Here is a 144179-nt window from a genome sequence, read left to right on the forward strand (position 1 = left end):
TTATGATTATTATATTCAAATGAGTGTGTCTCAGTGATCAAGAGTTAGCAGTATTCTTTTCTTCACAAGAACCCCAAACTATAAAATGGGGCTGGGGGAGGAGCAGGGTTGAAGCCACAAATGTTTGGTGCCAATCAACTGCAATGAATTGTGAGATGCCAGGATGAAGGCAGCGATTTGGTACATTCAAATCTACCCTGAAAAGTGTTAAAATGGAGAGCGTGGCTGGAAACAAATGGGAAAGGAAGATTCAAAGGTTGCAAGTGGTGGTGGTGGAAAATTCTAATTAGACATTTACGTCAGCTTGCAAAGCTCCTTATTTTCCCCAAATGTTGGAGTGTTTCATGTTCTGTCAGCCTGCCATTGAAAGTACTAAAAGGGAAGGTTTCAGAAAGTGTCCTCGAACTATCAGGATGGTGTTAAAAAGGTGGTGACAAAGGCATTTGCTCAAGCTTCCCCATCCCACACCACAGAATAAAATGAAACAAAAAAGCCGTAAAAAAGAAAAAGAATTTATGTGTGCCTATGCATCCTCCCCCCTCCTTCAGGGGCCTGTGAGGTTGATCAGAAATGCCTCCCTACTTTCGCTCGAGGTGCCCATTTCTGGCTACTCTGTGGCCATTTGCACTGGCTTTGATTCCCTGGGGTAAGTGTTCATGATCGCAAATTTGGCCAAAAGATTTTTTCATTACCCTCCAACATTTCCTTTCACCTCCAACCTCCAGACAGGGCCCTGGCTTTCCCTTTGGAGCCGGGAATATAAAGACGTGGGGCCATCGGGCTGACCCCGAGGGCCTTCTGTCAATCATGGCCTCGCCATCTCTGCTCCCTTTCACACCAGGCAGCTGGACCCATCGCTGTCAACCAGGTAACAACCCCCAGACAATAGCGGCCTGAAAGCCTGGTCTAGACACTCTTTTAGCCACTTATTTGCTGCTCTTGGCAGCTGTTGAAGCATAAATAAGCAGTTTGTAATCAGAAAGCTGACATCATCGCAGCTCGGCTGAGAGGGGAGATTGTTCCTGAGCACTGAGCGGGTTTTTTTTGTGTGTGTGACAACAGATTCTGGGGTGGGGATGCAGATTTGTGCCATGCTAAGCTGGTCTTTCTTTGATTTACAGAAGACAATTGGATCAGGTCCCCGGCTCCAAGGCGCACCAGAATTATTTTGTTCATGTTCGATTCCTGATGGGCAGTAAAATCGAATAATAAATTGGGTGGGAATGTGTTGTGGTCTGTGCCTGGGTGAGAGGACAGTAGTCTGGGTGGGAAGTTTGGAGTGGAGCATTTTCCAGGCCATGGGATGCACATCTCATCAGCCCCTTGAAAGTGGTTCTGTCCGTCGTGTGGTTTGGGTGGAAGACACCGAGGAGAGGTTTGGTATTGGATGTATAGGTCTGCATGCTTTGAAAAATGAATAGTTTCACAAAAGGCAGCAGAGAAGCGGGTATGTTTATTCCTGCTTTCCAATTGTGTGCGTATGCATGTGTGTCAAGATCAAGTTTGCCATTCAAAGTGATTGGCAGTTATCATCATGAAAGGCAGTAGACATGAGCCATTTGCCAGAAACATTGACTCCATCACCTCTACAGCTAACTAGAACCTCTCATAGGTGTTTTCTCCCCCAAGACTGACTTTGTTATTGGAAGGAGCAGAGATGGCATTGTTTATTTATCATAATTGATTTCTTATGATTGTTTTGGGGATATTCCCCAAGGAGAGAGACCTTCTCTGGTTCCCTTTAACAGTGTGGTGGTTCTGATTGCCCTGATGTCTGCCCACGACATCTGACTCAACATCTACTGGTACCTAGCAATTGTATGCACGCCAGGATGCCACAGAGCTTGCTACCTGAAAAGCCCATTCAGGTGGTTTTGCCCATCTCCAATTTCACTTCCAAAAAAAAAAAAAAGTCCAGTTCCACAAAAATATTGACTTCCTATCTCCCTGAGGGTTTCTGGTATTAGTTTGCTCTAAGTAGCTCATGATTTAGAGTACAAAGGCATTTCCAGAGTGCATGTTTAACAAAATGACATAGCAGATAATTGAAATTTATTTGCAATTTTCAAACTACAATAAACACAATTCTCCTTTTCTTTCATTAATAATCGCACGGCTAATGCATAGCAATCCCTCTGCAGCTTTTACAAGCAAACTTGAGCTGCTGTGTTGTAATAGCTGGAAAAGTTAATGTAGCTTGAACAAGGTTTCTAATTGTCCCTGTCTCTGTCATATTTGTCTACTTGAATGGTCCTAAATACCACAGCGATTAATTACTACAGAGCAGGTATTACAAGATGTTATCATCCTTCCCCAACTGTCTGGGTGAATGGAGAGAAGCGGGAGATTGTTACAGTGTTTCATCTTTGCTCTTCCTGTAAGGCACTTTAACCAGAAGATTTAACGTGTCAAAGTTAACTGCGTTCTCTAGCAGATATTCACATTCTAATTAAAGATTAAGAACGTAGTACATTACACTGTGATTTGTCATACATGGCTTGTTAAATAGGAAACCTACCGGGATTCCCTAACATTTTATAAACATTATTCAGGGCTTTTAATGTGGGCAAAGTGAAAGATTATTCAACTGCATTGCTGTATGGAAAGCAGGTTGCCCTCTACTCCCCATCCCCCACTGCCAACCCCCAATAAATAATAAAATAAGACAACTTGGGCAGTTTAGAAACTGTTTCACTGTGGAGATTTTGTTCAAGCCACGGATCATTTCTGGTTTGTGTTTGGTGGTGGAGGCAAGATCTTAATTATTAACCCTAGGCATTTCTCTTTTTTCTTTTTCTTTTTTTTTTTTTTTTTTTTACTTTTGCTTTTGGCTGTCAGCTAAGTAGAGGAAGGTAAGAGTCTTTGTTTGAATTAGAGTGCCAAAGGACGGAATAAAGATGAAACAGTATTTCAATATGCAGCCTGAGTTTTCAGCTGATTCTCGTAGCCCTGCTGCTCCTACCACATCCAGTACTAGTGGCACAGGACCGGTTCACATTCTATGATTGCCTGAGGAATAAATTAATGAGGTTACTGAGACACTGAGCATTTGCATATTCACGGATGCTTATTAGGTAGAAAGTGAATGCCAGGTGCACTAAATTTAGGGGATAGAGAATTTGTTAAGAAGTCACATCTTTCCGTCCTCCAGAAAAGGGGTGTCCTGTCACTAAAAATAATATGTAGGCAAAACTCCTGCTTAATGAATATCTGAACAATTATGCTATAATGGAAAGACAAGGCAAAAGAGGGTCTTGCTTGAAAGCAACAGAGAAACCAAGGCACTGCCCTTGTTATGAGGAGACCTGGATGTGGTGGTTCTGGAGCATAAAGGAAGCACAGGCTATTTGCTCTCTTTGGATTTTATGCTTTAATTATGCTGGTGGTGTACACAGCTGAACATGATGCCGTTATGCCTAACGCAAAATTATCAATTTAAGAAGACCTTTACATTTGTAAATATTATTATTGACAGGTCACCCATCCAAATTGAAACAGGGAAAAGCTTTTCTAAGAAAACTATGTCAAAACCTGAATCACAGAATTAGGCTTGACTGTCTCTAAGGGGTGTCGGTACACGGTTCTGCTGTTGGTGATTTCTGCTGGGGCTGGTGTATGGAAGCACATTGTTTGAGCTATTTGTATCTCATCATCGTGAGAAGTTTTTCCGCTGCTCTGGGTCATAGCTTGGCGACTGCCTCCTCAGAGCTTAAATGGGCAGATTTCATACTCTTCCCATCCTTGGGAATACTTCATAAAACAGAACGACGACAGTCCATGTTTTTTTTCAGAGCACCGTGCAGTGGGAGAGCCTGTCTTGCCTTTTTTTTTTTTTTTTTTTTTTTTGCTACCGTTTTATACAGGTACGTTTTTCTTTCTTTCTATTTCTTTTGTCTTTTACGTTGTATTTCCTCTTTAAAGAAAATGATTGGCAGCCCTCAATCTCAAGGAACTGATCTATCAAAACCAAGCTGGGATAAGTATTTCTTTGAGAAATAATATATATTTACCAACAGGCTCTATTGTGCCCCCTTGTCTCACAACATCTGGAATATCACTTCCTTTTCCTGCCCAAAACAGGAGGTAACCCCGTATTAAGACCATAGTAGGTATGTCTGTGTGTGTGTGTACAATTCACATATACAGCACACATATCTATTTAGAGATTCATGATATGCATTCTAAATACCTTTTAAAGTCCCTTTTCTTAATTTTAAAAATACGATTTCCAACATCTGAAGAGTGTTTTCAAAGACTTTCGCCCTATTTTTTTTAAAATAGCTTCTAAACATGAATAAGGGTCTTCCCAGAGAAAAGTCAAAGAGGTTCCTAGTGTTAATTTCCATATTGCTTAACACTTAAGCTTTTAATTTATATTTATCAAGGTTCAGGGAATATAGCAATTGTTGGAACAACCCCCTCCAAAAAAAGAAAATAGCCTGCACTTGTTTTTAAATTCGATTTGTTTTCTCACACAGATTTTTAATACACTCTTAAAATATACTAGAAATCACAATTATTTTAACGTGGCAGAGTTGTAACCAGGAAATTGCATATATTTTCATAAACTGGACTGTTACAGATTTATTAATATTTGTTAATAACATTATTTTAAGAAAAATTTTTTAACGTCTTTCAACCCTGAAAGGGCCTGCTTGAAACATACACGGCAGCAAAATCACTGGAGTCCAGGGTTTTTGTCACACACACAGAGCAGATTTTTTTGATTATGTAGATTTCTTTTCCTACTGCAGTTTCATATGCAAAGCATGCATCAGCCACATCCATGCTATCTCCTAAAGCAGTCATTCTGAAACCCAATCTGGGGACAGTGCAGACTAAATAAAATTTCATTTTGATTTGGCCTCCCGCTGCGAATGGGACTGCTTTGTCTCAGCCGACAGAACCAGCAAGCCAGAAAGGTATGTCCTGTTTTGCATGGCTGATGGTGTGTCTTGCGGCTCACAATCAGGCCGCCCTGCTCCCGGCTCCTCCACTTCCTGCTTCTCTTTCTCTTTCCCCTTCCATTTACTCCCGTGCTGCCTGCCTTCTACCTGCAGGGCACAGCCGTGGCAAACCCGCACCGATTGTTTACTTTGGCATATGCTTAATAGCTCGCGTGGCTGTTTGCATTTTTTTTCACTGTCTTTGTTGGTGGTGGCTTTTTTTTTTTTTTTCTGTTTTGGTTTTTGTTTTGCTTAGCTTTCCTTGCCCACATTGGCTTTCCCTGTTTCTCAAGGTGTGGAATACTAAAATACTGACTGAAAGGAAAATCGTATAGGCGCTGCTGTGATGCTCCAGAGATTTTACTGGACAATTTGTCATGCTGGTTTTATTGTAAATTTGAAGATACATTTAACAGCTTTGAAGGACTTTAGCTTTCATAGCCCTTTTGAGCCGCTTTGGCAGAAAAGCAATCGCCCATTTTAGAGAAGAGGGGAAGTAGAGAATAAACACTCTCTTCCAATGGGACTGAACTGTTTTGCCATCTTGGTATGCTTTATGAAATGCATTGTGGTGTTTTCCTGAAGAGCTGCAAAATATGGCTCTCCTTTAAACAATGACCTTCACTTGGAGTCGTCTCATCAGAGACTGGGTTGTGTCAAATACTCTTCTTACACCTGTCCCACCTCTAGGAGAATGTACTAGCAATCAGGGACAACCTGCTGTGATGTTCTCAGAAGAAGCTTTAGATAAGATGGCGAAGCACCAGGGACTGGCAGTGGTGGGAACTCAGGTTTCAAGCCCAAATTTCTCCTTGGAATTGTCATTGCTTTTGACCAATTCATAGGATGCTATAAAGGAAATAAGTTTTTTCCCTGGCTCACATAGTGGCATATCACTAATCTAAATTAAATTACAGCAAACTGGTAAAGATGAAGAGTAAATGACAAATAAATTGCTTAAGAGAAGAGCAGAGAGAAAAGTTCACTCTGACTCTGGAGTTCTGCTTAAGTAATTCCACATAGGATATAGATTAGCAGATGAAAAATACCAATTAGCTTCATACAGATCTCACCCCATTCATCCAGGCAAAAACAAAATAAGTCACATCACGTAACTTTGTAGAGGGTCAAAAATTAACTTTTGTCAACCCATAATGCTGTAGCCATTCCAGAGTTTTGAGGGGAATGGTCCTCCAGGGGTGCTTCCTGATGCCATTTCTGAAATGTAAGGGCTGAGGTGTTTGCCATTACAATAAATTATTCGTTCACCACAAAATCTCTCAGTTCACTATTTTGCACCTGTTAGCCAAGCGCTTTGGGAGCAGTCACCAAGAGCTTTAGTAATTTGTTGATAGGATCCCTGCATATTACATATACCAGATTGAAGAACAAAATGAAAGTTAGTAAAAGAAGACATTGAAGAAACAATAGTGTGAAAACAGCACGAAATGTCATTTGGTAAAGATGCCACAGTCTCACATAAGGAAGAGGAAAATGGCAGCGTGGGCCATGACTGGCAGGTCTGGATCCATAGACTGTGATTTCCAGGATCACCCAACAGTAAGTCCTTTTGCCATAGCCTTACCATCAGAGCCATTTGTTTGTTTCATAGCTGCTGATGATATTGAAAAGCTCAAATTTGCTTTTTTGTCCATAAGTATAAGTATCTTTTTTTTTTTTTTCTGAGACAGAGTCTTGCTCTGTCACCAGGCTGGAGTGCAGTGGCGCCATCTTGGCTTACTGCAACCTCTGCCTCCCAGGTTCAAGCGATTCTACTGCCTCAGCATCCCAAGTAGCTGAGAATACAGGTGCCCACCACCAGACCCGGCTAATTTTTGTATTTGTTTTGTTTAATAGTAGAGAAAGTGTTTCACCATGTTGGCCAGGATGGTCTCGATCTCTTGGCCTCATGATCTACCTGCCTTGCCCTCCCTAAGTGCTAGGATTATAGGCGTGAGCCACTGCACACAGCCATAAGTGCTCTTATAAGATCCATGTGTTGGAATTTTAGGGACTTTTTTAGGTAATTAAGTGAATGTTCTAAGAAGTAAATTCTGCTATGCTTGTATACAGGCTGTCTTTAATACAATTATTTGGCAAGAATAAAGTACTTTTTTTGAAAATTCAAATGCAAACACTAGTTTTGGAACACGAAGTGCTCAAAGATTCATTTATCTATAAAAAATACATATATGCTTACAATATGTGTGTGTGTATGTGTAAATATATACACAGAGACCTAATATATCTAACATATACATATATAGTGACTAAACCAATGATGCTATTTAAAAGAGTCACAAAGCTTATCTTGAAGATTAAAATCAATAAATATAATTAGCAGACAAAATTCTAAACTATAGTTTGATTTATCATATATTAATACATGTAATATACACCAAAGGCTTATATTAAGTGATATAATTTTATTAATTGATGGGTTCCTCTTGAATTCCATCTGCAGGAGGCAAATTATTATAGTATGATTTAAGTTATCATGTGATTTGGGGAGATGTAGCCCTCAATGCCTTAGCATAGGTCTGTATATCTCTGCTTTTGGTGTCTGTTATGCCTGATGCAGGTCGTCTTCCAAGTTTTAGTCCATATGTTCCAAACACACGATAACGCAATGCATCTGCAAGCACTACACATAATAATCTGATAGAAATATTGAAGATAAAGGCTGTTATGGTGACCCTTGGCATGTGAGTTTAGTTTCTATACCTTTTGTTTGCTAATATTGTGATGACCATAATCTGATCTTACATATTTCATTAGCTGGACCCTTCTCCAAGTAAGAGAAAGAACCCTAGCTGGAGTTAAATGTAAATTGTGGCGAAAGACAGAGAATTCCGTTTTCTACCCATCCTTCTACCTTCCCCATCTTGGAAACAGTCAGGATGCTCAAGAATGTTCTCTCTGGAGGGAATGAACAAGCATGTGAATCTTGCTGGTGGAGTGCATAGTAGAAAAGCAGGAGGCGCTTGTATCAACAGGAGCCTGACTCCACATCACCTAGCTCTCAGTACTCATGAGAGGAAGAAAGAGATTTGAGAGACACCAGTTCTCACTTTTAGGGCCACAGACACTCCCCAGGCCTGTAGACCCAGTGAAAATGTATGTGCATTTTTCAAAGGAAATAACTTAGATGACGTGTGCAAACTGGGCTGAATAGACACTCCCCAAATGTTAAGAATTCATGAGTTCTAAGCAGGTCAGATTTAGCCACAGAAGAGTCATGAGTGGCAGAGGAAGGAGAGTCATAAAATTCTCTGGAAATGTCAGTATATTAAAAAAAGGGAACTCTATTTATTTACATTTATTTATTTATACATACTCTGTAACTACTTTCTGGTTACAAAGAACACATACCATATGGAGAGATTAAAGAGAAGCAGTATTTTAAAAAGTCAGTTATATGGAAAATGCATTTTTGATTTCTGTGGGCAAGGTAGTTAAAATAGAAAACAATAAAAAGATTGCTAGTCAGAATCCAGCTACTGAGTTTGAGTGAGGTATTACTGACAAAACATCTTTGAGTTACTTCTCAAAGCACAATGCTAGACTTGGAATACAACTGCTTGTGTTGTTTTAATACAAATAGTTATATTTGATAGGAAGGTCATTTATTGTACCAGTTTTAGTCAGGAAAACACTCCCTGCTATTAGTTATATATGGTAATAATAAATGACTTCTGAGACCCAGAAACTACATCAAGAACATCAAACACTCAGATTTTCTGTTTAGACTTAGGAAACCTTGGAAAATCCCCATAGTTCACAGATTAGGGCACATATTGGGGTGAGATTAGTCAATGAAAATTTTCAAATCTATTTTACTGTTGGAGAGAAGACTTCTACTTGACCTATCAGATCACAAGTTGTATCATCTCATCAGAGAAATTCTGTAAAGTGTGTCTTTTCCACACACACAAATAATCTTAGACCTCAAAGTTTCATCTCTTGGATGTGTCCAGCAAATCTTAAATCCTGGAATAAAGAGACCCTGGATATTAAAGGTAATAGCCTAAAGAGTCTTCAGATGTGTTTGTCCTCAAAAAATGTAAGAATTGACCCAACCTTTCTTACAAAGCCCACCTCAAAATGGCCATTGTCCTTGTCACATATTTAGGTAGAGGGAAGCCCTCTGGCTAAGCTTCATTGGCTACTCTTGGTTAGTTGAGGCATGGGTGCTGCTGTCACAGGTAAGACAGCCTAACAGCAGCCACTGGGGATGGACCACTGGCCAGTGAGCTGGATTGAGCTCATGGTGGGGGCTCAGGATTCTACAAAGAGACCTGAGTTGAGACCATGTCCACTGCAGGAGTTGCATGCTCTTTCCCTATCATCCTGTACAAGCCAAAGTAAAGGACCATGAGCTCGCCAGCTCCAGACTGCGGCCAGGAATGCAAGCAGACACCTAAGGATCAGATAGGAGGTGGATTCAGCAACGGGAGTGCTGTGCCAGAAGATAATGCAAGGGCTCTGCATGAATCCGAGAAGTCCTACTTACTCTCATAGCCAGTAGGATCCATTAATTGCACTCACCTTTCCTCACACACCAGGACATCATCTTAGGGGAATAAGCAGGGGGGGTGAATACATAAGAGATTGGGCATTTTATCCAAATGGAAGAATGAACACCAACTGAGAAAGACAGCTTAAATTATCAGGCCTGACAGCTCCAAACTTGATGGGACATTTAATTAATTTCTCTTTTCTACCTTCATTCACTACTGATTGAGGGCTTGGGAAGAAGCCTAGATAAGCTGCAGCCAAAATAAAGAAAATAAATTTTATTTTTATTTTCTATACAAGATGTATTGTGATTGAAATTCTGCAACCCAGCTACACTTGAAAGATCCTAGATTTTCACTTAAATGTCTGCCATCAGTGACCCAAAGAAATGTTAGAAACTTCATATGCCAGTCTCATTATCAAGCAAGTATTGGTTGCAATAAGTCACATTAATCTTCTTCAGTACCTACCATGCAATGTAACGTTAATTCCAGAGGATAAGATGCCTGCAGTGTATGGATTCCTCACAGCTATTTCTCCATTTCTTGAAGGGATATTTGATGCACAGAAGCTGATCCCAGTTGGACTACCAATATCTCAAGTCTGAGTCCCTGGCTATTTCATGGACCACACTCAACAGGTGCCCACACAGAGTCAGTTTCTCTTTCTGAGAAATTTAAAATTTGAAGCACAGAAGGCCACTTGCTGGGGCTTGTTGAAACTGAGTGCATACACATCAGCAAGCAGAAGACACATGCGTTTTATTTCTTATTCCAGAAGAATAAGAAATTCTTGGTCAACTCATGTCGAGTTCCTTGAAATGCCACAGTGTTATCTCAGTCAATTCCCTCCCTTCTCCTTAGGTTTATTAGAATTCACTTCTGTTGTTTTCATCTTAAGACTATTCTATACTACCTACAGATAGGTGAGAAAAATTCTCATAAATCAGTATAACATTTGAGAACTTCCATTGTGTAGCCCAAGGAAGGAAGAATAGAGATGGTGAATGCTCGCTCAGTCTTAGGCTTCTGTCTACACACTAAAACTGAAGGGTTGTTGAATTTGGTAATGGTTGTAAATGTTCACTGTTTCAACCAGATGTTTTCTAAAAAGGCACCTAAATGTCTTCAGGAATGCCAATAGTTTATAACACAAGGATACCATCTTACAGAATTAAATGTTCTAGAGCATTGTCCATAAAGTAACTTTCCAAAAGTTATGCAATGTTTCTTCTATTCTCTTGGTATGTTTATTCAGTAAAACATGTATCAGATTGACTGCAAGCAGAAAGCTAACTTAGAATTGAAGATAAGACTCAAAAGAACCAAGTAGTATCATAACAGTGAAGAACAAAGGCAGAACCAAGCCACTACCGTAGGAATCTAGACACAATCGGGATCTAATTATTTCCTACATAGTGAGCAAGGCAGGAGTTTTGGGATACTCAAGGAAAATGAAGAGAAACCTAAATTTTTAAGAGATAAATTATTTTGAAAGTTTGCTACTAAAACATGGTTTTTAGACTGCGCCATTAAATCAGAGTTATCTCCTGGGGATTGAGGAGAAGAAAAGCCACCCAGCCTGCCCCACACAGATCAGGCTTTCCTCAAGTGATGAGAAGAAGGCCTTAAAAATATTTCTTCTGCTTTTCGTCCTGAGCAGCCTTCCAAACACTTCCGTAGGAACCCCAATTGGTAATTGAAAGAGAATAGGTAGTGTGATGAATAAGGCATAAAATAAGGCTTGGTCCTCACTTAAAAGACCACTTTGTAATGTTTTATGTAATAATAGAGTAACACAAATTATTAGTACTATTATATGTGTGTGTGTGTGTGTGTGTGTGTGTGTGTGTGGGCAGGTAGCTAGACAGGTAAAATAGAAGAATGAATATAGAAATAGACTACTGTAGGGGGGAAGGCTTCATCTCATTGTTTCAATGGTTTGTTCTGTGTAAAGGGTAAAAGAAGGTGAATGTAGCTGTACCATTATCACCCGCCCACATTAAGGATGCATTTATTTCCCTCTAGTCCATTACAGACTGCTGTGCATTTCACTTCCAGACTCTTTTTGCTTGTTAAAAAAAAAAAAAAAAAAAAAAAAAAAACTTGAATCTTTTAATATTAAAAAACATTTTAAAGGAAAACAATATATTTTGGAACTGATATATTTTTCCAAGAAGCAGTAACTACTTATGGGCTAGCTAAATGATGACTGTTTTTTCTTACCAGCTATCTATTAGTATTTGGAGAGCGTGAACACTAATGAAGGTGAAGAACTAGGTGGAACAAGAGGATAGGGTTTAGAGTAATGGGATGAAATTAAGAAAAGGGAAATTTAGGTTGATTACCAATTACCAATTGAAAATCTTCTTAATGCTGAAGTCTATTAGACTGTAGGGTAATCTTTCAAGGGAAGTGGTGGGACTCCCATTGCTTAGATGTTTAAAATTAGAGTGGACAGAACGCTATCAAGAACACCCTGTGGTGAAAGATCCACCCCGTTGTGTGGAATGAGTGAGTTCACCTTGGGGGCCTTTTCAGGCTCCAGCCTCCATGTGACCTGGGGAGAGAGGAGAAGCAAAGCCACTCTGACCTGTCCCACACAGATCAGGCTTCGCCCAAGTGATGAAGGGAAGGGTTTAAAAATACCTCCTCTGCTTTTCATGCGGAGCAGCCTTCCAGACACTTCGATAGGAATCCCAATGAGGCAGTGCAGTTGGCGACAAACACCTTCCCAAGATACATTTTCCACCTGAAAAACTGACATCTGTCTGAGACTTAACAAAAAACAGTGTTTCGTGTCATGTTGTCAGGTGGCACTCTGACTTTTAGTAAAGTAAAAATGAGAGTGGCTAGCAAGTGACTTTGTAATAACATGTCTATCATGATATTTGTGGGTGTATGTATTTTCTCATTCCTGAAAGACAAAGGTATAGAGGGAATGGGAGATGAAAAAGAGAGTTTGGAATTGAGAGAGAACAGGTCTGATTAGCAACTGATACAAATCCAGCCATGATCCGGGGACCTGCAAAGGTTAATATCAGTGATTGCCTCAACAGTGGGTGTTTCCCTTTGTTCCCCAGGGAGCCCATCTCAGTACCTGGAAGTCAACTTCAGAAGAGGGTCTTGAATTTAATGAGAACATGTCTGAAAATTATTATGTTAGATTATGTTAGAGCAGACGCAGTTATATCCTCTGACTTTAATGAAATACTATTTTGTGCTCTTTGATAGGCCTTGTGTCACTTATAATGAAGTGGGAACGAATATTAGATCCACATGATATTAGATGGTGTCTTTTCAGAATACGTTGTTATTCCGGGTTAAATAAGAATATCTAGTGTCAAAAGAAAGCCAGACGAAGTATGACATGAGCTAATGCATACCTGTGTATAAATTGTTGATCTGGGGATATGGTAGGAGCCAGAGACATGAGCGATGAAAATCTGACACACAGCACCTCTCATAACTGGAGGTGAGACAAGATTTGAAACATCAAGCTGAGGCTGGAGAGAGCTCGTGCCCTGAAAGTATCTATGAAGTACAATGGTCTTCTCTGTGAAGCAGAATGCTACAGATCCCTTCTTCCCTCCCCTTTACTCTACCTGCCTAGTAGCCAGTGGTTACTGAAGTAATCCTTGGTCTATAAAGAAGGTAATTTGGGGCAAGAAGAGATAAGCATAATACAGGACTTCCACTTCTCTTCTGACAAGTGTGTGTGCATGCCGTGGGAGGGTTAAGAAAAGAGAATATAATTATATCTTACATGTCCCGTGTGCTGTTCTGCTTTCCCAATTCCACCCCACAATGAATTCTTTCTGTTTTTATGAGTTTAATGTTTTTTCTTGATTTCACATCTCTACAAGCTAAGTCAGTCAATAAAAATATCTAACTTCTACCAACTAGTTTCACACATGAAATAGATATTTTCCAGAAAAAAAATATTATCTTCTTTTCCCTTTGGGGGAAAAACTTCTTCAGAAACATGGTTTTACACAAGGAAATATATGTTTCAGAGTTCACTTACATGTAACCTATTGCTTTTTTTTTTTTTGAGACGGAGTCTCATGCTTGTTGCCCAGGCTGGAGTGCAGGGGTGTGATTTCGGCTCACTGCAGCCTCCGCCTCCCAGGTTCAAGCAATTCTCCTGCCTCAGCCTCCCGAGTAGCTTGGATTACAGCTGTGTGCCACCTATGCCTGGCTAATTTTTGTAATTTTTAGTAGAGATGGGGTTTTGCCATGTTAGCCAGGCTGGTCTTGAACTCCTGATGTCAGGATGATCCACCCACTTCACCCTCCCAAAGTGCTAGGATTGCAGCCATGAACCACCGCGCCGAGCCACATGCAACCTATTGCTTAAACATGTTGCTTGAAACAAGCCCCACATGCTGCTTATTTATCAGGAATGATGTATTGAGATCAGCTGTTACGTCTGCTCTGCGATCAAAGTGCCCAACAGTTGATAACATGTCCTGACCACTAGGCTGCGGCCAACCTCCAGAAAGCAGTACTGTGACTGCACTACCCTCTGAGTGTGCCGCAGCTCACAGCAGTTTCTACATCATAAGCCAGAGAGAGGCCAAACTGGAGAGGAAGTGCAAAAACACCACATCCATTTCCGTTCTCCATTCTTGGCCAAGCTGACAGAAGAGGTGCCTATTGACAAACAAAATTTTCAAAATAAGAAAGCAGTATTTTGCTTTCATAAAAGTGATTGATTTTTGGTCAAGATTCCAGCCTCCTAAAGAATGAGTGTGTGCTCACCTTCTGAGAAATTCCAAGGTCATTAGTTAGAAAATCTTAAAGTCAAAATATGGAATCTAAGCAATGTTATTTATCTGAAACAAAACCAAAAAGCTTCACTGCAGAAAAAGCAATGCTCCTGGAAATATTTCAGTGACTCGAATTTACCTTCACAACTGGATATATCCAATATTAACACTTCCAAATGCTTACTTCTTATGTTCAATTAAGGGGATAATTTTTTTCCTAGATCTGAGCATTGTAATTTACAAGGATAATACATTTACATTGTAATGCAATTTACAAAGATGATAATAGTTTATATGTAAACATTTCAATTTCAAAGCATAAAGATGTTATTTTATCTTTTAAGAAATGTTCAATTTTTATTAACGAAAATAAGTTAATTTAATTATAGCTTAGTTTTATTTAACTGACTGGTAAAAGAAAACATGAGTTGAAGCTATGTATCAATACCGTTCACATTTCACAATAAACTTGTTCATAAAAATATATTTTGGGCCGGGTGCGGTGGCCCATGCCTGTAATCCCAGCACTTTGGGAGGCCGAGGCGGGCAGATCACAAGATCAAGACCATCCTGGCCAACATGGTGAAACCCCGTCTCTACCGAAAATACAAAAATTAGCTGGGCATAGTGGAGTGCGCCTGTAGTCCCAGCTGCTCAGGAGGCTGAGGCAGGAGAATTGCTTGAACCTGGGAGGTGGAGGTTGCAGTGAGCCAAGATCTTACCACTGCACTCCAGCCTGGCGCCTGGCGATGGAGTAAGACTGTCTCAAAAAAAAAATGTGTGTGTGTGTATGTGTGTATATATATATATATATATATATATATATGTATTTTTTTTTAATCATGATCACTTAACATATTTTTTCATCATACTTGCTGGGGACAGAATATTCATTTCCCATAAAAATTTTGATGTCGTCCTTGGGAATGGAAATTAGAGATAGATAACCCCATACTGATTGTTTTGTTGACAAGTAGAGTGTTTAGAGTCTATTTTTCAGGTCATCATTTATGTTCCAGCAATCTCTTGGAATTCTGACTTCTCCCTGTGACTCACATATGCTCCACCCCCACTTAGATACTCCACAAACAGCCCTGGCTGTAGTTGACATGGGTTGCCTTTCTCTCTATTGGACCATTTTATCAACATCTGTTAAAGCTTTAAAGGACTCCTTCACATACCCATGTGTGGGTCTCAGCATCTGCAAAGATTCTAGTAGCTTTGCTCCTCCTTGAAGTCTTCCAGAAATTTTTTCATTTGCTTGTGAGGTAATTTGCAGTGTCTGAATAGCTGCTGGCCAAAGAAAGAAAGAAGTAACTAAGGCCTGCATTCACTGAGAGCATCTCCCACTGATAAGAGTTCCAAGGTGTGTCTCTGTGGGCTTTGAAATGTGCTGGGACGGAGAGACCCAGCCTCTAGGCTGATCCCTGAGAAACCCTACATCAAAGGTCAGCAAAGCCTCAGCTTACTCCCCATTCCAGTGCTCTAATTCAAATTTAGAGAAGCCCCTCTGTCATAGACAGGCCAGGTGTGGCTATCTGTCCTTTATAGATGAAGAAAGGGAAGCATTCAAGCCAAGTGTCATTTCCAAAGTCACAGAACCAGTAAGTACCATGAATCAGCATTCAAACAAAGTGGTTTGACTCCATGCTACTTGTTAACTTATCCTCTGATTAACTTAGTCAAAATATGTCCTTCTACTTTTGGTTAACAAGGGAGGATTTCAGTCAGTATCTCAAAAGTGAAGCAAGGAGAAGCTTAACAATACGAAATGTCAGAGACTACAGTTTAGTCAAGTTCTGTATTCCTACCCCACCCTGGCACCACAGTCAATGAAGTGCATGAAGGCAGATGCAAGGGAGGGAGCACACAGAAGTGGATAAAATTCACTAGTTAAAAACTGCTTTGCAAATACGTGCAAAAAAGATGATGTAACTTTGCTGACAAGATATACATGTGAAAAAAATAACATTAGAGCTCCCGAAAGAGCATGAGTGGTCTCCCATCTTAAATCATAGTTGGAGTCAGGATCAACTGCAAAATTTGTGGGCCCAGCACAAAATGAGAATATGGGGTCCCTTGTTCAACAATGATGAAGAGTTTCAAGACAGCGATGGTAAAGCATTAAACCCAGCATGGGGCCCTACGTGACTGCACAGGCCCCACACCCATGAAGCCAGTCATGGTCAGCATCACCTTTCCTGCATGTTAGTCAGTTCTGCATCAAGGACCAGATTTCAAGCTTAATATAAAGGAAAACTACCTACCAATTAGGATTGTTTACAAATAGAGCAGATTGCTTTGTTAAGCAGGGGTTTGCCCTTCAATGGAAAGTTCAGACAGAATCTGGAAGAACATCTGTCAAGGATGGTGAAGAAGGGATTGATCCCCACATTGGGACAGAGCCAGATTTGACCTCACGGGTCCCTTCTCATGCTAAGATTCTGTGAGTCAGATAGTTTTCATCATCGTCAGATTTTTGAAAAGAGCCACTTTATGTGATTCATTAATACCACTGAAGAAGCCTACCAGATTTCTTGATGCTTTAAAGAGGTACCATAATATCGCAGTGCCAGAAAGTCTTGGCATTATGGCCATTTGATAGCCTAACAGTGGCTGTACACACCTGAGCACTGAGAACATCTCCACAGCTCCACTCTGCATGAAAGGTGCTTGATAATGAACCTAACAGACAGCGAAGGAGGCTTGGGTATTTGATTGCTTCAAAATCTGTGTGTCTGTTGATGCTATGCAAAGCTTAAGGTCCATTTGCAGATAAAGTCTCACAACTGAAACTTTTTGGTCACTGTGAGTCTGTGGTGTCACTGTAATTGTGGTATCATTACACAGAGAAGCTAAGAAACTAGCAGGAAATATTTGAAAGTGTCAGAGCCATAATATTGACATGAAAATTAAGATGAGGGTCCACGGTAAAAAAAATGGCAAATGCAGTATCCCCAATGAAACCAGGCCATACATACGGTGGAGTGAAAAAACTAGTCAGTTTCCCAACTCACATTGGATTCTAGGACCAAAGCAACGAGAAAATTATGAAACTACCAACATCTTACTGTTTTGCCCAAGTAACAGAATCATTAACAATATTAACATCTTATGCTTTTATTGAGTCCCCCCAGGCTGTTCAGTTGTTTAAAATCTACTTTACACGAGTGAAATTCACCCTGACTAGGAGCTAAGTTGATGTACTCCTGTTTGCATCCAAAGCCGTCATCCAATAGCATTTGCCATTGCCATTTTGTTAATAAAATAAGAATGGCATTGGTTTCTAGCATCCTGGATTTTTGTTGAGCAAAGCAGCACGGTGCATGAAAGGCATGTCAAGAGATGTGACGTAAATGGAAATGGCAGAGTAGCATAATGCAGCACAACAGGTGCACAAAATAGATGTTCAAAATGGTTTCTATTATTTGGCTTTTTTGGAATCAAATCAGAATCAAGAACAATAGTGGCCATTTCAGATAAATTACTTCTGCACATTCTTGCAGATTGAGCAGCTGTAAAGGAGGGGAGGGGGAAGTTGGGGGTGCTTGCTATTTGGAAGGTGGATGCAAATACATTTGTAATGTGTATACAGTATACTCTGTATATTAAATTTTTGCCTTTCATGTGCAATGATAAAAGTAGTTTTCTTTGCAGTATTGCATGTTTCATTAATACTACATTTTAATAATTAAAGAGCACAACTCTAGAGGCAATAGCTAAGATAAAAGTTTGCAGACAATCCATTATTTTTCTCAGACAGTCCTTCTGAAGAGCCCATGGAGATGCAGTTTAATGATTTAAGTTCTAAAATGCGTTGTTTAATAAAATATTGGGTGTTTATGTAGTTTTGTTCTAGCAAGCATTATCTTTTCTTTTGTCAGGTGTGGTGTTATTAATGATAGGAGGGGGTGATGAGCAGGTGCTCCCCTCTGCTCGTCATTACCCACTTCTGCCCACTCTCTGGCTATTTTTGCTGCCTTATGGTTACTATTTGTAATTTTTAATGTTGGGAAAGAAGAGGTTTGTTGTCTTTTTAATCCTCTTTGTTAGCATATTCTATTCTGTTAGACAGAATTCAGAGGAAGAGAGAGAAAGGGAGGTGGACATTGGTTAAGGGGGATATATAATTGGGTGTAGTGGGATTAAACTATTATTAGTGTATACTTCTAATGGATACCCCGTAAAGAACCCATGGCCAAGGCATTAATGAGTTATGAAGGAAGAGTAGGCAAGCTGGACAGCATTCCCATTATTACAATCCTACTGATACACACACTGTTCAGCAACTCCCTGAAAGGAACACTAGACTCTTGATGTATTAAAGCAGAGTAATTTTCCTTCAGAATTATCTGTTCTTTTTTTTTCATCTGTAACTTCCAATTTGCAAGCTCTTCCTCACATGCCAATCTCGATATTCAGTTCTGCTCCCACCTCAAGCCTTGACTATATTTTTAACCCCCTAAAACATTCAAATCTAACAGAGAAACATACAAATGTATATGAAAAATGGCCTCTTCTTTGATTAAAAAAGAAAAGAAAAAGCAAGATATGTGAACACTAATGCCCCCAGGTGATGGGAGTAGGAAATGAGTTAAAGAGCACTGTTTTTAAGTATTAAATATTCAAAAGTTAAAAAAACAAAACAAAACATTTAGATGTGAAAACTATAAGGCACTTTGATGTCAGAGTTTAAAAAATAATCAGAGCTACATCCTTTAGCTTTGGTTCTCGGTGTTGCAGGTGAAAAATCAAAAGGAAAGTGAAAGTGCATAGATTTTCACAGATATATTAGATAGCGTGCTTGAGGGTATTTGATGGCTTACTCTGGTTTAAGCATGTATCAGAGATTACGCTCCACTTAAATTGTGTAAATATGTACAATAAGTCTCTTCCACCTTATATTTTTCCACTCTGCCTCTTCCAATAAAGTGGGGTTCTCCCCTCTTAAAGGAACATGTCGTAGACTGATGACAATAGCAGAGAAGTCCTAACACATCAGTTGGATCACTTGGAGTTACGTTTGTGTGATATTTTCAACAGATTTTTGATAATACTTTTATCTAAGATGGAATTACTGCTGCACTTTACTAAAATGTATAATGATGCATGCTTGCATAATGCTTTCTCCCTGAAAGCATCACTCCACAGGACGACAACGATTTTGAGGCTTATTTTTAAACTTGTGCAAGAATTAGTACTTGAAGTCTTATTCCATTGTAAAGTTTTGAACCGTATTCTTTCTAAATAAATATATTTTAAAAAAAACAATTTTAAATTCCGTAGCTGGCTGTGTTTTCTGTAAATTCTCCCTACCTTTCTTCTGCGGAGGCCTGTCCAGCAACTTGGAATGTGTTTGTAAAATATGAAGGAAGCTAGGATAGTATTCCAATGGAAACTGAGCTCCCTCCCTAAATGGAATGTTTATGTAAGCAATTTCACACGATAAGGTTTACGGTTAAGGTAGCACACATCCAAGACCCAGGATTTAACCTTCCAAAGATGCAGTTTCATTTTTTGATGTATCTTTTTGCTTTTATAAAATGGGTTTCAGCTCTCATACATAAACTACTAGGTAGAGAAATGAAAAGTTCTTTGCATGAAAAATAGTATCCTAAGGTATATGAAAACTTGCTGTTGGAAGTAATTTTCACTTTTTTCCATTCGTTTTTATTGCTTTCCAAAGTGAAAACTCCATAGATTCAGAAGCCAAAGGGCCTTTTGAAAAATGCCACTTTCAGATTTCAGCCAACAGCCACAGCTGAATCGACAAGGAAGGGTTCTAACAAGACAGTTGCTTGCTGCCGGCTACAGTTCCCACTTTTGTTTCCTATGGAAACTAACAGGGGGCAAATTGAAAGAGTGATTATTTTAAGCCTCCACTGTCTTTCCTGATCCAGTGTCTACAGTATTTTCATAGAAAATGGGAGCAGGAAAAGCAGAGGAGATGTCAGGCCTTGTCAGTTTCAGCTGTGGTTGTTGGCAGAGAGTGGAAGGTTTTAGCTTTTCAAACAAGCTACAGAAATCTCTGTTCTTTTTACTATTAAAGCAAAAATGTTAGTTGAACATCCGCTTCACCTTTACCTGTCCCTTCCATGTCTTCCTTTTTGCATACTGATTTTTAGGAAGGAAAAATGGCTCAATGGTTCATATGGGCACTTATGAGGGGAAATTGCAGTGCCAAACTTTGTTCCAATAAATTAACCCATGAATAATGGGTTCTCTCTAACTGCTGGACACTGTATCTGTGAATGCAAGTAACTGGTTTATTCCATTGGTAATTTATTCTAACCCTTGGTTTTCTTGGTTGTTTCCCTCCCTGTGAACATTTCTTTATTTAGAAATCTCATCTTTTATGGGGTTAGGAAAAAAAAAGGCAGAAGGTACAGTAAATATCAATTGCCCAGAAAACATGAATTAGTACCAATCAATCATAATGCTAAAACTCCCGTAAATAAAGGATTAGTTCTGTCTTTGCATGGATAAAACTCCTCCATTGTGAGTCATTTCTCTAGGTAACTTTAACAAAATCACTACATTTAAATTTTAGGAATTCAGTAATTTCCTTATTTTTGATCCTCCAATTCTGGCCAATCCTTTCTTTAATCACACAGTGGTTTAAATGAGTTTGTGGTTTAATTACATTCCATTTTAAGATGCCAGGGTCTATCACTAAATAGAGAATCATTTCATTGAATGTTTCACATAATCCTGCAAGGGGAGTTCTTATGATTATGCTCCTGATAGCATCTATTATTATTGGGTAGTTACTATGCACTAGGCACTTAGCATGCATTGTCCCTATTAATTCTCCCAATAATGTTTTGAGGTACTTACTATTATCCTTGTTTTGCAGATGAGAAAACTGGTCTGACTCAGAATGCACATTCTTAACAACTGTGCTATATCCCATTTTTGACCTCCACTTGCGCACATATGAGGGAGAGAGAGTGGGAAATGACAGAAAACAATTATCCATGTCCTGTTTACACTGTAGGCAGAAAGAATGCCCCACACTGTTAACCTGACACGTTGGACAGCACGGCATATATGCTCATTATAGTGCTGCAAGGTAATTAGGAAGAATGAAAGCTGTTCACAGAAAGAGCTATAAATAGTCAGAGATCTGATTTGTCTTCTTACTTTGTGGCTCCCCAGCGTCTCCAGCGAGCCTGGGTGTCCGCAGCTTCCCACCCTGTCCCTCCCGTCTTATCTGCAGAGGAGAGGCCTTGCTGTGGGAGCGTCCTCACTGGGCACTGCTCCTTCCAAGGCTGCCTGGAGACCAGAGCCTGGCCCTGATGCTGACAGGACAGGGGAACACAGAAGATATATGACCTTACAGGCATGAACACCACATCCCTAGCATCCAGGCTTCTTAGGAGAAGAGGAGAGGGATTATGTTTACAGCAGGAGAAGGGATTGGCCCAGATATGTTCTATACCTTCCAAAACATCCTCCCCACCTCCCTACACACACACACACACACACACACACACACACACGAACAAACCATGTTTCAGCCTTGTCTCAGAGTCAAGAGTAGATCTCTATATTTAGGCTCCATCAGCTCAAAATTGCCTAAATTTTTTTGACAAGGCAAAAAGAAAAAGACATTCATCCTGCAAATCACAGTTAATGCTATTACAAGTCAAATATCTACGAGCTTTAACAATTGATGTAAAGGTTTTATTTAAAGTTTGAACAAAGACCCCAAATTATTTCCCATGTTGCTGAAGGTAGGGAGGGAGAGGAAGTCGGGTACCACTAAGACATTTGTGACCTGGAGATGAAGGCCAGATAGCAGACTGGACCCTTGGGATGAGGAGGGGAGAGCTGAAAAGCTCCTCTACTCTATGGCTAATCAGCTTTTATGTGTACTGTCTGTACTCCTGAGCATTTTTGTGCACACAAGCTCATTTAGAAAGCTGGGAAGAAAACCCTCAAAAGCATGCTTTCTGCTTTTAATAAAAAAAAGGGGAATTTTTTTCCCACTAAACTACTAAGGTAAATTGCCAACTTCCCTTTTTTTAGGAAAATAAAATCTGATCTTTTAGACTGAATGCTTACTGATTCTAATTTGATAACAATATTTTTTGAGACAACTGTGTATATGTTTCTTGAGAGGTACATTTTAGCCTGCCAAAGCAAAACCCCTAAATGACTTCAAAAAACCATTTTGCACATCAAGAATACATAGCATTTTCATAGAGCAAATCTCCAAAACCTTATAATTAAAAAAATTCTAATCTACAAACATGCACTAATCTTGATAGTATATACATAGATACATAGGTGTGTGTATATGTACATATATGTGCACACACACTCACACCACACCTATTAATAGAGAATATGTTAGAGGCACACACTCCGAGGTCCCAGTCAACACTCTGGGTTTGAATTTGAGACCTGCCTTTTACTAATCATATGAACGTATATAAATTCCTTAGACTCCTTGTGCCTTGGCTTTTTGTCTCTAAAATAGGAAACAATAGCAGCACTTATGGCCCTAGTACATAGTAAGAATTATGAAAGTGTCTGTTAAATGAATAAAATATCATAATGGTGATAATTTCCCTCAAAACCATCTGATGAAATGCTATGGTCTGTGTTTTATCTGATAAAGTCATTCAGGCTTAGAAGCTCCATTCTATCACAGTTTGGAGACACAGTTAATGTGGTGTTAATTCCAAGTCAGCCTGACCTCAAAGCCTGTGTTCTTTCCACTAAATCACGTTGTTACCTTTTCTTAATTTAGACTCATCAATGTATTTTCTTTCATATACCTACTGACTTTTAAGGCTTATATATAAATTTTTACTTGAAGATTTTTTAAAGATACCATGGGTGCAAATTCTTTAATGATTATATAGTCTTTTGTTTACATTTGTTTTTGAACTTGTATTTTATGTAGTTTTAAAAATGAAGACAAATGAATCAATCATTTCCTGCAGTATCATTTGTTATCATTTAAGAGTTTATTAAACTCAATGTTGAAAACATTCTTTTTTCCTGAAATATTTAGTTTTGATTTTATATTTAAAAGACATCATCTGCAATATATTTTTGCAAATAGTGTGAGGTAGGGATCTAATTTTGTCTTTTCAATATAGTTTTCTCCCAGTAGTTCTAGCAACTCTTACTAACAAGTTCATTGTCCCTCTCCTTATCTGGCATCTCAGCTCAGATGTAGTTGTGCTGTACTGAGCTCCTGTATGTATGGGTGTTGTCCCTGAGCTCCCAGTTCTGTTCCAGTGGTCTACCTGTGTAACCTTCCATGAGTACCACCATGCTTCAGTCACTATAGTTTTATCATAAGCCTTGATACCTGTTTTCTTCTTTCCATTATTATACTTTTATGAATATATTGCTTTTGTCTGCATGATTTTAAATTTTCTTTCACATTTTTCTGCTTTCTTTGGGGTTTAAATTTTTATTCCTGAGGTAACCCTTCTTCAGTGATGCCTGTGAATGATAAACAGTCAGAATGTTGGTCTGAAAATGTCTGAATTTCAAACCTAGTCTCAAGTGATTATTTATCAATATTTGAAATTCTACACTGACAATTTAGTTTTGTTCTACTAGCCTGCTTAATACACTATTCCACTGTCTTTATTTCTGGCACCTGCTGAGTTTACATTTTAGAACTCATATTTTACATATTTAAAACAGTCTTCATTAAATTACATCTGGGTTTTTGTTATCTGTGCCAGGAGATCATTCATGCTATCGAATTTACCATAATTCCAGGGCAAGAAATCAAAGAATCCTCTATCATTGGATCTTAGCTAGGTGCCATGTTGCAGAAGACATAAGGAAGATAATAGTGGGACCCTCCAAGACTAAGGTTGTCTTCTTCAGCCTACCTTTGAAGCTTATCTCTGTGCTCAGTGATACATTTTAGATGTGTTTTTATTTCCATGTGTATTATATTTCTCTTAAGAAACACTTCCTGGATATTTGGACATTTGTTTTGGTGGATTGTCCACAGCATTCAAAGTCTAGAGAGTTAAACCTTTGGGGACCAAAAACCCCACTATCCTATTCAAGTTCTCTGGGCATTGGTGCTATTCTTGTGTCTCAATTGAAATAGATGATTTTATCTTCAGAAAACAAGATTCTGTTTGAGTCCACTTTGTATCCCTAGAATCTACAACAGTTGACTGCACATAGAAAGTATCCTTTGAATGCTTGTTGAATAAAGGAATGATATAGAGGCAGGTGGAACCAACAGGGATAAACCAACACAAATCAAGCAAGAATCCTAAAATGATGCACTTCTCTGTAGTCAACCCTAGGTCTTCACCAGGGGTTACTTTTAGGACACCCTCTAACTCCACTGACACTAAAATCCACAAATGTTCACATCCCATAGTGAGTTATTTGGAACTCACAGATAGGAAAAGTTGGTTCTCCACATCCGTGGGTTCCAACCTTTCAACACTGTATTTCCCTTCTGGGGTTGGTTAAACCCGTGGATGCAGAAGCCTTGAATAGAAAAGGTCAAGTGTATTTACAAAAAGTGATTTCACATGGAGAAACTCAAACTGCTTGATTTTAAACGTAATTTTTTTTTTGAAGAAAGATATTGAAACTACGACATTTGTTTTGCTAAGAATGAAAATGTAGAGTTGTCCATAGACAAAAAAATATATTTCTGACTTAAGCAGAGAGGAAAATTTGATTCAGAAGAAAAAAGCAGTTTCAGAAAAAAAGAGCTTGGTAAGAGGGAGAGCATTTCAAGACTGTGGAGGATAACAAAATATTTCTACCCAGGAATGCTGATTTTATTCATTTGGCAATTTTAATGTGAGAAATATTATCAGCAGAACAGGTCTGAGGGATGAATTAAATGTTAGGCATGCAATATGAATACACATAATGATTTGAGAACCATCCATATTGTTGCAAATATATCAAGAATCCACGATTTTTCAATACTAAATAGATTTCCATCGTATGAATACACTGCATTTTGTTTATCCATGAAATAGGATGGATATTTGGGTTGTTTCCAGATTTGGGCTGTTACAAAGAAACTGGGATGAACATTCATGTACAAGTTTTTAGCGGACTTAAGTCTTCATTGTCATTTTATTTCATAAACACCTAGAAAAGATGGCTGCAGCACATGGCGAAAATTTGTTTACCTTTATTTTTAAAAATGCCAAATATTTTAAATACTCGTATAACTTTACATTTGCAACAGTAGTGAGAGTTCTAGTTCCTCCACATCCTCCTCAACAATTACAAGGATAAGGGCAGGGCGCTGTGACTTAAGCCTGTAATCCCAGCACTTTAAGAGACTGAGGTGGGTGGATCACAAGTGAAGCGATCTAGACCATCCTGGCCAACATGATGAAACCCTGTCTCTACAAAAAATACAAAAATTAGCTGAGTGTGGTGGTGCATGCCTTTAGTCCCAGCTACTGGGGAGGCTGAGGCAGGAGAATCGCTGGAACCCAGGAGGCAGAGGTTGCAGTGAGCCGAGATCGCCCCACTGCACGCCAGCCTTTAGGCAAGACTCTGTCTCAAAACAAAATAAATCAAAAACAATTATAATGATAAGTCTTGAATTTTAGCCATACTAATATGTATGTAGTGGTATCTCATTGTGGTTTCAATTGATAGGCCCTAATCCTTGGCAACGTTGAGCACCTTTCCACATGCTTATTTGCAGTCTATATACCTCTGTAGTGAAGTGTCTAGTCAAACCTTTTCCCCATTTTCAACTGATTTTTCTTTGTTATCTTATAATTGAATTTTGAGACTTCTTTATATTCTGGATACTTAGTCTTTTTTCACATGTATATTTAAAAAGTATTTTCTCCCAATGTGTGGCTTGCCCTTTTTTTCTACAAAGAGGATCTTGTAGACAGAGAAAGTTTTTAATTGTGATAAACTCCAATTTCTCAGGTTTTTTTTTCTCTTTTGGTTAGTAATTTTACTGTTGCATCTAAGAAATCTTTGCCTAAAACAATCACAGGAGTTTCTCTTGTGTTTTTTTCTAAAAGTTGTATGATTTTATATATTACATTTAGAACTGTGATACAGTTTGAGTTAATTTTTTCCAATGTTGAAATATATGGATAAAGTTTACTTTTGGGGGGTATAGATGTCGATTTTTTCCGGTGTGATTTGTTGAAATGTCTGCATAGTTTTAATATACATATATTTTAGAACTTTTTGGTTCAGTTAAATGTACAATCTTTCATTTTCTCCTTTGTTCTGATGCTTAGATAAGCCTCCAAACCAGAGTTTAAGTAAATTACATTTCTACAAAAACTTTTTAACTTCTTTTTCATCTTTTTTTCTCTATTCCATTTTCTTCCAATTAGAATTTATTGTGGTAGACTGTGATATATACATAAATCGATTTCTGTATCTATCTATTTTTATATACATACATGGTGTTGTCGGTCAATGTATTACTATAATTAAGAACTCTACAAGACACTATACACCAGATTGGTTTCAAATGACTTTAGAAGTCACATGAAAAAACTAAAACTGAAAATATAAGAACACACAAGTTTTAGAGTGGGATGGAATTGAGACATGACCTATTATCACATAAAAAGATGATACAAAATTATTGAATATCAAATGTAAATTCAAACTAATACATTTGGAAATATTGAAGAATCTAAGAAAATATAAAATTACAGAATTGGATGAAAAAAGTTGAAAAATTTAATATAAAAATAAACATGGAAGAAATCAGAACTGTTTTCGAGGAATTACCTCATGAAATGCTATAGGTCCAGATATCATTATGGGTGAGTTTTTTCAAAAAAGTGTCAGAGTATTTAAACTGAATCAGAGCACAAAAAAAGATAGAAAGTTTCCCGGTTATTTTTGCAAAGCTAGTACAACACAAAAAACACAGGGTAATCTCAATTGTGCATATGGATGTAAAAAGTCCTAAACCATATTAGAAGATCAAATCAATCAAATCTAGCAGTACAGGGGAAAATAAATGTGTCTTAAGCCATTGGGCTTTATTCTAGAATGTGATGGGTAGTTCATTATCAGAAATCTAGTAATATAAACCGGTAGAGAAAAACCTTACGATTACCACTAAAAATCTCCAAAGATCTATGTTTTAATCCTTTAAAATTTGAAATAACTTAAAATTCACAGACAGTTGTAAGATATAATGCAGAATAATAATACAGAAATAATATAACCAGTTTTCCTAACATTTTGCATAACTGTAGTACAATATCACAAGCAGAAAATTTATATTGATGAAATCTGTATACATTCTTTAGAATGACAGACATTCATTTGTGTGTTTTTAGTTCCATGCAATTTTATCGTTAAGTGTGGATTCACAAGGCTCCACACAGTCAAAATGCAAAACAGTTCCACAATAAGGATCACTTATGCTACCTTTCATAACCACAGCCACTTCCCATGGCAACCACTAATCTGTTCTCTATTTCTATGATTTTGTCATTTCATTTTCAAGAATCTTATGAACATAGAATCATAAAATATGTAACCTTTCTGAGACTGGCTTTTTTTACTCAGCCTAATTCCTTGAGAAGCATTCAAGTTGTTATGTGTATCAATAATTTGTTCATTTTTATTGCCAAGTGGTATTCCATGCTATGAATGCACCACAACGTTTTTAGCCATTCACCTGTCAAAGGACTTACAGATTATTGCTAGTTTGAAGCTATTATGAATAAAGCTGCTGAATAAATTTATGTACAAATTTTTACATGAACGTAAGTTTTCATTGTTCAGTTGCTAAAACTGAGTGCAATTGCTGGGTACTATGGCTTTTTAATCAACGTCAATACTAATTTTCATTTTACATTCCCACCACCAATTTATGAGTGTTCCGGTTTCTCTGTATCCTCACTGGCATTTGGCGATATCAGTTAGCCATTCTTCTAGGTGTGTAGCAATATATATCCTTGTGATTTTCATTTTCATTTCCCTAATGGCTAATGATGTTGAACATCTTTTCATGTGCTTTATTTGCCATCTGCATATCCTTTGCAGTGAAATGTCTATTCATATCTTTTCTCCATTTTCTAATTGGATTGTTTGTTTGCAAATATTTTTGGCCAGTCTGTAGCGTGTCTTTTCATCTTCTTAACAAGGTTTATTCAGAGCAAAAGTTTTATTTTTGATGAAGTCCAATTTATCAGTCTCTCTCTTTATGGAATGTGCTTTTGATGTCGTGTCTAAAAACAGTTTGTTTAGCCCTAATTCCTAAAAGATTTCTTTTGTGCTTTTTAATAAAAGTTTTATATTTTACTACATTTAAACTTGTGATCCATTTTGAGTTAATTTCTGTAGAAGGTGGGAATTTAGGTGGAGGATCATTTTTAAAAATATGGATGCCTGTTTTTTCCAACACAGTTTATTGAAAAGGCTGTCCTTCATCTACTGAATTGCTTTTGCACCTTAGTCAAAAATTAGTTGGCTATATTAGTGTAGACCATTTCTGAGTTTTCTATTCTTTTCACTGTTCTGTGTCTACCCTTCTGCCAATACTTCACTGTCTTGAATTACTGTGTAGTGAGCCTTAATATCTTCTTACTTGATTCTTCTTCAGAATTACTTTCAACTATTTTATGAGCTGTGCTTTTCTACATAAATTAAACTTGTTTATGTCTACAAAAACCATTGCTGAAGTTTGATAGAAATTGCATTAAACTCATAGCTCTATCTATTTGGGGATAATTAACATCTTTATTATAGGATTTCTGATTCATGAACGTTGGTATATTTTCATTTAGTTAGGACTTCTTTGATTTTATTCCTCAGCAGTTCATAATTTTCGGCATTGAAATCCTATACATATTATGTTAGATTCATAACTATTTTACTTTCTTTGTTGCAGTTAAATTATACCTTATATTTTTGACGTTGAGTTCTACTCATGTGTTATTAACTCATAGAAATACAATTAATTTCTTTGTGTTGATTTTGTATCCTGTAACTTTGCTGAACTCCTCACTTATTAATTCTTTGAGATATTTTTACAATTCCTTGAAATTTTCTATGTACACAACAATGTCAACTACAAATAGGGGCAGATTTTTTTCATCCTTTTAGACATTCCTGTCTTTTATTTCGTATTGCATTAGTAAAACTTCCAGCTTTATGTTGAATAAGAGTGAGGAAGACAAATCTCCTTCCTTGATCCTGATCTTAAGGAGAAGAATTTAATTTTTCATTATTAAATATGATGATAGCTATAGGTTGATTGTAGATGCTATTTATCATACTGAAGAAGTTCCCCTCTATTAGTACTTTTCTGAGAGTTTTAATCATAAAGGACACTGCAGTTTGTCAAATGACTTCTCTGCATTCATTGATATGAGTTTTCTCTTTAGTTTACTGATATGGTATATTATTACCTTAAAATTTTTGCATGGTGAACCAATGTTTTATACCTGAAAGAAATTCCAGTTGGCCATGCTGTATAATTCTTTTTATGTATTTCTGAATTCATTTTACAATATTTTGTTGAGGATTTTTATGACCAAGTTTATGAGAGATATAGGTCTGTAATTTTTATTTTTTTGTCCTATTTTTGTCTAGTATTAATATCAGGTATGATTATTTGTCTCATAAAATGAGTTTGGAAGTGTTCCCTCTTTTATTTTCTGGAAAAAAAAATGTGTAGAGTTGGTATTAATTCTTTAAATATTTCATAAAATTTTTCAGTGAAACCATATAGGCTTGAAGGTTTTTGTGGGTGAGCTTTTTATCTATAAATTTAATTTCTTTAATCATTTATGACAATTCAGCTTGTCTATTTTATCTTAGCTGATTTTGGTAGTTTGTGGTTTTGAGGAATTAGTTCATTTCTTCTGAATGTTTGAAATTATGAACATAAATTATTATCTAGTATTTTCTTCCTTTCTTTGTGATGGCTGCAGGATCTGCCACAATATTCCTTGTTTCACTCCTGTTATTAATGATGTTTGATGTTTGTCTCCTTCCTGTTTATACTTATCTTCTTGAGGTTTATCCCCAAGGAACTCCCTTTTTGTTTTATTGTTTTTTATCTATTTTTTTTTCTGTTTTAATTTCCTTGACTTCTGCTCTTGTGTTTATTATTCCCTTTTTTCTCCTTGTTTTCTGTGTATTTTGTCTTCATTGTCCAGTTTTTTTGATGCAGGAACTTAGCTATTAATTTGAAACCTTTCTTCTCTTCTAATGTAAGCATTTAATGTTGTGAATTTCCCTCTCAACATTGTTTTGCATATATTCCATATATTTTGATATGTTGTAATTTTCTTTCATTGAGTTATATTTTTAAATTTTCTTTTACATTTTCTCTTTTGCACATGGTCTGTTTAGAAGTGTGTTGCTTAATTTCCAAGTGTTTCAAGATTTTCCTGCTGTATCTCTATTATTGATTTCTAGTTTGATTGCATAGTTATCAGCAAACATGCTGTGTATGATTTCATTTTTTTAAATTGTTAGGTTTGTTTTATGGCCCAGAATTTGGTCCATCTTCTAAAATAGTCCATGGGTTCTTGATATATATTCTTTTTGTTTTACTGTGTTCTACAGTTCTTCTATCTCCTAGATGACTTTCTGTCTAGCAGTTCCAACAAATACTGAGAATGAACCATTGAGTCTGCAATTATGATTGTGGATTTTTTTATTTCCCCTTACAGCTATATCACTCTTCTTCATATAGTTTGAGGTATTATGTAATTGGTACACACAAGTTCAGAATCTTTATACCTTCTTTGCAGATTGGCCCTTTTATCATTATGTAATTTTCTCCTAACATAAAGAGTACTGTAAAGTACTTAAAATTAAACATCAGAACAAAACTTAAAAAACATCCCTTTAAAGTGACAGTAGTACAAGAGTGCTTGTTATCATTATTAATATTTAATGTGTCCTGAATCTTCTAGCTTGTGCAATAAGACAAGAAAATAAAATAGAATATATCTGGAATAGAGGAGATGGACTTACCTCTTTCTTCTTTATTCAGATAATTTAAATTACTTCCTAGAAAACCAAGGAAGGAAATTAAAATTTTTTGAATTGGTAAGAGTTTTTAGTTTGTGACTAGCTATAAAATAAATACATAAATATAAGTAGTTTTCTATAGTCAAATATTTAGAAGAAAATAGAGTCCATAGTACAAAAAAATAAAATTCCTAAAAATAAATTTATAAATATGTTTATTTTTAAAAACTTTCAAGACTTTACTGACTTAAAATAAGATCCAAAAGAGCAGTGAGATATACCATGATTTTGATTAAAAGATTATTTGCAAATAATTTAATACTACCATAACAAAATAATACATTTATTCGGATTTCAATGAAATTTTTAACTAGACAAAAATTATTCTGCAGTAAGAAATGGGTAAGAAGATTATTTAGAAATAGCAAAATAGCAAATGGCCAAGATTATTTAGAAATAGCAAAATAATGAAAGAGGACTTGATCTACTTAGCACTTAAGTACCTTAAAATGTTGTAATACTGTGTAACTTCATACTGTAAGCAGTGTGAAGTTGGACCTAGAAAAACCAGGTTGATTAAAGGTATGGGATAAAACTTCAGAATTAAATGTAAAACATAGAAGTGGTTAGTATACTATAAAAAGTTTTATGTCACATCAGGGGGGAGAGCAGACCATTTAATTGTCATTTCCAGAACAGTTTCCACAGAATGGTACATTATATTTTCTCCATAATTTTAATTTCCTTTAAATCTGGAAATATTTGTCATTTCTCTTTTTTTTCTTGAGACTAGCTAAAGATTGTAAATAAAATTTTCCTTAAAACACAAAAGCCCTCAGACATATTCATCGAATCTGCTTTTGTTGTATTAATGCCTTTTTCTTTAACTTTTGGTTTGTTTTACTCTTATTTTTCTAACTTTAATATGCATAATTTATGTTATTTTATTCTTTCTTGTTTAATATCAAAAGCATTTTATACTACAAGTGTGTGTCTAATTAGAACTGTGGCAACATACCATAGATCGTAATATATATGAGTTTTTATTGTAATTATTTATTAAATAGTTCATAACCACCATTCCCCTACCCCTTTGGTACACATTATTTGTCTTTCCATTTATTAGAATAGATAAGGTTTTAAAACTATTTGTTTATACTTTTGTTATTAACTTCTAGTTTTGTTGCATTGTTGTTAAAGAATGTATGAAATTATTTTGTGAACTATATTGAGGTTTGCTTTGTAACTAATATAACCATATTTAAATTTCCATAGGCATGTAAAAATATGTGGTATAGTCATGTTAGTATAATTATCTATCTATTACATCACAATAGTTTTATGTTTTAGACCTTATATACCCATTAATATTTTGCCTGCGATCTATTAAGAATCCATAAAATTTGTCAACATTTCTCATTTCTGTTAATTTTTGGTCAGTTGTCCCTGTGTTTCCAAAAACATTTGTTTGTGTAAATTGATATGCAATTCTATCCATAAACTTTTTTTTTTTTTTTTTTTTGAGACAGAGTTTCGCTCTTGTTACCCAGGCTGGAGTGCAATGGCGTGATCTCGGCTCACCACAACCTCCGCCTCCTGGTTTCAGGCAATTCTCCTACCTTAGCCTCCTGAGTAGCCGAGAATACAGGCACGCACCACCATGCCCAGCTAATTTTTTGTATTTTTAGTAGAGACGGGATTTCACCATGTTGACCCATAAACTTTTATAAACATTGCCTTCTTTGGTGATTATGTCTGTAATTTTTTTTTCATTTCCTCCTCCTGTATTGTACTTTAGGTTCTGGGGTACATCTGCAGATCATGCAGGATTGCTGCATAGGTACACACATGGCAATGTGGTTTGCTGCCTCCATCCCCCCATCACCTACATTTGGCATTTCTCCCCATGTTATCCCTCCCTGACTTCCGCATCCCCCTCCCCAACTGCCCCTCCCTTGGCCCCCTCCAACAGACCCCAGTGTGTGACACTCCCCTCCCTGTCTCCATGTGTTCTCATTGTTCATCAACCGGCTATGAGTGAGAACATGCATTGTTTGATTTTCTGTTCTTGTGTCAGTTTGATGAGAATGATGGTTTCCAGATTCATCCATGTCCCTACAAAGTATACAAACTTATCATTTTTTATGGCTGCATAGTATTCCATGGTGTATATGTGCCGCATTTTCTGTGTCCAGTCTATCGTCGATGGGTGTTTGGGTTGGTTTCAGGTCTTTGCTATTGTAAACAGTGCTGCTATGAACATACATGTGCATGTGTCCTTATAATAGAATGATTTATAATCCTTTTGGTATATACCCAGTAATGGGATTGCTGGATCAAATAGAATTTCTATTTCTAGGTCCTTGAGGAAGCACTACACTGTCTTCCACAATGGTTGAACTAGTTTACATTCCCACCAACAGTGTAAAAGTGTTCCTATTTCTCCACATCCTCTCCAGCATCCATTGTCTCCAGATTTTTTAATGATCACCATTCTAACTGGCGTGAGGTGGTATCTCAATGTGGTTTTGATTTGCATTTCTCTAATGATCAGTGATGATGAGCATTTTTTCATGTTTGTTGGCCTCATATATGTCTTCTTAGAAAAGTGTCTGTTTGTATCCTTTGCCCACTTTTGGATGGGTTTGTTTGTATTTTTTTCTTGTAAATCTGTTTTAGTTCTTTGTAAATTCTGGATATTAGCCCTTTGTCAGATAAGTAGATCTCAAAAATTTTTTCCCATTCTGTTGTTTGCTGGTTCAAGCTAATGATTGTTTCTTTTGCTGTGCAGAAGCTCTGGAGTTTGATTAGGTCCCATTTGTCTATTTTGGCTTTTGTTGCCAATGCTTTTGGTGTTTTAGTCATGAAGTCCTTGCCTATGCCTATGTCCTGAATGGTTTTACCTAGGTTTTCTTCTAGTGTTTTTATGGTGTTAGGTCTTATGTTTAAGTCTTTAATCCATCTGGAGTTAATTTTAGAGTAAGATGTCAGGAAGGGATCCAATTTCTGCTTTCTGCACACTGCTAGCCAGTTTTCACAACACTGTTTATTAAACGGGGAGTCCCTTCCCTATTGCTTGTTTTTGTCAGGTTTTTCAAAGATCAAATGGTTGTAGATGTGTGGCATTGCCTCTGAGGCCTCTGTTCTATTCCATTGGTCTATATCTCTGTTTTGGTACCAGTACCATGCTGTTTTGATTACTATAACTTTGTAGTATAGTTTGAAATCAGGTAGCGTGATGCCTCCGAGTTTGTCCTTTTTGCTTAGGAATCTCTTGGCTATGTGGGTTCCCTTTCGGTTCCATATGAAGTTTAAGGTGGTTTTTTCCAGTTCTGTGAAGAAGGTCATTGGTAGCTTGATGGGGATAGTCTTGAATCTATGCCCATACTTTGGGCAGTATGGGCATTTTCACGATATTGATTCTTCCTAACCATGAGCATGGAATGTTTCTCCATCTGCTTGTGTCCTCTCTTATTTCCTTGAGCAGCCGTTTGTAGTTCTCCTTGAAGAGGTCCTTTACATCCTTTGTTAGTTGTATTCCTAGGTATTTTATTCTCTTTGTAGCAATTGTGAATGGGAGTTTGCTCATGATTTGGCTCTCTGTTAGTCTGTTATTGGTATATAGAAATACTTCTGATTTCTGCACATTGATTTTGTATCCTGAGACTTTGCTGAAGTTGCTTATCAGTTTAAGGAGATTTTAGGCTGAGATGATAAAGTCTTCTAAATATACAGTCATGTCATCTGCAAATAGAGACAATTTGACTTCCTCTTTTCCTAATTAAATACACTTTTTTTTTTCTTGCTTAATTGCTTTGGCTAGAACTTCCAATACTCTATTGAATAGGAGTGGTGAGAGAGGGAGTCCTTGTCTAGTGCCAGATTTCAAAGGGAATGCTTCTAGTTTTTGCCCATTCAGTATGATATTGGCTGTAGGTTTGTCGTAAATAGCTTTTATTGTTTTGAGATATGTTCATTCAATACCTAGTTTATTGAGTTGTTAGCATAAAGGCTATTGAATTTTGTCAAAGGCTGTCTCTGCATCTATTGAAATAATCATGTGTTTTTTGTCTTTGGTTCTGTTTATGCAGTGGATTATGTTTATAGACTTGCATATGTTGAACCAGCCTTGCATCCCTGGAATGAAGCCTACTTGATCGTGATGATTAAGCTTTTTGACATGCTGTTGTAATTGATTTGCCAGTATTTTATTGAATATTTTTGCATCTATGTTCATCATGGATATTGGCCTGAAGTTTTCTTTTTTTGTTGAGTCTCTGCCGGGTTTTGGTATCAGGATGATGTTGGTCTTATAAAATGATTTGGGAAGGATTCCCTCGTTTTATACTGTTTGGAATAGTTTCAGAAGGAATGGTAGCAGCTCCTCTTTGTACATCAGGTAGAATTCAGCTGTGAACCCATCTGGACCTGGACTTTTTTTGGTTGGTAGGCTATCAATTGCTGCCTCAACTTCATCCCTTGTTATTGGTCTATTCAAGGTTTCAACTTCTTCCTGGTTTAGGCTTGAGAGGAGCCAAGTGTCCAGGAATTTACCCATTTCTTCTGGGTTTACTGGTTTATGTGCATAGAGTTATTTGTAGTAATCTCTGATTGTAGTCTGTATTTCCATGGAATCAGTGGTGATATCCCCTTTGTCGTTTTTTATTGCATCTGTTTGATTTTCTCCATTTTCTTTTTTATTAATCTGGCTAGAGGTCTGTCTATTTTGTTGATCTTTTCAAAAAACCAGCTCCTGGATTTATGGATTCTTTGAAGGATTTTTTGTGTCTCTATTTCCTTCAGTTCTGCTCTGATCTTAGTTATTTCTTGTCTTCTGCTAGCTTTCGAATTTTTTGATCTTCCTCCTCTAGCTCTTTCAATTTTGACGATAGGATGTCGATTTTAGATCTTTCCTTGCTTCTCATGTGGACATTTATTACTATAAATTTCCATTTAGACACTGCTTTAAATGTGTCTCAGAGATTCTGGTACGTTGTGTCTTCGTTCTTGTAGGTTTTAAAGAACATCTTTATTTCCGCCTTCATTTCATTGTTTATCCAGTCGACATGCAGGAGCCAGTTACTCAGTTTCCATGAAGCTATGCAGTTCTGAGTTAGTTTCTTAATTCTGAGTTCTAATTTGATTCCTTTGTGGTCTGAGAGACTTTGTTATGATTTCCGTTCTTCTGCATTTGCTGAGGAGTGATTTACTTCCAATTATGTGGCAATTTTAGAGTAGGTGCAATGTGGTGCTGAGAAGAAGAATTCTGTGGATTTGTGGTGGAGATTTCTGTAGATGTCTATTAGGTCTGCTTGGTCCAGATGTGAGTTCAAGTCCTGGATATCCTTCTTAATTTTCTGTCTCATTGATCTGTCTAATATTGACAGTGGAGAGTTAAAATCTCCCACTATTATTGTGTGGGAATCTAAGTCTCTTTGTAGGTCATTAAGAACTTGCTTTATGTACCTGGGTGCTCCTGTATTGGGTGCATATATATTTAGGATCATTAGCTCTTCTCGATGCATTCATCCTTTTACCATTATGTAATGGCCTTCTTTGTCTCTTTTGATCTTTGTTGGTTGAAAGTCCATTTTATCAGAGACTAAGATTGCCACTACTGCTTTTTTTTTTGCTCTCCATTTGCTTGGCAAACTTCCTCCATCCCTTTATTTTGAGTGTATGTGTGTCCTTGCATGTGAGATGGGTTTCCTGAATACAGCACACCAATGGGTCTTGACTTTTTATCCAATTTGCCCATCTGTGTCTTTTGATTGGGGCATTTAGTCCATTTACGTTTAAGGTTAATATTGTTATGTGTGAATTTGATCCTGCCATTTTGATGCTAGCTGGATGTTTTGCCCATTATTTGACACTTTTTTTTCGTTGTTTCAATGCTCTTTACCATTTGTTATGTTTTTGGAGTGGCTGGTACTCGTTGTTCCTTTCCTTGTTTAGTACTTCCTTCAGGAGCTCTTGTAAGGCAGGCCTGGTGGTAATGAAATCTCTCAGCAATTGCTTGTCCATAAAGGATTTTCTTTCTCCTTTGCTTATGAAGCTTAGTTTGGCTGGATATGAAATTCTAGGTTGAAAGTTCTTTTCTTTAAGGATGTTGAATATTGGCACCCACTCTCTTCTGGCTTGTAAGGTTTCTGCAGAGAGATCTGCTGTAAGTCTGATGGGCTTCCCTTTGTGGGTAACTTGGCCTTTCTCTATGGCTGCCTATAGCATTTTTTCCTTCATTTCAACCTTCATGAATCTGACAATTATGTGCCTTGGGGTTGCTCTTCTTAAAGAATATCTTTGTGGTGTTCTCTTTATTTCCTGGACTTGAATAGTGGCCTGGCTTGCTAGGTTGGGGAGGTTCTCCTGAATAATATCCTGAAGACTGTTTTCCAGCTTGGATTCATTCTCTCTGTCACATTCAGGTATACCTATCAAACACAGATTAGGTCTTTTCACGTAATTGCATATTTCTTGGAAGCTTTGTGCATTTCTTTTCACTCTTTTTTCTCTATTCTTGTCTTCTCATTTTATTTCATTGAGTTGATCTTCAATCTCTAATATCCTTTCTTCTGCTTGGTCGATTCAGCTATTGAAACTTGCATATGCTTCATGAAGTTTGACTGTGTTTTTCAGCTCCATCAAGTCATTTATATTCTTCTCTAAGTTGTTTATTCTAGTTAGCATCTCATCTAACCTTTTTTCAGGGTTCTTAGTTTCTTTGCATTGGGTTATCACATGTTCTTTTAGCTCTGAGAAGTTTATTACCACCCACCATCTGAAGCCTGTTTCTGTCAGTTCATCAGATTCATTCTCCATCCATCTTTGATCCCTAGCTAGTGAGGAGTTGTAATCCTTTGGAGGAGGAGAGGCGTTCTGGGTTTTGGTGTTTTCATCCTTTTTGCACTGGTTTCTTCCCATCTTAGTGGCTTTATCTATCTGTGGTCTTTGTAGTTGGTAACTTTTGGATGGGGTCTCTGAGTGGACATCCTTTTTGCTGATTATGAAGTTATTTCTTTCTGTCTTAGTTTTCCTTCTAACAGTCAGGCCCCTCTGCTGCAGGACTGCTGGAGGTCCACTCCAGACCCTGCTTGCCTGGGAATCACCCATGGGGGCTGCAGAATAGTAAGGGCTGCTACCAGTTTCTTCTTCTGTTATCTCATCCCAGAAGGGTGCCTGCCAGATGGCCTGAGCTCTCCTTTATGAGGTATCTCTTTGGTTATATGGGGGTGGGGAGCTGCTTGAGGAGACAGTCTATCCCTTATAGGAGCTCAAGTGCTGTGCTGGGAGCTCTGTTGTTCCATGCAGAGATGCTGGGCAGGTACTTTTAAGTCTGCTGCAGCAGAACTCATAACCACTTCTTTTCCCAGGTGCTCTGTCCTAGGAAGGTCAGCTTTATTTATAAGTTCCTGTCATGCTGCTGCCTTTTTCATAGATGCCCTGCCCCACACAGAGTAGTCTAGTCACAGTCTGACAGCAGAGGTATTGCTGAGCTGCCGCAGGCTCTGCCCAGCTGCTGTGTGAACTGCCTCGGTAGTGGTGGACTCCTCAGTAGTGGTGGTCGCCCTTCCCCCTACTGAGCTGGACCGTCCTGGGTCCAGCTGCGCTTGCTGCAAAATTCTCAATCCTGAGCATTTCAGATTGCTCATTTTATGGGGGTGGTACCTGCCAAGGTAGATTGTCTGGCTCCCTGTCTCTGCCCCCTCCCTTTCAGTTGAATGGGCTGCTCTGTCTCTCAGGTGTTCCCAGGCGCCAGTTGAAACAGCCACCTAGATTTGTGTGAATTTCTGTGTGCCAACTGGGCACTGGCTGAAACCTTCATGCTGAAAACTCGTGGCACTTTTCAGCCTGGGAATCTCCTGGTGTGTGGGCAGTGAAAGTTTGTTTGGAAATGTGGTGGGCATTCACCCTCTGCATTGTTCTTGCTGGGAGCTGCACTCCAGAGCTGTTCCTATTTGGCCATCTTTGATCCTCCTCTATCCTTAATTTTTAAAAGAAAAAATGGTCCTCTGTTTCATCTTCTGTGTGTTTTGTCTTATATGATATTAATAGAGAATATTAACTCATTTTCTTCCATTATCATAAGTGATGTGCTTTGTCCCTTTTTTCTATTATGATATTTTGTTTTTAATTACTTTTCCCTTTTATTTTCTGTTCTTTTCCTCTTTTTGGTAATGTAAACTATATTTTATGTGAGTAACTTTTCCTAATTATTTTGAAGTTACAGATCCTGCTTTAACCACACTACCTGATGCCTTTAAGACACCTTTCTGGCATCAGGGTGCTGCCCCTCGCTCCATCAAGGACAGGGATTGCTTGTCAGATCTGCTGATCTGCTGCTGGATGCAGCCATGCCTTATCACCTAGCCCAGTGACTTTTAGATGCTGTTATTTCTAAGCTGGAGAAACAGATTTTGAGTGAGTGCTCCCTGTCTCATTTGTGACCTGCACTTGCCCCTTCAAATTGAGGCCATTAGGCTTCTTCCAGATTCTCTACTTATATTTTGTGGAAACATACTTCTCCCCATCTGAGAAGAAGTATGAGCTTTCTCTTGGTTTCTTCTTCAAATCCAGCCCAGCTGTACAATATATAACTTGCATTTCTAAAAATTTCTTTAATGCAACCATAATTTCAACACTGATTTTCTCCCCACCCTGCCTCCTGTCTGTATCATCTTTTGCTCATATTAATTGGACTCTGTGGAGGAGGAGTTGATGTTTGTGCTCAAGGTGGCTTTTTATCTAGCGAAGACTGATTCTTGAGGCCATGTGTGGAATATATTGTAGAGGAAGGCAAACTATGGAAGAGTTTTAAAAATGCAAATCACATTTTGAGCTTCTAAAAAAATTTTAATTTCTCATACTCTGAAACATATTTTTTGAAATATAGACAGTCGTGCAATGCTGAATGATGGAGATATGCTCTGAGAAATGCATCCTTAGGTGATTTTGTAGTTGTGCAATCATAGAGGGTACTTGCACAAACCTAGATGGTATAGCCTACTACACACCTAGGCTGCACGGTATGACCTATTGCTCCTAGGCTACAAACCTGTACAGCATGCTACTATACTGAATACTGCAGGTAACTGTAATGCAAAGTGATTATGTATGTATCTAAGCATATCAAAGCATAAAAAGGTACAATAAAAATATGGTATGATGCAGCTATATCATCATATATGTGTTTAGTCATTGACCAAAACATCCTGATGCATTGAGATGCATGAGATACATGACTGTATTTCAGTGTTTATAAAACGAATATAAGAACAACTTTAAGAATACAGGTTTAGTATCCTAAATATGGGTATGATTTGTTCATCTTTATATTTTAAGCCTAAAATGTAAATTCATGGAGAAATTCTTATTTATCTCATAGTCCTCCATGAGAGGATTTTTTGAAAGTTAAATGAAATACCACAAAAATGATTAAATCTCTTTTTGAATTTTTGTAAGTGGATTTAGGGACACAAGTGTAGTTGCGTTTCTTGGGTATATTATGTAGTGGTGAAACCTGGGCTTTTACTACACGCATCACCTAACTAGTGTACATTGTACCTAGTAAGTGGTATTTCACCCTTCCTCCAACTTCCACCCTCCTATCATCTGGAGTCTCCAGTGTCTATTATTTCACTCTGTATATCTGTGTGTACTCATTGCTTAGCTCCTACTTACAGGTGATAACATGGGGGAATCTCACTCTGTTGCCCAGGCTGGAGTACAGTGGCACAATCTTGGCTCTCTGCAACCTCCACCTCCCAGGTTCAAATGATTCTCCCACCTCCAGCCTCCCAAGTAGCTGGAATTACAAGCACTTGCCACCACACCTGGCTAATTTTTGTATTTTTAGTAAAGTCAGTGTTTCACCATGTTGGCCCGGCTGATCTCGAACTCCTGACCTCAGATGATCCATCCACCTCAGCCTCCCAAAGTGCTGGGCTCATAGGCGTGAGCCACTGCACCCGGTCAGGAATAATATTCTTAAGTCATCAAAATTAAAATTTATCATATGTAATTTTATATATTCTCTTTTATTTCTCTAGATTCATATAAATGATCAAATCTCATTATTCTATTTGCTATCTACGTTTAGGTTATTTTAAAGGGAATAAATATATCTTAGCTTGAGAGCTTCCCTAAGTTAGAATCTTTATATTTTACAAAGGCTATGTATTTTACATCTCAAGAAAGACTGCTTTATTTGTTTGCCAATGCAATAACTGTCATAAAGAGCTTTATCATTCTGACAATTTCCTTCGCATAGGTCAAAACAATATAGCAGACAACATTTCTTCTGGGTTGCAAATTTTCTTTGGGAATTATTATAATTGTTTAAATTCCTTTTAAGATAATTCTTACCGCTTCTCACACTGTTGGAGTGCAGTAGCACAATCTTGGCTCACCGCAACCTCTGCCTCCTGGGTTCCAGCAATTGTCCCGTCTCAGCCTTCCGAGTAGCTGGGATCACAGGAGTGTGCCACCATGCTCCACCAATTTTTGTATTTTTTATTAGAGACAAGGTTTCACCATGTTGGCCAGGCTGGTCTCAAACTCCTGACCTCAAGTGATCCACCTGCCTCAGCCTCTGAAAGTGCTGGGACTACAGGCATCAGCCACTGCACTTGGTCATCTACACTGTTTTCAAAACCAAAATAACAATAGGTTAAAACAACACTGAAACAAAATAGTTCATGTTTCTGCCTTTGTACTTCTAACTGAAGTCTAATTTTAGTGAAGTATTTTTGAATTGGAAAGGTTAGAAGTTTGTAACCTTCAGTATAATTGGACGTTTATTTTCCTACGATTAATTCCGCCTAGAATGACATGTGCAAAATAATGCAGTCATAGTAAACTTTGGAAGGAAACTTGGAAATCATTTTGTCAAACCATCTTATTTATAGATGAGAAACTTGGGCCCAGAGAAGTCCTATGATTTGTATAATGAAAGAACCATAATGTTAGCAGCATTTGTGTTTTCCAAGCAAAACAGGACTAGGCAGAAAGTTGAATTGGTTCCCTGAATAATTCAGATCAAAAGAAGCTGAGGTATCTGAATTCAAAAAGCCAGATTGTATGTTTGCCCTCAAGTATCAGGACAAATTTTATTTGGAGTTCCGCATATCCACACCATTTGCATTCTTTCTGATTAAACACTTAGTCAATGATAACTATTTAAGCATAAGAAATTCAATTCTCATTTTGACTAACATTTATTAACCATTTATTATGTGCAGACACTGAGCTGAGCACTAGACATACTTCACATCATTTGGGTCCCACAATTCCATAAGGGAGGCAATATCATTATTCCTATTTTGCAAAAGTAGAAACTTTGAGCTCTTTTATGGAGAAAATTCCATACTTTGCTAAAGTTCACACATCTATCAAGAAAATTAGAAGCTTGGCTGGGCACAGTGGCTCATGCCTATAATCCCAGCACTTTGGACGGCTGAGGTGGGTGGATCACGAGGCTAAGAGATTGAGACCATCCTCGTAAACATGGTGAAACCCCGTCTCTACTAAAAATACCAAAAAATTAGCTGGCACGGTGGCACGTGCCTGTAATCCCAGCTACTTGGGAGGCTGAGGCAGGAGAATTGCTTGAACCCAGGAGGCGGAGGTTGCAGTGAGCCGAGATCGCGCCATTGCACTCCAGCCTGGGTAACAAGAGCAAAACTCCATCTCAAAAAAGAAAGAAAGAAAGAAAATTAGAAGCTCAAGGAAAAAAAATAACTTGTATATCTGACCCCAAACCGTACTTCTCAGCCTGTATGCAGACCTCGGTTGGTGAAAAGCTTGTTGGAGACACTGGCCCTGCTCAGCCAAGAGTCCCTTGGGTCCCTTTACTGTGTTGTTGGTGTGTCCTCCACCCCTTCCTCTATGGCCCTGCTTCTCTGGCTTGCATCACGGCAGGGAAATGCCCTTCATCTCCTGATTCCCCTCGCCAAAGTCTGGCTGGTGTCAGATATGAAGACCAGCTCCCACACCCCAAGTCAGTCTGTCTCTCAGGTTTGACTCACACTCCAGAGCTCCCTGGCAGATCAAACGGAGGATGCTTATTTGCCTAGCATGACTCCCTGGCCTGGCTTCCCCTTTTCTGCGGCCTGCTTACCTCATCTTTCACACTTTCTCCTGGAAGCTCTTCCTTCGTGCGTCAGTTGCACAGAAATCTTTATGTCACAACTTCTTCTCAAAACCCTAACCTGAGATGCTCGCGCTTTTAAACCCCAGATGATGGGAAGATGTGGACTCTGGCGGAAGACACATGATCAGATCTCTTTGTTTTCATGTTTGCATCTCATTCGTCTGTTGGATATTAAAGAAGTGTTCCCGAATCACACAGGAATAGTCTGCGAGGAAATTATACTCTTCTTCCAACTCTACAGAAGAAGGCCTGTTTGAATTAAGTTTTTCCAGAAATGATTACATATTTTTCTCTTTCAGTCTTGCACAATAAAACATTCAGTCCTTTCACTCTCCATATTCTCTAAGCAAATTAAGAGTTATGTCCAACTTCACTGAAGATCTTGCAGAACACTTCTGAGGGTGGGTGCTCCGGAGCACGGTGACCAGGTGGACAGCAGGGTGTGTCTGTGCATACCTGTCCCATGGGCTGCCAAGAGCTGCATGAACCCGACCATGTCCTCCCTGCTCACCAGCCTTCCACAGCTCCCCAGCCTCCTGAGAAAGAACAAATTTCCTTGGCTTGATGAATGACGCCCTTTAGCCCTGTCTCTGCTTGTGTCACTAGCTGTATCTCCTACACTGGCTGCCTTATATTTGATCTTTCCCACTACGAAATCATCCATAATGCCCCAAACGCAACCTGACACCACTTTTGCTTATGGTCAGACATTTTTTTCCCTGGGAATTCATCCAGACCTCTCATCCAGAATTCTACAGGAAATCCATTTTCCCTACTTATAGAACTGAGGCAGGAGCAGTGGCGTCACATTTGACTGAGCAACATGGCTGAATATTATTTTAAATTGGTCTGTCTGCTTGATGACAATTCATAAACTTCGTGAATGCTGTCTTTTAAAATAAACATCTTTGGTCAGGGACCTCAGGACCCTACTATCCTGAAGCCACACTTTTCCTCTCCAAGGAGGAAATGAGCCACCCCAATAAGAGAATTCTATTTACCCAATTATAATGTATACATGTTTGGAACCCACATAGTTGTACTCAGTAGACATAGGTGGACCTCTAGAGTCAGGAGGGAACATACAGAAACATTATTGGGTCAAGTTCTTTGCTACTGGAAGGCACGGACACTTCCAGTTACATTATCACGCACCTGCTTCTACTCTTTATCTCTTTGCTTGACAGAGTCTCAGAGGTGTGAAGAGACCCCCAGGCTCTGTTTTTTCTTTATATAAATTGAATAGAGGAATTGAAAAAATAAACCTATGAAATCAGAGGTGAAGAGTCTGCTGTGGCTTTTCCTCGAACTCTCCTTGGTGGTCATTCTACACCACGGGACAGACCAGAGATGTCAGAGGGCTAATGGTCCGATTCTGAGGCAGAGGTCACAATATCTCTCCACATGGTTTCATGCTTGTGGGTTTCAGTGGAAATTATTTAATCATGTCTCATGTGGAAGCTCAATTTAAATACCAAGTCTCTTTACTTCACAAAATGGAATAAAGCTACAAGTAAGAGGATTTACACCCAAGACAACATTGCCATTGACACTCAGTCAGGCTTTCATAAATAAAGTAATGAAGAATTCAAGGCAACCACTCTGAATATTTGAATCAAAAATTTATAAGTGTATTTTCTTTTCCTCGGAGGAATTTCAGAGCCAGCTGGGGAGAGAAGAGAGCCACATGTGGACAGTGACCCTAGAGTGTAGTTTCTGAGTGGAGCCATGGAGCCAGGCGGGCAGAGTAGAGAGGAACTCATTGTGTCAGGGTGTCAGACATGGGCTTGCAGAGGTCAAGTTTTCACTGCATGGGCCAAGTCAGAGATGACATGCAGATTCTAAATCAGGGTTATGTGGCCCTGATCTCTTAATAAATAGTCATAACTACGCAGTGGTGATACTTTTTATTTTGCCTTGATAACAATCTGTTGATACCTAGGAAATGTCTGAAATTCTGAGTCTAGGCAAAAATTTGTGGGTTCTACAATGATTTAAGACATTTAGTCTCCGCTTGTTTAGAAAGTTCTATGTGGATGCTGTCCTGATGCTGAGACTAACTGGTAAGATAAAACCTATAGGATGCTTTTGGCTCCTGAAATCTGCAGCCTCATGAGGGAGAGAAAGCCATAAACTAGCCCCTGTGTAACCTGTGATTAAGGTCCTGTGAGGAGAGCCCGAGCAGAGATCTCTGTTGCAGAGAAGATAAAGAGAAAGCAACCCACCCTGCCCCAGGGAAGCGTGGGTTTTGCTAGAGTAGGCATTTTAACCATGCCCTAAGTAGCAGTGGAGAAGGGGCTCAGGCAGGATGTTAGTGCACACAGAGACCCAGACACAGGTACCGGGAATCAGGAGCCCTGAAGCCCTGGGTGCGTGGCAATAAAACCTGGCTAGGTGTGCATCCACGTGCATGAACAAAATAATTTCGTGTCGTGGGACATGGATTTCTCATAATTCTTTGCCTTAGTAGATTTAAATATGTTACCCTGCGTTCTGTTCAATTCAATTATACCACCAAATAATGCAAATTGATTTACTAAAGTATAAATTGTAGGTTTCGCATTCTTTAGCTGGTAGACTTCAAGGAAGTCGTTTAAAATGTTAATACTTGACGTTTGCCCTTTCAACTTGGTAAGGAAATATAAAATGTGTATTTTGCAATGATAAATAAAAGGAGTCTTATTGGTAGGCATCACTTCAACCTGTCCCAGTCCAACAGAAAGCCATACATAACTTCCCTTCTCAGGCTTTGGAACTCACATGTCCTCAGATGAATACAAAAGAGGGACAAAAACCCTTTTGTGTCAAGCCTCCACAAATGTGGAATCAGTTACCAGTCGATTTAAGAACAATTGGAAGCTTTTCCTGTTTTAAGATGGAACTGAAACAATACCTCGTGATGACTAGAAGTTGTCATAATTGTTTTAATTGATGTTATTCTTGTGTTATCTCCATTTATTGTGTATTTATATGCGTTTGCTTATCGCAGGTCATGCTTAGAAATGGGCTTTCAGCTCCATTTACATACACAGTTAACAAATCAATCACGGCATGTATGTATATTTCTCAGCCCCACTTGTTTATATCAGATGGGCCTGCCATATGTAGTCTCTATACATTTCATGCCCACATGTTTATATCACACAGATAATCCATCTGAGATTGATTTCAACTTCACTTTTAAGTCCAGGGGACTAACAGAGCAAATATGCATCTTGAAATACAGGCTGAAGTTGTTATTTTGTTACAGAAGAACAAAAAGACCTAATGTGTTTTTTTTTTTTTAACTCTTTGTTATGGATCTATTTAAAGTGATGTTCCTGCAGCTTGTTACTAGAAATTGCTGGAGAAGAAAGTTGCCATTAGAACACTGAAGTTCTCCAATTTCACACTAGGCATGTCTCCTCTCACCCCACCCCCACTCCCCTTACCAGCACTAAAAGCAAAAAGATGGTGTAAACAAAGCCACAGAGACAATCACTTGCAGAGCAATGCATTCTAACATTAAGCATTTATATCACGGCTGATGGAGAAATGGCATGTTCAATTTACACTCTATTTATACATGATAAACATCTGTACACACATTCCTACCTGTCTTTCATATCCCTATATCCAAAACAGGGCAAATAAACCAACAAATACGCAAGGACAAATGAGGAAGAGAGTGTGCCATTGTTTCATCTATTCCATTTACAAACTTACAAGCCACAAATACACATCAGGGAAATGTGTTTTTCTCAGAGCTTCATCATGTTGATGTGTTAATTCATACATAATCACAGCCATGTGGCCACTCTAGCTACAGGCAACACCTTTGCTGCGTTCACTGGGGTGTGTGCCTGGTAGTACACAGGACTGGGTGGACAAAAACACACTACAGAGATCTGACATCTTTGCACCATAAATTATTTCATCATCCAAGTTGGAAAGTAACCTCCCGTATATGTAGCATTTGCACTTTTGTAGGAATAAACATGTGTGAAGAACAAAGTATCTCCTTTAAGGGATGGGCCCTTAGAAGTTGCCTAGCTCTTTTATTTTACTTAATAAATATCCAGATCCAAACATCAGGCAGGGTAGTAGCATGTAAGCAAATCTTCTGGGGGACCGAGGGGGATTGCAGTGTGCAGAGTATGAAAAAACCTTCTCCAGCTGCTACACAGACATACTTAGTCCATGTGTCAAAAATGCTTACTAAGTTTTTCTCTTAGAGGAAAATAAGCCGTAAGTACACAATAGCCTTTGTCTCTTTCAAAGCTGGATAATGCAAGGGCTCTGCACATCTGTATTGAAGGTACCCGTGGTTCTGCACCTAGAGCTCTGACTCCTGCTCCTTATGGTTTGCTTCAGTATTTCTGGGTGCCACTCACCTAACTGACAGGGGCCGTGCAAAGCTCAGTGCTGGGCACACAGGGGAATGCAGGCTGGGCAGACGCAGCCACCACATTAAGCGCCCTGAGAGTGTTCCTTGTTCCGTTCCACAAGCTTGCACTTTTAGAACTCTCTGGAGTCACATCATATTCTCAGGTTAACAGACATGCAAGACACCAGTGACCTAAAAGGCTCCACGGTGGTTGAAATGTTTAAACCACAGTTGTAGGAGCCAATGAGAATGACTACTTTGCAAATGTGCAGAAAGATGGGAAGTTATCTTAGAAAAAATAACAAGAGTCCAGAGAAGGCTACAAAATCCATATAGAAAAGAGAATCATTTAATTGTAAAGATCAAGGAGACCTCAGGGACAGTATGCTTCAAAATGGGACTGGAGGGACAAAGTAATTATTAGTAGAAAATCGCCAGGTTTGTGGCCCAGAGACACTGCCAGGGCCCAGGGCTCCCGACTCCCAGCAAAGCAATCTTCATGCCAGGCTGTGCCTTCCTTGCCACATACACACGCACAATTCCTCTCCAGAAATCTTTTTAATGAAGTTCCAGAAAGAAAACAAATTATATCAATTCAATTATATGATAACATATGTGGAGAACAACTGACTTTATATAAATAAGCTCAACAACAAATTTCTCAGTGGAAAGACAGTTAATGATTCCCTATGACCTGAGAGTTTTTTTCATTTTAAGCTTAGCCTATAATAATATTCTAAGACAGAGTTGAAACTACCAACGTCCTGGAAAAAAAAGTGTTTGTGAGGATGCTCAAGTGAGCCCCCTCTTTTTTTGTATCTGCTGTGGTTCAACTCACATCATCATAATATTTCCCAAGATAAAAGTCTCATGAAATATCAAATGATTCTACTGTAGGCCTATGATTTGTCAGCAAAATTATGTATTTCTAATCATTCACTGGCAAGAATCCTTTGAAGTTAGAGGATCAACTTTGTGAATAGAATATAAGCATAGCATCGCAAAAGAGAAAAGCCACCTTCAACGTTTCACTGGTAGGGAAGTGAGTGAGTCTTGGCTGTGACTGGCTATTCGGTGAGTGCGTGCAACCACAACCCTTTTGGTGTTTATGACAGATAATCTAATAAAACTTAGTGCAAAACAGAATGAACGGCTTAGTAAAAATTTAAAGCATATGAGATGGTTTCATTAAATGCCAACTATCTTTAAATATACACCAGTGGCAGAGTTTTAACAAATAGTCATGGTTTTCTTTTAAACAAATGATGCAGTAACTAAATTAGTACTATAAACTCAAACTCTGTTGAAGGACAAGAGATTGAGTCAGACAGAAGGAAGGGAATTGGCTACAGTGTGTTGCTCCTTCTTACCCAGACTCATGTAGTAGATGGGTTTTCTCTGCATGGCATGAGGGGGAACAGCGAGAGGGTTGCCTGGGAGTTGGTTGGACTCTGAAGTGACTTGGAGAAAATTGCATATTTTACTCATTTATCAGAAATCTATTGGGCCCGCTTGATGCAGGCACTATGCTAATTGCCAAGGTTACAAAAACATGTAAGACAGGCCTTGCCTTGACACCATCCTGTGGGGAAGAGTAACAAGTATTTAAGACAAATAACTACAACACAATGAGATCTTTTGTGTAGGGGTCAGGGGCCATAGAGAGCATTATAAAGATGTCACCTGAATCGTAAAGTTTTAAAAGTGGGTGAAGGGGAGGAAGGCAGCAAATCACACTGCCACGTGTGTACCTAGGCAACAATCTTGCATGTTCTTCACATGTACCCCAAAACCTAAAATGCAATAAAAAATAAAAAAAATTTAAAAAATAAAAAAATAGAAGTAGATCTCAAGGTGGCTAGTTGAGAGGAAAGCATTCAGGACAGAAGCTAGTCCAGGGAATGGTCGGAGGCCCAGAAAATGCAAACACACCTGGTGAACTTAATGTTGCTTAAGTATGTGATTCCGATTGGTTTTCCCTTTAATCTTTATGCTTTGGCTATTGTCTAAATGCTATGTGATAAACTTTCATCGTTTGTAAAATCAAAAATAAAAAGAACACTGCTCCAAAAATCAAAAAAGATTGACAAATGAGATCGTGCATTAATCTGGGTTTTTCCCAGTACTCAATGCCAAGAGTCAACAGGGCTTTTCAAAAGGCAACTTGGATGGCCAGAGTTGCTATTTAGTATGTGAAGTCAGCATCAGCCAAGATGTAAATAGTGGAAATAATTCCCAGAAGGTATAAGAGATTTGGAATTGGCTGGATTTACAAATCAGAAATTCAGAAACATTTTATTTAATCTTTGATGACAAAAGCAATTTCCATAAGACTACCTATAATGTTCTTTAAAAAAAATTCAAATATCTCCTAATCTGGGTCTCAAAATTCCTAGCCAAATGCAGTTAGAATGCTGCATTATTAATCATGTGGAATAAAGATTAGTACAATCTGATCCAAATTTATTCTTAAGGATTTATTTTTTTAAGGATATAAAGACTCATCATTCATTACTATAATTGAAAAACATAAAGCCAGCGAATACAACAATGCATTGTTTAAGGGGTACCTCGTTCATGTTCATATGCAACATACTTTTCTGCATGATAAACTTCTGCTCAGTGGTGGTGAGATGACCTTGGCCATTAACAGGGCTTGGGTGGTTAGTCAGACTCTACTTACCAGGAAATGCAGTCATGAAATGTATACTATCAATAGTTATGAATGAAAGCTTGTCTTTGAACAATCTATTTGGAAATTTAGAATTATTTTGAAACATACTATTTTCACAAAGGCACCCTGGTAAGAGTGACATAGCATAGCATTAAAGTACTTTTATTTTTATGAATGACTCAAATTTCCTGGATTTTAATGAACAATTGGCAGTTGAAAGAGTTTGGGATACATATAAACATATGAAACCGTAGAACCCTTTAAAATCATTTCACTGTTTTTACAATAAACAAGCTATAGAGTATATTAAAAATCAAGATCATGAGAAGTGAAAAGAACATTTTGTAGCACCAGAGATTTCAAGAGAAGTTAAGTTTGTAATGGGAACTAACCGGGGCTGCTGGTTTCTTGAATGGAGTAGGTGAAGTGTTGCAGAAGTAATATGCATCGCTTCCAGTGGAAGGAACTAAATGAGTCATTATGAAGACACTCATTACTGGCTGTTTCACTTAATGGCTCCATGAAAAGATGTATCAAGGGCTACAAACTTTGTGACCAATGAGAGAGTGGAGAAATAATGAGGTAAACTTGCCCAATCTTTAGGCAGATAAAAATTCCAATAAGCCACAGTAGGGGGTGAGTGTTTGGGGTTGTACGTTCCTTGGTTCCAGGTGCCAAGGGTTTTCTAAAGCCTGATTGAAACCAGGAAATGAGAGGGGGGTGAGGGGTGGGGGGTGGGCGAGAGGGAGAGAGAGAAAGAGAGAGAGAGAGAGAGGGAGAGAGAGAAGTTACTGGTAATATGATTTTATTCCTTATAGAAAGCATGTTTCAATGTTCTTGTCACATACTTGTTTAGACACTATTGAGTGTTATGTTTCTGTAAAACATTTCAAAGGTTGATGGAAGTTGTACATTTCACGAATTATGAAATAGTACACTGTGCACTCTCTAATAACAGATGTAATAAATGTATTTTGACGCTTATTTAAGAACAGTGTTCCTTCTCTTGACACTATAATGTAAAGATGTAGAATGGAAAACACTCAGACATATATATTTGTTCCCATTTACATAGATCCCCAAATCAATTATTTAAGTGGAGTAAGAGGATTAAATGACACATCAAGCTACATATATCAGAGAGGACTTGATTTAAAAATTCCAAACCCATCCCAATTAATAACGCATTAAATTCAACCTCAGCCATCTCTAGGGATGAAGAGTCCACACAAACCCTCCCTTGTCTTCTCGAACTTCTGATAGTGTTAAAGCTCATCCTGATATTTAACCTAAATCTGCCCTACTGCAGCATAAGCCTATTACATCTTGTTTTGTCCCCATTGACTAATGAGAATAATTGGTCCCCATCCTCTTTATAATATCCCTTTATGTGGGAGTAAAATAGTTATTATGTCTCCCTCAGGTCTTCTTTTCTGTAGATTGAATGTGTCCAGTTCTTTTAACCTTTTCTCATGGGTCACATTTTCTAACCCTTTTATCATTTCTGATGCTCCCTTCAGAACTCCCTCTCATTTGTTCTGTCTGTGAAAGGAGGGATGCCCAAACCAAGCCTCCAAATAGAGCCTGTCCAGTTCAAGTCAAACTGAATAATTGCCTAGCATGGTGTAAACGCGCGCACCTCTAACATACACTGCGATCATCCAGCTTTCCTTGGCAGACAGATCTATTTGCTGGCGTTTTATTACACCCTCCATTCCAACAGTCCACCTGGAGAGGGGAATTAATTGCCTTTTCTCTGATGACTCCTCAGACTCTTTTCAACAGGGAATATACTTGCTGGAATCTTTTCACTAACTGGGCCCTTGTTTTGATAGCACGTTTCTCCAAAAAAAAGTTCTTGTGCTGAGTGCCAAACTTTTGTTTTCCAAATTATATATTAAAGCAAATTCACCTGATGCACCTTAAAAAAAAAAAATAGACTTTAGTTTTGGAGCAGTTTTAGGCTCACACCAAAATTGAGAGAAAGGTACAGAGATAGTCCATATTCCCTCTGTCCCCGCAGACCCACAGCCTCCCCCACTACCAACATCCTGTGCCAGAGTGGTACACTTGTTATAACTGGTGAAACCACATTGATAGATACATCATTATCACCCAAAGTCCAGAGTTTGCATGTAGGGTCACTCTTGATCTTGTACATTCTATAGGTTTGCACAAATGTATAATGGCATGCATCCACCATTATAATCATACAAAGTATTATAGTTTCACCACCCTAAAAATCCTCTGTGCTCTGCCTCTTCATCCCTCCCTCCCCTCAACCTCTGGCAATCACTCATCTGTTTATTGTCTTCATAGTTTTGCCTTTTCTGGAATACCACATAGTTGGAATCACCGTATGTAGACTTTTCAGATGATAACTTTTTTAGCTCTCAAAAAAACCCTGTTCTCAACAGTGTTCTCAATCTCTAGAGAGAGGGAATATTTATATGCGGCCTGGGTGCAAATATAGAAAACTGCAGTTTTCTCTGCAGTCCTATCATGGACCATTCCAGCTCTGGGTTCCTAGCTGAGAACTCTGCCTTAGTCTCTTAATGTGTGTATTCTAAAGGAATATCAGGTCATTTTAATGCATGACAAATTCGTTCTATAGTCTCAGAAGAAAAATGACAAGGCTGGGCGCAGTGGCTCAGGCCTGTAATTCCAGCACTTTGGGAGGTCGAGCTGGGCGGATCACAAGGTCAGGAGTTCGAGACCAGCCTGACCAACATGGTAAAACCCCGTCTCTACTAAAAATACAAAAATTACCCAGGCATGGTGGCACACGCCTGTAATCCCAGATACTCAGGAGGCTAAGGCAGGAGAATTGCTTGAACCCAGGAGGTGGAGGTTGCAGTGAATGGAGATTGTGCCACTGCACTCCAGCCCGGACTACAGAGCAAGACTCTGTCTCAAAAAAAAAAAAACTAAAATTAAAAAAATTAAGTGGCAAATTTTCCATCATCAATCATGGCTCTTAAGTTTTATAATCTTTTGATAGCCACGCTTCTAAATTTGAAAGTGAAATAGCAAAACTATATCTTATCCTCCTTTTACATGGAATAAAATGTGAAATCCCTTTTAAAATTACAAAGAATTACGATCTCTTGCCAAAAAAGTCTTGAGTCCTCCCAGCTGAGGCCCCAGGATGATGGAGTAGAGACAAGCACCCCTTGTATCCATTCTGAATTCCTGACCCACAGAATCTGCACGCATCATAAAACGGTTATTTTTAAGGACTGAGCTTCGGAGTAATTTGTGAGAGAGCCAAAGATCACCGGAAAATTTACCTAACAGTTTTGAAGGTGTCTGTCAGTCTAGGCAAAATGAAGCGATGTTGAAATTAGGGCATTGCAATTTGCTGCCCAGCTGGTACAATTTTCTCTGGTAATAAATACATAGCAGCAGCTCAAAGACCAAGACAGTGCCTATTAGGTGTATGAATGTTTAACTCGCCTAAATATCGGTGAAACTATTTCTTACATCGGAAATGAAATAAAAAAACCCAAGCAAATTGCAGCACTCTACAATACACTTTTCAATGAAGATTTTAACAATCAACACTTACTTCAAGATAATTTACATACACATCCCATTTTCTAAAAGCTTTCTTCTATAAGTTTAAACGTTAGCAGTTTTTCACAGCAGTTCCGGACTCTTCAAAAATACCTGGATCCAGAGTCTCATGTTAGTATGAAATATCATTATACGTTTTTTTCCTAAGAGAAATCGCTTCTGTTGACACAATGCAATTAGCGTGCAAACAAAGAACAGAGTTCACATCTTAGTACAGAGAACACTGACTCTCAGTTGCCACGTTCTGTCTCTGAAAGCTGCCCTTGTTTAAGTTCTTCCTAAAACCTTGTAAGACAGAATGAAAAGTTGGCAAATTGCGTGCAGAGATGTTATTTATTAACGAGTTAACTTTCTGCATTCTCATCGTCTTTCCTTTCCAGAGGATGCTGCAAGCGCAGGTAGGCACTTTCGCTCCGCGGAGACTCTGGGAGACAACTCCTGTTTTACTTTTTCTTCATATCAGATGATTCATCAGAAACTTCCTTTTCTTTAGAGATGAAAATATGACACAAAGCAAGGCGAAGTGTACAAAGACTTTTCCTTCTTCTGTTTAGTTTGTGTGTCGTGAGGTTTTCGTTTCTAAGCGATGGAATCCCTTTTCCCCTTTCTTTTTTTTCTTTTCCTTTCAGACGTTTATGTTCAGGGCATCGCGGTAACTGAGCTAAATGCCAAGCGAGCTCCCCGCTGTGTGTGGTCATCCACATGCCACCCATCCCCTGGCCACAGAGATTTAAGCTATTTAATTTTGGAAATGACATTTCTCCACAGTTCTTCCAAGATAGCAATTCATGTCAATCATCCCAGAACCCCTTCCGCCAATGACAATCTCAATGGACTTGAATTTCTTATTGACTTTGGGGTGAGAGGGCTATCTCTTTGACTCAGAATTCTGAGTGGTACCTTTCACTATCATATAGAAAAGTTTACTTCCCAAGGAATTTTCCCTGTGATCTCAAACCTATTCTGACCTTCTGTTTATAGTCTCACAGAAAAGGAGAAATTTTTGCACAGTGTTTTATTGCCAGGAAGCCTGGATCTAGTTGACTGGCTCAGTAATGGACTCTTTCTATGATCTTCTTCTAGAAAAACTCGGTTATCACTCAGAGAGGAGATAAAAGTGACTGAGGCACCCAGATTTAGGGATGTCAGTGCACTGTTGCCTCCTTAGATATAAAAATTAACCTGCAAATTTTTACATGTGTAAATTCTAAAAAAAAAACCCGCTACGTTCATTCAAATAAAAAGATGTGTCTCTTCTTCAGTATTATTGTGAAGCTTTGAGAAAATATGTATGCATCTTGGAAATGGAGAAGAATTAGATTTAAATTCATGTCTACCCTCCCGAATGCATAGCTGGGGTTCTTCTGTGTGTCACTCAGACAACTCAAACATCTATATCTGAAGGACACAGATAAGGTTAACAATAGGTATATCATTAAGAAAAAACAATTTTGACAATATTTACATTATTCCACTTCATTTAAATATATAGGTGATCTGAATATTTGTATTTTACAAATAGTTTGCAAATTTTATTTCAAAGTGTTAAGAAAAATTATCGTCATCTAGAAGGAGACAGTGTTCTGGGATAAAGAAAAATGAGATGAGGATCAGAAGGGAGCCGCTTCTGCCTGTGCCTCAATTTCCCCACTCCCCAGTGAGAGGAAGGGACTCCTGGGCCAGCTTTCTGTAGCCACCCCTCCCAGGGAGCTGCTCCCAGGAGCAACACAAGGCCTTCTCACTACCCACTTTCCAGTTCCTACCTTGTGAAAATAGCAGATGCTGGCCAGGCTCGGTGACTCACGCCTGTAATCCCAGCACTTTAGAAGGTGAGGTGGGTGGATCACCTGAGCTCAAGAGTTCGAGACCAGCCTGACCAACATGATGAAACCCTGTCTCTACTTAAAATACAAAAATTAGCCAGGTGTGGTGGTGGGTGCCTGTAGTCCCAGCTACTCAGGAGGCTGAGGCAGGAGAATCACTTGAACCCAGGAGACGAAGGTTACAGTGAGCTGAGTTGGCGCTATTGCACTCCAGCCTGGGTGACAAGAGAGAAACTCTGCCAAAAAAAAAAAAAGAAAGGAAGAAAGGAAGGGAGGGAGAAAGGAAAAAAGGTACTGCTTGTCTACTTACTGCCCTGAACAGAGTTTCCATTTTTCCTCTGCCTGGGCCAGAGCTGAGCAAGTGGACTGTCCTGTTCATGGTGCCCTTACTCAGGGCTCACCAGGGGTACAGCAAAGGTCCCTGATCTCTTCTGCACACCAGGCTGTCTTTCTCTCTCAGAAAAGACTACATTTCCTTTCTCTTCCCTCTCCCTCTCCCTCTCCCTGTAGCCACTTCTCAGCTTGTAGGTCTCTGGATCTAGGACATGGGAATTTCAAAACTGTTAGCATCTAACTTTGATTAGCACTTCTGTGGCTGGTGAAAATAAATAATAAGTTGGTATTTTAACTCGTGTTTGTCCTCCCTCCTTGAGGAAATAAGAGAGAAGGGATGAATGGTAAGATCCTGTTAACGAAGTCCCATCGCTCCCCAGCATGAGCAGTGTGGTGTGGGAGGGAATGCCTGCTCCTGTGTGCTGTGCACGAGTGAACTGGAAGCACTCATAGGCAACGTTAGGCTGTGTCCACATGCCTCAAATCAATCTCTTTCCCTCTGGCTTTTAAAGAATCTTCTGAGGACCAAATCTTCACAAATCCCATTTTTATAAGGCTGCTCGAGATCAATTATCTCCTTCAGGAGACTGTGCTCCGTGTCCCCTTGTGGGCTAATTGAATGCATTGCTAATGCAAAGTTGATTGTCTAACGTTTGATTTTCCAGTTAAAATTTTGGTTTGGGGGTGTAGGATGGCAAATAAAAACCCTACTTTCCCCTCCTGCTTTGGTATCAAGAAATCAGGGCCAGGAGCAGTGGCTCATGCCTGTAATCCCAGCACTTTGGGAGGCCGAGGCGGGTGGATCACCTGAGGTCAGGAGTTCAAGACCAGCTTGACCAACGTGGTGAAACCTCATCTCTACTAAAAAATAAAAAAATTAGCCAGTCATGGTGTCATGCACCTGTAATCCGAGCTACTCAGGAGGCTGAGGCAGGAGAATCACTTGAACCTGGGAGGTAGGAGTTACAGGGAGCTAAGATCATACCACTGCACTCCAGCTTCAGTGACAGAGTGAGACTCCTTCTCCAAAAAAGAAGAAAAACAGAAAGAAATCAGACATAGGGGACAGAAATGCAAATAAAAATATCACCTGTGTTACTACTAAGCTGACTAGAGAATATGGTTTAAATACGAACCCCCTCGCCAATTGGGTTATCTTAGGATCAGGGCCCAATAAGGGCAAAACCAGCTTCTCTAAGCTTGCAAAGAGCCAAGAATAGGCCAAAATGCACCCAGCAGGGGACAGGTGGGTCCAACAGAGACTAGGCTGTGAGGAGCCCACCAGGCTCTGCTCATTCTCCCCAGTTCACTGCTCACAGAGGTCTCTCCTACCCAACAGGAAGAAGGGAAGAAGGGGTATGGTAAAGCTGGAAATGATTCTCCTGGGTTTTCTGTCCTCAAAAAGTGAAACAAAAATTTCCTTCTTTCTATGGTAACACTAGGATTGCAGAAGTTTCCCGTTTGCAATTGTGTGAATATTTGTGTCCCCAAAATTCCTCTGTTGAAAGCCTCATCCTCAAGGTGATGGTGTGAGGAGATGAGATCCTTGGGAGGTGATTGGGTCTTGAGGGAGAAACCCTCACGAATGGGATTAGTGTCCTTATAAAAGAAGCATCAGAAAGCCCCCTCTCCCCTTCCACCATGTGAGGACGCGGCCTGAAAGCCCCATCTACGAGCCAGCAAGTGGTCCTCCCCAGACCCCGAATCTGCCAGGGCCTTGAACTTGGACTTTCAGGTTCCAGAACTGTGAGAAATCAATTCCTGCTGTTTATAAGCCACTTGCTTTCTGGCATTTTGTTATAGCAGCCCGGTTGGCTTAAGACACTCTTAGCACATGATGCCACCTCCAGCATCACTGGGAAATAAAATAAAAATTAGATAGCACCTGTAACAGGCTTATCACAGCCTCTGCCACACAGTAAGCTCTCAATTTGTGTGACTTTTGTCATCGGTATCATGACTGTGCCATATGAAGGTCAATAGCACCTTCAGATTCTAAAGTATTCTTTTCTAAATAAAATAAAATAATCTACTTGGTATTTTGAAAATGATACTAAGTTTATTAGAAATGCCTTCTATTCCTTTAACAACAGCTGGTGAAGACAGGTTGATGAGAGGTGCAGGTGCAGCTTCCTGGGCTTTGAAACCTTTTCACCTTCTGCCCTTGTCTTCTCCTCCTTGATTCATTGTTTTCATGGGCCGTAAGCATAAACCATTTGTGTTTCATCTAGCCACATAACATCACATATAGACAGACCACAAAGACTCCTCTCCTGGCCAGTGTACCCGGAAGTGTCCGTTATAGGGGGTTGAGTGCAAGGTATCCACGCTGCAGCCTGCTCCACTTCAACAGGGCCTGTGTATGCAGGGCTGTCTCAGGGTGATTGTGAAGGAAGCCTGCAGCTTGTCATAGCAACTGAGCAAAGGTGTGATGTGGCTGTGTGGACATGAAGGAATGGCTCTGCCCAGCTGCATTCCAGATGAACATTCCAGGATATCCATGGAATGATGAATAATTTGATTCCTACCAACAACATCCCAGACATTGCACTGCTTTGTACTCCGTCTGCCAATAAGCCTTTAGAAATCACAGCTACTTTAGAAGCAAAGTACCATTACCCTTATTGTATAGACACACAAACTGACTCACCTAGAAGGGAAGTGATTTCTTAGAGATGCAAGAGTAGTAGGTAACAGAGCTAGCGCAAGCTCATGCCTTTCTAATACAAACTCAGGCTTCATTTTTTCTTTTGCACCAAGACTGCCCTCTTTGAGAGACAACAACACGTGGTGTGTTTTTTCAGGGGCTGAGGTTCTGGGGTTTCATTTATCATTAAATGTGCATTATGCTTCTGCAATAAACTAGGTGCTGGGAATAAGCCATCTCCCCTGACAACTGCAATATGGTGGATAACACTAAGGACTGAGAAAGGGTAAAAATAAGGCATGCCATGGCCGAGCACTTACGGGGGATTGAGCTGAGTGCAGGGCTCCTGGTGTTCAGGAAAGCAACCTTGCTCAGGGAAGAGTGAGCAGCATTCAGCCAGAAGCAGGGTCTGGAAAGTGAGGGGCGGCTGGCACCAGAACAGGTTACTAACACAGAAGGACGAGGGAGGCAGAGAGCAAAAGATCATCTGAGCCATATGGAGAACTGGAAGCAGCTCAGTAGAGCCAGAGCCAGGGAGAACAGCAGGAAAGGGTGCAGTGGTGAGACCTGAGGCTGGGGAGGTAAGCAAGGGTCCGATTTCACTTGCCAAGGAATGTTGGTGTTAGCCTACAGGCACTGCTTAAGTTTATGTAGGTGGCAATGGTTGTGACCTAGAAGCTGGAAGCCAAGAGAACAGGTAGGACCTGTGCTGGCAGAGACTGTAGTGAGAGATGATGGTGACGATTGTCTCTACCATCGTCTGAATCATTTCAGGACAAAGATGTATATCCAGCTGGAATCATTTGTCCTTAAACCAGGCTAAGTTGCTGTCCCTGCCAAATGAGTATTCATGCCAGAGGTCATACACAAGTACAGTCAAAACTTAGAAACTTGCAAATTACATATAAGATTCTTTGAGATTATTTAACACCTGATGGTACCAAGTAATACATTCTTTGAACAGTTTCACAACAACAATGCCTATAGAGCGAATTGGGGCAATAAATGGAAGACTTTTTTTTTTTTAAAGTGTTCACTTCATCCCTCTGGAATAACTTTTGTTTACTTAGGAATACCTCATTCCAGCCTTCTGAATCTGATCTGGAAGATGGGCATTGTTTGGATATCACAGTTCTTTAGTAAAGGTGGTTTGGCTAAGCAAAATCCCAGGCAAATTCTGTTCTGAATTCCCTTGGCCTCTATGGAAGCCATCAATTTAAGTTACCTTCTGTCTGGATTTCCCCTGCCAACAATTTGCTGCTTGATCATTGTTTCCAATTGCTAAAGTGACCCTTAACTACGGCTGCTGGAGAATTCCCTGGTTCCCTCAAATCGATGGAGAAATCCTAGAACAATGGGATGTTTTTTGTTTTTCACTAGCCATGTGCTCCATGCAAATTCTTTGATAGCTGCATTTTCTCATGTCCTAAATAGGTACCTAGTACTCAAAATGCTGGTGATGTGACCTCAAAAGAGGAGGCGCGGCTGTGAAGACAAGATGCTGTCTATAAAGGCCTGTGTGGCCTGCCAAAGGCTATCTTTTACAGCACCAGGGAGGAGCTGTTTTTCAGCTTTTGTCTAATGCTCAAAACATTTCGGGAAAAATCTATACTAGAATGGCCAAAAAGAAACATAACCTATCTGTGTGTACATTAGTTAGGCTATATTATCTGAAAAACTAAGCGTATTAGTTTATAGAATTATCACTTCCAGTGAAGCACAGCAAAGAAACTTCAACTCCTATACCAAGAATGGAAAAGAATGACTCAGAGGGACTGCTTCATTCCATCACTTTGGCACTTGGGCTGGAGTGACTCTGACCTGTTCCCTCTCCTCAGTTCCTCAGGCTCCTTGGCAGTTAAGAAGGAATGCCGCAAGTGGTCTCAGAAGTCCTGGACTCTGCTTCTGTGAAAAATGGGAGAGAAGCTGCTTTTTGGTTGTTGTTTGAACTTTTCATGAAGAGAGTTCAGATACAGCATACGTGCGTGTTAAAAATGTTTGGCAACATTTGCCCATTCGTGAATGCATTCATTCTTTCCACGTCTTTCTGCATCTATTGCACATCTTCCCTATAGCAAGAACCATTAAGACTCAGGGCGGGGGGGTGACGAAGTTCATAAATCTTGGCTCTCTGCTCTGGGAGCACTTGCTAGAACAGAGGGACAGATGTACGAGCGTATAATTGAAATACAAGGAGATCAAGTTTGTAATCGAGTTATAAAGTGACCGCTATGAGAGGACTGCTCAATGAGCCACCAACGCCCTGGGGATCAGGTCATGCCTCAGTGGAGTGTGATATTTGAGCTTCAGGTCTGCTATGGTTTACATACAGCTCATCTCCACCAAATCTCATGTTGATATGTGGTCCCCGTGTGCTGAGGGTGGAAGGTGGTTCCCGGTAAGAGGTGTTTGGGTCATGGGGGGTGGTTGCTTCATGAATGGCTTGATATGGGTCTTATGGTAGTGAGTTCTGCTCTCCTTAGACTGGATTACTTCTCGTGAGAATAAACTGATTACCCTGAGAGTGGGCTATTATAAAATGAGGACCCCCTCGGATTTTGCCCTTTCCCACTCACCTCTTCTTTGTTGACCTTCATCCACGTTATGACCCAGCACAAAAGCCCCCACTAGAAGCTGAGCAAATGCTGGTACCATGTCTGGTGAACTTCCCACCCTGTGGAACCACGAGCTAAAGAAATCTCTCTTCTTTACAAATTACTCAGTCTCAGGTATTCCGTTGTAAGACAGGGGCTTATAAGAGGGACTAAGACAGGGTCAAATGTGTTTCGCACCCTTAGAATCACTTCAGTTGAATATACAAAGGTACTGGGAGTGTGTGCATTTGTTAGGTTACATTATCTGAAAAATTAAGCATATTAATTCATTTCAGTTGGCAAATGTACGGATATATAACTGTGGACAATACAAAATACACTGAAGAACTGTAAGCTACAGGTGGAAACTATTACAGCAAAAGCGAACTTTCTGGTTATTTAACTTTTATATTTAGTACAAAACTATATAGCCTAAATATTTAAAAGGCTTATTTAATTTTTCAAACCAAAGCTAGTTACTTCTTAAGAGCATGAATCATTCTCAAACATAAATTACGAACAAACAGAGATGCCTGTTTATTCAAAATTCAAATTGGGAAGATCAAAAAATAGACATAAAAACAGATTTTACAAAATTTCATTTAGTTACCACTTAATGTCCAGAATGTACTATTAAAATGAAAATTCTCATGGTTTGTCATAGGATTAGGTGATACCAGATTAACACGAAAAAGTCACGAAATAGTGAAGGGCCCAAGGAAATATTAAGAAGTTAGGCTGGGTGCGGTGGTTCACGCCTATAATCCCAGCACTTTGGGAGGCCAAGGCAGGTGGATCACGAGGTCAAGAGATCGAGACCATCCTGGTCAACAAGGTGAAACCCCGTCTCTACTAAAAAATACAAAAATTAGCTGGGCATGGTGGTGCACGCCTGTAGTCCCAGCTACTCAGGAAGCTGAGGCAGGAGAATTGCCTGAACCGAGGAGGCGGAGGTTGCTGTGAGCCAAGATCGTGCCATTGCACTCCAGCCTGGGTAACAAGAGCGAAACTCGGTCTCAAAAAAAAAAAAAGAAGTTAACTTTAGTACTGTTAATGCTAAATATGTTTGACTAAGTAGAAATCCCCTGAAAACTTATTACTTCGATACTTTATAAATAGTAACTGAATAAACAAAAACATTTCCTTCCCCCATACCTGTTTCACCTGCATCCTCCCCCATCTTAAGTGAAGGCCACCCAAACCCTCCAGTCATTCAAGTGAAAACTGTGCATTCAATTTGGATTTCCTTCCTACTTCCACTCCGCACAGCCAACCCATCAGTAAATTCTACAAGCTTTATCTTCAAAACATGACGAGAGCCTGGGCAGCATAATGAGACCCCTATCTTTACAAAAAAATGAGGCAGGTGTAGGTGTGCACCCCTGTCATCCCAGTTACTTGGGAGGCTGAGGTGGGAGCATTGCTTGAGCCAAGGATTTTGAGGCTACAGTGAACTGTGATCACTCCACTACTCTCCAGCCTCTACCACATAGTGAGATCCTGTCTCTTAAATATATATATGACCAGAGTCTGACCTGTCCACCACCCATTAGGCTGTGATCATGCCATTCCTCCATGCAATTCTCCAATGGCTGCCTCCCACAAGTCCTTATGATGGCTTGCAAGACCTTAACAATCAGGTTCCTTGTCATATTTTCACTCAAGCCTCCTAATACTGCTCCCCTGCTCTCCTCACTCACACTGTTCCAGGCACACTGGTTCATTTGCTGTGTTTGATTGTTTGTTCGTTTTTGTCTTCGTAAGACCATCAGCCCTGGCATGGGGGAAAATTCTGTCTGGCATGTTCTCTCAGGGACCTGCCAACTCCTTTACCTCCTTCAAGTCTTTGTTCAATGCCACCTTTGCAATAAAGGTTACCCCAACCATCCTACTTAAAATTGCAACCTGCCCACTTCCCAAGCTCCCTACCTGATAATCTTTATTCGATATATATTCCAAAGCAGGAATTACCTTTTAATACTGTGTAATTTGCACACCTATCATTTTATTGTCTCTCTCCCCTTGTTAGAATGTCATCCTCACAAAGGTTAGGTTTGGGTCTCTTTTCTTCACTGATTTATCTCTAAAACAACTCTTGGAACATAAGAAGTAGTCAGTCAATATTTGTTGAGACTAAATAACATTGTTGTCTTGTTATCTCTACTCCTTTTCCCTTCAATTTCCCCTTGACTCCCCTCCAATGATTGCATCACTCTGGGTTCTCCTAGTTTACTGGTCACATCTTCTAGGACTTCTGTGCCAATTCTTTTTCCTCTTTCGGCATAGAAGGGGACCGTTGGAATGCCACAGGAACCACTCCTTGATGCCTTCCCATTCTATCCTCTTCCTTTCCTAGGTGACCTCATCCAGTCCCAAAGCTAAAATCACCAACACTATGCTGTTAGTGTAAGATTTATACCCCTAGCTACTAGCTAAAACCTTTCTTCTCACAGCCAGAAGTGTACTGAGCTCCCCACTTGACATTTTCACTTGAATATCTACCAGGCATCTCAATCTTAGTATGCCCCAAGCTGAACCCCTACCTCTCTCTCAAGATAAGCTCCTTTTGTATTCTCCTTCGTCTCAGTTAATGACAACTCATGAATCCAGATGCCCAGGCCTAAAACCTGAAACTACCCCTAATTCCTCACTTTTTTTTGTGCCTCAAGTTGTATCATCCAAATACACCCAGCCTCTGACCATCCCCAGCCATGTCACTTCGAATTAAGCCTTCAAAGCCTGAATTATTGCCTTCTAATCAGTTTCAAATGATTCTCCAGCCTGCACCAAGGTGGCCCTCCTGAAACATACATCGGCTTGTCTGGTCTCTCTGCTCAAAATCCTCCAATGTCTTCCAGTCTCAATCCATGCTACATCCAAAGTGTCCACCATGATCCATGGGGCCCACGTGATTTGGCTCCTCACCATGCTGTTCTGTTTTCCCAGCCTGTCATTCCTCTCCTCTTTCCAGTGACACTGGACTCCTGGTTGTCCCACAGGCAAGGGGGACACGATCCCACCTCAGGGCTTTTGCACTCTCTGTTCTTTCCGCCTGGAATGCTTTTCCCCCAGAGATCCCCAGGTCTCACTCTCTTACTTCCCTCAAATCTCTCTGCTCAAATATTACCTTACATGAGAAGCCCTCTCTGACAGCTCAGAATAAAAACAACAGCCTCAGCACTCTCCACCCGTTCACCATTCTGTCATTTTTATTATTCCTGCATCACTTGAATTCGTTATATTTATTTATTTATTTATTTACATCTGTCAGTATACAATATGACTTCCTTGAAAGCTAAGGATTTTTCTGTTGTATTCACAGAAAACTGCCTGGTATAAGCAAAACAGTTTTTAATAAACGAACACTATCTTTCTGAAAACACTTTTACTAAAACAAAATGTATTCCCTTCCTGGAATAATAAATACTTTATCAAAATTAGAACATAATTCCTGCCTCATATCATACGCAGAAATCCACCCAAAACATACCAATGGCCTAAATGGAAGCATTAAAACTATAAAACTCCTAGACTAAAACACAGGAGTAAATCTTTGTGACCTCTGATTTGACAATAGTTTCTAAGATATAGTACCAAAAGCACAGACAATCAAAGAAACATAGATCAAATTTACCTGATAAAAATTTAAAACTTTTATTTTTCGAAGGACACTTTCAAGAAAGCAAAGAGACAACAGAATAAATGGGAGAAAATATTTGCCTATCATGTATCTGATAAGTGACACATCTAGACTAGAGAGAGAGAGTAAAGAATCCTTACAATTCTACTATGAAAATGTTAGTAACCCAATTTAAAACTAAGCTAAGGATCTGAATAAACATTTCTCCAAAGAAGATACATCAGTGGCCAAAAAGCACATGAAAAGATGCTTAACATCGTGAGTTATTAGGGAAATGCAAGTCAAAACCAGGATGAGACACCATTTCACAACCACTAGAAATAGCTATAATAAAAAAGAAAGATAATAGCAAATGCTGTAGGATATGGAGAAATTGAAATATTTATAAATGGCTGGTAGAGATGTAAAATGATGCAGCAACTTTGGAAACTAGTTTGGCAGTTCCTCAACACGTTGAAAATAGATTAGTGATTACCTAGGGCTATTGAGGAAGGGGGATTGGAGATGACAGCTAAAGAGTACAGAGTTTGCTTCCGAGGCTATGAAAATGTTCTGAATTGTGGTGATGGTTGCACAATTCTGAATGTACTAAGTGTCTGTTATTTATGAGTTTCTTGCTTATTGCCTTCCTTGGAATGTGAGCCTTATGAGAGTAAGCACTTTATCCACTTCACTGCTGCTTCCACAGAGCTTAGAATAGTGCCTGGCACATAGTAGGCCCTCAATAAACATATATTAAATACACCCTAGGTTAACAGCATTGTTATAAAGACTAGAGATCAGCGATGTCAGCAGATCATATAACTGGCATCTGGAATATGAAGTCATAGTAAAAGCAATATTTGAATATTTGTTGAACAGAATAAATATCTTAGATTGAATCATTTTATTCATTGGCAAAAATAGTTTTTGTAAAGAGATTTCTTTGATAACTGAGAGTTTGCTGCATTATTAAATGTTTTAATGAAGAGTCCTCTCATAGAAATTGTTTTATCTAAACACACTGGAGCCTCATCTTAATTTTAACTTTGCTAATTAAGTTATACGAAAAGATTTGCAGAAGGGATTTCAACGAAGACCAACAGCAGTTCCTGCTTGGTACACAATATACATTTGATTCTTCTTACACTTTTTAATGACTCGTAGATAACCAGCCAAATCATGCTGATTATATAATCCAGTGTTAATAATTATCTTCATGGAATTTATAGTCAATTTTCTAAGGAATCCAACTATCAGAGAAACATCTGTTTGTCCCTCTTCTGTGATTTGTTTCTTGCTTTTAATTTCACTACTGAAACCAAAATGCCATTTAAACTACTTTTTATTCAAAATTCCACATTGCTCATGCAATGGGATATTGGGCTGTCTCACCTAATGTAATGCTACAAAGCTATTTATAGCGGCTGCAGTATCTGAAAGACATAAAAACTGTTATTCCGGAGTCTGCCTTGAAAAAACAAACAGTAAGATAGCTGGTAAAGTTTGAGAATTGACTACAAGGTCAAAATACAAATATATTTACCACCTGAAGTATCTCACGCAATCCTTTATTGAATTCAGAATTTTTTTTAATGAATTTCTCAGTAATACCTAAACTCCAGTCATTTGAATCACATTTCTTTATTTTACAGCAATTATTTGCACTGCTGCATTTTGTTCCAGGAAAAGTAAATTTCTTCCCCTTCCTCTGTAAAAAGAGCACTTCAAAAAAAAATATGTAGAAATATCACACAAAAGAGAATCAACAGCAAACTCCATCGAATTACCGTTAACCAGATAGGTCACTAATAGTTGGAAGTAATGTATGTTTTAAAAACCTATATTCATATTTAAAATATTTTGCAAGTGTGACCAGGCTTTCTGAAAGGTACCTATTTTTCTATATTAAATATACAGTAATTGAGAGTAACACAATCAAAAACATCTTCATGGCTCCGTAGTAATAAAAAACTGAGTATTTCCAATAAAATGGCTGTGTTGAAAGCTAGCTGTGTTTTGGTTTTCTGCTCTCTTGCTAGGGTTGCCATGCTAAAGGAAATATATTTACCTGGGCTTTGAGAAGTAGTGGTCTGGCCAATGGCCCTGGTGGTGGCTGCAGTTGCATGAATGGTGTTTACACTGTGGTGTCTGCATCACCTCCTGCGGACAAGCTCTACTCCCACTCAGACTCATCAACAATGGCTATGGTTCTTCAGGAAGGATCTGGAGAGGAAAACAGGGAAAAGGAGAAAGCTCAAAACAGAACTGAATATTAATCCACATCAACAGACTTAAAATATTAATGTAAAAACCAGTGTGGGAATCTATAGTCCTACTCGGACTTTCTCCTATTTAGCTATTTTCCACTTATTCAAGCAACATTCAAATGAGAATCAGAGAAGCTCCAATTTAAATCATTTCAGCTTTGTAAATACCAGGAACAGATGGAATAGAATACCTAGAACCCCTACTCTTCCTTCCCAGCTTGGCAAAAGACCACATGCTCCTGTGACCAAAATTATATTCTAAATTTTGAGCTATTGTGAGGGACTATCTATCTCTTTAAAATATTAAGAATTATACCTTGTCTACTGTACATTTGCTGCAATGCTTTCGATTGAATTTGATGAGACTTAAATTTGAAAGTATTATTAAGTCACAGGCAAGCATCTTTTCTTTAGATTTAATACTCTGCAACCACACTCTGTGTCTTCTGCTTGAAGACCAGAGTCTTCTTAAGACCCAAGAAGGACTTCAGTTCACATCTTTCTTGCAATGTTTGCAAGATTTCTCTGACCTTTTTCTAACAAGATTTGCACCGTTATTCCAGCTTTTAAAAAAGGCACTTTTAAACCCATGCTTCATTTCCTTCTCCATCCTAGTGCCCCACAGCGTTTTAATCTCTAATCCCTCTGCCTCAGTACTTCTAGGAGGAGGTAGACTTGGGCTGACCCACGTTCACCCACTGAGGTTCTCCACTGTCCTGTGGAAGCCCCTTACCTCGACAAAGGAAGTTTACTCCCCCAGCCACGACCCCGGCATTTCTGTGCACCGTGTACCCCATTTAGTTAGTTGCCTTGTCTTCTAACGTGAATACTCCTCTCCTCCACCTTAGAAAAAACGTCCACATTTTGTTCCGTGTTCATTTTCATTGTACATGCTTTTTATCACCTTCTCTACTGCCCTACAACTAAGCGAGGAGAGTTAAGCTATAACAACAATAAAACATAAAATTGGAAAAAGAATTACTTCTTCCTTCCACTCATAGAAATTGAACATCAAAATAGCAGGGATTTCAGGAGAAAAAAAAATTTAATCTCATAAAATGCATTTGTGTCAGGGGTGTGCAGGGAAGTGGAGAGAATAGATTCCTCCATCCTCTGATCTTCAAGGTCACAATTATTCCAAATTCTAAAAATAGATACATACTCACCTGAACAGTATGTGTGTTTAATCACTAAAATTATGCAATGTTCCTCTTTAACTGTAATAATGAATTTTGTCACAATTTTTATTTTGTCTGACAGTAAATGTTGCTGTACTAATATTTGGAAGTAATTAGATCTATTTCTGTTATTTTATTTTCAATATTTCTATGTGGTTTTGTTTCATATAAGCAGAAGATAGCTTTTCTTTAAAAAAAAAAAAAAAATCACTCTGGTCAGGCACAGTGGCTCATGCCTATAGTACCAGCACTTTGGGATCACCAGAGGTCAGGAGTTCGAGAACAGCCTGGACAACTTGGCAAAACCTGTCTCTACTAAAAATACAAAAAATAGCTGGGCATGGTGGAGAGCACTTGTAATCCCAGCTACTTGGGAGGCTGAGGTAGAAGAGTCACTTGAACCCAGGAGGCCGAGGTTGCAGTGAGCCGAGATCATGCTACTGCTTTCCAGTCTAGGTGACAGCAAGACGCTGTCTCAAAAAAAAAAAAAAAAAAAAAATTCTGCTAGTCTCAATCTTGTAATAAATGGGTTTAATCTATAGCATTTAGAACTAGTTTTACTGCAATTCTTTTCTTTGTATCTTTTCTCTTTACTTCCAACGCTAATTTATGTTTGTTTGATAAGGCTTTTTCTATTTCTCTTTTAAATTTACCTCAGAATATTAACTACAAATGTTTCTAATAAGATCAATGGTTATTTGATGTCTCTCTTTCTTTTCTGAAACAAGACAGGGGACTTAGCTCACATTAACTACACACTGAACAACAATCTGTTTTACATTAAAGGGTGTTCTGACACGCAAAGTAAGTTTGTCGATTACATTATCAGTTTTACTATTATTTTTTTCCATCCAACTCTTTTCAATTTTATTTTTCTTCTTGGAGAAGTCATTAGGAAACTTTTTTTCAATGAGGTCTGTAAGTATTAAATTCTATCTTCACACTTCTGAATTTTTAAAAATATTTCTCTTTTTATTGATTAATAAATTAGCTGGTGATAGCAAGGCTGGTAGCATGGAAGAAATTCAACCATTGTCTTCTGGTATCATTCATTGCCAATGAGAAGCCAGCTGTCAAACTTAGGTTAAACTGTCTTTCCTTTCTGGTGGTCTCTTTTATGTGATTCTATTTCACTGTGATATATCTAAGTGAAGATTTATTTTCTCCTTATTTTAAAGTTTTTGGGATTTATTTGGTTGTTGTGTTTTCAAAGGGCATTTTTAATCTAAGGACATATATCTTTAACGAATGCTGACAAATTCTTAGCCGCCATTTTATCTAATATTACTTAACTATTTTTTCTATTTTCTTTTTCTGAGAGTCCTGTTAGACCTACTTTAGAGCCTTTTGACCTATCCTCTATAAGTTCATAAATTTACATTTATGTATTTTTTCTCCACAATAAATTAAGAATAGAAATATAGAGAGAATATCTATCTGCCTTTCTCTCTATATGTATGTGTATATGCACAGGTATGTATAGGTGCATAGAAATAGATGATAGATAGATAGACAGATGATACATAAATAGAAGTAATCTGAATGAAATCCTCAATACTATCTCTCAATTTTACATTCCTTGTTTATGTGTCCAATATAGAATTTACTTCAAACTTATGAATTACTACTTTATTTCCAAGATTTCCAACTTATTGTAAAAACACAAGTACATTTTCACTTCTGTCTTTTGCAGTTTATTATTCTTGTTATACATGTTGATCTTTTATTTATTTCATTATGATTCATAAACATACTAAAATCTTTTCCAGCATTGTCCTATTGTTCTGAATTTTATCTATAGTGAATTTATATTTCCATTGTGGTACCTTGGCTCTCTTTCTCAGCACTAGAATTCTGTTTTTTCTGGGTTGTTTGTTGTTTGAGACAGGTCTCATTCTGTCACCCAGGCTGGAGTGCAATGGTGCAAACACAGCTCTTTGCAGTCTTGACCTCCCAGGCTCAAATGATCCTCCCACCTCAGCCTCCTAAGTAGCTGGGACTGCAGGTGCATACCACTATGCCAGGCTAAAATTTTATTTTTTGTGGAGATGTGGTCCCGTCATGTTGCCCAGGCTGATCTTGAACTCCTGAACTCAGACAATCCTCAGGCCTTGGCTTCCCAAAATGCTGGGATTACAGGCATGAGCCATTGTGTCTGGCCTAGAATTCTTTAACAGAATTTGAAATTTTGATTTGTAGCATCATCTGTAAAATATTTAATTTTATTGTGTGCAGTTCACCCCCTTTCTTGCTCTTTCTTAGTGTAAAGTGTTTTTCTGGCATTCTAAGTGACGTCTCTGTAGCCTTGACTCCGGAACCAGTGTTACAGCGGTCACAGGAGCTTCTTGCCTTGCAGTGGCATTTGGAATACTCTCTTCAGGGAATGGCTTCTGCTGGTTTTTGAGGATAGAGTGGTGCCAATGTCTTCTTTCTTTTTGGGCACACAGCTTCACATGACCGTACTCCCTGAGAGTAGCGGGAACCAGGTTTTTCCCGTTTCTTTTACCAATCTGGGAGGTCCACTCCAGACCCTTTTCAAGTAGTAATCCCAATTTCCTGCCCCTAATTTAATTGACCTATCTTTGGGGCCTGTAATCTACAGTAGCAAAAGTTTATTCATTCTTATATACTTTAAACGTGAAGTTCAACAGGAACCCAATTAGCTTGAGAACTTTGCATTTGTGTTTCTTTGCTAGTCTGCTAGGAGACTTATTTTGTTATTGAGCAATTTTCTCTTTGAGTATTTTTTTTCTGTCATTGATAGACATTTGTTTGTGTGGCTTCAATGACACAAGAGTTCAGGGCAGCAGCTCTGGAGTTAGGTTGCTTCAGTTCAGATCTCAGCTTACTCACACACCACCTACATGAACCTGGAAAAATTACTCAATCTCTGTTTATCTCACCTTCCTCAACTATAAAATGGAAAAAATTATTGCTGTAAGATTAAACGAGATGACACATACAAAGCATTAAAACACAGTAAGTAGTCATTGCATGCTAGTTATGATATTGAGAGCACAATTAGGCCACAGTCTTGACACGGAAGTTTGATAGCACAGATATTCAGCCATAAAAAAGAAAGATATCCATCATTTGTGGCAACATGGATGAACCTGGAGGACATTATGTTAAATTAAATAAGCCAAGCACAAAAACACAAATACACTATTTCATTCACATGGGGACTCTAAAGAACTTTCTCTCATAGAAGTGGAGAGTAGGATGGTGGTTGCCAGAGGCTGGGAAAGATAAGGTGGAAGAGGGCATGGGGAGACACTGGCCAGTGGTACAAAGTTACAGTTAGAGAGGAGGAATAACTTCTGGGTGTTCTATCAGTTCTATTGCACAGTAGGGTAGGATGACAATAGTTAACAATAATGTATTCTATATTTCAAAATAGCTAGAAGAGAGGATTTTGAATGTTCTTACTATGAAAAAATAATAAATGTATGAGGTGATAGATATGTTAAATACCCTGATTTGAATTTTTACACAATATATATATTGAAATATCACACTGCACCCCATAAATATGTACAATTATACTGTGTCAATTAAAAATAAAAATAAAAGAAGAATTTGTTATGGAAAGTACAAAAGAAAGCAAGTACCAGAGGAAAAAACAATTACTTTTCTGATATTAATTTTTCCATTTTTTCCTAATGAATATATCCCTGCATAATTTTTTTCTTCTATACTGCCAATGCTAGCAATTTTTTTTTTGAGACTAAGTCTCACTCTTGTCGCCCAGGCTGGAGGGCCATGGCGCGATCTCGGCTCCCTGCAACCTCCACCTCCCAGGTTCAAGCAATTCTCCTGCCTCAGCCTCCCGAGTAGCTGAGATTACAGGTGCCCGCCACCATGCCCAGCTAATTTTTGTATTTTTAGTAGAGACAGGGTTTCACCATGTTGGCCAGGCTGGTCTCGAACTCCTGACCTCAGGTGATCCTCCCGCCTCAGCCTCCCAAACAGCTGGGATTACAGGTATGAGCCATAGTGCCCAGCCTATGCTAGCAATTTTTATAGCCTGGTATATCATTTTTTAGGTACTTTCTATGTAATCTGATTTTCTTGTTTAGCAATATATTATGAACTTATTCCTAATAGACTAAAATAAGACTAAAATAGTTGTTTTCACTATTATTAATAACACTATTTGAATATTTGGGGACATACCATCAGGGCATTTGAAGTAATATTCTTTTGAAAGTGACATAACAGGATATGTTTCAAGACTTATGAAACATACTGACAAAATTATCTCACAAAACATTTTCACTTTTTATTTCTGTATCTTAACTTCAAATTCTCCCATCTCAAAATATCTTGAGATGGGAGTAAATCCTGAGAGCAATGAAATGAAAATACAAGTAAAAGGAAAAATAAAACCCTGAGGAGTTAGCACTGTTTAAAATCAATAATGCTTTTTCCGATTCCTGCCTATAGTTGCAGAAATACAACAGTGCTGGAGTAGTACTTAACAGCAATAAATCTATTTTTACATGAAGGGGAAAAATAGTTTCGTAATTAATTAAGATGTGAAATTCCTCCACTTTTCAAATTAAGAATGTAGGGCGGCTCTGTCCAATAGAACTTTGTGTAATGATGGAACCATTTTACATCTATACTGCCTAGCATGGTAACCACATGTAGCTAGTGAGCACTTAAGACATCATCCAATGCTACTAAATTGTTTATTATATTTAATTTTAAAGACTTAAAATTTAATCAGCCACATGTGTCTAATGCCTACTATCCTGAACAGCTCAATAGACTCAGAGTGTTAATGAAACAAGCAAGAGATTGACGTCAACAGGTAGAAGTCATTTTTGAATAATAGATCTCTTAATGTATCTTAATAAATCAAATACATAAGTAATACAGTGATTTATGATATAAAACAATATTTAATCATTCTTTAATGTGCCATTTCTCCCCCAAAATACTTTATTTCCTCAAAATACTACACAGCATTTAAACTGCTGCTCTTTCTGACCTATATTTTTAGGAACAAGAAGAAAGTAATGAAAAAGTAAAATGATAAAGTGGATTTATTAAGAGATTACACATTTCATCCTGTAGGTTATGTAATAATACGACTCCCAAGTCAGGATAAAACTCACTTGTAGTATAGTTGATTTATTATGGCAAGTATGTCTAGAAAGTGGACTCACAGCTCACTTAGAGGTTAGGACTTTAGCTCAAGTGAAAAACAAGATAATCTAAAGCACCCTTGAAAAAATGTTCTTTACATCCACTGTAAAATAATGTATGGTACTAACACTCAAGAAATTTACCACAGATCCTGTTTCCTGCCAGATTGGAATAGATGATCACTTCCGAGGCTCTAGCTGTCTTCTGTTGAAACACCATGCTGTGGGAATAGCATATCTGGACGGAAACTCACCAGAATCCCACTCAGAGGACAGATGCCCATGCTCTGGAGCCACAGAAACTGTGGACATTTGAAGAGCAACCGTCTTAGGACCCTCATTCCACTCAGCCCATGGCAATGCCATCAAGTGGCAGGTGGACAGGGGCTTTGTCCTCTTTTCAGTTCTCTCTCTTTCAGTTTCTCTCAGAACTCAGGAAGTTGAATTCCAGCAAGTCATGTCTTCATGCAATACTCCATTATAATGTATTTGGAGAAAAGTAATAGCAATAGAAATGGATAGAAACTAAAGTCCTTGGCCCTAATTATGTACATTTCTGTTACCCAGAAAATCCAAATCTTCTCTTTCTTTAACCATACTGGTAATTAAGGTTTTAGACTATTCTTGAAATCACAAGAAAAACAGAGTATAAAGAATATTAGGTCATCTCTGAGCACAATAACTATCTACAGAAAGACTGACCAATTGGAAATGTGTCCTAATTAAGGTGCCAACACAAATTGTCCACCATAGTCAGGTTCCAGAGTCCGTCTGCTGTGATGCATCTCCCTTCTCTAACTGTGTCTATTTTGGTCCCTTATAGGAGTTATCTGAATGATGTAGTTACTTCTGTGCTATAGCAGAAATAAATAAAAGCACTGACTAGTAAGCAAGCATTAAATGATCCAGGGTGCAATATCTTAGAGGGCATCCGCTAACCAATGCTCTCTCTCCCATCTCTCTCCCATGCTGCCTCTTTTTTTTTTTTTTTTTTTTTTGAGATGAAGGTTTGCTGTCATTGCCCAGGCTGGAGTACAATGGCATGATCTTGGCTCACTGCAACCTCTGCCTCCCAGGTTCAAGCTATTCTCTTGCCTCAGCCTCCCAGTAGCTGGGATTACAGGCACACACCACCATGCCCGGCTAATTTTGTAATTTTAGTAGAGATGGGGTTTCTACATGTTGATCAGGCTGGTCTTGAACTCTCGACCTCAGATGATCCATCCACCTCAGCCACCCAAAGTGCTGGGATTACAGGTGTGAGCCACGGCACCCAGCCTCTCTTCCATACCTCTAAGCAATTGAGTTGATAAGGGTTCTAGCATCTTTAGAAGAAAATCAGAAAAGAATCCAAGTCCACAAATAGCATGGCTAGCTAAGTGTCCTTAGACCTTAGTATTTGTACTAGAAAAAAGCAACCAAACCTTATAATAATATTATCACTGTTGGTCTTTCTGGGATTACAACTGAACCAAACAACCTCCTATCTCTGTGACCTCTGGTAATTTATTTAACCTCATCTGCTTAGGGGAGTCCTGATCTAAAATAAAATAATGCCAAATATATTAGGCAAGAGGGTAGAACACAACCAAATCTATAATTTTATTATGTTTAACACATTCTAAATAGCAGTATATGTTTTTCTTAGCTATCATATAAATATTTTTCTCTCTTTGACCTACTCATCCTTCAATATTTCATTTTGGAACCCAGAACAATAATATTAATATGATCAAAATGTACTAAGTACTTAACACAACTTACAAGGTCATGATCTCGACCTTCAGAAAAATATCTATACTCTTCATGTATAAGTCCTTTTGAATCCTACGATGAACCCTCTAACAAAAATACTTTTCTACGTTGACTAGAACTGGTTGGTTCTGTATTATTTGATAAGAAGACTTGTGTTTTGATTTGATAATATTTTTCATTTTGAATTATTATTTGATTTTCTTACCGTACAATTCCATTTTGAACCAACAAATAAGCAAATTGTCTTGTTTATTAATATTACCTAAAGACCAGGGTCTGGACGGGCAGGGTGGCTCACGCCTGTAATCCCAGAACTTTGGGAGGCCAAGACAGGTAGATCACGAGGTCAAGAAATTGAGACCATCCTGGTCAACATGGTGAAACCCCATCTCTACTAAAAATACAAAAAAATTAGCCGGGCATGGTGGCAAGCTCCTGTGGTCCCAGCTACTTGGGAGGCTGAGGTGGAAGAATCGCTTGAACCCAGGAGGCGGAGGTTGCAGTGAGCCAAGATTGTGCCACTGCACTCCAGCCTGATGACAGAGCAAGACTCTGTCTAAAAAAATAAAAAGACCCGTGTCCACAGCTTGTGTGTTTCTCCATTCTGCCAGTGCTGTTGACTTCGCAATGCTAACTCTTCTTTGTTTCTTCCCATCAGTCTTTGTGCTTTTTCATCTCTCTAGTGTGAGATTGCCATTGTACCACATTTGACACATGTTGCTTTCATTTCTTCTGTCATCATCCACAGCCTGAGAACTGGGATATTTAGAGAATTACTTGTTACTGTGTGCCTGCCTTCTTCCCACAAGTCTTCTGCAATATGACTTTCTCTCCCCTGCAGTCAGAATACAGTGAGTAATCACAGAAGACCCTTCTGGATCAGAACTGTTCCTCTCACTGATACTCTGGAGAGTTTCTGGCTCTGAAGGGAATGCCTGGTTACGATCCCAGTTTGTTCCGACCATCATATGGTCCATGCTTTTGTACACAGACTGAGACTGCAGATGGGAGGACAAAGCCTCATATTAACATGGACCCTCTAGTGGTTTTTGAATCATGTTGGACGTGTTTGCAAAGTCAAGTACACCTTTATTTCTAAGGCCTTTTTCCTAAGCACTCAGAATGTGTTTTGATATATTATCATCTTTGTCTCCTACTTTCCCTACTTTTCTCTTTGAGGAGAGAGTGAGGGTGATACGTATCTATGAATAACACACACATATTTGCATGTCCCACCTCAACCGAAAAACTTGCGATTGTTTCTCTTCCACATCCCTTTTCTGTTGAAGTCATCTAGTAAGATGATTTTGCTCCAGGAGGCCCCCAAAATCTGTTGGTTGATCCAATAAATATACTTTTGAATGCTCTCCATAAACCAGGCCATGGAGATTAAAAAAAAAAAAAGTGAATGATTACTACATGAAGTCATTCACAGACATGTCACAGTCTGGGAAGGACATCAGGAATGCTGGAGTCAAAAACCACCGTCAATGCTTTAGCATCAGCATTAAAAGATCAAGAGTGTAAACCCATAGCCATATCTTACAGAGTATCCACTAACCAGTCCTCTCTCTCCCATACCGCTAAGCAGTTGAGTTGATAAGGGTTCTAGCATCTTTAGAAGAAAATCAGTTAGAAAAGAATCCAAGTCCACAAATCGCATGGCTAGCTAAGTGAGTCCATCTTCCAAGTCCACAAATAGCCTGCTAGCTAAGTGTCCTTAGACCTCGGTATCTGTACCAGAAAAAAGCAACCAAATCTTATATCGATATTATCGCTATTGGTCATTCTGGGAATTACAGCTCAACCAAACAATTTTCTATCTCTGTAACCTCTGGTAATTTACTTAACCTCTCAGAATTGGTTTTCTCATAGATTCGTTACAAAAATTAAATGAGACAGTGCTTATGATATGCCCAGAGTAAGAGCTCGATAAACAGGTGTTGTTCCTGCTAATGCTGCTGATAATAGTGATGGTGGTTTGCTATCTTCCACATGAGCAAAGGAACCCAGTGGCGAGGGCCAGTAGTTGAAAAGTAGACAGACAATGGGTTTTTTGTGCCTTGTCACCAATAACTCAGAAGTACTTGGTGCTTTGCTTGGCAGTACAGAGGGTCAAAGGTGAAACTGCGCCAGGAGCTGGAAGGTGCAGGTGGAGGTAGAAGAGGATTAGAAGGCAGATCTGGGCAAAGGAGCATAATTCAAAGCCAGGTGAGTCGCAACAGCAGACTTCCCTAGTGATGAGAGAGTCTTGGCTATCTCTGCTTACATACTGGTGCCCTACAGCTTCTCACTGAAGCCTGGATCCCAGGCTCAACCTGGGTGATCAAAGGAATGCAGGGCCCCTCCCTTCACTGCTTGGGCCCAAGAAGAGAGGAGGAGCCTTTATCAAAGACAAGAGGACTGGTGGCGTCTTCTACCCAGGTGTGAACTTGATAACAAATATGTTGTTTAGATTAGGTGGCTAAATGATTCTAGGTTTCCCTAGCTCCATGTTGAGAATGCATCAGACCACTCATAGCTGGCAGGTGTCTGTGCAACTGTCCTCAAGAAGAAGGAGATATGATTGTGCACATTGAGCATAAAGGGCTGTGAAGGGCAGCTATGTTAAACCATTTGCCTCTGGTCCTGCAATTAGTCCTCCACAGAGCTGGGTCTGGGCTGAGGTCATCGTAAGCCCTTCCTCTCATCTTTCCTGTGGCGACTACTATCCCTTCTTTAATTAAAGCTTGCAATAATTTTTCCTAGGCTAACAAGAAAAACAATCATTCAGGAACCAATAAAATAAGGAAGCCAAGTCAAGAGGATGGTGACTATTTAAATATAAGCCATATTTAGATGTTTTAAACCAAGTAACGTGCTAGGAAAACATTTCCTATGCATGCCTTAATTAAGCAAAGATGCAGGGAGGCTATAAAATCCTATATCTTGCAGTCCACTTTTACTTGAATAAAAAGCTCTTCTTAGCCAAGTTTCCTTAGTCAAGAAGCAAAAGCGTCATGTCAATGAAGTTAACTGTTAAGAACAAAGTATTTTAACTTCACATTGTCATTCAGGAAAGAATTTTGAGTACTCTTTTTAAAAAAATTGGCAGTTGTCATTTAATATATGATGTGATCTAAAAGCATATTATTTTTTAATGTTACCTAGGAGATTTCATCAGCTTCATGACAATCTTAATCTTTGGTATAATTGTCTAAATTGATAGAACATCTTTTATTAAACTGATGGAGGCACTGCCTGCCCTTTCATAAATCAAGTAAACAGGTCTGTGAGTTTTTACTTCCTTTGTCTTGCTTGAAAAAAAAAAAAAAAACCTTTCTAAAACTCTCTGATAATGATAAAAGTAGCATTGTTTTAAAAGATAAGAAACACCAAAATTATTTTCTCTCTGACCTTTGTAGTTTCCAGGACAAGCAGCTTCTGTGAGCAAAATAGTTCAAGGTTTTTTTTTTACAATGGATACCTGGCATTGTTCCCTAAGAAAAGCGTATATTGTTCCTGATAAGGAAAGTTATTAAGCCCTCATCTTTGCTCAGAAAACAATTTAACAAAAATAAGGTTGGGGAGTATTTTAAGATTTCTGAGGAAAATTTTGAAGGAAAGGACGGAAAAAATCATAGATTACATTATCTGCAGGTACCTATGTAGTTTTATACTCTGTGCCTTGTTGAAACAATCTAAGACAGGTTTCAAGGTTAATTCTTGGCAGCCTTTTGATACAAGCAGCACATTTACACAGCTAAAGTTTAATGCGTTAAAAGTTTTGTAAAAAGAATTATTAGGAGAGTGGAAACCGAAAAATTACACAGTTAAAATTTTATCTATAATGTGTTGATCATGCTTAAATCTCTGAAACTGGCTATTTCTTAAATTGAGGAGCTCAGTTTCCAATACCATCTCATTCTAAACTTAAATGTGTACGTTTTTGGTTAAAAAAGTTATCAGCAGTTGTTCAGAGAGGCAGCGTACATTCAAAGGCTAATTCACTGGTGACAAGTTCCCATCACCATTGTTTTTTTCTGGGGTTTCAAAACAAACAAGCATGCCGGTTGCAAAGACTGTAACAACGATATGACACTGTTGTCATCAGTTCTTAAGGAAATATGAACTAAATAGCTGTGAAGGCAAAGCAATAATGAAACCTCTTCCCTTTAACCAAAAAAGTAGGTATTGCTTTTGCAGCGTTTTTTGCCCCAGCTGTAGATACAGTATATAGTCAGGGAAAAGGCATGACGTATATTAGAGCCACATAAAAGGAAGCATACATTTATAAATAATAAGATTCATTAAGGAAAATAATAGAACAGGCAGTAATAGTCATTAACTCTAGAATTCATAACTCTTCGGATTTCTCATTCACAATAAGCTTTGTGGTATGCCACAGTTTTTAATAGTCTAGCAGCTTTTTTTTATTGTTCTTTTAAAAGATGATTGGCTGTGAATGCTAGAATATGCAAATATACATAAAAGACTGACTTTACTGACCATTTCTTTGTGTTTGGGTACGTATTTCTGTATGGCATAATATTTCCACTTGCACTGGTTTCCTGGCATGAAAATGTTTATTGCGCTCATTAGCTAAGAGGGTATCGGCACCGGTCCAATGAACACAGATCTGCCTTCTGATTTCAGCCATTAAATTGCAATGGGATTCACAGGCTTAACATTGTGGGTGTGAGAATAATAAAATGGAACTCCATCTTTAGCCCAGTTACCATGGATGCAGTTAAAGGTCATAGTGGCAGCTGCTAACTAGTTGCCTTTTGAGCTGTGTTTCCCCTCCTGCTCTGTATTTTAGAGCACTTTCCTTTCTGTGGGTCTGCTGTGGAATACCTTTACCTACTTTGGTGACACACTAACCTCTTCTTTAAGACAACAGGCTTCCTCTTTTCAAGACAATGGTTACCATGGACCTTCTCTTGTATTTATGTGTCATGGATATGATATAGAATCAGAAGGCAAAAGCCTTAATAAAAATACAAATTGTGGTTGCTTCTGCATCCTGAATTACTTTCTCATTTTCTACACACCGGTCTACATTCCCAACCAAAAAGAAAAAAAAATATATAGTAAATTCCCATCTCCGTTTAAACTGGTAATGGGTTCAGGCACTGATGCATTCACAACGTGAAACATCAACTTCTTCTTCATTCGGCCCAAAGTCCTAGGAGTTAATTCCCTGTACTGCATGAGGTGTCAGGGTAATTACCGCTGATCAGCCCTATTTCTCTGTGCACTGCCCGCTCCCCAGGCCCCCTGTTTACTGATGCACCACCACAGCATCACGGCGCTTTCATTCAGGCAAGCTTCTTAATCGAAACGGTTTGGACAATGTCGGATTTTCAAAGAGAAGTGGGGGAAAAAAATTAAAAGTAGCCAAGCAAAATAAAGTGCGTGGTAAGAAACCTGAAAGCAGTACAAAGTATTTCCTGATGTCATCACTTCGTTTCAATCGATCTTAAAACTCCTATTCATTTCCAATGAAGGTACTGTGAGCTTTGCCATGGGCCACCTAACTGCATGATCATATTTGGAAATATTTGGGGAAAATATAGCTTTAATACGCCATTCTTTTTTGTTCTGTTTAGAAATAAGTCCCAACCGTGCAGCTATATACACCAGAATAAAAAAAAAAAAAACTTACCAAAAAAATGTTGTACCCCTCTGTTTTAAACATACATTTATATAACTTGTCATTTCATAAAAATGAATTAAGTATTATATGAGCCAAATGTTTCAATTCCACACAAGAGTGGTTTCTGGGACTCTTGGCAGTATGCCACTATATTCATTTTTATTTCAGACACAATGTGAAGTCTTTAATTTTAATATACTTTGTAACTATAATGGTTATAAGGCATACACTGTACTAATTCATCCTCATCCTTTCCTAGTCCTGGGGAGATTTCACTGAGGAACAGGAAGAGTTGTTGATTTCATGTCTCTTTTGAATTTTAGAATGTTGTGGAAGAGTGGCCTGGGGTGCAGGAGAGCAGAAAGGGAGAGAAGTGGTCATTGGGCACTCTGCACTCAGTGCTCTAAATGCTGGCTGTGGAGCTGGCTGTCATCCTTCTTGGTCCCTGGTCTCCGAATTCAAGTGATGGCCAAGTAGAAAGGCAAAGAGTGGAGGACTTTGCTGCCACCTGGGGCTCTTCCCCAGCTCCTGAGTTCCTGCTCTGGCAGCTCTTCAGCTGAAACAAGAAGAGTATTGGCGAGTCAGCTGATGGGAGCCTCTCTGTCACTGCCCCGTGTGATGGCAGCATGGGCACGGGCCAAATTCTTCTTCACAGCTCCTTTATTCTCTGAAACCCCACTGGCCACGAGTCAGAGAACCAAGCAGGGACAAGAACACTGTAGGAGAATCTGGCCCCTCGTTTAATCCGAGATACCCTGCCTGAAAAAAAGAGAGGCTGATCCCCAGTAAGAGGGAACAGAGTGGCACCGACAAATACATATGTAAATCTATTAATCCCCAGCGATCGTCCTGAAATTTCCGGGTGACCTCGGCAGCAGAGTGGTATTTCTTCATTAAAGGGGCTGGGTGGAGGTGGCGAGAGAGAGAAGTAATTTTCGTAATCTGTACGACTGTATCATTGGGAACACCAGAATAACATGTTTCAAGCGATCATGGAGACTTCAGCTCTGCTCTTCCTCTGCCACTCTCCTAATCAGAGAATTTCTTCCTGTGCCTTGTTTACTGTTGATATTTTCTGGCTGATTGGAGAGGAATGACATTTTGACAATTTACTGTAGCAGTAAGCACTGTACAAACAAAAGGTGCTGATGAAAACTGGAACCCATTATTATGTAAATGATGGCTGAGTAACACAGAATCCATCTCCCAGTCACCATCATTGAGACCAGTTTTACTCAATGATAATAATTTTCATGATTGCAGACTTCAGAGTGATCAGAAATATGCTTTAGCTGTTGCATTTATCTACTGCTGGTACTTGACCCTTAATTAAATTCTGAAACTTTTTTATATAATAAAGTAAAATACAGCTGACACTTCTGTTCAAACAAAGAGGCTCAAACACAGATCCACCAAATAAGATAAAGGTATTTCAGACTTACCTCGCTGTATTTATAGTAAACATGGATTGTACAGTGTATTTTGAAAGGGAACTTAAAGTTTAAAATGCAGATGTGTGTTTTCAAGTAATTTTAATTCTGTACTTCGGCTCTGCTCTCCTTAAATGATGCTGAATCTCTGCAAGCTCATCTTGGACACGTCATAATAAAAAAAATCTGCTTAAAAGACATTTAAATGTGCTCTGAAAATAAGTTCTGTGGATTCTTTAAACCTTCTGTCTTAATATCTAGACTATTCAAAGTGAGTCTTCAAAACTATGCCACTTATGAAGATCCACACAGCTTAGTAAGCTATTGCATCGAGTTTGTAAAGGAATATTTTTGTCATAAATTTGTTCTTGTCTTAAAAAGAGAAAGCCAAGGCAAATTTTAAAGCAGCATTTTGACTTTAATGAAAAATTGATTGGCTAAAACAGATGTCAGACTGAAACTACAAAGAGCTCAGGCAATATGCAGGTATCAGCTGTTTTTTTAAGAATGGCTGACAGTGAGGAGACTTTGGCTAATGTGTTCTTATTCCCTTTAAACCCTGCCAATGCTCCAGAGCATTTATTTACCTTGGAGTTTCCTCCCTCTTTCAGGGCAGGAAGAAAGATCTTCATTTTGAATATATTAATAAATACAAGTCAGCTTAAAGGGGCAACAGTGTGAGCCCGGTTTTTAATATTTCCTTAGATATAACCCTTTCTAACCAGGCGGCTCACAGAGCCAATGAGCTAAGAAGGTAATTACTTAAGTGGATTTCATGAAGAGTAGAAAGTTGATTGTGCCACATTAAATAACAATTGTGTCCTTAATGATGTGTTGGGCTATAATGCAAACATCCCTACCATCACAGGCAGGCGCTCCAGAGTACCTTTCTAATGACTCCGGTAGTTCCCATCCCCCTGCCAGGACGTGGGGCTTTCAGATCCTATGTAAACACTAAGTGAGCTGGTATATTTTTTTAAACTGCAGTGCCTGCAGCTGCGTGGTCATTGATAAATTGGCTATGAATTGCTGAAATACTTCATATGAATATAAACATTGTTGTAGCTTTGTAGCTTTAAGAAAGACAGAAATGTACTTGACTTGAGAGAGAAGACTGCGGTTCTATAGCACAACCTTCCAGAAAGTTCCTTCTTTGTTGTGTGTGAAGGCTGTATTTTCATGAAATCCAGCGAGGTGGACTCAAAAAAGTGTGAGGGGGTGGGAATGCAGTGAGAAAATTCATTATTTAAAAAAAATTAAAGATTGAATAAAATGTAAGTTGGCATTTAAGTATCTATCTTAAATAGAAACAGGAAATAATATTACAGCATATTAGATTTTATTGCTTCAGAATATGTAGTATTCTGAATGTCCATGTCCACTCCACTTAGTGTAGAAACGTTAAAGAAAGACCACCATGATAAATATATCCAATAACTGAGTTAGGATTCACATTAGCAGCCACCTAAACTTAGAAGAATTTTCACCATAATATAAACTTGAGACATGAAAAGGATAATTAGCCCATGGCTATAAACTTTTCTGTCTGCCCTTGGATGCTCTTATAATGACTATTTCCCCCATAACTCACAATAGTATCACTTTGTGGACATGCATATTGAATCTCTAGTCATTTACATTAATAAAACTGAATTTGAATAACACGATTCAAATGAAATGCACAGTCCAAATGCTGAGAACGTACTTTACACTAAATTTTAGCAAGTTCTTTAGTGTTATACCCATTTCAGAGAACAGAGAAATAAGATGCCTAAAATTGGAAAACGCTTCCAAACTCTGAGTGTAAGCTACATTGTGGGAGTTGAAATGAACAAACCTCTTACCTATTTTTTGTTTGTTTTATTTATGGAATGAAGACATTTGGAGAAGAATTGATTACTGAAACAAGACTCCTGGACTGGAGGAAAACCATGAACTACTGTTTATGTTGACAGATGCTGTGTTTTTGATCCTAGATCTGAATTTTGAAATGACTTGTCACAAATTCAAATTTAGCAATCATGAGTGAAGTACCCATGATGTGCCAAGCATCTAGCTTTACAGATACAAAAGCACTTACCATATCTGAGCATGGTAGGGTATAGAGGTTCCTGGGTCCTGGCCTGACCTCATCAGGCACTGCCAAATTTGATGCCTCCTTCCTGCTCACAGTAGTCCTTTGGGATAGGATATTAGATGCCACTGAATAGCCGCATAACTCACCCGCTTTGTCAGAGTCTGAGTCTAAGCCAGGTCTGACAGACTCCAAAGCAAGCCCTCTTTACAGCATGTCTGGAATCTAGTGGGTAAGACCAACCTGTCAATGCCCAAGTGCAGATGCAATAATAGAACTTCAACCAATTATTGCAAACCCTCTTGAAGGATGCCAGACCCTACCTAGTACAGATGCTAACAAAGTCTACTTTTTACCTCCAATTTCCTTTCTTTTCTCCTTCATCGCCCCTAGAGTGTAATGGAGAGATCTTGGCTCACTGCAACCTCCGCCTCCCTGGTCCAAGCCATTCTCCCGCCTCAGCCTCCTGAGTAGCTGGGATTACAGGCACCCACCATCATGCCCAGCTTAGCCTGGTATTTTTGTAAAGACGGGGTTTCACCGTGTTGGCCAGGCTGGTCTTGAACTACTGACTTCAGGTGATCTGACTGCCTTGGCCTCCCAAAATGCTGGGATTACAGGCGTAAGCCACTGCACCCAGCCCCAATATTCTTTCATATTGGACACTGTGTAAGCTAATTATTCAGCAAGTATTTTGCACTTAACTGTAAATAGCTAAGTATTTTGCACTTAACTCTAAATAGGTAAGTATTTTGTGTCCATGTGTCCAAAAGAGAAATAAAGTATGTAAAGTATTTCCCCAAAGCTATGATAAATGAATCCCATAGCTAGAAATGGCAGAAAAACCAAGGACACTTCCATGGGGACTGGGTGTCTGCCTTATCTTGGCACAATGCTTGGTCCTCCAATATCATTTTGGTGACATTGTCAAACGGGAGAAACCAGGTCTGGTGCATGGGAAACAGACTGCCTCAAAATATCTTGAATGCATGTTTTAGGGGTGAAAATTCACTTGAATAAGAATAGTTAGTTACAGTTTGTTACGTGCCAGCCACTGTTCAACGTGTTTGATGTATATTAACTTCTAAAACAACTCTGTAAGTTAGGTACTATGATTTCCATCTCCATTTTACAGATGAGGAAACTGAGCCATCAAAACTGAGTGACTTGCTTGAGGCCATGCAGCTATGGAGGGGAAGACCAGGATCTGAAGCCAACTGGGTCTCCCAAGCCTGAGCCACTGAACCATTTCACTTCTTGGAAAAACTTAATAGTCACCGTGGCTCACCTACGCCACAAACAGCATGGAGGTAATGAACTTTGATCAAAAACCTATGGTGCATTGACTGAGCATTTGTTCTTTTAAGACAATATATTTGGATGTCTTTTGCATGTACAGAATTCAAATTATTAATAATGTCCACAAAAGTTGCCCTGTATTTTTATGCTGAAATACAATAAAATGTCAACTTCATTCCAGTGGCCTTTATACTGTACACATTATGTTTAATGTCTTTCTGTATTGTAGCTAAATTTATTATCTAACTTGTTTATGCCAATAAGCTGATGCATATGAAAGATACCTGCAAAAAAATTATCTTCTCAAAACACTTCAGAAAAAGCCATAAAAGTATTATGATAAAATATCAGAGGAAGATATAAAATTGAGGGGAGGAGAAGTTATGCTTTGTAGCACTTGCTCACGATATTTGAGAAAGTAAACATTTCTGTCCTTTAAATGATTTCTGAATTTCACTAACAGCGCTGCTCTATCTTCTCAGTCAGCCTTGCTGGATAGCTCAGTTTTCCTTTGCAGTTTGCAGAGAATGTGGCAGGAATATAGGCCTGTTTTTTCCCTTTCTCACGTAACACTGCAGAAGTCATCCCTCACCTCCAGAGCTGGCCTTGTCCCTAGCGCCCACATGTGCTTTGTGGCTCAGAATGGTCTACAGGACCTTCCAAATCCAAGCACAGGGTAAAGGTTTGAAGTGTATATTTTTAATTTTTAGTACATATTTACTGAGCTACCAGTGCTGTGCACACATCGTTCCCTCCATGGAGCGTGGCTGAAAATTCCCAGAGAGAAAATTCCCTTTCTCTGAACACGGTGTGAGACAGCTCCCTGGCTGATAGCCCCCCAAGGCAAACGTGATGACAGGCACCTTCAAGATTCTAACAGGAACCCTGGGCTCTCATTGCATGCATGACATCAAAAGCACTTCATTTTCTTACACAATAGTTCTACTGGGGCTCCCCAGGCTGCAGACACAGAACTGGGGCTTATGGGGCAGGAGATTGAATAAGGATACCTATAGGGACCCACATGGAGGAAGGGAAGGAGACGAGGCAGGACTAGAAGGGAAAAGGCGGCCTCAACAGAGTCCAGCTGATCTTGGGGAGCTCTGGAGATAAAAGCCTTTCCATGCGGTCTCCAGTTGAGGCAAGAGGGTCAGGTCATTATTCCCCTACACTAATCAATGGCTGATACAGGATTCCCCAAGAAGAGGCATGACTTTGAGTCAGGTTGCTCTCTCCAGCCAGGGACGCCTTCGGGAGAGGCTGGCGGCTGATCTGCTACCACCATGTCCAGCAGCTGACGAAAGGAGTGTTTTGAGTCCTAACGAGATGTGGAAAGCCCAACACAATATCCACTGAACTCTCTATGTCTTATCTTAAATCTAGAACCATGTGCCATTTATATTATTAAATAGAAAGCAAAGGAATCCAGAGAACTAACAACTCTCAGAAAACACAGGATTTTAGAGGTACCCAAGGTTATTGTCCCCTAAGGTAGAAATTACTCCTACAATGCCCTAGCAGTGAATCATCTCTTTGCACACCTCTAGAGACAGGAGTTCATCACTGGGAACCTCTAGTTGTAATGTGGTTTTTACTTACATCTTCTAGGTGGAAATTGCACTTTGATAACAGTGACTGTATTGACAAATTACTGTCAGTGCATTGAAACTAGGAAAGAGTTAGTGTGTTTCTGCAAACTAATTTGGACCTGGGTCGGAAATGACAGAGCAGGTCCTTCAACTTATTTTACAGATATTTTCCACTAGTCAGAGTTATCTTTTTAAGATAAAAGTCAGATTAAATTTCTTTAGACTCAGAGCTCTCCACAATTGGAAAGAAACTCATACCAGTCACCCTGCCTATGAGCCTCCCTGGTCTGGAGCATGAACCCGGGTCGGCCCTCATCTCCCACCCACCCCTCACCCTTCAGCCCCTTTGTCATGGCCACGTGGGCCTTGCTGGTGCTCTGCAGATGCCCCCACCTCATTCTGCTACAGGACTTTGCACTTGATGGGAAGCGTGGCTTGGTGCTCTCCCTTCGAGACCTTTGTAAGTTTCCACTCAAATGCCAAATTTTCAGAAGAGCTTCCCTGCCACACCCCATCTCCTGAGTCTCTTAACCCCTCATGCTGCTTGCTTTCTCTTCACAGCTCTTATTAATTTCTAAAAAGGAAGATATGTATGTGTATGTTTGAGTGTATGTATGTTATACATATACACATATACAAACAGGCATATGTATACATATGCACACATACACATATATACACATTCACATATATATGTATCTGTCTCTAGTTAACGTTTGAACGATGAAAAGGTTAGGGTCACTAACCCTCCTCAGTCAAAAATCCACCTATGACTTTTGACACCCCTGAAATGTAACTACTAATAGCCTACTGTTGGCCAGAAGCCTTGCTAATAACATAGCCAATTAGCACATATTTTGTGTGTTATATGTACTATATATTGTATCTTACAATAAATAAAGCTGGAGAAAAAGAAAATGTTATTAAGAAAATCATAAGGAAAAGAAAATAACATTTTAGGTATATAATATCATAAAGGTATTCATCCTTGTAGTCTCCACGTTGAGTAGGCTGCTGGGGAGGAGGAAGGGGAGGTGTGGGTTTTGCTGTCTCAGGGTGCAAAGGTGGAGGAAAATGCATCTGTAAGTGGACCTGTGCACTTCAAACCTGTGGTACTCAAGAGTCAACTGTGTAATAAAAATGTGTGTGTGTGTGTATTGAACCACTACCTCTCTAAGATTGTAGAACAGTTCCTGACACATAGCAGCATTAAATAAATATTTGTTAGGTGAAGTCATAAATAAATGACATCAATGAACAAATAGAAGCTTGCTTAAAATGTATGGATAATGTAGTTTGTAAGTTACTGAAATTTTTAAGAAGGGTATGAGAATAAGTATCAGCTAAAATAAAATAATCTAATGAATGGAAATAAACATGTTTTCATACTGAGTTATAGTCAAAGAGAAAAGCATTTTTATCACAGTTCCTTTCTACACACCTTGACCACTGGGATCATATTTCATTCTGGTTGTATTCTCCAAACCTCCATCACGGTACCTTAAATTATTAGGTACCCGCTTGATGTTTGTTGCATTTAATTGATTTAGTCTATTGAACCTCATGATCAAGACAGAAGACCACAGTCCCTGATGCTGTTATGAATGTAGAAGGCCAGTGTGTTCCAAGTGTCAGTATGCCTTTTTCTAGATCATCTTTAATGCTATTAGACTAGTGTACCAATTTCTCTCAATATGTATAAGTAGACTTGTGAAAACAACATTCCATATTGCATTGCTATTTAAGAGGATTTGCTAACTTTCATAGGAATGAAAGGCCCATTGAGTGGAGCTCAGAAGCACTAGCCCATCACAACATTTTATGGGTGTACTCTTCTCGGCCCCATTGTGGCCAGAGGTGTTGCCTTCATGCTCTACAGGATGACTCAGGATACACTTGGCTGTGGGAGGGAGGCATGTGGGGAGTCTGGCTGGGTTTCTGTATTTTAGTTTGGTAAACCAGTCACTCAACCTCCTTAGGAGAAACTGGTATCATGTGTCTTGAAGCAAATAAATGACTGACTCTGACATACCCCTTTTAGGATAAACCGTTTCCCTAGAAATGCTCTCCAGCATTCTTGCCGCCATGACTTTGGGACACGTTGACCATAAGGATGAGCTGGTCAGTGATGGACAGGAGTCCAGATTATCTGAGACGTAGTAATAAGGACACTGATGCGTAAATATTTGAAATATCCAATAGGAAGCATTTTAACTGTGCGAACACGATCCAAATCTCACCGAGTTCAGGCCAAGGCTGCTATCAGTGACTTTTTGGAAAAGAAAAGCAAGGAAGAGGAAAGAAACAGAGAAACAAGGAATGCAGAAGAAAGCAGGAGCCACAAAAACAGCAGCAATATGCCCTGTGTATTCTGTTTCCTTGTGAAGCTATGAAGCATGTTAAGGAGACACTTCATTTTTTGAGGATTCATGCTCTTGTTTATATTATAATAAAAACAACCATGTTCTTTCTAAAAATTTAGGCAATGCACTCATGCACATAAAAGTAAAACAAAATCACCTGTAATCCTACCACACACAGATCAGCACTTACTGATCTTTTCACAGGGATCCTAAAAACATCCTTTTCCCTATAGAATACAGTTAACTTCTGTTACCTAATAACTAACTGTTAACCATTTTAAAATTCTGCAATTTTGTATTATGCCAGAAAGAAGGAGCAGTCACTCTACGTGGTATTTCTGTATATTGGTTCATTTATTCCATAAACATTTTTAAAGTACCTACTACGTTCCAAGAAGTATGCTATTTGCTTGTGCTATGAAATGAAAGACATCATTCTTGTTCTCAAGCAGTTCAGTGAGAAAGGGAAGTAATTACAGTTCAGTGAATTATAATTCAGTGACTAGGAGCATCTTACTTAGTTAGAGACCAAGATTTTCAAAAGACATAATAAATGAACTTAGTATTGATGAGTAAAAGTCGGTTAATAGGAAAAAAGTTGGGAGAAAGAAACAGAGATGGGCAAAGACACGGAAGTGAGAGTCAACATGGTGCATTTACGAACAGACAGGCGGTCCAGAGACTTGGAGCTCAGGATGTGGGAAACAAAATAGTGGAGTTGGCAGAGGATGGGTCCTGCTAAAAATACGCAGACTTTTATCAAGCATGGGACTCAGAGTTCTGACAAGGCCTTATGTTAAGAGGACTCTAGGTGCAGTGTAAAGGATGGGTTGGGAAGCCCAAGTGGTCAGAAGCTCCTGGAGGACGCAGAATGGCAGGAAGCATGCCAGGAGCTCTGCAGAGGTGAGAGTGAGGACCAGGAGGAAGCGAGAGCTGGGTGGGAAAGAGAAGGGTCAGCATCAGCTGTCGAGGTGTGGGGTAGGGCAGGACACAGGACTCATCCTTCTGGGAAAAATGGCTGACCAGTTTGAGGACACCCAAGCACCAGCTTAGCGGAGAACCAGACAACAAACTAAGGAAAGGAAGTCAGAGCTTAGCCAGCAGAACTGTGCTCTAGGACAGGAATCAACAACAATGTGGGATTTGGTGGTTATACAGATGTTTGAGGCAAAAATCAAGACAAACCAGACACCAGGCATATAGTAGCAAGCCTACTCCCCTTCTCCTGACTTCCTTCTCAGAATGTCCACCTTCAGAAAATCATTGCACAGGTGTGGGTCCCCCCAAGTTTTTCTGTGTTTCACTGCTCACACTTCATCTAAGTCCATCCAAAGTGTTGGCTCTTTTCCTGCCCCTTTTTCTCTCTTCCCCTCCTCTCTGCTCTCGCTCACTCTCTCTCCCTCTCACATACACACTTAGAATGACTTTCCCCTTTCCTTCATGCTGCCAGTTCCTGCCTAGATTTTGTAAAGAACAATCTTTTTCCTATTCTCTATCTTCATTTCACATATATGCCACAGAGGATTCTCATCCCTCTCTCCTGGAATGAGACCTGATGTGAAACATCTGTATCATGGAGGGCTGTGGGAGTGAGGACGTGAGTTTGGAAGGATATTCCCTTGGAAATATTGCCAAAGCTACACATAGACACACACGTTTACATGTACACACAAGTCTTGGCCTATACTGCAACTTTTAAAATTAAACCTATGTTTCTTCAAGCATCAGTATTTTAGATCAAACTTTTTAAAGGATCTCTTACTCAATTTTTTCACCTTATTATTTTTCTACTTAATTTAACTTATCAGCATGACAACCCTGCTGACGTCTCGCTTATTTTCTTAGTGTACCTAGCATTTCAGCAATGCAGTTGCTGTGGATTAAACAGACTTTTATAGGTTAAATCTAGAACGTAATGACAACTTGTAATAAATTCCTTTGGAAAAATGTAATCTGAGATCCCAAGCAATGTACTTTGAATGAGTATAGAAGTTCCTTACTCATAATTGGGAGTTTCCTGAATAGAGAACATATATATATATATCTTATATCAAAAGACATATTATTATGTCTTTTGAAAATCTTGGTCTCTAGCTAAGCAAGATGCTCCTACTTTATATATATGTAAATATATCTAGATAGAACTCTAAATATGATAGAACTCTAAACATCATTGTGTTGTAGCTAAAGATAATGTTCCATAGAAGGAAAAAGGAGCACATTTATCAATTATCCATGTTTAACATCAGTTACGAAAATCTAATCATTAGTTGAAGAAAACCTTATGTCTCAATCAGAAAAATGCCTATAGGAACATTGTTTACTGAATTTAGGTTCTTGGAATGAATGACAAAAATAAAAGTCAAATAAGTTTGTGAATTCCAAACTTAATTTCATTTGCTGATGACTTTCAACAGTGGAGTATCTTTAAGCTAAACAAAAGCTTACAAACAAAAATCAGAAGAAAGCACAATTAATTAATTTGCAAATTTGTTCTTTCCTGCCACAGATCAATCTTGAGGCATAAATATCACAACCAGGAATTTAGAAAAACACATCCCAAAATATATTCTGTAAAACATTAGTGCCCTATAAGATGTTAACGGTTGTTCTATTTAAAAAACAAACAAACAAAAAAAACTCAGCCAAGTAAATTTGAGCATGCTAAGTTAATCACAGTTAAACAGGCTTTCTTTCTCTAGAACTTCTCAGAGGTTTTACTATATTGACATGCATTGTCAATTTCTAAGGAGTGGCATTATTTCTCAGACTTATTGAGCACCTCAACAACCAGTAGTAGTGCTTTATAACTCACATGGCAGGAAGCTCAGGCTCAGAATGGGAAGACCTTTCAACACGGGTGAAAATCCTGGTTGTTTTAAACTGCACTGTAAGCCAGAATTCAATATCAGCATGCCCAGGTGTCCAGAAGGGATTCGCCAGAGCTTTCTTATAAATGCAAGGTCTGAGAAACAAGGGAGTCAGCCAGCAGTCACAATACCCATGCCTTTCAAACAAATTTAAGGGGAAAAAAATTAAGAAAAGCTCTGCTCCCCAGAGCTGCTGTTCTTCAAAGCACTATGTTCAAGAAGTGGGAGCAGGGAGTGTGGGGGACAGTATAGGGAGGGATCTCTACAGCACCAAAGGTGACTAAGGAGACTGAGCAGCAAATATTAATATTCTTGTGTTCATGGGGACCTTGGAGGGATGGGTCAATCTAGCCGCGATTGTGGAAATCTCCTTAGACATTCAGTGTAAACTGCCACGGGGATTGGTCTTTCCCTCCGAAAGCTAGACCCTTATTGCTTTATAATGACAGTACTTTATATTTTGAATCAATATTTAATTCATTTATGCTAACCCCCAAAGCTGAAAGTACTGTCAGAGTTGGCAAGGGGACTCTAAATTTATGTTCTAATTACTTGACCGTTTCATCAAAAAGTAGACACGGTGTCTGTGGTTTAGGACTTTGAAATAAACCCTATAGAAAGAAAAAAAAATGTCAGACACATAGAGCCCATTCATACACATGTTTATGGCTTCTCTACCTGCGAAAAGGAAAGGTTCTGTGAAGGTGTAGTGTGGAGAAAATCGACACAGTTTTCTCGTTCATCAAATTAAGCCAGTGCGTATTTTATTCTGCAAAACATGAAATTGGGGTGTGGCTCCTTGAATTTAGGAGGTGTTTTTATTTTTTTGTTTTTTTCATGTAAAACTTTTCTGAATTGATAAGTGAAACTATCACATGAGAAAGAAAGTTTACAGAGGAAATTCAGTAGGGATTTTTTTTTTAATATATGCAAACTCAAGTATTATGAATTAAACTTTAAAAGATACTACTTCTTGGAAAAGAAATTACAAACTACTGCTAATGATGATATTATTAGGGTACAACCAGGATAGTTTTTCAGTGCTTTACAGTCATGATTCAGTGAAATCAATGAGATTATTTGTACTCAGTCAAAACCTTGACTTCTTACTACCAAAGCTGGAAAATTAGAAGTTAACCATAGTTTGGGTCCTCCTGGAGCCCTTACGTTGGTCAATGTGTGGGATACATAGCTCAGCCTAAACTGGTCACATGCCCCACCTAGATCACAACAACCCCAGGGACAGATGTGACAGGAAAGTGCAAGGGCATTAACGGTTTCATCCCCATTATTGTAGGCCCAAAGCCCACCCTTATGGTGCACTCTGCTCTAAGAGGGCTAGAAAACCAGTATCTTTCATAGTAATGACTTCCAGTTTACAGCCTTCATTTGTTATATTTCCTCAATAGCTGTTGTGTTGAGATTAACTGCATAAATGGTCTGCAGCTGTCTGTTATGAATTAAGGGAGTTTAATCAAAGTATTTCTAATGTACAGCATAATGATAATACATGGGGGAAGTACTATTTAAGAGATAATGATGGCTTCAGAAGATCACTGTTGTAATGTTTAGTGCATATGCCTTCAGCATTGAATTTGTTGTTGTTCTGAATATGCTTAATGGATCACTGAAAAGCTGCCTAATGCGGGATTGTTTGATGGGGCTGACAGAGCTGGAATTAGCCCATTGCTGTTTACTGCATACAGCCATTAAGATTAATTGCTGCCAGATAATTTTGACTGTTTTTATCTTCTGGAAAAAGTGTCACTAATGGGTTTATAAATTGGTTCACTATTACTAATAGTAAGGCCAGTGTAACACAATAGAATGTCAGCTAATTCTAAAGATAAAGGTAAAAAAGTATAAAGTACTATACGGCTTGCTAGTTTTAAGGGATACTGTTATCTAATAACAGACAGACTGATATATGATGCTCATTAATGCTATTTCCTGAGCTTTGGGTTGAACCTAATAGATGCTAATAAAGTCTTATTTGATGTCCCATTAAAAAGCTCAATCTGTTTTCTGCATTAATGCCCAGTGTTGTTTATCACATCTTTGATGACTAAAACCCAAATTCCAATCTGTTTCATAACCAAGCTTTTTCTGAGCATCTTTATCCCTATTTTGGTTTTTCTACTCATGAAATGTATACAACCAAATCAGAGAAGAATTAACAAAGCACATACATTTATCATGATATATGGTATATAAGTTACCTGTGAAGTTTACAATTCAAGCATTTTTATATAATGTCTAGGCAAGCTTCTAGTAATACTGTATTGCTTTTCTAACCACTGTTTAAGGATTTTTTGCACTTGAATACAATTTTGAACATATAGATAATTTAGCTTAGTGGTGATAAAAACATGTCATGTACTTAAATCTTAACAGATTATAGGATTTAAAAATTCTAAGCATATTTCCCTAAAGGAAATTAAATTGATATAATTATTTTTAAGTGATGCAATTCTGGTAGATTATCCATGGAGCCTTAGACATCATTGGGACGTAACCAACCCAATTGCTTGCATTGGTTTGTAGATGTTTAACATATCAATCTGGGTTCTGCCAGTTTGCCACAATTTATCATAAAATTCCTTGTGCTTTGAGTTTCAAATGTATTCTTTATTTCTGAGAGTGCTGAAAATAAACAGAAAAAATATGAACCAGACAGACAGACAGTGAATATTTAACCATGTAGAAGAAAGCAATAATTCATGAGCAGTGAAAGTGTTATTTCCTCAAGAATGGATACTATAAATTATGAAGTGTTTCTTTTGTGAAATCAAAAAGCATATTTATATCTTTCATTTGAAGATGTTTTATATTGCATTTAAAAGTTTTACATTTAAGAATATCTGAACTCTTCAAGTATATGTAAAATAATACATGACAGATTATTCTCCTCCCTTTTGTTTGGTGGTATAGTGGAAGACGGGGAAGAAATCCTGTGTATTGTAAGTCATATTCTTCTATGGAGTGAAGGGGTTAACATAAATTTTAAGAAAGTAGTTTTTTTATTTTGTTTTTATGATCTTGCTCTAAAGTGAAGTAAAGTCAGATGCTGAATTGCACACAACTTTTTCTCTTTCATATTTTCAATATTGAAATGAATTTCAATATTTAACATAAAACAATAAACACATTGCCTCAACCTCAGTGTCTTGGGTGGTGTTCGTGGGGAGCCTGCATTTCAGAAGGAAGATCTTTCGGATGACCCGACCAGTCCCCCTCTCTGGACTCTGGGTGCTGGTGAAGCAGGTCATTGACAGCCTGCCTCCCGCTGGGTGCCACAGGGCCCTTGCTCAGAGAGCAGCATTGAAATATGGAAAGGCCTGGGGTTTTTCACCAGCATTTTAGCACACAAAGAGCTCCTTCATCAACTTTTAGCAGTGTCTGGTCGTACGTCCTAGCTATATATTTTTTCCGCTCAAGAAAAACCTAGTTTCATTATTTAATTCTGTTTGTCACCTCTGAATGGTTCCCCCAACCCACCAAAAATAGAAGATATTTCTGAGCTTCTTTACCAATGTGGGTACCCATGGGCCATGGCTGCAGAGAATAGAACAATGGTCATGGGAGACCTGGAAGGAGGGGGTGAAAGGGGGCGGATGATGAAAAATAACTTATTGAATACAATATACATTATCCGGGTGATAAATACACTAAAAGTTCAGAGTTCATCACCATACTGTATACCCCAGTAAAAAATTGCTTCTGTACCCCTTAAATTTATACAAAAAAACCACAGCAAAAACATTGCAATGCATCTTTGTGGATGTCATGATGCACCTTTGTGGTTAGAGATTTTTAAAAACACATGTACGTACCTCTTTCCCTGACCTTCCATCTCTTTCAGAGCCAAGAATGCCTGGCTTTGGACTATCTTTTTTTTTTTTTAGAGAGGTAGGGTCCCACACTCTCCCAGGTTGATCTCAAACCCCTGGTTCCCAGAGATAATCCCACCTTGGCCTCCCAAATTGCAAGGGCATGAGCCACTCAGTCAGGTCTTGGGCCTTTCAAATGGAATAATAGTAAAAAAAACCCTAACGTAAGCCTCAATATTTCCTTAGGTCTTAGATGGTTTACATTTGTAGGCCTGACAAAATGAAAAATAATTCTCATGGTACTCTGTTAAAGAAAAGAAAAGAAAAAAAAAGAAAAGAAAAGGAAAGGAAAAGAAGGAAGGAAAGTAAGGAAGGAAGGGAGGGAGGGAAGGAAAGAAGGAAGGAAGGGAAGAAAGGAAAGAGGAAACAGGATTTCAAGATGGCTTCTCTTCTGGTGCAGCATGGATAGTAAGAAAGAAGGAAAGAAAGAAAGAAAAAAGAAAGAGAGAGGGAGGGAGGGAAGGAAGGAGGGAGGGAGGGAGAGAGGGAAGGAAGGAAGGAAGGAAGGAAGGAAGGAAGGAAGGAAGGAAGGAAGGAAGGAAGGAAGGAAGGAAACTAACTGAATATTTCAAAATGGCTTCCTTCTGGCACAACGTGGATGGCACCCCATCACGGTAAATGGAGAAGCAGAGTGAGGAGATGACAGGAGAGTGAAAGTAAATAGATTCTGAAAGTATGCCCCTGGTGGGATCTGGGGTAGAACAGGTGACTCTCCTGAATCTCACGATAGGAAATTTGCTGCTTCAATTTAGCCTCAGCAAGTCTCAAAGTTTAAAACTCCCTACGTTTGTTCAACTCGGTGACAGGGAGGAAAGTTGCACCAGCAGATACTTAAGGACTCTTCCCAATGTGGAGATGGAAGCAGGATCCTGAGACTGTAGGCATACAATCACTGGTGCCAGGAAGTAGCTGTATCTGCAGCGTCCCCTTGACATCGACCTCATTTCAATAATTTCCAGCCATTGACCTCTGTCTGAATGAGCATTAGGAAACCGGCATGTTTGGATACTAATTTGAGCCTGTCTCTCTCTCCATTCTCTCTCCAGTTTGGATTTTATGCTTGTGAAAGGGCTCCGTTGATAATTTTGATGTCTGCAGCTTTCCATCCGTATGATCAGACACATTCTCACCAGCTTCAAATATCAAGATGAGGAGGGGAGACCTGGTAGCTTTTCCTTCTGTTAACTGCTGGCATCAGTTGAGTGATGCAGACATTTTGCTATTAAGAACTGAGCTGAGACTGAAGCTTCATTTTGTATGAGACTGCGCAGAGGTCGTCTGAAGTTTCTCCCAGGTGAGGTAACGCCCTTTAGTTATTATGATCCTGGATTTGAAACTGTGACCTACTGGTTTGCCAGATGCCAAGAACAAATGTTCTGAAATTGATTTACCATAAGACATGATGAGCCGCTCTAACTTGCCTGGGAGGAGTGGAATATTTAACCTGTGGGTGAGACTCCTTCTTGCTACCTATCAGTTTTGCCACTGCTCTGATCGAGAAACATGTTGGGAGCAGAGTTGGTAAGAGTGAATCAGACGTTATCTGCCAGAATAGGACTCGTGGCACCTGCTTGTTCTATCCCTCATTTCCACCCTCTCTATCTTTTGCCTATTGTCAGTCATTGTGGTTGGTCCGTTCAGAAGAATCGTGAATATTCATAGCCACCCTAATTTACTAATATATATTCACTAATGTCAGAAATCTGTACATGTGATTCCTGAGCTTATTACAGTAACAAGTTTCTCCAGTGCTACTGGGCATATTCTTCATGTCTTTCTTCCCAGACTGCTGACTCAATTTAAGATCACATCCTTTGCTCCTTTGTGTCTATTGCATTTGCCCTGTAAAACTCATTCCCTTCACATTGTAGGACATCTAAAGACATGGGGGGGCATTCCAAGACTAGGCGTAAGATGTGTTTGATGCCGTTCTTTTAACATGATTCACTCTTTCTTTGATCTGTAAAACTCCCTAGCATTCTCTCATGGCTATTGGGGTCCTGGGAGAGAAAGCTGGAGGCTGCTTAAGTATCAATTGGTGTTGGATGATTTTTCTCTGCATCACAGTTAGGCTGCTACCTCTGCAGTATGGTGTGCAGCACTTCTCACTGCATCACTGAGGAAAGAAATCGTAAATTAAGTAGGTTTTAAAATTGCCCATTGAATTCACATCATTAAATAATGCTATAAGAAATTCTTAGGCAGAGACAAGTAGGAGAATTAAAATGCTATAAATTATGCCCCGGCAGGGCGGCAGAGTGTTAAACACTTGTTTTGCCCTTTGTTCTGGCCACAAAGCACCCACAGCCAGGGATGGTTCTGCCCACTGCTTAACAATAAGTACCTGGGAGGAAGCGTGACCCCTGAGTGCCCCCAAAAGGGGGATTATTGTAACAGCATTTAGCTCATCTCCAGAAACTGGTGAAAAACACCTCTGCATCATTCAGGTTACACTTGTCCCCAGGGAGCCATTAAAGTTTCCTTCTTTCCCTCTTATTTACTTCTGCCTGGTATTTTCCATTCTCCACATCCTTTCCTGGCCAGCAGCAAGGAAGTGGAAAAGGAACAGGGCTCATCTTGCATATAAGGTATTTACCTGTCTCATTCACCCCCAGATGTCAAGAAAGTTGTAGGTACACTTGGTCATTGCTATTTTTCTCTATCATTATTCTTGATCATCCCATCCTGTCTCTTTGGCTAATGTTTGTCCAAATATTATCACTTTCTCTGTTTCTAACCAATCTGTAAATGTCATAAAAACAAGGACAGCTCTATTTTCAAAGCACAGTACTTCAGTACATACAACAGTGCCTGGCCCTTAAATAGTGCTCTGACTGCCCAAGACTATGTGGCAAATACCATAATGTAGTAGTTTAAAACAACAGCAATCATCTTATTATCTTCAATTCCTATGAGTTAGAAACTAGAGAAGGGCTAATTTTTGACCCATAGTCTCAGGAATTCTGCCTCAGGGTCTCTCATGCAACTGCTGAAGATGTAACAGGGATCTTCTGAACATCTTCTCTGTTGCGTAGTCTCCAGGTCTTTCTGTGTGGTCCCTCTTCATCTGAATAGTTGAGCTTCCTTACGGCATGGCCCTCTGATGATGGGAGGACTATCTGTATGTCAGCTGAAGGCTTTGAGACCAAGCATTTTAGCAGCAAAGTGGATGCTATGAACCCTTTAGAGACCTGGCCTTGGGAGTCGCACACCATAATTTTCACTGCAATTTCTTAGTTGCAAGTGAGTCACAAGCCTACTTAGATTTGAAGACAAGGGAATTTGACTTTGGTTCCTGATGTTGGTGTGGCAAGATTCTAGAAGCACATGGGGTACTGGAGATATTGTGACCGACTTTGGAAAATACAGTGAAAATGCCCAGCCTTGTTTGTTTAAAAAGTAAATAAATGCCTTCTGAATGATTTCTCCATCTCTCCTACTGCAGATTTCCTCTGACCTCAGTTTTCAGATAACTGTATTTTCACTCCATTTCTGGAAACTGCATTCTTTCCTGTTTTTGAATGACCCTTTGCATTCTACCAATTCAGCTCTTTTATAGACTATCTTCATAACATATCAGTTCTTGAAATTTTCTTCAAGCGATGAACTTTCTCTCTCTGACTTATCTATATTCCTCTGTTGAGCTTAAATTTCTGTACTTTGTCTTAAGGATGAGTCTTGAAAATTCAATACACCCTCCTCACCTCAGTGATCGTATTATATCCCATCTCCACCATAATGAAAATCACTTCCTTTATGATTTTAGAAATTTTCTCTTTGTTGAAAATTTTCAGGTTTCTGTTTTCAAGTCTGACTTCTCCTAAGGCAACCAATTTGGTATCTCCGTTTATGTCTTCATAAGCTAACCAGACTCTATTAATTCAAATGTAGCATAACTGCACTAAACCATTTTCTGCATAAACTTTTCTTCTTTATTCACTTCTCAAAGAAGGCTGCTTTGAGTAAGAATTGTACAATTTCTCATGTAGCCATGTTTGGAGCAGTATTATTCACAACAGCCAAAAGGTGGAAGCAACCCAAGTGTCCATCAACAGATGAACGAATAATCAAAATATGGTATATACATACAATGAAATACTATTCAACTGTAAAAAGGAGGGAAATTTTGACATGTTACAATGTGAAAGAACCTTAAGGATATTACACTAGTGAAATAAGCCAGGCACAGAAATATAAATATTACATAATTCCATTTATATGAATTACCTAGAAGAGTCAAATTCATGGAGATAAAAGTAGAGCAGTGATTGCCAGGGGCTGAGGGAGGGAGGAATGTGGGGTTGTTATTTAACGGAAATAAAGTTTCAGTTTTGCAACATGAGGAAGTTCTCAAGACGGATGGTGGTGATAGTTGTACTTAAGATGAATGTACTTAACACTACTGAGCTGTACACTTAAAAATGGCTAAGATGCTAAATTTTACGTCATATATAATCTACTACAATTTTTTAAAGTTCTTTTTAAAGAATTGCTCAATTTGTTTTTAGTTTTTCTAGCTGATATTTATAAACCAAAATCCGTTGTATTGAAGCAGTCAGCCTACTGGTAAGAAACTTATTCATTTAATAATTGGAATTGCTCAGATTTAAGATAAAGAATAACAGACGTTTTTAATTTAACTAAGTAGAAAATATCTTTATTAGATAGACTGTAATCATCGCCCTTACCTTGTACACACACACAAACACATACACATACACATATACACCCTTCACAGAGTAAGAGATATTTTGTTAAGGTCTTTGATTCATGTATATGGTTAGCGATGATTTTCGTAAGCATTTTACATATTGTATCCCATTAAATCCTCACATTAACCTTATAAGGAAAGTACTACTATGATCCCATTTTATTTATTTTATTTTTTGAGACAGGGTCTCACTCTGTCACCCAGGCCAGAAAGCAGTGACACAATCACAGCCCACCACAACCTTGAACCCCTGGCTTCAAGCAATCCTCTCACCTCAGCCTCCCTAAGTGCTGGGATTATAGGCGTGAGTCACCGCACCCAGTCTTATGATCCCATTTTAATAAGAGAAAGTGAGACTCAGAGTAACAAAGTTTCTTAACAAAAAAACTGAGGTTAGAGGTAGAATTTGAACCCAGGTATCCAACCCCAGACCTTTCCCCTCTTGACATTCTACTTAACTGTCATCTGCTAACTATGAGATGTTCTATGTGGAAATGTGGAATCTGCCCTAAGGTTGGACACAGGACACTCAGGCTCTAGTCCAGGCTCTGTCCCAAATGGCTAAATCACTTTCTGCTTAGCATTTAATGCTCAACTGAGACTTGATTTCTCCATCCGTAAAATGATAAATCTACTTACATTAAAACCTATTTTGAAAATCAAAATCAAAATTAAATAATACAAGAACTATGTATGAAAGTGCTTTGCAAGCTATGCAGTGAGCAAATATGAGGCACTGTTACTATGATGAGGGAAACAGTAGGTGATAAACAGATGAAATGGCTCTAATCCAGAAAGAAAAATAGGGCAAAGAAGATGTCAGAAGTAAGAAGTTATTCCTTTTATCCACCTGGTTTTTTCTGCTGCTGTTAATATCTGGAGGGTCTCACTACCTTCACTTGGTTCTCTGCTCTTTCAGTGTTTATATAGCCAATTCCCTTTATTAAATACCCTCTATTAAAATACCTAGAATGGGACCAACTTGAACAGTACCAGCCCCTTCTCCACAGAGATGCTGACCTTGATCATCAGCCCACAAAACTAATGGACAGCATCAGTCTCCCTCCAGACATTGTAGACTGTGAGAAAATTATTTACTTTATCTGCTTTATTCACTTAATCTGCTATGATTGGGGATTTATTTTATTCATAAAGGACTATGTAATCAATTCTTTCCATGCATTGGTTTATTTAGTTATTTTTAGCATTTTGCATGACAGACTGGCCTCATCCAGTTCATTGACTGAGCAAGTATTTGCTTTCTAATGCATCCTAAGCTGTCCACCCATCATGGAGTCTAGACTGTAAGGGAGACAGACATCTTAAGAGTTTATTTATGCTTTTACTTTTCTTTGAAAAAAATTGAGCTGTTCTGTTCCATGTAACTCCACACTGTCTTGGACTAGGTGCGTATTCCTCTTATGTTTAATCACCGCAGCCCAAGAGCCAACCCAAACCACACAAGCACATTTAAGGATTGTATCACATTCGCTAACATTCCATTGGCCAATGTAAATTATGTGGCCATGCTCAACACAAATGGAACTGAAAAGTATTTTGTTCACAAAGGGAGAGGAAAGAGTGCGCTGAAAAGTAATTCTCAAATTTTAACATGCATCAGAGTTCCCTGGAAGGCTTGCTAAACCAGATTTTGGGGCCCCATTCCCAAAACTTCTCATTCAGTAGGTTTGGAGTGGTACCCCACAATTTATATTTCTAAGAAATTCCCTGGTGATGCTGATGCTGCTGGTCCAAGGTCTAAACTTTGAGCATCATTGGTCTAGCCTATCCCTTTAGTCTAGATGCCTATCACAGTAGGTGTCTAGATGGGCCATGCAATGTCTAAGACAAAGTAGCGGACAAAAGAGTATAAAATGTGACATAAATGAAAACCAAGAATGAATAGTCTTGTGAATGGTCCTTATGAAAACAATGCAAAAGATCTTGGTTTAATTAGTCCAAAGTAGGGTAGAAAACTCAGTAACAATTTTCAACTATGCATTAGAATACAAGCGGCTCTTTTTTTTTTTTTTTGGAGAACAGAAATAGAGTTAAAATGCATCAGAAATATTCAAGTTAGCCATGAGTAAGAACAGCCTATTTGCAAGGCTGTTGATATGGCAAGTACACTAAAGAGACTTAGAAAATCATAATTAGATCATTTAAGGCATAAATGGTTACTATCGTGTCACTGTTTGACTTTTGTCCTACCTTGGTGCAAAATTGGAATCACCTCTGAGGATCACTTTGGCCCCATAATTTGGTAAAGACGGGTATGAGAATGGGAGAAAACAGTAAAGAAGGAGACAGAGGTAGAGACCTTGAGGGATGAATGCCTTCTTCACCGGCAAGTGTATTCAAAGATGTCACCAACAGACTTTTCATACAAGTAAACTTTTCCTAATTATGCTGTCACCCTTAAAGCATGATGAATCTTCCCCCATCAGGAAGTCAACTTTTATCGTGAGATTAGAAAAAGCATAATACTGAATGTCGCAAGACCTGGCATGGGTCTAGGTTCTGCCGCATTTGTGTTGATTGGTCAATTATTTTAATCTTTTGGAGTTTCAGGTTTATTGTCTATAAAGTGGGTATAAGAATATCAATGCTAATTAAAGAGAAACAGCTTTGCAAACCATAAAGTGCTATTCGAATGCTGGCTTTGGGATGACTGAGAGGCAGTGGCCAGGAGCAGACCTGTCTATCTCAGCATGCCCTGCAGAGCATTGGGGGAGTGCTTCCAAATCGGAATTTCAAGTGTCACTGTGAGGACAGTTTGTGTTTTGGATTTCAGACAGTAAACGTTCAGTTCAGTTAATTGCATTCTCAGTTCAAGATGCATTATGAAAATCAATAGGTACAAGGCCTTTCTCTTGTCTAATCTCATGCTTTTTTCTTCAAGTCCATTCCCAATCTCAGCCTCCCCTCCCCATTGCCACTAAGTTTGGTATACATCTTTGATATGCACACATGTTTGAAATAGAGAGAGCATGTATTTATTTATGTGTGCCAGAGATGCTGCACTTTATATCTCACTCTGGGTTTTACTCAACACTGTGTTTTGGTTTTTTCTGTCTATCCATTTAACATTATGTACCTCTAGTGACTACTACACTGGTAATTCTTTTTTAATTAGATTCTTGACATATGGTAATAAACTTTTTATTTTGCCAGTTAAGAACATAAGACAAGCAAATGTCTATTATCAACTCTTCCTATCATTTCATCGAAAAGAGTATTTTAACACCAAAAATTGGATAAGGACAGAATCTCAAACTAAAGGATAGTTTTTTTGTGGTAAATACTTTGGGACCGTCTACATTTGTGGTAAACCTCATCCATTTCTCTCATTTGTGGAAGAGTGAAGCTTTATATATATGGGCTGGAAATAGAAAAACATCCAAGGAAAATATTTCTATACTGTGCCATATATTCATAGTTTAGACTTTGTGGGCCCAGAGTTGGCTTCAAGGCCATAAGAACTATGCAGTCGCACATAGCCCCACACTTTGGAAGGGCCATTTGCTTGGTTTAGTGTTCTACCATCACCGTTTTAAAATTATTAATAATTTATGAACTGGAGGCCCTGAATTTTCATTTGTTCAGGGCCTCAGTTCTCTGCAGGTCAGATAGTCTCTGTTACAACCACTCCTCTCTGCCACAGGAGCACAGACACAGCCATACACAGCATGCAAACAAATGAGAGTGACTACATTCCATCAAAACTTTACTTCCAAATAAAGACAGTGGGCTGAATCTGGCCTGTGAGCCACAGTTTGCTGGCCCCTGGCTTAGCACACAGGCTGCGGAGTAAGCAGGCTAGATTCAAATACTGATGCCAGGACTGTGACTGAATGACACCTGGCCATCTACTTAACCTTCTCCAATTGCACTTGCCCCCATTTCTAACTGTGGGGTAATATTTTTAAGTTTACCTCGGGGGCTGCTGTCAGAATTAGCCAGATGATGTATGTAAACCACCTGGTACCCTCCAGTACAAACTTTCTAGAACTATTCTCATTTCGACTTATTGTCCTTTAGCATCACCTCTCTGTCAATTCTGATGCTGGGTTATTTACATATTCCAACCCTTCTATCTTTCCAGGAATCTTCCAAAATCCATATCAGAGGAAGCTGGAAATCTGTGGATCGTTCCCCTTTTCCCCCATTTCCAAGTAGACCTTTTTGGATACAATTAGCAACAGTTTTCAATAAACCAGATGTGATCCCTCACCCAGGGTTCTGGAGTTTGATGCCAAGTGCACACTTTTATCAGATGTCCCCACTGCCAGGCTGGTCAGAGGTACACTCGCTGACTCTCTAAATAATACAGTTGCTTCCGTAATACATGCACACTTTCAACCTCAGGCATTCAGATGTTATTATACACTTGCCATGGTACGAAACTTCTCTCTGTCCATCATTAAAAATAATATAAGTAGCTGCTAAAGAAAATCAAAGAGGACGCAAACAAATGGAAAAACTTTCCATGCTCATGAATAGAAATAATTAGTATCATGAAAATGGCCATACTGCCCAAAGTAATTTAGATTCAATGCCATTCCCATTAAATTACTATTGACATTCTTCACAGAATTAGAAAAAAATACTTTAAAATTCATATGGAAACAAAAAAGAACCCATATAGCCAAGGCAATCCTATGCAAAAAGAACAAAGCTGGAGGCATCACCCTACCTGATTTTAAACTATACTACAAGGCTACAGTAACCAAAACAGTATAGTACTGTTACTAAAACAGACAAATTGACCAATGGAACAGAATAGAGAACTCAGAAATAAGACTGCATATCTACAACCATCTCATCTTCAACAAACCTGACAAAAACAAGCAAAGGAGAAAGGATTTCCTATTTAATAAATGGTGCTGCAAGAACTAACTAGTCATATGCAGAAAATTGAAACTGGACCCCTTCCTTGCACTTTATACAAAAATTACCTCAAGATGGTTTAAAGATTTAAATGTAAAACCCAAAACTATAAAATCCCTAGCAGAAAATCTAGGCAATACCATTCAGGACATAGGCAAGGGTGAAGATTTCACAATGAAGATGCCAAAAGCAATTGCAACAAAAGCTAAAATTGACAAATGGGATCTAATTAAACTAAAGAGCCTCTACACGGCAGAAGAAACTATCATCAGAGTGAGCAGATGACTCACAAAATGAGGGAAAATTTTTACAATCTGTCCATCTAACCAAGGTCTAACACCCAGAATTTACAAGGAACTAAAACAAATTTACAAGAAAAAAAAAAAGCTCATTAAAAAGTGGGCAAAGACATGAACAGACACTTCTCAAAAGAAGAAATGTTTGTAGCCAGCAAACATGAAAAAAAACTCAGCATCACTGATCATTAGAGAAATGCAAATCAAACCACAGTGAGGTACCATCTCACACCAGTCAGAATGGGTGATGATTAAAGTCAAGAAACAACAGATGCCAGCAAGGCTGCAGAGAAATAAGAACATTTTTACACTGTTGGTGGGAATGTAAATTCGTTCAACCATTGTGGAAGACAGTGTGGTGATTCCTCAGAGACCTAGAACCAGAAATACCATTTGACCCAGCAATCCCATTACTGGATATATATTCAAATGAAAATAAATCATTCTATGATAAGGATACATGCACACATATGTTCATTGCAGTACTATTCATAATAGCAAATACATGGAATCTAAATGCCCATCAGTGATAGACCAGATAAGGAAAATGTGATACATATACACCATGGAATACTATGCAGCCATAAAAACAAATGAGATCATGTCCTTTGCAGGGACATGGATGGAGCTAGAAGCCATTATCCTCAGCCAACAAAGACAGGAACAGGAAAACAAACAACACATGGTCTCACTTATAAGTGGGAGCTGAACAATGTGAATACATGGACACAGGGAGAGCAACAATACACAATGAGGCCTGTTGGGGAAGGGTGGGGAGGGAGGCGGGAGAGCATCAGGAAAAATAGCTAATGCATGCTGGGCTTAATACCTAGGTGATGGATTGATAGTGCAGCAAACCACCATTGCACATGTTTATCTATGTAACAAACCTGCACATCTTGCACATGTATCTTGGTACCTAAAATAAAATAAAATTTTAAAAATAAAATAAAATTAATATGTTATTTCTTACCCAGAGTAGGCTTTATGGTAAGTATGTTTTTGAAAGTCTTTTCTCTCTTACCTTCGTTACTGAGTTAAGTCCACAGATCTTAGGCTTTGAGTCACAGATACCTAAAATCTAAACAAAATTGCAAACATTCCCCAAAGGGGAAAAAAGTGCACTCGTGCACACACACACGCACACACACACATGCATACATTTTTTTTAACCTAAAATTTCAGAGCCTTAAAGATTGTCTGAAAGCTCAGTCATAACCATTAAAGATCTATCTATGAAAACAGATGAAGAATTCCTATTCGGGGGAATTTCAAGGTTTTACTTCCTGACGTATCAGAATCACAGGTTGTATCTATGCTAGCTAGAGTACCTGACAAGGAAGAAGTACATTCGTGAAAGTGTGAATTAACTAAGGTGAATTCCTAGGCATCTTGAAATCCTTTTAGAATCTAGAATGATGAATGAATGGATTGTAGAAAAGCAGCACGTCGGCCATCCATTAGGATAGCTTTGCGTTCCCTTGGTGAGCAGATCTATATGGGTGGTTCTTCCGGTTACTTTCAGGATAGTGAGTTTTGCTTTGGAAAATGTGATTGATGTGGCTATGCCTCCATGCACACATCATTAGTCTGTGGCGGGTAAGCTCAGATGGTCAGAGCACTGTGCTAATGAGGCGAAGGTTAGGGGTTCAGTGCCCATGTGGGCTACTTAGCTTTTGTCTCATTCATGTCCCCAGACTACTCCCAACACAGGCCACCTGTCTTGAAGATGTGTATCTATAGTCAGGGGGAGGAGCCATGTGCAAGAGTTTGGCTGGATCACCACAAATCTATCACGACTCTGGGAAATCAACCGCTGTGTGAGCTCCTGGCTGTTGATGAGGGAACACACCTTCATTTAAAAGGGACAGCAAGCATAATTCTCAATGCACACATGGTCTCAACGGAGTGGATTTTGTGAATAACTTGTTAAATTATCACTTAATTTTACACAGCTAGAAAATAGGTAACTAAGTGAGATGACATTTGACAAAACAGTGGTGAGGTGCCCTTCACTCAGGCAAATGAAACATGAATATTTACTTACATATAGAGGGGTGCACACTAGCATTCAGGCTGCAGAAAATTCACTTCACAAAAAACAACTACGGAAGCTCTTGAATTATTTAATAGGTGAATCTTTGATTAAGTGTTATCAAAATAATAGTTGAATTCAACAGAATTTTTCATCTTCATATTTCTTTTATAAAGCGAAGCACGTTTGCATCCAAAACTTCCTTACTTACCCTTATTTTGGGTTAAAGCACTATGATCTGACACAAGCCAGGGGTCAGGAAATTACCCTTAGGTCCTCCCTGACCCTCAGGCTCTTGATCTCCCAAACCTACAGGAAGTTGAGAGGTTTTGTTTCAACTCTTTCATGGCTCTCATATCTGTACCTCTCCCTTTCTTATTACCAAGATTTCAGCTGTAACCCTGGTTTTTTCCTAACTGGACCATTAGAGCACACAGCTAACTAATCTTTCATCCTTTCTTATCACTGAGGATAATTTCTAAGCGTGAGCTTTACAATTTGACTATCCGTGTTCAAACCCAAAATCTACCATTTACTAGCTGTGTAAATTTACTAGTGTATAGCCAGAAGGCTATGTACTTCCTTAACTAAATCTAGCTATAGTGCAACTTTTAGAAAAATGTAACTTTTAGCCTGTACCTCTGTTTATGTTCACCTATAAATTAGGGACAAAAATAATAACAGGCTCATGGGATTTTTGTAATGATGTAAATTGGTTAATTTTGCAAAAGGTGTTTAGAAAATTGCTTGGAATATAATATCCACTTAATAAATGTTATTTGCTATTATCATTGCTAATTAATTAATCATTATCATTTCTAAATTTACAGCATGGACTGACTCAAGGTGTACTGTTCTGAATCCTACCGTTAAGACTTCCTCAACAAGTTACCGACCTTCTGATTGAGTCTCCTCATCAGCTGAAATGTTTACTCACATAGAGTTAACGACAGTGTCTGTGTTAGAGGATTTGGTCAAGATGAAATTAGATATTGCAATGGAGTGCTGAGGACAGCAGCTGGCACACTTAAAATGCTTGCTAAATGTGTACAAGTACACAAGGTCTGTTTTATTAATAAAAACCAACATCTATGTCACTCTCTTGTTTCCAGTTATGTGACGTAAGACTGTTCTTCTAGGGATAATTTCTATAGTTCAGTCCCAGAGAAGGTTCTCTGACAGTGTGGAGCACCGGAAACCACAAGGAGGCACAGCAATCTCTCCTGAGCGAGGAGCCTGCTCTTAGTGTTGTTTTGTTGCGGCTGCTGTTTGCCACTGTCAATCGTTCTCTTCTTTCAGGAGAGTAAGAAGGGGAGGGTGCAGTCTGAGTGGTTTCCATTAGGACTTTGAAAAACAATCATGTAATAGTTCCTCACTGAATATAGTCATTGTTCCCAGCCCGTTAGAAGCTATAAACCCTTTGTAACACAACAAATTTCAAGTAGCTGTAAATGCTCTTAGTACCTATGTGAGACTTCAGCAGCACAGTAGACCCAGCTAACATAGAGAAGTCCACCTCTTGATATGAAAGTATAAATATGTTGAAAACAGGTAACAATGCACAAGCAAATTCAAAAGACAAAAGGAACCCTCCCGGTACTAGAATCTCAAAGCTCATGCAAAAATAGAGCAGATGCCACCACTGCTCACAGGAGTATCCTTCCTGATACAGACTCTAAGGCTTGGGGTGGTGACTTCAACACCCATAGTGGAACAGGTGAAGAAATCTCTCACCTGAAGTAGGTGTAGAGCTGGAATAGCGTTGCTTGTTTGGTTGGTTGTTCATTTGTTTGTTTGTTTTGGACAGAGTTTCGCTCTTAATGCCCAGGCTGGAGTGGAATGGCGCGATCTCAGCTCACTGCAACCTCTGCCTCCCAGGTTCAAGCAACTCTCTTGCCTCAGCCTCCCAAGTAGCTGGCATTACAGACATGCACCACCATACCCAGCTAATTTTTTGTATTTAGGAGAGATGGGGGTTTCACCATGTTGATCAGGCTGGTCTCGAATGCCTGACCTCAGGTGATCCACCCACCTTGGCCTCCAAAAGTGCTTGGGTTACAGGCATGCACGACCACACCTGGCCCTGGAATAGCTATTTTTATAAAGCCAAGACTATCCATGTCATGAAAAGAGAAATTAACTCCACTCACCAACCTAGGGAGACAGCAATGTAACTTTCTCCCTACTGGCAGCTATAAAAGAGAAAAAAGTCTCTTGCAAGAAATCAAAACACCAACTGTGCTATGAGTACATGGGAAGACCAAATTTATTTTATTATCCAGGTGTAGGGGAGCCTTAAACAGGATTTTATCTGAAATATGGAACGCCAAGAAATCTAAAATAAAATAAAAAAGAAAAGTAAAACTGCTTTGTCGGGATAGCTATGCAACTAGGGTGGTAGCATATGTCTCCTCCCACCAAAAAGAACCCACCGGATTCAAATCATGACTAAAGAACAAGAAATGTGCAAAAAGCTGGCATTTTTCATAACAGACTTTAAAAACATCTAGAAACTAAAATCGTGGTCATTAATATATTTAAAAACATTGGATAGGTTAAACAGCAGATTAGATAAAGCTGACAAAAGACTCAATAAACTGGAAAACAATTCTGAGAAAAAATCCCTCAAAATGCAGCACAAATAAATAAAAAATGTAAAGTGTCAAAAGAGTTAAGCAACAGAAATAATGCCCCATATTCATCTAATAAGAAATCCACCAAGTAAAAAGATAATATTTGAAGAAAAAATAATTGATTATTTTGTAGAACTAAAGAGGATCATGAAGAAAATCAGATTAGAAAAGCACCCGAATTCCCAAGCAAGTAAAAATAAGTTTATATCTAGACCCATCAAAATAAAATTAGAAAACATAAAAATAAAGGAAATGTCTTAAAGATAATTAGAAAAAACATAGAGATTAGCCACAAAGGAAGCACATGCTGCTGACTGCAGGCATCGCTTCATCTATCATAAAGTCCAGGAAAATGTAGAAGAATTTGTCAACCTATAGGCAGTTAAACTGTTATTTACAAGTAAAAGTAAAATAAAGATGGATTTAGAGAGTAGAGCATTCATAGACTGTTATTCAAGAAATACTAAAGAACACATTTAACAGAAACTGAATAGGCCAGGCGTGGTGGCTCATGCCTGTAATCCCAGCACTTTGGGAGGCTGAGGTGGGTGAGTCACCTGAGGTCAGGAGTTCCAGACCAGCCTAGCCAACATGGTGAAACCCCATCTCTACCAAAAATAGAAAAAATTAGCTGGGTGTGGTGTTGTGTACCTATAATCCCAGCCACTCAGAAGGCTGAGGCAGGAGAATCACTTGGGCCAGGGAGGCAGAGGTTGCAGTGACCCTGGATGGTGCCACTGCACTCCAGCCTGGGCAACAAGAGCAAAACTCCATCTCAAAAGGAAGGAAGGAAGGAAGGAAGGGAGGGAGGGAGGGAGGGAGGGAGGGAGGGAGGGAAGGAAGGAAGGAAGGAAGGAAAGGAAGGAAACTACAGAAGAATGAAAAGTGAATTACAAGAGACTGATGATTTTGAAAATTTATAAGTGTAAATGAATCTAAACTGACTTTTTAATAAAAATTAGAAGTGTACCTAAACTTGGAAAACTTAAAAACAAGGATTCAAAACCCCAGTCAACAATAGCATAGAAAAAGGAAGAGGGGCCAATATATGCTAAAGGATTTAGTTCCTCTTAGAGAGAATAGAAATGTTGATAAGCTTAAACTCTGTCACATCAAAAGTGCTTATTAAAGTATAAGGGTGTTGGCCAGGTGTGGTGCCTCATGACTGTAATCCCAGTCCCAGAACTTTGAGGGGCCAAGGCAGGTGGATCATCTGAGATCAGGAATTCAAGACCAGCCTGGCCAACACGGCAAAACCCCATCTCTACTAAAAGTACAAAAAAAAATTAGCTGGGCGTGGTGGCAGGTGCCTGTAATTCCAGCTACTCAGGAGGCTGAGGCAGGAGAATCAGTTGAACTCAGGAGGTGGAGGTTGCAGTGAGCCAAGATCGAGCCACTGCACTCTAACCCGGGCAACAGAGTGAGACTCCATCTCAAAAATACTACTACTACTACTAATAAGGGTATTGCAGAATCAGGTTTTCTGGGACCTGAAGCTTATATAATCTGTGGAACTTACATTATTTTCTCTTAAGAAAAGAATAAAAAACTATTTTAAATTTTTTAAATTTTACAAAAACATCTGAGCCACATTGCTATGGCTTAGAGGAGGACCATGCGGGTAAGGGGCCAGAAGACTACATACTTCCTTAGCTAAATCTAGCTATAGTGCAACTTTTAGAAAAATCAAAATAAAATGCTTAAATCATGTTCCATTCCAAGAAGGGAGTGAAAGGATACAAATAAAGAAATGCTGTCAAACTAATAAAATCAAAAAAAGAAAAAGTAAGCAAAGTCATTGAAAGTTGAAAATGTAAAATAACATAGTATAAAATATCCAAATAAACCAGTAATTACAATAAAAAATTAATGAGCTAAATGTTCAACTTAATAAATTAGAAAAACCTAGAAAAGAAGTCCAAAGAAATAGAAGGAACAAAATAAAAAGATAACAGATATTAATGAACTAGAAAATAAAGAAATGATGATGAAGAGAACTGAGGTTGGTCACCATTCTTTCTAAGTAAATTCCTGACATTTAAGGAGAATTGGATAATTTTCACAAACAAGGCTTCTCACCTTCTGGGTTGCCAAAAACATTAAGAAGAGTTTGTTAAGCTTGAAATGCTTCTAATTTTTTCTTCCCTCATATATCTCATATCTTACAACTCTTTTGTCCCACATGCAAATTTGTGATGAGTCAACCAACCATAAAAATCATTTCTACTTGTTTCCATTGAGTGATACTTTCAGGCCTCACAAATAGTCCAAAATCCTTAGGTTTGGGTTACCTTTTATCTTTTTGATGAGCCCTGGATAGTAACAGATACTTTTTAGACTGGGCAATAAGAAACTGGAAGTCCCAACTGTGTAGGAGACACCCTATTTTTATTGCCTGCTCTCCAGAGCTGTGTCTCACGGGTACCCAGAATAGAGGTGTGGCACTTAAAGAATTATTTTTTGATTAGAAAGAACAGGAACAAGCTTCTCAGGCAGACTAGTTCACATTTCTTTTATTTCTTCATTTTCTTTTATTTTCTCTTTATCACCTGTCTTGTCTTTAATCAGATGCATACACACATGAATCACGGGATACAGTTTGGCACTAAGGACTCTAAAAGGATCATAGCTATGCCTTCCAACTGATTCATATCTAAAGTGCCCCCAAAAGGTTGCCAGTATGCTCCATCCTGAATTCCAAAATCGAGTCACTCCTTGGAAAAGGGAAGTCTCTTCCACTGCCTAGACATTCCAGTCCGAGGAGAGACAGCCCCGAGTGGACCACAAGCCAGGAGCTGTCTGCAGCATGTTAAGAAAATCATCCAAAATGCAAACCAAAAAAAATATTTTTCATCATCAGAAAAAAAGTGAAAGAAAGAATTAGATGGGGAAGAAAATGAATCTTCCTCTCTCAGCCTCAGAATGTCAGTTGAAGCTAGGAAGGACTCTTTTATTACACAGATAATTCAAAGCAAGAAATCTCTTGTCAGGATAGGGACAGCCTCTGGGCTGAACAGGGCAACAAGTTCGACTCACCTCCATGGCCTTGCTGCTCCACAGGTGAATGTGGCCTGAAATAAAGGTATAAATTATCACCATGGCGCATGAGACTTAGCCTTCCAATGCCCCTCCATTAACCTTCCACCCTCCTCCCGCCTGCAATCACCATGTGGAAAAAAGGTCCCCATGTGGCCTGGCAGAAGGTAACACAAATGTTTCACTGACTTTTGAATTAAGAAAGGTAAAAAAAAAAAAAATCCTAACTGTGGCGTATAAAAGACACAGCAATTTAGGTTTTGGTTGTTTCCTATGGAAGGTGTATGATTTTTTTCACTCCCCCTCTATTTTTTGCTTTAAAAAAAATAATTGTTAAGTTTTTCAACATTGTGGCCTTAGGAGGTAATTTGCTAAATAGGACAAAATTAGCTGATTTTTGGACCATTTAAAAGAACATTTCTTTTGAAAGCATATAAAATGTATTAAAGCAATCTTCGGAGTCTTTACCCCTGCTTGAGATTTTAATTTACTCCGAGCTAATAAATTATCCCCCTTCTCAGAAGCTATTGAAAATTTTCAGTTAAATCCTTTTTAAATTTTAATGTGTTCAATTGAATCCCAGGCAATTTAGACATACACACTCACAGCTTGGGGTGGTCAGCTCACCAAGGCAAGACTGAAAAGGGGTCAGATTAACGTGAACCCCTCTGCCCCCTGGGATTGCCAAGGTGATATTAACGAATGCGATTTCCCCCCACACATACAGGTCTGATGGTTGGATAATTACTTCTCCACAACAGCATTTAACAAATGCCCCTATTTGAAGGCCAAGACCATTTTCTCTGCAGCTGGAGGAAGCAGCAGTGCAGGCAGGAGGAGGTGGAAGCCAGGAGGGGTGGAAGTGGGGAGGGAAGAAGAAGGGAGCAGGAAGCCGGGTGGCTCTAATCAGAGAAGGCAACGGCAGCGCCGGGATCTGGGTCACTTTAGTCGAAGGGTTTGCTGAAGCACAAAGGCTCACTTCATCTCAGGCAGGGCTCCGCGTTACCTCTGCACACTTATCAGAAATATTTTTTCAGGCTATCAATTATTGTATTTGAACATTGCATCCCGGCTCTGGGGAGCCCTTAGCAAGCTGTAGCAAAAATCAATCCAGTTTTACAACTTTTACCTTGGCAGAGCTCCAGCCCTTTATCTACGTTACCCGTAATTTAAAGATGCCATATCTCTTTCCATGGCACAGATATATTCCCAAGTATGACATGTCCTTGATAAACAACAATAATTTTTTAAAGTTTGCACTGGTTAGTCTGGGTAGGGTTAACTTTCGTGGAAGTTGCAGGCATCACTGCGGTCGTTCCTTCTTGTCAATAATAATCATTACAGCCGTGGTTAGCAATACTAATTGCTTTGTCTTCCTTTGCTTCTCCTTTCCATACTGTGCATTATCTATGACTCCAGCCCTGAGCACTGATGTGATTGATCATATTGAAGAACGCATTGTATTTTTTTAAAAAATCACCAATTAGAAACAGAATTTGAGTCTTACTTGGAAAAAATGTGGGGGCTTCCATATGGTGTGTGAACACATGACCTTGAACTTGCCTCTTTTCCTTGAAGCATTGGGGAGGTGGTACTGGGGACAGAGAGAATATACTCTCTTGTTAACTGGGGACACATATGTGTGGACTAAGGGGACTGGCCACGTGGCTGGCACCTTGAGAGAGGTTATGTATCAAATCCAGAGTGGCAAGATTGAAGGGAACACGGTGCTTCTCAGGGAAAAGTTTACTACCTTTCCTAAGGTGAGAAATTTGAGCTAAGGCTGCTGTTCTCACACGTGGCCAAGTTTGTGTAGATGGCAAAAACGATAATCTAATCTGGCCTTCAGAGAATCCGTGAAGAAAAAAGAAGAAAATAAGAAGGCTTACCTTAGAGCTACATTTTGAAAACATTCCTTCAATGTGAGTGTGTTTTAGATGTCATCAGTATCTCAATCTCTTTGGTAAATCTTCATGTATAGATAAGCCAGTGATCAGATAGGTTGGTTTTCACCCTATCTGTTTGTTATATTTGTGCTAATTTCAAATGTGTTTTATATGCTTTTTGTGCATCTCATTCTGCAAGTTCCCTTAGAGCATTTAGCCAGAGGCTGATATGGTCCTCTTTGTATTTGTGAGTAGTTCTCCACCAAATGTTTTGATAACTGTAGCTGCTGTGAAATCCAAGTAGAACAGATATCAAATGAAAACTGAATGTTCCGAACCTGCAATTTTAAAAACCAGCAAATTAAGAACTAAATGCTTCTCTCATCAGTCCATCTATCCATCCATCCATTCATCCATCCATCCATCCATCCATATACATTCACACATCCACCATTCATTCATTCAGTCATTCTGTTTCTCAGATAAAAAAAGAAAGCTCATATATGAAATTTCCACATACAGATTCACAGGAAGTTTCAAAATAGTACAGAGAGGTCTCATATACCCTTCATCCAGGTTTCCCAATGATTACATCTTATGTAATTATACCACTATATCACCAGGAAATTCACCATGGCACAACATAAATGTATGATTCTATGTCATTTTTTCATAGTACTCATGATATTCATGTAACCACAATCAAGATACAGAACTATTCCATCACCACCAACCTGCTTCCTCTTTGTAGTCATATCAACCCCATCACTCATTCACAACCATTAATGTTGTTTTGTTTTCACTTCTGTATATTTTTATTTTTGTGGATTTCCTATAAAGAGTTGGACTATATTTTTATTCAGTCGCCAACCTCTGTCTTTTAGTTTGTGTATTTAGAGCATTTACATCTAATGTATTTGTTGATATAGAAAAGCTTAAGTCTGTTGTTTTATGTTCTGTTTTCTGTTTGTTCCGTTTGCTTTTTTCCTGCCTTCCTGTGGATCACTTGAACCTTTTTAGAATTCCGTTTTGGTTTATCTGTACTGTTTTTGAGTACATAGTTTTGTAATTTTTTAGTAGCTGCTTTAGATATTACCACATTTATAACTCATTAAAGTCTAATAGTGTCAACTATTGTTTCTCTTCTGGGACTTCAGTGACACAAAAGTTAGATTTTTTTTTTACTATAGTTGCACATTTTCCTGAGGCTCTGGACTCCCCACCTCAACCTCCACAGACAGTCTATTTTATCTCTATTTTTCAGCTTGGGTAATATCTAGTTATCTAGCTGTCTTTAGGGTCAATAGACTCATCTGCCTTCTTCATTTGCTGTTGAGTCCATTCATTGAGTTTTTAAATTTCAGTTATTATATTTTTCAGTTCAAAAATATCCATTTTCTTCTTCTTTGTATTTCTAGGTTTTCTATCGAGACTTTCTCATTTTCATTTGATCCAAGCATGTTTGTAATTCCTCACTGAAGCATTTCTGTATGGCTGTTTTTAAACCTCTGTCGAATAATTCTAGAATTTGTGTCATCTCTGCATTAGTGAATGCTAATTTTCTTTTCTCTTTCAATTTATAATCTTTCTAATACTTTTATATGTAACCTTAGATCAAAACCTGGAAGCATTAGGTATCATGTTATATGACTTCCCCTCTTATTTAAATTTTGTGTTTTAGAGGGCCTCCTTGACACGGCTTTGGTTAGGCACAGGGGAGCACTGCCTTGTACCAGGTGGATACAAAAGTCTAGGCTCACCACTTGACCTCCTTTGACACCTGAGAGGAGGGAAATTTGTTTTACTACCAGGAAGGGTGCTAATGCTGAGCGATCTACCCACTAGTCCGCCCTGACCCTATCCTGGCTGGGAGAACCAAGTTGCCTGTTTACTACTCCTCACGTTTCCTCCACTGATACCAAAGCAGGTGGAGGGATCACCTTGCTGTTCATCAAGCAGTGAGAGTCTTGATGCTCAGCCACGTCTTCCCTGACACTACCCCAGGGAGGGGGAAGAGGTGTCCCCTTGCTGGGTCAGAGTGCTGGACATCAAGGCTCACTGAGTAGTCTCCACTGACAGCACTCGGGGTGGGAGTGGGTCATTACCCCTTGGGGTGGGTGGGGTTCATTACCACCAGTGGGATGAAATTTCAAGCTCCCTTCGCCTTCTCTGATGCAACCAGAGCTGAGTGAGGAGTGGGCATCTTACCACGGCCTTGTGAAGGTGGAAGTTTAGACCCCCTCACTCAGACTCTGCTGGCAGGAGGGGTGGGGCACCAGTTTCCCTGAAGTCCTTTCTGGAGTGGAACATGTATTGTCTAAAAGTTCTCCATTTGACTAGGCTAGGTTGCCCTTTTCTTGATCCTTTAGCTTTCTCTAAGCTTGTTTGGTCTATGCCCACTTGTATTTCCAGATTACTGGCTTCTCCAGTATCCAGGCTAGGATACCCGAGGCAAAAAGAAAACCCAAAAAATTCACTGACATGTCATTTCTTGGTTTCCATAGTCCTGAGCCGGTCTGACCTCTGTCCACCTTGCAGAGTTCTTATGTTTGTTTCTTCCATAGTGTCCTTGGCTTTCAGTGGATCTCAGTGGGAGGACAAGGGGAAAGGACGTCTTTCTTCATCTTCCCGGAAGTGAAAGTATTTTTTAATGTCTTCTTAATTTAATATATTGTATAAAAAATGACTTATACCCATGACAGTTCTATGGCTAGATATATTAATAGACAAATGAGTTATTTTTTCATCTATTGAACTTTACCACATAAGTAGCATTTGTGTTCATTAAAATATGACAGCAAATATCAACAACAAAGTTCTGATGATAACTGCCTTATTTTAATATTTATGTAGAAGCTGCTGCATCATAAATATTGTTATGCTATTATCTACTATCCCTGTCTATCCTGGCTTTTAATAAATGTAAAATCTGGCAAATATTACTACATCTATTCCTTATTTATCTTTGAACATAAGAATAGAAAATGTATTTCCTCATTAAAACTTGAAAAACGTCTACTTGTGAGTAGAATCTCTACGGATTCTATTTACCTATCTCTCTCCCACTACCGAAATATTCTCCCTGATCTGTTGTCTTCATCATTTTTGAAAATGCAGATAAAAATGAAAGCATTCACATACCTCATAGCTATGAAAAAGCAATGAAATAGAGTTGGTTTTTATCTGCTCTTAATTATATGAAAAAGAGAAGCTAAAAGAAAGAATTTCTTTTTAAGTGGGAGTAAGTCTGAGGGATAGATGGCAAGGTAAGAAAAAGAACAAGAAGAAGAAAAAGGAGAGGTCATCAGAGGAATCATGGAAAATTGGCTGTGAGGCCATGTTAAAATATTTCTTGATCATGAGACCTAGAATTTCGTCTATTAAGACACTTCCAAATCTAAGATTTCATATGATGAATTCCTTTTTTGCCAATAACTCCTAGTCAAATTCAGGCTCAACGTAGGCACCTCTATTTGAGAATGTCGTATATTAATTGGGACCATGTCATCATTGGGCACCTGGCACACTGATGTATGCATTTGATTGAAGAATGAAATCTACTAGAGGGGATGCTGCCCATGATGGGACCCTGAAGTAAACACTTTCCAAAAGGTATCATTCTACGGAGATTCCAGGAGAAAATACCTCACTTAGACACACACACACACACACACACACACACACACACACACAGAGAGAGAGAGAGAGAGAGAGAGAGAGAGAGAGAGAGACAAAACATTGCCAACCTGTATGTCGAAATGTAGTTATTCTAATCAGAAGTTTAGGTATAATATTTCAAACTTTTCTCAAATATATGGGTTAAAGAATGGCAATAGTAATATCTGAGTACTGTAGGAGTGGCAAATACATTTTAATTCACAGGTGAGCTGCAACCATTTGATAGACTGGAAGGTAGGTTGGAAGTAGCTGCTAGATGTGCTACTTTAAGGATTCTGAGGCAAGAACAGGAAAAAGTATGCTATTACTTAGATGTTTAAACCACCTGCCCCCAAATTCATATGTTGAAATTCTAACCCCCAAAGTGCAAAGCAATGGCTTAAGCATCTAATCCCAGCACTTTGGGAGGCCAAGGCAGGTGGATCACAAAGTAAGAAGTTCAAGACCATACTGACCAACGTGGTGAAACCCAGTCTCTATTAAAAATACAAAAAAATTAGCCTAGTTTGGTAGTGGGCACCTGTAATCCCAGCTACTCAGGAGGCTGAGGCAGAGAATTGCTTGAACCCAGGAGGCAGAGGTTGCAGTGAGCTGAGATTGCACCACTGCATTCCAGCCTGGTCAACAGAGCGAGACTCCATCTTCAAAAAAAAGAAAAAAGTTGATAGTATTAGGAGGTGGGGACTTTGCGAGGTGATTAGCTCATGGGAATGGAACCCTAATGAATGGAATTAGTACCCTTATAAAAGAGGCCCCAGAGAGCTCCCTCACCCCTGCTGCCATGTGAGGACACAGCAAGAAGGCACCATCTATGAACCAGGAAAATGAGCTTCACTAGACACCAGATGGGCCAGCACCTTGATCTTGGACTTCCAGGTTCCAGAAAAGAGGGAAGTATTTTTTTTGTTGGTGGGGGTTGGGCCAAGGGATGCAGATAAAGTCTCCTTCTGTCACCCAGGCTGGAATGCAGTGGCACGATTTCAGCTCACCACAACATCTTCCTCCCAGGCTCAAGCGGTTCTCCCGCCTCAGCCTACCAAGTAGCTGGGATTAAAGGCACGCACCACAACCACCCAGCTAATTTTTGTATTTTTAGTAGCAATGGGGTTTCACCATATTGGCCAGGCTGGCCTTGAACTCCTGACCTCAAACAATCCACCTGTATTGGCCTCCCAAGATTCTGGGATTACAGGCGTGAACCACTGTGACCCGCCATACTGTTTTTGTTATAGCAACCCAAACAAAGATGGGGTGTCATGGGAGGAGCAGGTGGAACCATGGATGCCGTGGCATGTCATAATGTAAAGTATTTAATGAGGAGAGCTGTAACTTGCAGAGTATAAAAATGAGGCCTGAAGCTGAGCACAGCGGCTCACGCCGATAATCCCAGCACTTTGGGAGTGGAACTCTTATGAATGGGATTCATTCTCTGGAGGCCAAGGAAGACAGATCATCTGAGGTCAGGAATTCAAAACCAGCCTGGCCAGCATGGCAAAACCCCATCTCTAATAAAAACACAAAAATTAGCTGAGCGTGGTGGTGGGTGCCTGTAATCCCAGCTACTCAAGAGGCTGAGGCAGGAGAGTCACTGGAACCCGGGAGGCAGAGGTTGCAGTGAGGCACCAATGCACACCAGCCTGGGTGACAGACTCCATCTCAAAAAAAAAAAAAAAAAGACACGCTTGGCACACTTACATTCCGATTGCTCTGATACTCTGGTGAAGGCAGCCTGGTGTGGTGGTCAGTGGTCTGGCTGTGGAGCCAAACTACACAGGCTTTCAAGTCTGGACCTCGCCATTAACCCAGCTGTGTGACCATGGGCAAGACCTAACCTCTCCCTGTTTCTTTTTTCTCAAGTGTAACAGAGAATGATGATAATGATAATTCCCTCCAAAAATTGTGAAAATTGAACACTTTAAGTGAATAAAGCACTGACATATAATAAGGATGATGTAAATACACATTTTCAAAATTTCTATTATGACTTTGAGTAGTTTCCTAAAATTTTCATTATGTCTTTTGGCAAGAGAAATAATGCTAGGATTGAAATCAGAATTTTTCAGAAAAGAGAGAGAATGGTGAACAAAGAACTGTGACATGGCTCTCTCCTCCTGGAAAGGGGCCTTACCCAGCCACAGTCCACCAATCCCATGAATGTTTCTTGTAGAGGAACAAACTGGAGGGGCTGAAAATGAGATGACCAAGCAGGAGACGCAGTAGGTGCCCACTGTCGGCAATGGGGGGATGGAGGGAGGTGGTGGGATGTGTAGCAGCAGTGCTGCAAAGCCCCCTGACCTCCAATTCTCCTGGGTTCTCCCAGAGGTGGGACACCTGGCATCCCTGCACCTGCGAGACAGAGTATGAGAGGAGCCAGCCACTTCCAACAATGGTGGGCCACAGTCTTCTGCTGGTTTTCCTTCCAGCATTGAATACATCATAAAGACAAGTCAACTGGATGGAGCACGGTGCTAACGAGGCCAAGCAGAGTCTTCGTTTCACAAATGCTTCAGTTAGCTCTGCACAGTCAACCAACTGTTCCACAGACCCTGCCAGCCTCTTTACAAGTGTGTTAAGGATAGCCTACTACCATTGCCAGAAAGACCCTTAGAAGCACAGACTCAGCACCACTTCTTGTAAAGAGGAGAGTATAAATGACAGTGTGATGTAGGCCTCTGTCATCCTGTAATATATAATAGCCCTCTGTCCTATCACTGACTGTGGCACAGTTTGCATTAGTCCCTTCAAATTTTTTTTAGATATTTTCAACTTTTATTTTAGATTCTTAAAATTTACTGAATAGCAGTTATATAGAAAGCACAATGCTACTTCTCTTGAGAACAACACAGTCAAGTAAGAAAAAGTGAAGAGAGGAGGGGAGGGGGAGGAGGGGAGGGGAGGGAGGAGAGGAGAGGAAGGAATAATGGAAAGAGGGGAATGAAGTATCAGGGAAAGAAAGGAGGAAAAGCAAGAGAGAAAGAGGCAGAGGACGTTTACTACCTACTCTATTACAGCTGATGCATTTTGTTTTGTTTTTTAGCATGTCGTTTCCTTTCAACCTTGCACCAACCATGTGGGTACAAAGTGCTCTAGTAATTTACACATGAGAGAGGTGGAGGCTCAGATGAAGAAGAGGGGAATGATGAACATGCACACAACTGTCAGTGGGCACTTTCCACCTGTGGGGCTCAAGACAGAGATTTGAAGTACCTGGGTTGGGGTTAGTTGCCTGGGTTCTGGTAGGATCTCTGGTAGATGAGCTGGGTGAGGCTGGCAAGTCAAGGGATGTCCCTTGGGTTCTGTTCCTTGTGGATTGGTCTACCAGGTGGACAGACTGCAGACCCTTTTCCTCAGCCACTGTGATGTGTTGGAACAAACTGCATCCAACTGACCTAGGCAGGGCCTGCAACACATGGTGCATGGCCCGGCCACCATCACATGCCCTCCCCGTACCTCCTGAAGACACATAAGTCTGCAGCCTCTGAACAGGCTCAGCCCTTCCGGATCCCACAGTTTGGCAGACAGACTCCAAATGACAGCTCTTCTCCCTAATACATAGACCAAAATCAATTTGCTCAGACCTTGAAGTATTCATTTTATTCTGAATGGAGCATCTGAAATAATTTAACCCCCAAAGTCTTCCCAAAGACTCTTTTTAACTTCCTGTGCTAATACACCAAGTATTCTTTCAAAGAGGCACGTAAACAGGCCCAACTCCTCTGATAGACCTCCAAGAAACTGGGTTAGATAAAACTAAGGGTTTAAAAAAAGGTAGACCAGTTAACCTCAAGTTATGAAAAGGGCCCAGAGCTACACCCCTGTGATGTTGAGTACAGGCTGAGGTTTCTGTGGAGACTGAAGACATTCCTGGGGTGATATGGATGCTGTGTTCAATCAGGTGAAATGAGTCTGTGGCATTCATAAGTGGGCACAGAGTTTTTCACGTGGATGTTGTAGAACCTTTGTACAAGGTGATGACACTAACAGACAAAAAAGGAATCAATTCTCAGAACATGCCTGCAGTTTCCTTCCCCCTTCTCTTCTTCCCCTTCAAGAAGTGAGATGAACTTTGTTCACTTAAAAGAAAAAGTTGGTTGGGTGCAGTGGCTCATGCCTGTAATCCCAGGACTTAGAGGGGCCAAAGTGGGGGGATCATCTGAGGTCAAGAGTTTGAGACCAGGCTGGCCAACATGGTGAAATCCCGTTTTTACTAAAAATATAGAAGTTAGCTGGGGGTGGTGGCGGACGCCTGTAATCCCAGCTACTCAGGAGGGTGAAGCAGGAGAATTGCTGGAGCCCAGGAGACAGAGGTTACAGTGAGCTGAAATTGCGCCACTGCACTCCAGCCTGGGTGACAGACCGAGACTGTCTCAAAAAAAAAAAAAGTTGTCAGCCCAAGTCCACATGCCATCTCGGAAGGGCTGTGTGCCCAATCCCATGCCACCTTCTCATCCCTGGTGCCCACTGCACAGACCACAGTCCCTCCTCTGCAAGGATTTAGATGGAGCAGGCTAGGCGCCAGGCAGAAGTGTGGCTGCAGGAAGCAGAGGCCTGGAGCCTGTCCACTGCACCTGGAAAGTTCTCGCTGGGCGGCACTTCATGTTTGTACTTTGACTAGTCCAGAGCAGAGAGCTGTAAATGAGGGCACTTAGCACTTCAAAGTCCTAAAGGCTTAGTTCTTAAATTTGGGACTCTGGGGAAAGTGGTGGGAGAAAAATAAACAACGGTGCACAGGAGCGGGATTTTCGGACAGCCAGGTATGTGGCCCAAGGCAGAGAAGGGAAGGCAGGGACTGAAGTAGCCCACAGGAGCCCTCAGCAGGCCGAACGGGAGACGGTCCCATTCATTGGCTGTCACCCTAAGAAGCTGAATGCTTCAAGAAGAAGAGAAACATAAGTGCTGATCACTTTTTTATGGAGCTGGTAGTGAGTGCTGCACTAATGGCAAGAGGCTCTAGAGCCTAAGGGGCCCCTGTGGCCAAGGTGACTCTTCGTCACCTTCCAGACAATTGACAAGGCTCTGAGGCTCCCAGCTGCCACAGGCCCCCTGCACTCTCACCCCATCTCTCTTTCTCTCTCTGATTCTTAGACAGCTCTCTTCTCCCTCCGATTAGCTTTGTCCTCCTAAGACAAGTGCATAGCATAGGGGTTCTGTGAATCCTCACATGGGCAAGTTGAGTCCCTTAAACAGAAGGAACTGATTTCAGGGATTAAATGGCCTTTGGGGAAGGAAAACATTTAAACAATAACCATATTGGATTTGTGCTACCGTCAAAAGGTAAAGAATCTTTCTTAAAATCCATCAGAAACCCTTAGCACACATAGACTGAACTACACAGTGCCAAGTATATGCAGGAAAGCAAGGGTGAAAATCCAGATGTTTGTCACTGGTGTCAAATACCTGTGTTTGGCCACCAAAATAATTGGTCAAATTTTTATCTGAGTATTTGATCTCACGAAAATAAAGCATAAAGCAAATTATAAGAGAATTACATATTCAAATTCTAAATTTCTTTCTCATTGATTATTTTGTAGAAACTTGGACGGATTAAGAATGTATTATAGAAGTTTTAAAAAATTTAGTAATTTAGATTTTATTTAGATTTTCTTTTCTTTTCTTTTCTTTTTTTTTTTTTTTTTCTTGAGATGGGGTCTCGCTCTGTCACCCAGGCTGGAGTGCAGTGGCACGATCTCCACTCACTGCATCACTACAACCTCCGCCTCCTGGGATTAAGTGACTCTCCTGCCTCAGCCTCTCAAGTAGGTGAGACTACAGGCATGCACCACCACACTCAGCTAATTTTTGTATTTTTAGTAGAGACAGGGTTTCACCATGTTAACCAGGATGGCCTCGATCTCCCGAGCTTGTAATCCGACCCCCTCAGCCTCCTAACGTGCTGGGATTACAGATGTGAGCCACCATGTCTGGCCAATTTTTCTTAATAACAAAATTCTGTCGGGGGGGATTCCAATTTTTTCTTACATATGAAGAAGCCATATTAAGTTTCTATCCAAAAGTTATAATATTGAGCTTCAATTCAAAAAGCATATCTCTTGTGTCCCACACAAAATTTCCAGCCAGGAGAACAGTGCAATTGATATCACCCCTTGTCATGCTTTGAAATCATCAGTGAGATGTTAGCAGTAAAAAAGATTTATCTGGCATTGTAAAATGTATATTGAGTCAAATAAATGCAAAGTAGAAATTATTTATCATTATCAAATAATATTTTGTAATATTTTGTTTAATCTCTTTGTCAACCTATACCTTCAAAGTTAATCTATGTTTATTAAAGGAATACATTATTGGTATCAAAAAAACTTTAAAGGGATTTATATTATGATAAATATAATTCAAGCCTTTCTGGAACCCAGGAATGTGGGGATATTTGTTAATGACAGTGACATCATATATAAGAAATGCAAAATTATTCTATGCTTTTATATTTATGGTCTATGAGAGAAAATTACTTAAGGGTGTACGTTCAATTAAATGTAACGAAAAGCAAAGTTTTGATCTGATTATATTGTTTATTCAAAAAATGCATTTAATCAACAAGCATGCATTTAAACAGATAAAAAATCCAAGTTGTCTTCTTTCAAATCTCCAGAGTTGTTACTGTATATACTGTTCTTCTCTGGGGGCAACAGTGAGTGCCATACATTTTCTTTAAGATCAAGGTATATTCTTATATGGTTTTACTCGATATTTGACCAGAGGAATTCAATTCGTTTTTATGGAGAATAACTCATGCTAAACCTCTTTTAGTAATCATAGACCTTTCTTTTCTTAGAAAGGGTTTTCCTGCCAGTTCTCCACAACTAGATCTCCCCGTCAGCAATCCTGAAGGACGGGAGACTGCTGAGTGGATGGAGGTTAAGAACAGAAGAAACTGGGACAGCCGGTGCCTTGTGCCAATCCCTATGCACCTGCTAAATAGGCTGACATGTTTGGACGAAGCAGCCCAATTTGCATTTGTCACTAGAGTGAGACATTAGCAGTGTGAATATTGAGAGGGACAGATGTGCCCCAGCAGGACTGCCACCTCAGACAGCCCACTGTGCTCCCAACACAGGAGGCTGCCAGCCCAGGGGACGCCCCCTTGCCTCCGAGGAGCCCATGGCACTGCCAGACACAGCAGAAGAATAGGACATATGTCCTTCCTCAAGGTCCTGGGGTCCCAGCTAATGGATGGGGGACAAATTAGCTGGTGCCCCATTGTGTGCTAAATCCATGGTCCTTGGGGATTGCTTGCTATCTTTTAAATATAATGCCCTTAACCTTTTCTAACTCCTCATTCCCACCTTTCCTGTGTTCTTGAGAGATGGACTAGACTTGAATCCTCTCAGTTTCTGAGTTGCTTCCAATCTTAAAAAAAAAAAAAAAAAGCAGCCCAAATGAAGTACAGTATTGAGTAGCTGGTGTTATTCCCTGGTAGACTCTTAGGTGCTAGATCTGATTTTCTCTGTAAGTACATTTTCATTATGAGACAAGAATTTTACACTAGCCTGAATGAGGATTCCTAATCTATAATATTTTTCACGCAGCCTCTGGACTTAAGGCAGTGATCAGCAAACCTTTTCTGCAGAGAGCCAATGGTAAATTGTTAGGCTTTGTGTGTCTCCTTCACAACCATTCAACTCTGCTGCTATATTGAGATGGCATCAATGAATGGTCATGCAGTGTGCCAACAAAACTTTATTTACAGAGACAGGCAGTGGGCCAGATTTCTCCCACCAGCCATAGTTTGTTGAACTCTGGTTTAGGACAAAAAGATTACCCAGAAGCTAAATGCATCGTTTTCAGAATTTTGTCCTGGTTTGAAGAAACAGATGACACAGCAGATCATGTAGCAGAAAAACCGGGGTTTGCACCTCTGGATCTGACCTCTGCTCCTTCCCTCATAGATGAATGACTTTGGCAAAGGCACCCACCCTCTCCATGATTATAAAATGAGATGTGGCCTTCTCCTAGGTGTTGGCTTGCTGTCAGGTTAAATGAGATGGTGTTTTACAAGCTTGGTGTAATGTAGAAAACAAGAAATACACAGTAAATGTTAGTTCCTCTAAACTCTCTGAGAGATTTGTCACTGTCCCCCACACCAATCCTGAAACCCTTCTCTGCACCTTCCAAGTCTCCTCCTCCTTTACTGACTCTCCGTTCATCTCTCCAAGTTTTCTAACTTCTTCTCCTCTGGACAAGGTCTATGAGTGTTCTCAAAGGTTCTGGCCTCAGCCCTCTTCCTTCTCCTGAGGTGAGGATACCATTGGGAAGGGAAAACTTTACGTTCATAGGTTCAGTACTCAGTGCCTGTGAATTAAACTGGCCAAACACAAGTTAGCAAGAAAAAGCATTTTTATTTATGTACATACAGACATGAGAGTTCACAGAAAAATATGAGAGAGTTAACAGCTGTGGCTACTCTCGGGCCAGAGGTGACACTAAGGGCCTTGCTCTCAGCAGCCCATTGCTCCCTCCCCAGGCTTCATACTGACAGTGCTCAGGAAAGGGAGGATGAAATGTGTGGCTGCACATGCGGGACGGGGTGTAAAATCTAGAAAGATGAAGTGAAAAAACATGAATTTTGGTGACTTTTTGCTGCCCAGACCAGACTACTATCATGAGATCTGTTTACTTAAAAGGAATAAATCAGACCAGGCATGGTGGCTCACACCTGTAATTCCAGCACTTTGGGAGGCTGAGCCAGGCAGATCACTTGAGCTCAGAAGTTCAAGACCAGCCTGGGCAACATAGAGAAATCCCATCTCTACAAAAAATGCAGAACTGGCTGGGCATGGTGGCATGAGTCTGCAGTCTCAACTACCTGGGAGGCAGAGGCAGGAGAGTCACCTGAGCCCAAGAGGTAGAGGTGGCAGCCAGCCAAGATAGCACCATTGCAGTCCAGCTTGGGTGATAGAGCAAGATCCTGTGCCAAAAAAAAAGAAGGAGGTGGAAGAGGAGGAGAAGGAAGAAGAAGAAGAAGGAGAAGATGGAGAAGAAGAAGGTGAAGAAATCAAGAGTACAGTTTTTTGGGGAGTATTTAAAGGCCCCACATCTCAGCACTGTTGAATTAAAGATTAAGTTTCCAACATAACTAAGAACTTTAGAGGACACATTCAAACCATAGCATTTCACCCATGGACCCCAATATTCACGTTTTAGTCACATGCAAAAACATTGATGTCATCCCAATAGTCCCAAAAGTCTTAACTCTCTCCAATATCAACCCAAAGGTTCACAATCTCATCTAAATCAAATGTGGATGAGATTCAACGCACAATTCACCCTGAGGCAAATTCCTGTCCACCTGTGAGCCTGTGAAATTAACAAGTCATGTGCTTGCAAAATACAATGATAGGCAAGGCATAGGATACATTCTCATTCCAAAAGAAGGAAATAGGCAAGAAGAAAGGGGTAGCTTGGCCCAAGTAAGTCTAAAATCCAACAGGGAAAACAACATTAAGTCTCAAAGCTGGAGAATAATCTACATTGACTCCCTGTCTCAAATCGTGGGCACAATGAACTTTTCTGGGCTCAGTCCACCCTAAAGTTCTCATGGGTTGGACTCTCATGTCTGCGGCTCTCCAAGGCTGATGCTACAAGCTGGTAGCTCTGCAGTTCTGCTTCTCCCTGCATTACAAATTCCATCTTTATGGCTCTTTCCTCCCGCATCTTACTGCATGTGGTTAAAAGCAGCCATGCAGCTCCTTCAATATTTTGCTTGGAAATTTCTTCTGCCATACATCCTAGTCCCTTGCTCTTAAATTCCTCCTTCCAGAAACCCTAGGACACAGACACAATTCCACCAAATTCTTTCCTACATTATAGCAAGAGTGGTCTTTTCTCCAGTTTCCAACACCTTGTTCCTCAGGTCTATCCAAGACCTCTTCAGAATGGGCCCTTACCATCTGCACATCTACCAAGATTCTCATCGTGACCACTTAAGTCACCTCTAAGACGTTCTAGACTTTCCCTACATTTCTTGTCTTCTGAGCCATCACCAGAATTACCTTTAATGCTCATTTCACCACAGTTTTGGCTTTTTCACACCTGCTTCTCCATATTCTTCTAGTCTCTACCCCTTTACCCAGGAAAAAACGTACTTCCATATTTTTAAGGTATTTGTTATAGCAACAGCCCTACTTCTTGGTACCAGTTTTCTGTCTCAGTCCATTTTGTGCTGCCATAACAGAATACCTGAGACCGGGGAGCTTATAAAAAACAGGGATTTATTTATTGCAGTTCTGGAGGCTGGAAAGCCCAAGGCCAAGTGGCTCCCATCTAATAAGGGCCTTCTTGCTGCATCATCCCATGGTGGCAGGTGGAAGGGCAAGAGTGTACATATGCAAGAGAGGGGAAGGGACTTAGACTCACCCTTTTATCAGGAACCCATTCTATGATAGCAAACCCACTACCAAGATAATGGATTAATCCGTTCATGAGGGCAGAACCCTTGCTACTTATTGCCACCTCTCAACAGTGTTGCATTGAGGATTAAGTTTCCAACACGTGAACTTTAGGGGACACATTCAAACCATAGCGGTAGCCATTTGCAAACCAGAAAGTGGTTCCTCATGAGACACCAGATATGCCCATACCTTGTTCTTGGACTTCCAGCCTCTGGAACTATGATGGATGAATGTTCACAGTTTAAGCCACCTAGTCTAGGGTAGTCTTGTTACAGCAGCCCAAGCTAAGGTAGAAATTGGTTTCATTCTCCGAACTGAGAATTGTAAAGCCAGGGGGTCTTCACTTCCCCTCATAGCTTCATGCCACTTATAGAAAATGCAGAAAGGGTACAACAGGAAACAAAGTGTCCCCAAAGCTGCCAGGGCCTCTGTGGTTCATGAACCTACACTTCAGGGAGCCTGAAATCTGCTGCCTTTTGACCATTTGGGGAGGGTGTGACTGAGACTGGACATGAGCAAACCTAGGGATGCTTTCAGAGAAGCCCCTGCCACCCGCCTCACACAGGCTTAGCACAAGGAATTAGTCAGCCTGTGCTGTACAGTGTCATCCACATAGTTGAGATAATCTGGAAAATCCCAGAAATCTCATGTTTTAATCACATTCCCAGCAACAAGTGGAGAAAGTGTCCATAGGGAGCCCCAGTCCTCGGACTGGCAACCCTCTTCAGACACTAAAGGGAAAAAGATCTTTCTCAGAGAAATTCAAAAAGAAAATGCCCCTCTAGATAGGTTTTACTGAAAAAAAATTTGACAGGAAAAACAATAGTTATCTACATGGGAATTTCTGAAGAGAATGGAGTATTTCACGGTTGTCAATAGTTTGAATCTTTTGCTCTAGCCCTGAGATCTGCACTGCACTTGTGGGCGCCTTCTTGGATTTATTTATTTTTTTTATGATGATGATGTCACCCAGGCTGGAGTGCAGTGACACAATCTTGGTCTCCTACCTCCCAGTTTCAAGAAATTCTCCTGCCTTAGCCTCCCAAGTAGCTGGGATTACAGGTGCTCACCACCATACCCAGCTAATTTACATATATTTAGTAGAGATGGGGTTTCACCATGTTGGCCAGGCTAGCCTCAAACTCCAGACCTCAGGTGATCTGGCCCACCTCGGCCTCCCAAAGTACTGGGATTATAAGCATGAGCCACCATGCCAGGCCACATTCTTGGATTTGATTAACCTTTTTGATGTGCAAAAAAGTTGAAACCTTTCCTGTAAAACTAAAAGAGGAGAGGCAAAGGGTAACCTGAGAGGTCTGTGTGAGCCCTTCCATGGAGACACATTTTGCCTACAAGTCTGGATGATTACAAATGAAAGAACTACATATTTGGAAGCAGAGAAAAAATGTTTTTAAAGGGAATTGAGTGAAAAACATGAGATAATCAGGTTTCATCGAATGAACCCTTCTAGTCACCTAGACTCTAGTAGATCCAAGCAAAATCGATCTTGCGGGGACTGGTAAGCAACAGTACTACAATAATTGAATGACTTACTGACCAACTCTGGTGGAATCTTTTGGCATATGGATAATATAAACCTTTGTCTTTAAAGGAAATTTAATTTAATTAGAGAATCCAGAATAATAAGACTAGAAGGAAAAGGCATAAAAAACCCTCTTTACTCTGCAAATAGAAGGAAACAAATTAACATCGTTGAGTGTCTATGTAGGGAAGTCCCTAAAGACATATAAGAAGAAAATTGAGAAATGTCAACCCACACTCCTCTGAAGGTGGAGGAGTGGACCAGATGTTTCTCAACTTCAACTTGCCTCCCACGTATGCAGAGCTAATGACTCTAGGGCTCAGGTACCTGAGAAGTTAGGAAGGTTCAGGACAGGTGAACTGTTTTAAAACCTTAATACGTAAAAAGTCAGATCTAGTAAAAAGACTAACTAGTGAATATTCACTCAATAGTGAGATTTCACTTTAAAAAAAGTATGAATACAGAATAACTTTTAAAACCCTTAAGTGCATTTAAAATATGATCCAATTTCCAGAAATTTTAGAACATATTATTTCAGTAAAGGAATCTATTCGTGTGTATCAATTACAGATACTGTTTCTGCATAGATGCTAATTTTAACAAGCATACAAAAAAAAACCCTACATAGGATAATAATTTTCCTTCTTGTGCTGTTTTGGTGTGTTTATATGAGTGAATGAGCAACTGAATAAACTTGGCTTTCATAAGTATAGATTTAAATATTAGGGATTCATATTGGACCCTATATTCAGTTATTACTACTGTCATAGAAGATGTATTCCTACTCCAGGAGGGAAACAAGCTCTAAAATAAAGTGCCTGGAAAATAAAGTGTCTACTTCTCTCTGTGATTTTTCCTCCATACAGCCAGGAACGGAAGCTGAAGGATTTGAGTAGTCTTTCCTCTACTTCCTTTCTTTTTTCCCTGAAACCATTTGATGAAAGAGCCTAAGCTGAAATCATTGTGAATTGCAATGTTCACAAAGAAGCTATCATTCTTTTTTACTGGCATGGGAAGCCAACCTACCAAAGCTTCCAACAGCAGTCTGGAGAGTAATTCAAACAGGGGAACTGCCAGTGGAGACAGACCTGCCTGTGGTTTTGTCCACAAGTGAAGAGAAATGGTGAGGTGGGTGATCACCCAACAATCTGAATTCCTGAAAACAGTCTAGATTCTTTTCATGCGGACCATCAGCTTTGCTAATCAACAAAATTGCATGGCCTAAAAAAATCAACTTAATCACGGCTTTATCTCTTCTCTGCCTGCAAAAACCCAAACTTCATATTCATGGATTCCTGAATACATTACCCTAAGCCCAAAAAGTCAAGTTGGTATCAAGCAGAACCCACATTTACAGAAAGCTTGCAGCTCCCCAATGAAATGAGTGCTGAGTCTCACAGCGGTAGCTTTCAGAATGCCAAAAATTTTGCATAATAAGAATTCATTTTTGGTGCTCACACTGAGTGGTAAACCTGAAAAGAAGGAACTCAACTAATTTGAAAGCTCAACCATTGTTCAGAAATTTATAATTTTTCAAACTTGGGAACTAAGCCTGAAATGCTTAGGAGAAAATGGGAGGTTGAAGGACAAAGGCCTTGGGTAGATAGTTACACTCATAGAGTTAGAATTCCTGGCATCCCATGGTCTCAGCGTGCTCTTCTGGGTGCTCACCATATGGCACATGCATATACACCCCACATCTGATGCTGCCTGCTGTGCACATACATGTGCATTTATGTGTACTCTGCACATGAGTGTTATTGTACATGCATGCATATGCCACATATGTAAACTTTGCTGTTGTTTCAATGTTTTCCTCTTAAGACATTATGACATGCTTTGGTAACCCTGACTCCTTTTGGGATGTGAAGAACTGTGACTTCAGTTAAAGTCGCAGAGAGTGATAAGGTGGCATGCCAGGAAAACAGCAGCATTGGCCCTGAGGTAATCGCTTTCAAAAATGCCCAAGCAATGGAAAACATGGCATCTCATTTCCTGGGCATATGGCATTAGTACTCATGAGCAAATTGTAATGCTTTATTTGAAGATATCAGTGGATTTTGAGGCAATGTTTCTCTTTTGCAATCACTTGCTTATGGGTGCTTTGCCGAGAGCCAGGGATCTGCAAGGAAAACGTTCTTGGCCTGAGAAACACATAAATTAAGGTTAAAAAATCAATTCTGCCACTTTCCAATGCTATCTTACATTCATAAAGCATTGATAACAGACCCAACTAACAAGAATTTATTCTTGCTAATTTTCTAATTTCAAGGGGGAGAAGAAAGCATTTTAAACAGATTCAGGGCCTCCCATGAAACTCCATGGTAATGCTTTGTTGAGTTAAATATAAATGGAGGACTCACGGCTATATCGTCCTATAAATCACTACATATGGTCAAAAAAAAGAATAGTTTAAGACTTTATGGGCAAAGCAGGTGAAAAAAATTATTGAAGACATCTAATATTTACATTTTTACTCATTAGCAATTAGTTTTTAGGATCCAATAATGCTTAAATGATATCCTTTTGCTAACTGAACACTGATTTATGAAAACACTTTGTAAACATATACAAGATTTTTTTTCACGGTGTTTTTTGGAATATTGGTTTGTTTATTTGTATGATGGTTGCTTTGTTTTTGTTTATTGGCTTAGAAAGCAACTGAGAGCCCATATATAATTTCCAGATTACATCTATTAATACGAAAGTGACCTGTGTAGTATTAATTACTCTTTGTATCTGAATATGTTTAGTGATTTTTTAATAGATTAAAGATGCAAAAAATTTTGGCAAACTAGTGCCCTCATTAAAACTGAGTCAAAATAGGGTTATATGCATCATCAAAAGAAAGTCTCATTTCAGAGTCAAAGTAGACTATGGCGTAAGCAAAGACCTTTACTTTCCTGGATCCAAGGTGTGCACATGTGAAGCCACAAGAACTCTGGGAACGGCCCAGACCTAAGATTCTTCACAGTCTACATCTTTTTCTTGTTTTGGAATTTTGTGTAAGGACAAACACTTCAAAATGGGAAGTGCAAAACTAAACAAGGATTTTCACTGGGATTTTAGATCAAACAGACATGGACTTATCTCTGTTTTAAAACACAAGTGGCCAAATTTTAAAATAAGTATTCATTAATCTATTTGCATATGTGAACTTACCTGCCCTGCTTTGTGGGATGCGTGACATCCTCTCAGGATGCAAAGAACAAGAGAAACGATAGAACCCTTCTATTCCCTGGGCCCTGACTCTCAATGTTGAATCCTATCCCTTCAGGAATGCCCAACTGCGATTATTTCTGGAAACTTTTCCTTAGCTTATTTAACTCTCTGGCAAATCAAGGCTACCAGCTGCTAAATTTCAAATAAAGAAATAAATTGCCTGGTTGTGGACTAACAGGAAGCTGAGAATATCATTGTAATCATACAGTCCCTAAAATGTAGTTGGATAAGTGTGGTTTTAGATGCTTTAAGAAAAGCACTTTTGGCCGGGTGCAGTGGCCCATGCCTGTAATCCCAGCACTTTTGGAGGCCAAGGCAAGTGGATCACCTGAGGTTGGGAGTTTGAGACCAGCCTGACCAACATGGAGAAACCCCAACTCTACTAAAAATACAAAATTAGCCAGGCATGGTGGTGCATGCCTGTAATCCCAACTACTTGGGAGGCTGAGTCAGGAGAATCACTAGAACCTGGGAGGCTGAGGTTGCGGTGAGCCAAGGTCACGCCATTGCACTCCAGCCTGGTAACAAGAGCAAAACTCCATCTCAAAAAAAAAAAAAGACACAGCACTTTCATCATCAATTGGCAGGTAAGTTACCATACCATGGAATACAAGTGAACGAGCCTGAGTAATGAACAGAGTTGACCATGGTCAAGCTCTGTTGGAATAACTTTTTGTTGCAAGACTTTAATTTGAGCTGTGTTCTTATCATCTAATGGCATTTACTCAGAGATGTCAAATTTTGTAACCTACCGCCATATACCTTCAAAACCTATTTCAAGGCTGATTTAGCCTTAAATTTTACTCCTAACTGCATGCCTTTAGCTTTTAATTAGCAGAATGACTCTTCTTCAGCTTTTGTATTTATTCACAGATATTTATTTCATTACCTAAATCATGGTCACTTAAAGCATGATCTGTTATGTGATCAATCATTACCAGACAAAATCCGCATATCACCCGACTCTGGTCACTGTCCCCAATACACTAGAGATTTTTCATTATTAAATAGAAAATATCAAATATCCAAATCCAGGAGTAATAAAACATTCTTCATAGAAGAAAAATCTAAATATAGTTTCTACCCCATTTCATTTGTGAACTCCATGTCTATTACATATTTCAGCACATTTATTATTGCTAGACAGTGCCACCTAAAAAAACAGATGATTCACAGTGGCTAACACAGTGCATTTAATCACCTGAATACCTCAATGAAAAACACACACTGAGATCTGTTTTTCATAGTCATTTAATATTTAAGTATTGTTGATTCTCAAGCAAGCTCACAATTCTAGTAATCTCTTCCAAATATTTCCAGCTACCTCCTGCATTTCTCATTTAAACTAAGAAGTTTCTTTCTTTTATCTCTACGACCTCATTAGGCACCATCATTCTAATGTTTTGCACTTGTATTACTCTTTTTGCCCAAATGTTTCATAAGCATTATCCCATTAATCCTCACAAATGCACCTTTTAACAAAATCCAACATTAGCAATGTATGATGAAGAATTATAATAAATAATCAACATTAAATACCTTCTTGTCAAAATAAGTGGAAAAGGACATTTTGCAGTTCAGGACTCCTGATTTTTATTGTTTATTCATGTACTCACTAATTTGCAAAATTCTATAATCCACAATGGGTTCCCCTGTCATTAGTGCTAATTAGTGGAATTCTACTGTACTAATAAATCAACATTATCCAAACACGGTGGTTAGAGATGTGGTTATAATACACTCTTGCATATGAATTTTTAAAAATTAGAGCTGGGTGCTGTGGCTCACGCCTGTAATCCCAGCACTTTGGCAGGCCAAGGTGGGCGGATCACAAGGTCAGGAATTTGAGATGAGCCTGATCAATATGGTGAAACCCTGTCTCTACTAAAAAAATACAAAAATTAGCCCAGTATGGTAGTGAGTGCCTGTAGTCCCAGCTACTCAGGAGGCTGAGGCAGGAGAATCACTGGAACCCAGGAGGCGGAGGTTACAGTGAGCTGAGATCACGCCACTGAACTCCAGCCTGGGTGACAGAGTGAGACTCTGTCTCAATTAAAAAAAAAAAATTAAATAGTGGGTCACCACTTCAGTCCTGATTTTTGCTGACAGGATTTTGATGTAGACCCTTCTACAGCTGTGGTTTTATAGAGAAAGCATGCGTGTCTTTAATGATCGCATATTCGTTCTAAGTCAGACACAGTCCTTATAAGGAGTAAAGAGACTTAGAGCAGAAAGGGACAGCTGGTATCACATTGTTCACTGCATTAAGGTAGGAGCTGAGTAGTAAAGGAACTTCCTCAAAGTCACATAGCTGGTGCAAGAGCCCTGCCGGAACTCAAATGTTCTCACACCCACTCAGGTCTCCTACCAACACATCAAATTCACCACCTATGTCAAAAGTGTGAACACACAACTTCAGGAAAGGCTTATTTTTCGTATGTTCGAATATACCCATGATCTCCCTCCAGGTCCATTCATTGCTATCTTCCGTTCCATAATCTTTAATAATCCACATCCTGCTAACCTTATACCCTTTGCCCCTTTGGTTGCACAACCCTTTGGTTGCTCAGGTGTGAATTGTGCTTCCTGTTTGTATAACATTGCATGTATTTTTTTTTTCTGGTAAGAATATTCAGTTGATTACATTAGACTTCATGGTTGGTATGTACCTCAGCTCTCCTAGGCGTTTATCTGACCTAGGATCCATTTATTGAACAATATATCTTTCTTTTAGCCTCACATCATCATTTAATTATAATAGACAAAAATGGTTTTCTTGGTCAGTCAGCACGATGGAAGGTTATATGGTCAATGACCCGCATCTGTACAGCTGTTTTTCTGCCCTTTACAATGCCTAGCTCCCTATCTGGCCAGTAATGGCCCATAACCAATCAGTGTAAATGCTTTTTGACTGTATAGTTATTCTACAATAAATAAAATGTAACAGTGGCCATGGAAGACCTGGTATTTCTCTCCATCTTTACAAGAGGATGAGTGTCACAGGAATGTTCCTAGATCACAACAGTAGCAGATCAACCAACACCACAGAGCCAATCAAGAGGTCAGCGGATCTTCCTCACCAGAGAATATAAAATGGGGGACAGTTTTCCCTTTGAAATGGGAGTGAAATTTTCTAGGTGATCTTCCAAGGTGCTTTTAAGTTCTGTGACTCTTTGATTCCCTCAGCAGTTCTTCTGCATTGTAATTTCTCCCAAATTTTTGTGATCTCGAAACTGAATGTACATTTATATTCGTGAATGAATATTCAACATATCTATGCACAGTGCATTGAAAAAAATGAGTATAATTTTAGTATCCCTATACTATACAAAGGGTACTCAGAATCTTACTAATAAAGACGTTGGCATCCTTCACTACTCTGTAATCTAAGATGGAAGAACTGTCTGGTTTCTGTTAAGGCTGTATAAATTTAAAACGACGGCAAGATTGCATCTGGGCAAGTACCCTGAAGTTTGGCTGCTTATTCAAATCTTGTGCAAATTCCTATAGGTTGCTAAATTGGTCTAGAGCAAGGGATTAGCCTGCAAATATTATGGACCTTGACAGGCTGTTTTCATCTGCAGTTTTTCTTATGAGATTATAAGATAAAAATTAAGGTGGCTCAATGAAATGAGAAAGTGCTGTGAGACACACCCATGGCCAGGTAGAAGATTGATTCAAAATTGGTCATATTTGATTTTGAACTAAGCATATTATAGTAGATATGCTAAGTATAATATTTTATCTTGGGGAAGTATAATATGTTTCTCAAACTATTTAATATTGAAGAGGTGGGGATGGTTTTTGCAGAAGGAAATCCTTGATTAGAGAAAGGTTCTGATAAGTTTTAAGATTTCATCTGAAACTTCTTAAATCTACTGAAGATTCCTAATGTGTGTCTGTGTGAGTGCTGAATTGTGGGGTCTTGGAGGACTGGGTCTGGATTGTTGTGTCTATCATCATGGGCTTTGTCATATCAATATTCTAATATTGAGTAACTAACTTAATGTTGAATATCAAACTTGAAAATAGCTAGAAAACTATATAAAAGAGAGGGATTCCATTGGTGTACTTATAGTATATTTTTAAAAAGTTGTTGTGGTAGATGAATTTGACCATAAACTTAACCTTTATTTGTAGAAATAATGGTCAAGCCTTATTTTGGCAATGGGAAACATAACAAATATAATATCTCAAATATTTATCAACCACGGCACTTCATCTGGCCTTCTTCTTGTTTCGTAAAGTGACAATTCTATCATTAGATATGAATTAAAAGTTGTGCCATTATAAACAAAGTCATATAGAAAAATTCATTTTCTGAAAATGAATACCTAGGTAAAGCAAACTCTCATGGAAAATAATCGCACTAAATTTTCCCAGGTGACTCGTGTAAAATCCAAAAATTAGTATTGATTTCAGCTGCTTCTCAAACAATGAAAAGCACAGACAGCTGGTTGCAGAGATTTGGGACGTAATTACAACTAGTAATTACTATGTTGTTTCTAAACAGAAAGTTCATGGGGAAGATCTTGGGATGGTCACAGTATTTAGCTACAGGATTTTTTTTTCATCATTTTAAGTCATGAGAAAAGTCACTGATGGATTGCCTCATGAAGACCAAAACTGCATCTCATTGCAAAAGAAGATGTAACTCCAGTTCCAAAATCCTGCAGAAGGAAGCAAAAAGGAAGCATTGCAAATAGAAAACTGTGTGTAGGAATGTGCACAGGAGCCTAAATTTCTAAAAGGTAAACATTTTGAATTTTCTAGGAGGTTTATCAATTGCAACTATAATATGTAATGTATGGCTCACTAGATGCAATTCAACCCTGACTGCTTACCATGCGGAAATATTGCAAATAAATCCTTTACTAGCTATCCCCTATCATTGAGCTGCTATAAATATTGTTTGTCCAGCCATGCATGTTACAATGGAAAATACTGTGTTTCAGCAAGTTGACCTAGGGCAGTGGTCTTCAACTAGGGTCAATATTGCCTCCTGCGTGTCACTTGGCAATGTCTGGAAACATTTTTGTTTGTAATGACTGGTGGTGAAGGAAAGGGGACACCAGCATCCGGCAGGCAGAGACCAGGCATGCTGTTGAACTGCCTACAAAGCATCGGACAGTCCCACAACCAAGAATCACTGGCCCAACGTGTCAAGGATGCCAAATTTGAGGAACCCTGAATTACAGTGAACTGGGACAGTTGCCAGCATCTGCTAATACATTTCCCAGGTGTCGATCATCTAAATAAAAGTCTATCACCTGGATGCTGAAAGATAGCATTCTGAATGCGTCACCAGTGGGAGAGTCTCAGGGGCCCCTTACAGTGAGGTGCAGCTGGATGGAAATCGGCCTGAAGCAGAAATCCCTTTCGTCTCTCCCTATTTATCATCATCATCATTACTTTTTTACTTTGGTTAGCAGATGTTTCTTTAGTGCTCTGACATCCTTTTTAATTTGCACATTTATTAATTTGGCTGGCTGAGAGCAGGGTTCTCTACCTGCTGAACCATCCCTGTACCTTGGAGCTGGTGGCATGCACATAAACTGTTGCCCCGGTCCCCCATCCATCACTAGGAAGCAGTTTTAACCTATAGCATCTTTAAATGGAATCACTTGATGACCAGTACAATTTTGGCTTTTCTGCTATCTCACACTCCAAGTGAAAGGAACTGATTGCTCTTGAGTCCATTTACTCATCCACTCTAGGGGGAATTGTTTGGATTCTAACATGTACCCTCCCGACATCCCATTTATAGCAGTGACAAAGAAGTAAGCAATTAATCAGACATCCCTTCCAACAGTACTGACCTGCCAGCATTCAAATGCTTTAATTAAAATAGCCACACAATATATGCCAGGGGTAACAGCCGAGCACTGTCTCCACCAGGCAGGACGGTGCTCTCCTCAGAAGCCCTGAAGCAAATATGGCATTACGGATGTCCCTCGCATGGGACCTTCAGCGAGAAAGGAAGGAAGTCTCCTGGGACGGCTTGTGCATGCTGCTGCTCACCTACAAAAGTAGATTCTGTTCCTATCGTGTTTTCAGAGCCTGTAGTATAAAAGGATGCACCCAATGCAGAAATCCCCTCCACTCTTTCATTCTCGTCTTTTTTTCTCTTTCTTTTTTGAAACTTGCACAGTGAGGAGACAGATTGCCCTCAGCAGTGTTAGGCTAAAATCACCTTTGCTGTTTTAAAAATAAAATGTCAGTGCTACTTTTGAGATTTAAAAATTTTAAATATCAGTAAGCATGGAAAAAGCTGGATTTTTTTTCCCCTTTGAATGTTAACTCACCCTTGTGACAGGTTTTAGCCTCTTGATATTCATGCCTGCTCCCAGTAGTTCTGACTTTCTTATATACAGTAATAGCAGGATTTTACAATCAATAAGGATGTATTGCATTGATCGAGTTAGATTGGGTTGGAGAATTCAGAAAGATGGTTAACTATTCATTTTTATTGCACATAAATAATTTTTAGAGGTTGATGTATAGTTTCATTGAAAGGTGTCAGCATTGTTCGAAACACACACCAAGCCCAGTATTCTGTTCTTAAATGATAATACTTCCGTATTTAACCATTGCCTCCACTGGCCATTTTTTAACTGCCAATATGGGTGTGGAGGTGACTTCTCAACATCAACATAAGCCAAGTAACTTAAAAAGCTTCTAATTCTGCATGTCCCTCACTCACCGTCTTCTACCTCGAGTTTAACTATTATTTTCTCTTTCACTTCTATCTAACATTTCCTTAACACATCCTTATGCAAAGTCAGTTTAAGGAGTTAGTCTTATTTCCAAATGTTCCACTAGAGCAGCTGCCTGACAGTGTTAATAGTAGACTTTCAGTTGATTTTCAACACCTCACGTGCCTTTTTATGTAAATCTACATCCTTAAGGTTTTTTTTCTCATTCCTCCTCCAAGCTGCCCTCAAAACTTGTGGTCTTTGTTGATCCAATAAAAAGTGCTTTCATAGTTTCTCTTTCTTTCCACGTGTGGCCCGTCCACGTTTGGGGCATCTATAGAGAGTTGGCTGTGTCCCCGGTGCCCTCAAGAAGGGAGTGCTGTCTGTACTCAGCTTCCCCAGACGCCTTCTCCTGCCCCGTCCTGAGTCCTCTCTAGCCTCCAGGAAGCGAAGCCTCCCCTTACTTTGTTTATCCACCCCTCCCTCGGGGCTCTGCACATGGTGAGCTTCCTCCTCCACTCAACAGCCCATCACACCCTCTCTTTTTCATATCCTGCCCCCTTTCAAGTTTGTGTTCTTTTTCCTTTGAAGGACACTGATACTTCCCACAATGGTTTTCAAGTTGGAAAGATGAAACTTAAAACTTTCCTTCATTTCCCTCCTCCCCCTCTCTACTTCCCTTCTGTGTATATTAAAATAATCTCTCTCTTTCTGTCTGCCTACCTCTCTCTCTCTTTCTTACATACATGCAAGTGATTCCTGCCAGAAGCTCAAGGTTCAGGGAGAAGGACAACTGTCTTTTCATCACATCGGCCTGATTATCATAATAAGACTGTGGGCAAGCTCAACAGAGTACATGGATCCAGTCGGCCACAGCCAAATATACTTTAATTATTTCTAACAGCGATTAAGAATCTCATCAAGACTGTTCGACACCGAGAAATCATTTCCTTCCCCAAAGTTTGATTTTTCTCTTCACCTTCTCCATTATTTTTTCTCCTAATTCTGTTTGGCCTACTCTGCTCTTAAAATGTTTTCTAGAAGGTATTTGTGATAGTGAGGCTTCTCCAGAGAACAGAACAAATAGGACATGTATATATAAAGAGATTTAAAGAATTAGCTTGCATGATTATGGAAGTGTTGTAGGACTTTCTCCTTTGTTCAGCTAAAAACGGAGTCCTTTCACACAACCATGAAAAATATTAGGCTCACAGACACTTTGAAGGATGAGAAAAATTGAATTTATTGGGCAAAAAGGTAAAAAAGGGAAACAGGGACTTTCTACAAAGCCAGAGTACTGCTAGTGGGCTTTCTGCCTCGCAGATTGAATCCCAGGTACTACTGGGGAAGAGGAGGGGCCAGGCTTCTCCCTGCAAATGGTATGAACTTCCCCAGGCTCCATCCCAGTGTACATTCCTCCCAGTGCACGGTCTGGTCAGAGGTACCCCAGCAACCTCTTTATATTTGGCTGTCTCAGAAGCTTGATAAATCTAAAGTCTTCAGGGTAGGTTGGCAGGCTGGAGACCCAGGGAAGAGCTATGGTCCAAGTCTGCTGGCAGAATTTCTACTTGCTCTAGTGAGGTCAGTCTTTGTTCCAGTCACAACTTTGACTGATTGGATGAGGGCCACCCACATTATCGGGGGCAACCTTCTTTACTGTGGCTCAAATATGTTGACACATAAATGAACCATCATGGTACGGATTCTCATATTGTGTCTGATGGAACACTGATCCTTTGCATGAAACACTGGATTGAACTAATTTCTCTCTCAGGTGTTTTCTTCCATTATTAAAGGGAAAAGAATAGATGTTAATATTTATTCTATACTCCCTAGTTGCTCAATATTGGCTATCTCATTTAATTCTTATAACCTTATAAAATAGGTATCGTTATCAGGATTATTTATATGACAAATCACTTGGAGGAAATACTATGTTAATTTAGAAATATGACTCTTTTTCAACCTCACATTTTGTGAAAAAAAAGATTCAACTCTTCATCAAAGGATTTGCCATCATTAGACAAATCACCTTTCAAATAATCTAAATCCATCTGGCTGCGCACATCACCTCCACTTAAATCCACAGGCACGCTAGGGGATATTGTGGGTTTGGTTCCAGGTCATCACAATAAAGTAAATATTGCAATAAAATGAGTCATCCAAATTTTTTTGGTTTCTTGGTGCATATAAAATTTATGTTTAAACTATACTGCAGTCTATGTCTCAAAAAACAATATATAATTGGGGAAAGGACAGTCTCTTCAATAAACTGGATATCCCTATACAGAAGAATGAAACTAGACCCCTATCTCTTGCCATATACAAAAATCAAATTAAAATGGATTAAAGACTTAAATTCAAGACCTCAAACTATGAAATTTCTACAAGAAAACATTGGAGAAACTCTCCAGGATGTTTGTCTGGGGAGAGAATTTATGAGCAATACCCCACAAGGACAGGCAATCAAAGCAAAAATGGACAAACGAGATCATATCAAGCTAAAGAGCTTCGGCACAGCAAAGAAAATGGTCAACAAAGTGAAAGTGAAGAGACAACCCACAGAATGGGAGAAAAAATTTACAAACTACCTATCTGACAAGGGATTAATAACCAAAACATACAAGGGGCTCAAATAACACTGTGGAAAAAAACCAATAATCTG

At 39.3% G+C, this 144179-nt stretch overlaps 1 long non-coding RNA gene and 1 other non-coding gene across 2 annotated transcripts; both read left to right on the plus strand.

Moving 5' to 3' along the window:
- Positions 1-4756: 4756 nt before the first annotated feature.
- Positions 4757-109512, plus strand: LOC105730358 (uncharacterized). The gene is made up of 4 exons (XR_001110466.1): positions 4757-4922; positions 85608-85782; positions 97530-97777; positions 109246-109512. It is a non-coding gene; the product is annotated as an uncharacterized LOC105730358 (long non-coding RNA).
- Positions 109513-109538: 26 nt separating this feature from the next.
- On the plus strand, positions 109539-109748 carry LOC135272806 (small nucleolar RNA U3). Its single transcript, XR_010340767.1, has one exon. It is a non-coding gene; the product is annotated as a small nucleolar RNA U3 (small nucleolar RNA).
- The last annotated feature ends 34431 nt before the right edge of the window (positions 109749-144179 follow it).

This window comes from Aotus nancymaae, unplaced genomic scaffold (genome assembly GCF_030222135.1).
Source record: "Aotus nancymaae isolate 86718 unplaced genomic scaffold, 86718_ANA_hifiasm-v0.15.2.pri h1tg000131l, whole genome shotgun sequence".
In the NCBI taxonomy this organism is placed as follows: Eukaryota; Metazoa; Chordata; class Mammalia; order Primates; family Aotidae; genus Aotus; species Aotus nancymaae.